Source organism: Rousettus aegyptiacus, unplaced genomic scaffold (assembly GCF_014176215.1).
Source record: "Rousettus aegyptiacus isolate mRouAeg1 unplaced genomic scaffold, mRouAeg1.p scaffold_m13_p_2, whole genome shotgun sequence".
NCBI classification, from domain to species: domain Eukaryota; kingdom Metazoa; phylum Chordata; class Mammalia; order Chiroptera; family Pteropodidae; genus Rousettus; species Rousettus aegyptiacus.
The window spans coordinates 44,018,042-44,162,220 of NW_023416295.1; the positions used below are offsets into that span (position 1 = coordinate 44,018,042).

Sequence of the window (144,179 nt, forward strand, 5' to 3'; positions counted from 1 at the left end):
AATAACTCACTCTAATGTTAAAGAAAATGCGCCCTGACTAAATCTAGAAATCTTTACCGACCAGGTAGTCCTGCTGCAATCTGCTCCAGTATAGTTTTTATAAAGAGGGTTGTTACAAACAGATAGTGCATTTCTTTGTAGTGTCCTCGAGGCCATCTTATCCTTTTAACTTTATCAGCTTTTGCGGGCTTCATGGTAAGTGTTTGCAAATCCAAGAAAGGATGCTAAGTTACCCAGTCACCACACCCAGGGCAGGAAGGGTCTACAGTCATGTGCCATGACATTTCAATCAAATATGGACCACATCTACAACAGTGGTACACCATCTAGCCTAGGTGTGTAGTAGACTATATTGTCTAGGTTTGTGTAAGTGCACTCTACGATATTCCCATGAGGACTTTGCCTAACAATGCATTTTTCGAAATGCATCCTGGTGGTTAAAATCCATGACTATATTTCAATTCCATGATTGCTTGTATGTGATTAATGGGAAAGCCCAGCCTAAAAGATGGCATTGGATCCCAGAGGGTCCTTTACAGAGTCTTTGCTCCATTCTAAACTAGAGAACCCTGCTGTATCACTGCTATTACAGTTTGCCACCACTACAGGAAATTCTCAACTCTGACTTACCAGTGTACCTACAACTTCCGAACTCCAAAACTCAGTCAGCCCTGGAGCTTGAGTTGACACCAGTGCTCACTTTATCCGCATCCCATAGCTCCGTTGTCAGTGAGATGCTAACAAGCAGCACAGTTATTCTCTGTGATATTCAGCTTGGGATGCTTTTCTTTTTGTAGCTCACCTGGGGCAGAATGGTAGAGTGGAGGCCATAGGAAATGTAGGTCACACACAGGTCTAGTTCTCCAGTAAAGAGACCCTGAGACAAACGTTTACATGGAGGGCAGTCAAGGGTGAATTATTTAAAGAGCAACACCCGTAAGGAAGTGAGGGCAGGAAAGCTGGGCAGAGGGGGAGTTGAACTGTCATGAGGTTGTAACAGGAGTCTCAGATGATTCTACAGAGAGGTCGGGAGCTGGGATGGCTTTTCAGAGATGCCTCTGAATTGGAGTAAAGGTGCTGGGCTTTGTACTCATTTATAGTCCAGGCATTAGATGTGGGCTGTCCCTGAGGGAGGCAGGCAACCTTGGGCACAGCAGCTTTCTTTGGTCAAGAGCAATTCCTGAGAAGTTGAGCTTCCGGCAGATAATACTTCCAGCCACTGGAAATCTGGGTGGTATACCACAGCATCTACTATGCCCTCCTAGCTGATATTTCTATCTTAATATCTTCGTGTGCAGAATTAGCTTTAGAAATATTAAAGGAAATTATATATTTAAGGGGAGAAATGATCACATAACTCTTGATCCAAACTGTTTTGAGGGTACATGTAAAGTGTTCATTATTAAATAAGCAATAAAACGACACTTTACTAGAGAAGTAAATAAAATGACTGCATGATTCCCATAAGCTATTCAAGCAACTTTTTAAAAGTGGTGTTGATAAGGAGGCAGGAGTAGTTTTTGCTTACATGACCTAGTAATAATCAAGCCATCCAAGGTCCATTCACTAGAATCTTTCCAGCTTGGAGCGGATCCCTGAATCGGTTATCTTTCAGATCAACTTGACCTTTGAGGTCTCTGTGGGAGGCACACTATCACCTCATGATCATCAGACTCCCAGCAACAGCCTCATAGCTCCAGCTTTCAGAAGACTACCTGGCTTAAACTTCCCTTGTCAAGAGACATTACACGAATATAGCCTACAGGAGTCCTTGCCATTAATAATGTCAACCTGAATGACTTCTCAATGTCATTTCAAGTTCTATACTACATTTAAATAAATACATATACTTATACATTTTCAAAAATTCAGAAAATACAGAATGATTAAATGAAGAAGCGAAAATTACCTTAATCCCACCACTGCTAACAGAATGGTATATGAGCATCCTTTCAGTCTTTTTGTTTCCTACCCATATGCAAGTCCTATTTTTTCAAAAAAAAATATTTTACTGTGGAGACGTACAGCTCTGGATTCAAATCCTAATTCCATCAATTATTCATGGTGTGACCTCAAGTAATTTACTCTTGATTTGTTTGTTCATATATACGGTGGGAATAATTACCCTTGCCTCATGGAATTTCATTAGGTTTTAAAACAAGCCGATATATGTAAACCATCTATTCCATTGCCCGATACAAAGCAATCATTCAATAAATATCTTACCCTTTACTTCCCTACCCAAGGGGCTAAATTGGAAAAACCACAAAGGACCCAACTTTAAGAACTCAATTATCATCTGTGGAAAAGCTCCTTAAAAAGACCTCAAGCTTCATTGCTGAAATTAATTTCAAACTTTTTCAAGCTATTAAGAGGCAATGCACAATTTGATTCACATATGTAACATGAGGCTATGTAATTAAACATATATATATCCTAAAATTAATTTTATATTCACTTTTATATTACAGTACACTTATATAGGATAACACATGGCTCTTGATTAAACAGCAGACTGCCGTTCAATCTAAACAGCTCAGGATAGATCATAAAACATGAAAATGCAGCATCAGCACCAAAATATTGTTATGGGATTTTAATAGTCACTTTCACACTCTTGCCTAGGTAGCATAAAAATGGATGTTTCAGAAAGAAAATGTTAAGCATTAGATATATTACCTTTCTACTTAAATGCTATTTGGTCAGCTAGATATATTGTAAATAAGAGAAGAGAAACTTAGAGATTTGTCTTTCGAAGTAAATTGGAAGCAATCTAATTTTGGTTTAAAACTTTCAATTATGGAAATAAAAACTTTTAAAAGCATTTGAGTTTATTATTTTCTGTATTTCTTATTTTATTTTCAAAATAAAATCTACTGACTGTGCACATATTATGATGGAAATATTTCCTAAAAATCAACTCTCAATAATCCAAACTCTTGCAGAGCTGGGGGAGTAGGGAAAAGGATAAATGAAATTCACAAATGATTCTTTAAATCTTGTTTCAGTCTTTAATGCAATTTTCTTCCATTCTACAAATTTTTATCTGAGCAGTAAAAACGATGGTAAAATTGGCCACCTGAGTTTCATTTTATTCACCTTCCCATGTTGGAACACCTTTTACGTAGACAAAATCCTGTAATCTACTCAAACTCAACTGTTCACTTTTCCTTACAAAAAGTCACTTTCCCTCCATCTGATCATGCCCAAGTAAGACCTAGCTAAAATACTACATAATTTTACATTTAAACTTCTATTGAAATATGCCATGTTGTGAGATAATCCTCCAAGAGTGCCTCACATTTCTGCATGTCTTATGAACAGAAAAGTACTGATAACTTTTGTTTTTGACCATTTTTTTTCAAGAATGATAATGTAGGGAAGAACCTTGGAACATAGTGTTTTCCTCTCAAGCAGAGAACAAGTTTGTCTGCTGTGCAGTATGACAAAGATATTATCTCCCTCTGTGGCAAAGGTAGGCCAAGTTTGCTTGTGTCGCATTATGAAAGACCTAGGTTCTCTAAGCTTGGGATTCCTCAGTTTTCACCAACCCATTGCATGCGTAGCATCCGCCTGAGCCTCCTCAGTAACTCTGAGGAAGTGGAGCAAGGGGAACCAGAGCAAAGAGAAAGTTCATGCTGCTCTCCTTGCTATGAGCAATCAACGTTTTTATCTCTTACCCAGGAGTATCACGTCTTCTGCCAGCATCCATAAAACTGTGGCAGGCTTGCAAGTTGGGTAAATTTCAGACCTTTTGCAGTTCTCGAAACAACACATTAAAAAAGTACACAAATTCAAGGTGTACAGATAGGTGAATTTTTACAAAGTGAACACACTGACATAAGCAAAACCCAAGAAACAGAATGTAATCAGAACCTCGAATCCTTCTCATGCTCCCTACCAGTCACAAATGCCCAACACAGAATAATAAATCACTTCCTTGATTTAAATGCCATAGATTAGTTTTGTCTTTCTTGAACTTTATACAAATGGAATCATACAGTTTTTATGGCTTATTTTACTTATTATGTTTGTGGAATTTGTTCATAATGTTGCATATTATTTTAGTTTCTTCATTTTCATTACTGAATGGTATTCCATCATGTGGATATACCACATTTCCTGAACTCCCTATCCTCTTTTGAACTCCCACAATCCTTTATTAGTAATTTTCTTGTACAACTCATCAGTTTTTACTTTGTATTTTAGTTATTAAAGTATATGTGTTATTTTCTATAGTAGGTTAGTCGCTCTTTGAAGACTTAAGCCTCAAGAGAACCTGAGTAGTATATTTATCTATTCATTCACTCGATTATTCTACATTCGTAGAGAAGCACTTATGTCTACAGTACATTAGATGGCAGCATTGTGTTCAACCACATAATACATACTAGAAAATATTTGGTGAATTATCGAGTAGTTAATAAGTAGAAAGTAAAGGGAAAGAAGGCCATAAGAAAATGGCTTAAGAAATTTACCAAAGAGAGAATGTGTCTTGACTAATGTAGAGTTGATTGTATTTCATAAGGAATAAGATTAACTTTTAACAAAGATTCAAGGACTTGTTGGGCCAACTGTTCAGTAAAATCTTCACATGATTATCTTATAGGCATCTTTCAAACTTTAACGAAAGAAAACTTGTAATTTACGTATCCTTAAATTTGCTCCTCCACATATCTTTTTCATCCCATTAAAATGCACCACAACCCATTCAGCTGCTTAAGCCAAATACACTAGTATCATTTTCTCTTTCCCTGCTCCCTACATCCAGTGCATTAAGTCCTGTAGAGATTCCATCTCTAAAGCACATCCCAGATCTGTACTTGTGTCCATCTCCGCCACTATCAATACAGTCTTGATAGTTTCTCTTCTTCTAGTCTGCTCCTGCCACATAGCAACCACAGTTATCTTTTGAAACATAAATCAGGTCATGTTACATCCTTGCTTTAAAACCTCTGATAGTATCTCTTGCTCTCAGAACAAAACAAAACTTTTTACTCCAGTTTTTAAAGCACATTCTTAACTCTGACTTTATCTCATCCTCACCACTAAGTCTCAGCCAGTTGGCCTTTTATTTGCTAAGCTTGCCTTGTCTAATTGCCTTTGCACTTTCTCATGCCCTGTCCTGGATGCTTTTCTTCCTTATCTTCATATGGCTAACTCTTTCTTTTTAATCAGATCTCAGCCTAAATGTCATCACTGAAAAGGAGCTTTCCCTGACTTCCAGCCAAAAGTCGCCATCTAGTTACTTTCTATCACATCACAATAGTTTAACGTTTGCATTAGCACTGTCTTTATCTGATACTTTGTTTCTCATTTTTGTGTTTATTGTCTGTCTTCCTCAATTGAAAAATAAGTCCCGTGAGGGCAGGGACCTAGTCTGTCTTGCTCACCGAGAAAGAAGTAGGATAAGATTATGTAAAGATATGTGGGGACTTTAACTGACAATGTCCTGCTTCTTAAACTGAAAGGTACAGCAATATTCATTTTATTATTATTTCTGCCTTGCACATACATTATATGTATTCTTTTATGTGTTAACTATTTTGTAAGAAAGTTACTACTTACTTATAACTAAAACTTCCACATTCCATATTATAGTTTTGGTATATATTTTGTCTGATATGTAACCTAATAGCTGTAGTACTATGAGCCCTGATGTTTTCTACTTGGATGTTGTTATTTGTTGAAATGTGTTCCTCCAAAAAGGGACATTGAAGTCCTAACCCCCTGCATCTCAGAATGTGAACTTATTTGGAAATAGGGTCATTGTGGATGTAATTCTTTAAGTTAAGATGAGGTCATACTTGAGTAGCGTGGGCCCCTAATGTAATACGACTGGTGTCCTTATAAGAAAATGGCCACATGGAGAAAGAGACACAGGAGGATTGGAGTAATACCTCTGCAGGCCAAGGAAAGCCAGGGGATACCGCATGCTAGGAGAGAGGCCTAGAACTGATTCTGTCCTATAGCTGTCAGAAGGAATCAATCCTACCAACATCCTGATTTTGGACTTCTGGACTCCAGAAATATAGGACAATGAATTACTGTTGCTTGAAGCCACCCGGTTTACAGAACTTTGTTATGGTAGCCCTAGAAAGGTAATACAGATATGTTTAAAGGGAAGAGATAAAACATGCACATAGCTGATTTAGAGTTGTTCTGTGACAGAAGAGTTTACAGTTTCTTTTCCTTCTGCAGGCTCCAGTAGTGCATGTAGCGATAACACAATGAGACCAAGAGCCAATCCCAATGTAAATTTGCTTTAGAACCTACTAGGGTATATGAGAAAATTAAATAGCTTGTTTTCCCCAGGACCCGCATTGTCATTGGTTGAATCAATCATTGAGCTGCATTTATAGCTATTATTCATAGCATGTCTGGTACTATTATGACCTCTCAGATCTTATTAGTTTAGTTTCAGTTGGTAGAATTTACATTGATTTCTAAAGAGCACTATGTTTGAGAGCATGCTTGGGTGGTGTTTTCCTAACAAGGTTGATGGGGTAAACATAGATAAAGAGTTAGAATGCTCGATAGCTGGCCAGATGATAAAGCCAAGTCTTATTTAAGAATAATTGGATTTATGTTACTCATTAATATGATGTAGCAGAGAAATCCTCCTTTATAGCTAACCAGGGTATGGATAGGGTTAGAGTAAGAGTAATATCTAATCTAATATCAGGATCACTGCTTAACCATGGGGAATAGTTCCTGTTTTGTTTCCAGTAGAGAAACCCTGAGAAATACTAGTGCACGTCTGTGACGCATCCTATGCTTAACTCACAATAGACATTCAATAGGTTTTAAATAATATCACTTGGACAGAAATCTCTGATAATTTGGGAAGGCAATCCATTAATGCTCACTATTATAAGATTTTATCTCTACATGAGAAATCTTGATTAGGTCCAAAGATTTTACTTGGTTGGCGGTTTGGACTGGTGATGACACAAATGATACACTCTTAGATCTGAGTGGCTTCTGAATACACATGGCCAGGTAACCTCTTTACAAAAAGCTGATGGACTAGTGGCTAAGGGCCCAAGAGTAGTAGGCAACTATACCTGAGTTTAAATCTCAACTCCATTTTTTACTGGCAGTTAGATAAATTAATTTCACTGCATTTCAGATTCCTCACCTGTAAAATGGAAATTAATGATAATATCTACTTTTCAGAGCTCTTGTGAGGATTAAGTGGGATGAGGCATGTAGAGCTGAAAGGATTACTGCTGCTATGGGTGCTACCTCTACCCGCCCCACTAGATTGACTGCAAGCTAGACTGACTGACACAAGAGTTTCCTGTAAGCAAGCTTTGCCAGCCTCTGAGTCTCCATGATTAGCATCAGCAGGTGGTCACTTGCCCTGGCATCTGTTCTGGACCACTGGACATGTTTGAGGTCAGATCCAGGCCAGTCTCACCTCAGCTGTATCTCTTTGAGCAACTTGTCCTTCCCTTCCTTTCTCTTCTGTGCCCTTTTTCCTCCCCTCTCTTTCACTCCTGGATCAGTGGTGGGTTACTAGGAAAATGACAAGAAGGCCAGAGGAATTTTTAGGTGAAACAGTATCTCAATGGTACAATAACGGCTGCAGTGAACCCCTCTTCCTGGTTCTGTTTTCTTTCCTACTGCTCTGATCTCTTGAATGTTCATTTCTTTTTACCTCCCTCCAGCAGCTTCTGAGTTAACCTCTTTCCATGGCATGTTCTCCTATCATTTGCAGAAGCCCTATACCATAACTCAAATGCACAAGGCTCTCAAATAGAAATAATATTATAATCAACTGGTTCTGGCCAATGATAAGGGACTCTAGCAGAGGTAGCCCTGGGGCAGAATCCAGAGACTCTCTGAAGTATCAAGAGTCACCCCTTCATTTGCTGGGCTCTGGGCAGAAATCCTGGAGGGGCCCCTGGGGAGCGGACAGAGCAATCAGATGGCAGAGGCAGCCAGCCTGGCAATGTCGCACTGAAGGGCCTAAAGGCAATGGCTATTGGCATGTAAATACTTTAGCAATTAGGTTGTATTTGTGCATACCAGTTAAATAGCAGCCCTGGTCCCAGTCTTCTCCATTTTTATCAAAAGTTACCATTTAAAAATATTTTAAATTAGAAAAACCATTTTTATTAAGGTGCAATTAGCTTCAGGTGTACAACTTAATGATTCGACATTTGTATATATTGCAGAATGATCGCCACAATAAGTCTATTTAATATCTGTCACCATACATAGTTACAACATTCATTCTTTTTTGGCAAAAACTTTTAAGATCTACTTTCTTAGCAACTTTCAAATATATAATACAGTATTACAGATACCCTTTAATTTTTCTTCTTCCCTTTCTGTCACTTCTCTTCTTGTCTCTTGTCCACTCTTTTATCCGGCAAATATCAAATAACACACACAGTGGGCAAAATATCTGTTCCTTCTTACAGAGAAGTCAGTGGAGCCTGAGCTCGGGATATCCGAGGTGGGCCTGTATTAGTTTGCTGGGGCTGCCATTACAAAGTACCACAACTGGGTGGCTTAGCACAACACAAATTTGTTGTCTCATAGTTCTGGAAGCTGGAAGTCTGAGATAAAAAGTGTTGGCAGGACCACTTGCCCTCTGAAACCTGTAGGAGAAAGATTTTTGCCAGTCTCGCCTAGCTTCTGGTAGCCCCAGCTGTTCTTTGTCTTGCAGAAGCATAATCTCTGCTTCCATCTTCATATAGCATTCTCTCTTTGTCTCTTCACATATCTTCTATCTATATCTGTCCTGTCCGAATTTCCCCGTTGTATAAGGACACTAGGAATATTGGGTTAGGGCACATCCTCATGACCTCATCTTAACCTGATTTCCAAATAAGGTGACATTCCTCAGAATGGGAGTGAGAACTTCGACATATCTTTTTTTTTTTTTTTTTGGTGGGGACACAATTCAACCTATAACAAGAATCCTTCCCTACTAGGTAGTCCCTGGGTGAAAAATTCATGGGGTTGTCTGTCCTCGTGCCAACACCAAAGCCATGATTTAAAAACTAAGAGCCTTTGTGTCTACGGGCATGCTACCCTGAACAAACCTGATCCTTTCTGATCTCGGAAGTTAAGTAGGGTCGAGCCTGGTTAGTACTTGGATGAGAAACCACCTAGGAAGACCAAGTCTGTAGGCATAAAAAAATAAGGGATTGTAAGCTGGCAAGGTGCTTGCAATCTGTGAGGTCAACCAAGGGTTGCCTTGCCTAAAAAAAAGTAAAAATAAATAAAAATAAATAAATTAAAAGAGCCTTTCTTTCTACTCAAGCACAAAGCATGCTGTGCGGAGGATGTGTGGTCAATTTCAGAGGGCTCCAATGCTCACCAAGCTTCAGTGCTAGAAGGCACTTCAGAGATGTCTATGTGTAACCTACCCACTTTAGAGATGAAGAAACTGAGGGCCAGAGACAAGATTTACTTAACATCTCAGTACCTGTAAGAGTCACGGCCAAAAGCAGAACCCATGTCTCTTTATTCCCCTTTCACTGTTTCACTCACAGGAAAGATATTGGTTGAATAAACATTCCATTTGCCTTATTTGGGCGGGGGTGAGGAGAGGCTGTTTTAATCCATCCCTTCACTTTACCTCATCTTTATATGCAAGATAAGCCCTAAAGAAATAATTCTCAGAGATACCAGTGTACCCAATGAGTCCCTAAGAGTAATAATGAGAATCAGTGGGTAAGACATTCTAACAATCCCCAAATGTGTTGTTAACACTGTTATTGTTGTTTTAACATTGAATACACTTAACCAGGAAATCCAAACTTCTTTCTGAAGCATTCCAACTGTTGTGTTTATACCCAGTTGCCACACAACATTTGCTCCTACTGTGTTTTAGTTGGCAGGGGCTAGAGGAAGGGTTTTTGGAGCCAAGTAGCCTCAGATAGGGAATCTTTCCAATCCCCGGGGACCTGGCATAGCCCCAGAATCAATAGTCACAGGGACAGATGCCAACACTCATCTCATCCAGCACTCTAGCTAACCTTGGACCAATCCCTTACTTAGGCCCTGAACCTGGATAGGAAAAACCAGCTGAAAAAATAGAGCCCTGCAAAGGTTATAGATAAATAAGTAAAAACCACATTTTTTTCCATCAGGAAAAAAAGGGGGAATCCTGCAGAGGATATATTACATTTTCACTCCCCACTGCTAAAAAACAAAAACAAAAACAAAACCCCTCAAATACAGCCATGTTGCCAGTCTTCTGAATTAATAATGGATAAACATAGTCAATGTTTTACCATCGTTTCACATTTTCCAGACTACAGAATACAGAATTCTGTCACCATCACAGTCTTTCCTACTTTCATTACACAATTTGGAGACTGTGAAATGAAAATATACATGATTTAAATGGCAGCGTATAAATATGACATCTTTCTCCTTAAGATATATTATTTATTTATTCAGAAAACTTTGACCGATCACCTACTATATTACATACCAGCGTTGTGCTATGCTCTGCAGTCCTTAGATGAATGAATGTGGACTCCACACTTGCTTACAGATCGTCAAGGAAAAGGTTGTTAGTCAATAAAGCCAATATAATATAATACAACACTGAGACCATACAATAAAGGCATATGGACAGTGTTATAGGGACATATATAAATAATTCTGCCTTAGAGGGAGAAGTGAAAGTCGAGGGACATGTGACAAGAAAGGTTTGGTCTATTTGGTGCTTTAGAACAAGGATCCCCAACCCCCGGGCAGTGGACTGGTACAGGTCCGTGGCCTGTTAGAAACAGCAGGAGGTGAGCAGTGGGTGACTAGCAAAGGTTCGTCTGTATTTGCAGCCGCTCCCCAGCGCTAGCATCACTGCCTCAGCTCCACCTCAGGCATTAGATTCTCATAGGAGCACTGGTCCCTGGTGCCAAAAGGTTGCGACCCAGTGGTTTAGAGAGATGACCACCGCGACAGTGCAGAGTCGGGCAAGCAGCACATACATTCTGTGTACCTACCCTGGTCCAGTCATTTCACATGAATATTAAATATATCTTCAGTGTCTTTCTCAGAATGTAGATGGATATGAAGAAGTTCTTTGCGACCATTCCAACACATTCTGTCAGGCAAGCTTCACTTTCGGCCAATGGACCTGGTGCAGGGTGGGAGGGAGGATTTCTGGTGATCCCTGGCCTAACCTCTGGTCCAGGGAAAAGCTGTGTTTGTTGACTTTTCTAACCCTGCACCGGAGTATACCCTCCCATTGAGGATGTACCTGGAACTGCAGTTATCCTAGAGGTGGGGAGCGGGTGTGTGGGTAGTAAATGGGTGAGGAGAATTGGAAGGGGCCAGTGGGGAGAGCAGGACCAGAGGAGGGGAGGCTACGGGTATGGAACTCACCTGTGTTTATCTGAATATTGCTCTCCTGGACTTCAAATGGGAAATAGAACTGAACATCCATGATTAAAAAATGCAATACATACTAAGAAAGTCTAAAGTAATTTACACCAGGCATTAAAGTGTTTTGCATGAGAATATAGTATGATGTAGACACGCAAGAATTATGTCTTTCATTAAAAGGTTTGCAACTCAGTGTGCCGTGATGTAACTATAGCAGTTTTTCTGTCTTGGTGATGATTTTTTATTTTAAATACTGTCTTAAAAGCCAAGGAATGCAAATGCATGGAGAACACTCGGCTTCTGGGTTTTAACTTATTGTCACCTCTTTCTAATCACTTCCCTTTAGTACTTTACCTGCTTGTGCCAAGGTGAAAGGTGAATAGTTATACTGCCATTGCCCCTCAAACCCACATATCCTGAACCCAGCTATAAAGTAAGCTGTCATTTATTTCTTCATTATTCAAAGTTAGTGTTTGCTAGTTCAAAGCCCATTTGAGATTATGCATCAAGAATGATATACATTAAGGTTGGGATTAAAGGAAAATCAGTTACATGAAAGAAAGGTGTTTTTGCCACAAATCTTGTGTGTATGTGTCAAGAAGTATTTTCACTGCCTAATTTAAAAAGAAACCAGGACAACTCCCAGAGATATATACCTGCATCTGGCCAGTCTTTCAATAAGGGCACTTTCTGTTTGAAGTTTGACTGTAAAGTTAGAGGAAAAACATCTCTCCCTAGCTAGCACATACAGCTTATTTTTAAAAATAAATAAACAATATTGGTATAATGCTGATGTAAGGCACTCATGAAGAGTAAAATCGCAAATTTATTCATCTTGAACATGCTTAGACAGGGCAAGAAAACTGGGCTTACAAGTAAGGCTGAGAGATTTAGGTTAGCTACAAGGAGAGACTGGATGAACTTTCAAAATCCCTTCCAACTCAGGGATTCTATAATATTATTATTTCCTACACGTATTCATGATGTCACTGTCCTGTTTGGAGCAACAATTTGCTCATATGATTCAAATCTTAATTATGCCCAATATGAATTGAGGGACCCACAATAGGCCAGGCTCTGAATTAGGTGCTTTTCATGAATCATTTCATTTATTCCGCCAATCAGTCCTTGGATTCAGATATTATGAATTTCTGCTATGTATCATCCTCCCAGCATGATTTATTGCATATCTTAGGCCATTTTTAAATTGGGCAACTGAGGTCCCAGATCTGAGCCAATACTGAATTTAAAACTACTGTGATTATGTTCTACATAGTCTTAGAACACTGTGAGCTCATGCACGTAAAACAACAAATAATAATAATGCTTAGATTGTCGTTGGACCAGCTGTGCAACATATAAAGAGACCATAATGTGCAAATCAAATGAGTGAATGTGATTATCAAGATGCTGGTCCTCTGAAGAAATTCTGGCTCAAGAGGCTAAGTGCCTTCTGGTCTCTGTGATGTTCCTAATTCCACCCCAGCTCCCGGCATATCTGGCATTAGGGACAGGTTTGATAAATGTGTGTGGAACTGAACTTAGGCACACTAACTCTTTTCCAGGCCCCTCCTAAAGTGCCCCGAGTCCTCTTGTTTCCAAATATTATGGAGAGAAGGTCAGGGGAGTGAGACCTTTCCATGTGTTTCTGGCATCCTCTCTGATCAAGGCTTGATAAGCAGAAGTGTTATCTGAGGCCTCCAAAGCAGATGCTCAGAAGCCATTTTTCCTTTTAACTCAAAGTCGGATTTCACTAAAGGACTTTTGGGGTCTGGATAGGAGCCCTGTGATCTGAGACTTTGAGTAAAAGCACTCTTCTGTAACTCCGGGAAGGTGAAGAATATTTCTGTGAGTAAAATCTACTGGAAAACATACCTCTGTATCACCCAGCTTAGCCATTTCATCGCTTCCATCTGGCTTTGCTCTTTTATAACAAAAACATCAAAGTAGGCTTGGCAAGGATCATCCCCCAAATATGCTTTCATTGTCTATGTTAGTGAATCTCTGTCCAGTCAATAAAGGAGAATTTTTCATTATGGGTAATGCCACTTGCTTCATGGAAAAAAACAACTTAGCAACTGCACGTAACCCTGACAATATCTGATGGTTTTATAATTAATGAGAAGGCATTTATTGAGTTCCTTAATTTGGGCCAGGCATTTTATCTAACACAACTCTGTTTTCAACTATCTATCTTACCGGTGAGGAAACTGAGGCTCAGAAAGATGGCGCAATTTGCTCATTATCGTGTAATGCATTAGTGGAATTAGTGACTTGAGTTAGGATTTGCACTCAAGTCCATTTAAGAAGTTAGCCCAGCTTTTTCTACTAGACTCTAAGATCATTATTAGATCAACAGAGACACAGAAGTACTGAACCCTAACTGCCTCTGTATCCCGATGTGGTATGAGTTACTCAGGGCTGTCTCTCTATCCTAAGGACACATGAAGTGCTGTGTAGGTTTGATGCCCACCTCTGTGAACGATGGCCGCTGGGTGTGCAGGACGATTTGACAAGGACTGAGGCAGGCACCATGGGCCAACTCAGCAACGCCGAAGAGCCTGGGTGGTTGTTGCCACTAGAGTTTCCATCCAACGCAATGTCAGCAAAGACTTCGAGGCTCAAGATAAACATGACTTTGTTAATCAGACTGAGGGAAACTGGGGTGCCGATGAGCATTTTGCAGCAGCCGCACTGGTGGGCAATCACATTTCACAAATGAATAACTCCCATTTTTGCCAATAAATTATTCCTTAAACACTGAAAAGTTATACAATTTTTTTTTTTTTTTTAGGCAAGGAAACCCTTGGTTGACCTCACAGATTGCAAGGACCTTGTCAGTTTAAAACCCTTTATTTTTTATTTATTTTTTTACACCTACAGCACCTGGTCTTCCTAGGTGGTCTCCCATCCAAGTACTAACCAGGCCCAACCCTGCTTAGTTTCCAAGATCAGATGGGATTGGGCTTGCACAGGGTAGCATAGCCATAGACTATACAAAATTTTAATTCCAAAGCACAAGGCTGACGATTATTTTAAGGTTATCCACTGTACACAGTACTATCTTTAAATAAAGATAAGTATCTACACCAATGAACTCACACATGTTTGTAAACAGTCCACTCTCTTGCTTGTGGAACCAAGTTAAGGGTAAAATGAACATAATTAGCATGTTTTTCTTCTCTGTTGGAATACATTTTAATCAGCTAGGATGAGGAGATATGTATTTCACAGGCTGATTAAAAATGCTACACAGTTAAAATGTATATATAACTGAATTACTTAGCACCCGATTGGCAGAAGAGTGATTAGTTATCATTTTTATTAATTATTTCCCAGGAAGAAAACATAAGCAAGCTTGAGTTTGTTTTCTGACATGATGAAGAAGCTACAGCACAGAGAGGTCAACCATCTGCTCCAGAGTACACAGCAGGTGATAAATTCTAACATACGCTCTGGATTTCCAACCAGAGCTACCTTGCTAAAATAACCAGTACGGTGCTTGTAGGTGGAGACACAAAAATAATAATGTAGCACTTTGAAAGGTTTTTTGAGTAATCATGCCTATTATTAGATGAATTCTTGAATTACAGTTTGGAGCAAAACACATAGCTAACAACTCTGTGTTATACAAACTTCTTAATTTGCTCTCATTTAATAGCATCTTGATAAAGGTTTTCTACCTGTGGAAATATTTCAGTTTGGTACCTCTAGATATTTTTCCTTTCTATCAGTGTCGACATTTAGTAAAGATTTTTCTTTGTGGCACTTTACTTAATTGTTGCTCACAGCCACCCTATAAGAAATAGAAGTGAAGTTCAAGAAGGTAAGTAGTTTGGCTAAAGCCCCACGGTCAGCAAGTGGTAGAGCCAGCACTGGGCCTTGGGTCTCTGACCCAAAACGCATGCTCCTCCCAAGACCCTGCCCAGAACCTATTCAGTTAGGCTTTCCAGAGGGTCCTCTACTCATACAGCTTAGAAAGGGCATGGAAACCAGGAAGAAGATTCCATTTAGACTATTGCAGAACTTACAAGCCCAAGGTTGAACCATAATGAAATTGCAAAATGTGCAGTGGGTGGTTCCACTGATGGTGTGGCCTTCCCCATCCCTAGGGTCATTTGGACTCCATCGTTATCACCAGCAGCCCTGAATCTCATTTCTGTCCTGTTGACTTATTTAATCTAGATCTTCAAAATTTCCCCCCTTTAAAAGTACCTATTGCTACCAATAGGTGAATTAGTAGTATATCTGGTAATCCAAGACCATTTTTGATCATGACCCTGTGGAAAAATTCTTACCATAGGCATGGCTACTACAGGGGAAAATTCAGATACGTCAGCAGATTAATGATGAGTTCTTATAGGAGGATCGAGGATCTTACAGAACCCCAAAAACTCCCTGCTACCCTAGGTTGGACATGGCTGGCCCTAGACCACAAATGGGTATTATGCCCTCGTCTCAGACTCATCAAACGTTATATTATGGAGTAGTTTGGAGGATACATTTTGGTTATAAACAATGGAAACTGACTTAAACAAGCCTAAGGGGAAAAAAGTGAGAACTCAAAGGTAACCAAGGAAAAGATGAAGAATCAGGTGTCAGAAAGAGGCAGAACACGGGCCGCTCTCAGGACGCAGGCATAGGATTTTTTAAAACTTTCTCTTGCTATTAATGTGACTTGGTTACCAATACCTAACTGACTCTCAGCCCCAAGTTTTAAAAACAGAAGAGCTAGAATGATCCAGTCTGAGCCAGGTGACCACTTTGATCCAATCAGCTCTAACCTGTGAGGCGTAGTTGTGAAGTCAAAACATGGTGTGGGAACAGAAGAGAGTTTCCAAAGAGAGGTGTCCACTAGGAGGTGATAGTATTATAGTAACCACACTTTCATCAATTCTCTTCATTTTATAGAATGAAGACAGGGACCCAGAAAGGTAAAGTGACCATTCCAAGGCCAAGTAGCTGGGAGTTGAAAGAGCTGGACTAAAATATAGGCCTCTTGCTGGTTCCTGGGACAGAGCTCTTTGATCTGTCCTCCTGCTTTTGTTACTTGAATGTTTATGGCTTCAGCCTATCTTTCCTCCCACCCACTCTCCCTGCTGCCCCGCAGCAGTCTACCAAAATCCCAAATCTGGTCATGATACTGCTATGCTAAGTAGCCATCTATCACTTCTGGTCTAAACTCCTTAGCACTGCAAACAAAGGCCCTTTTAATCCTGCCTCGTGGAGTGTACTGGTCTTCTCAGCCTGGCATGATAAAGCAGAAATTAATTTTCTTACATTTCTGGTTGTTGGGAAGTTCAAGATCAAAATGATGGCAATTCTGAAGCCTATTCTCTTAGTTAATAGGCGGTGAGCATCTCACTGTGTGCTCACTTGACTTCTTTGTGCACTTGAGGAGAGAGAGAACTCTGCTATTTCTTCCTCTTCTTTTAAGGACACCAGCCCTATTGGATAAGGACCCCATTTTTATGACCTCATTTAACCTTAATTACCTACATAAAGGCCCTGTCTCTAAATATAGTCACATCGAGAGTTGGGGCTTCAACATGTGAATTTGGGCGGGGGGGGGGGCACAATTCAATCCATAACATGAATCTTTTCTCATTCTTCAACACAGTCTCTCTCTTCCCCATTCCCTTTATATTGGATCACTGGGCCTACCTCACCCCAAACCCGCAAGCCATTTCTTTTAGGTTCTCTCCCCTTGGAATGTTCTTTGTTCTCTTCTCATGTTTTAAGTCCCAACTCAGTGGCTGTTACACCACAAAGCCTCATGGGCAGACATCCTTTGAGTTAGATGCTCCATGCACTTCTTTAGCATTGTCATGTGTGTGTATCGAGTGTGTGCCATGTGTGTGCCCTGTATATGAGATATGTGTAAATATCATTGCCAAATTCTATTTTAATTACTTTGTTTATGCATTGGTCTCACCAAATAGAATGTGAATTCCTAGAGGGCAGGAACTATCGTTGATTTTGATCTTCTCTCCCTGTTGCCTACCCAGCATTTGGCACACGGTAGGTAATCAATAAGTGTTTGTTGAATAAGTAGGCAGAATGATTATAGAAAGGAAAGACTGGTTACCATATTCTTTGTCTCCATTTCATCACCATCAATTTTGTCTCCATTTCATGAACCATAGAAGTATATGTATATCAGAAATTAGAGGGGAAAGTAAAGAGTAAAAATTAGAAAATTTTTCTAAAATGATAAGGAAAACAGAACTTTGCTTATTCACTAATGACAATGGGGAGACCCACTTCAGATTACAAGATTTTGCACAGTGGATCGCTGGTGCATAAACAAGGGATGTATTTATCATACTCTTTCATACTGTTCTCTAATATTGCTACCAGGCTATGCTGAAACTGCAGTGGGAGACCCCATGATACACCCCGATAGGCAGATGAGGAACAAACATGATAAAATACAAGTACTACACCATAAGACTCACTTTTTCATTTATTTTGACAAGGGTAATGTAGTTTTAATTACTCATGATAATATATATTGCCTACTAGTAAATGGCTTGTGGTGTATTTTTTAAACCTTTCATCTTAAAGTACCACAGTACTCTTGAATTTGTTCATTAAATCTTTGTTATAAACCAAGAGGTTATTGGCTGTCAGGGGAGATAAGAGAGTCTGTGAATTAGCAAAAAGTCATTAATAGCCTCCTACTGTAGCAACTATATACTTTGAAAATTGGAGAGCAAGATGCAGTGGTCTTTTCAAATATTTTTATTTAATTAGAATGTTATAATTTCAAAATTAAATAATTAAATAAAAGCCATACTTAAATCTGTTTCAAAATGATTGAATAAGTGATTAAAACCTATTTTAATTTTCAAGCCCAAAGAAATAGTGTATAAAATGTGTTTGCCAGATCAGCTACCTGAGATAGACAATTGTTTTCTTTTGTTTATGTTTGTAATTTGTAGTACTCAATGCTCCTATTGATGAGTGCTGTCCTCATAACAAATCGTGCACTATTATCAATAAGAATTCAAAGAATGTAGCGAAGGTGTGAAATTATACAAATCATTCCACTGAAAAGAAAAGGCCCTGGAGGTGAACAGTATTATTGAATTTTTCAAAAGAAAATTATGTGTGTGTGAGTGTGTATCATTTGATGAAGTGATTGTCATGGAAAATTAAATTTCACCTTGAAAGAAATGAGTAAGAATGAGAAAAATCACCATAAATCCTTTCTGTATAAGGAAATTGTACTTTTTCTTACAAAGGAATTTTTCTCTAAGCCTCTAATCATAGTATATCATACCTGTCAACTACATATATATATGTGCACATATGGATTGATATAAATACACTTTTACTCATTCTATATTCTTTGGGTCTAATTGAGACTCATGTAAAGAGGAAAGAAAGAACTTCAATATCATCTAATCCTGTGTTTCTCAATGTGTAACCCATGAACTGCCTATGTTAGAACACCCTGAGATACTTATTTAAAATACAGCTTCCCAGGTTGTAACGAAAACTTGATGAATTAGAATCTAAGAAGCAAATTTTATAATGAGGCAAGTTAAGGAAATTTACACAAAACTTATTTCCAAACCATCCAATGGCTTTAATATATTAGAAAAATGACATTGGAGGCACCTTGACAAAGGCTTGAAAAGGCTTTTTGTCAAAAGGCCTTTGTGACTTGGAAAAACCTTCAATTATAGAATTCTTTCAAAGTGACGGTGTTTAAATATTTTTAAGTGCTGTATATATTATAAATGAAGACATAAATGAGTCTTAATTCTCCTGGCATTGCCCTCAGTTAAAAGAGTCACCTCGTCCAAGGTCACATCTCCTCTCTGGAGCACCTTGCATGAATGACTAGTCTATGAAGCTAAGGAGGGGGCAGATCGAAAAGTTTGACTCCCTTTTACCAACCTGGGACAACTCTGAAGGGTCATGCCAGTCTAGAGCTCTCAGTGGGAACCACTGAGGGCTTTTAGTGACTGCATTGCTATTCATCTTCTCCCTCTACCCAATGCTGCTGCTCTTGCTCCTTCGCAGGTGTTGATCTAATGGCACACCCCAATAAACTTCCTTCATGCAAATCAACATCTGTGAGTCTGTTTCCAGGACAACCAACCAAAGACACCTGGCCCCTTCTTATAGAGCTAGGATCAGGTATAGCTAGTCCCATAAGAAAGAGGGTGCCGTGTCCGCCACTCTGCAATGACCCAATGCAACAGGACACCATCAATTCATTGCCATTTCAATCTCCCTGATAAGAATTTTGTATTTTTTCAACTCAGCTTCCAGGGGACCCTACTGGAGATATTCTGAGCGCACCCCTTCTTTGCCAACATTAGTTGCCAATCCCTGTGCTATTGGTGAGAAATGGTCAATTGTGGCCATTAACTCCACTCAAAGGTTAGAACTTCTTTTTTTTCCCACCACTGGGTCTTCAGAAGATCCAAAGCATCCAAAACCTTTTTTCTTGTATTTTTTTTTCCACTCACCATATTTGCATCCTTGTGTATAGGCCAACGCATTTAGAGGAAAATGATCTGTTTTTAATGTTATGTCTGAACTAAAAATTAGTCCTTAGTCCCACTAAGATGGATGCCAACCTGAAAACCTGGCCACATAGACTGCTTGGGCATAAGATCTGCCCTGGGCAGTGTAGCAAGGCTTTCCTCGCCCCTCCTTTGAGATCCCTGGAATGGAAAGCAGTCCAAACACTTCACATGCCAGGCTATGGCATCCACAACCCTCCACCATCTATCCCTGACCTACATCTCCACCTTCTTTCTCAACTGCAAACACTTCCATTCCACAACACTCAGCTGCTCACCACTCCCTAATCTCAACCATGGCTTTTGGTCTACAAGCCTTGGTTCATATCTCTCACCACGTGAACATATCTCTCACCCCATTCTCCACAAGCTTCATTCACTCAAACTGAAAAGGCAAATTCAAGTGCCATTTCCTCTGCGCAGCCTTCTCGGATTCCCACGTAAGTGACATCTGCCAGCTCTGGGCACCTGCCAGCTCTCACACAGCATCATCACACTCTGCCTTGGGGCCGATCTTACACAACTTCTCTCTTCAGCTAAATTACAAGTTTCCCGAGGCCTGGGGTCATGTCTTGGACAACTTTGTGTGGCCACTATAAGGCCTAGTACAAGTGCTTTCACATAATGCAAAGAAGATCCCAAACATTTGGCATACTGTTGTCACAGATACAGAGTAAAATCAGTGTATTGTTACCCCTGAGGCATTTTTATAGACACTGTTCTGTTCTTCTCCAAAAGAAACATAAGCATTAAAATTCAATGAAAACTGTATTTCTAAGTACCTATGCCCAGGGTGAGCACATGTACAGTTTTGTCCCCTGGGACAGTCCCAATTTACTCCTGCTGCTCTGGTATAATTATTAATACTGTCCACTTTCACTCTCAAAAGCGTCCCAGATTGGCTAATAAAGTTTACAGTCACTGTACTTATGTAACTCAAACTATCAGCTAACAGTGTGCTCTTCTTACCTCCTGTAGGAAAACCACAGGGTAAGAATTTCTTGCCCTGGTCTAGCACACGCCTCTTCTTGTGTTCATAAACTGGATATTTTACTAAGGACCAGTGCATAGAGTTATTTCACAACAGGGTTATTTCACAACTAGGGACAGTCTCCATCAGATGAACATTGGTGCACGCCAGGTCAGGTCCTCTACTTAGGGTTTAGGGACTTGTCTTGTCCTGTGTGCCAATGATAGAATGTGGAAGCCATTTGAGGGTCCCTGGTTTCTCTGATTCAGTTTAACAAAAGTGAAATGATTTCTGCTTGAGAGCAGATATATCACCTCCAAGGCTTTCCAGCAAAAGTATGCCGATTAGAACATGAAGATCAGGGGTGGATTGTGGCCATGGTTTCTCTGCTCTCAAGATGCAAACAGCTGCTGCCAACAGGAAATGTTCCAACCTCACTGAAATGGTGAGAGGGACCTTAACATATCTTTCTTTATATTTCTTCAGTTAATCATTGAGTAAGTAGATAATAATAACTCATAAATGCATGCTTCATCTTATGCTCACAATAGCCCTACTGGTTGCTATTGAAATTGCTAGTCTATACATTTTTATATTTATAGTTAATATTATTCATAGCTCCCATTTCTTAGTGTTTACCCTGTATCTGGCATTGCATAAGTAATTTATAGATATTAGCTTGTTTCATCCTCACCACACTAGCTGAACGCAGGTATATTTATTGATTATTACCCACCATACCCCCTTAAATACAAGCTTCATAAGGGCGGGCCCTTGTCTTCTTCACAGCTGCATCTCCTGTAAACACACTGAGAATTGTGTTTGGCACAGCGTAGGTTCTCAGTAAATACTTTTTGAATAAATAAATGAATGACTGCGTCAACGAGCCTGTAAGAAAGGTGTGCTCATCTATGTCTCATAGATGGGAAACCAAGGCTTGAAAAGGGTAAAGAATTTGTCAAGATCTTGTAGATCACAGACGAGGCATTGTGAAGTTCCGAAGTTTTAAGCATAACAATACAATCTTGCCCTTCATTTTCCCAATGAGAAAATTATGGTCCAGGAAGTGATCTGCTCAGGGTCAGCTAAGCATTAAGTTATTAGGACTCAGGCCCAGGAACTCTGAGTCTGACCAGCACTATTTTCTCCTTGTCATGCTGAGAGGAGGCAAGGTAAATCCCATGTACTCAGCATGTACAGCCACACACACAGTGTCCTCTTCAGAAGAAAAGGGTGGGAAGTATCCCCAAGTAAAATTGAAATCCTTCTTTCAGGAGAAAGGTTAGTCATAATCTCCTGACTTATTCCTGGGCATTAGTGTTCAGCCAACTGAGAATGAAATAGTGGCCCAAGTTTATTACCCAGGCTGGCATAATGCTCACACAAACCTGTAGAGTACTCTATATAAAAAGGCATATTGTTGACTAGGAATCTAGTCCAAATATTCAATTGCCCTTAATTAAAACTTCAGTGGTTTAACACAACAGCTACTTATTTCTTAATCATAAAACATATAAAACATATAAAACATACGAGATGAGCATCTTGGTGAGTAGACAGCTTCAGAACCCCAGACTCCCTCCACATTGTGACTCTAGCATCCTAAGGGTTCGAGTCCTCTGCTTTCAGTGGCAGAAGTGGAAAGAGAGAACATGAAGGTTTCTTAAATTCTTTGGCCAAGAATGGGCACACCTCATTTTTCACAGACCTTTGATAAGAAAGACTCCATGGCTCTGCCTAGATATAGGTGGGGCGGGAAACAGATGTTTTTCAGGGCACCATGGAATGGCAAGCACAAATTTTTTGTGAGCAGCTGACCATCACAGTCATTATGACAAAAGAAGGAGCCATAGAAGAGCTTGGAGATAGGAATATGGGCTGCAATTTACGGAAAGACAGAAATTAGAAAAAAGCAATGGGAAGAGGGCAGCAAATGCCAACCTTGCCAGCCTTAGCGGGTTTTGCAGACTTTTCCTCTTTTTTAGTGATGGAGGTGGAACAAACATGTTTTTGCTGCCAGTCCGTTTCACACTTGAAGAAGAGCTTGGACCTTCTCGTCTTAATTATTATCAAGCCTGTGCTCACAAAAGTACTACCCAAGAGGTTTGTAATTTCCACTCATGCTCATCCCTGCCTTCTCTGTTTGAGTTGCAAGTTATGAATCACGCAAAATTGGACAAGATCATAAAAGCCACAAGATGTATCAAGTACCACAGCCTTCAGTTATCTTAGCTCATTAAACAGAAAAATAAGTGTACTTTTTTTTTCTTTGTAGCAAAACAGTATCAGGTAATGTCACATAATATTTCAAAATAGAATTTGTCTTTGTCACCTAAGTACTGAATAACAAGGAAACACTGAATGTTCTTTTTAAGAAATGATTTGAAATTAATTTTAATCCATTCTGATGGTTTGGTAAAAAGAGAAATATAGACTTTGGTAGGTCTCTTAATGCAGATTGCTATAGTAATTTAAAAACAGCAAATAATAATAAAGTAATGATTCTATCATGCTGCCTGTGTGCTTGACAGCAAATAGTATATTTAAAAAAAATAAATTTACCACTGCAATATATGTCAATGACTAGACTCTAGGCATTGCCTTCAGAGTAGAAGATTCATAGGATCATATTTATGTATTTTAGAAAGTTATTTACTTTGAAAGAGATAAAAAAAAATATTAAAAGTATAATTATTCACAGTCTTTCTCCCCTTCCTGTCTCCCAAGGGGGATGCTTTTGTACTAAGAGTAATAGATAGGGTGGGATGAGGGGTAGAGACAGACCTGGAGATGCTGAGAGGCTTCCTGGTTCTACATATGCAGGAACATGAAGCTGCCTGGGGGGGTGGGGAGCGGGGGAAGGATGGAGACTGGAGAGGAGGCAAGAGGACCCTGGCCACAAAGGAAAGAACCAAGAACTTTTTGGAAGCTGAAGTGAGCAACTGCTATGAGGAGGGGACTGTGGGAAGAGAGTTCAGGTAGAAAGGAGCATTCAGAAGCCTCACTTTGTGCTCTGCATAGTAGCCATTGTAACTGTCATTGCTGAAGAAGACCCTTCCTCAGCTTCCTCCATAGCTGTCTTCTACTTCAGAGAACAGTGCCTAGCAAATTGAGATAATAATAATGACAACTAATGCTTACATAAAACACACTTCCTGTGGGACGACTACCAAGCTAAGCTTATGATCTACATTAACTCTTTAAATCCTTACAACTTTATGAGATTACACTATTATTAATGCTCCTTTACAGATGAGAAAACTGAGGCACAGAAAGGCTACCTAACTTTCCAATGATGCACCAGCTAATAAGGAGTAGAGCTGGAATTCAGGCCCAGGCAGTCTGGTTCTAGAATCTATGGTGGGAACTACAAGACTCTATCATCTCTCAGGCTGTTGAAGCGTCAGTCTAGTAACACATATGTGATAAGCACAATTGGAAATCTGGACTAAACTCCCAGTCAACATTGTGCCCTTTCACAGACAATGGTCTATAGGTGAACACCTCTTTAGAGGAAGAGCATGTAATTATAGGTGCTGAAGTGTCAAGTTGTTCGTGTACTCATAATATTAAAAGTTCATTATTTGCTAAACTTCAGGAAATAAGACTAAGAAAAATGAAGATATAAGGAATTACTCTTTTTCCAAATAGTCTCTGGCCTATTTTCTATGGTTATATGCATTTGGTAATAACCAAGTAATACTGCAAAAGATCTTAGAAACATTCAAACAGTCTCTTCACTTAAAGGGCTCCATTTTGATTGGTATTGGAACTAATTCATAGGAAACCAGACACTCTTATTTGTCTAGTTACTGGTCTCTTCAGGTCTTTTTGTTGTTGTTGATGTTTTGTCTTATTTTTATTTTATTTTTATTTTTTGTTTTTGTTGTTTTTTAAAGGGTAGCTTTACCCACCATGTCTGCTGGGTCAACCTGAGAACAAATATCAGGGAGAAGGTACATTTCATAAATAGCCTGGGGTAGTTATTGAAGTTAGGACCACAGATTCTTGCACCCAATTAAGAATTGATAATTCTCAAGTTGATTCTAGAGCCAAGTCATTCTCCCAGAGCTCATAATGGAATAAATAAATGACACAGAACCAAGATGAATAAGATGGGAATCGGGGGAGCTACATAAAAGGGTGGGTTCTTCCAATCCAAAGAGATTGGGTGCTCTGGGAAATACTAATCTAACTGATGATGAGCTCTGGGAGAATGAATTGAGTTGAGAATAAAAGTAATCCTTAGCTCTATTCCAAATGGAATATATGGCTAGGAAATGGCCCATATATCCTAGATCTATTTTTTTCACATCATGTATCATCACCAAGAAGTAAACTACAGTTTACTCACTAGCTAAACTCCTAAGTGGTCATGACCTGCAGGATGTGACTTTCATGGATTTAGAAAGGGATAAAGACTCTACCCTTGCTCTTTTCCAAAAGTGTGAAGAGGACAGAATTCTACCTTTCCTAGTTTGAGAGACAGTGGTGCTTTGTTCCGTAAAACTAGATTGGAAAATTAAGCTTCATCCATTAGGTTATCTTCCCTGGGTTGACAGTAAATGTAAATTAAACCATACTGGGAGTGAACTGACCAGTGAGACACTGACTTAAGAAACGATTTTTAGTCTTGAGAGCGAAGAGGCCTGGACGACCAACAGCAGCAAACTAAGATAGCTGCAACTTGGTCACTCTGCTCCGGAGTCAGGGCTGCTGCTTCCAGCTTATGATAAATTGCATTGATCATGCAGGTTACAGAACCCCTATCAGTATCAAAGAAAAGACATTGCATTTTGACATTGTCAATTTCTGGAAGTGTCCCACAGCGCTACAGGGGATGGCTCATTTAATTTCAGTTTATAAATTAAACAAAGCAGAAAACCAAGATGATAGATTCAAAATGTTCCAAATATTTAAACTTGAAATATATCAACTTAATAGAATTGAGGCCAAAATTTATGCTGCCAAAACTTCAGCAAGACCACCTTCAGGGGAAAAAAAAGAAGTCAGAAAGTTCGTCATACTCGTCAATGAAGGAGCTAGAATCTGGCCTCCTTTTTGGTTTTTTTTTTTTTTTTTTTTTTTTCCCCTGAGCGGGAGTGGAGGGGAGTTGGTAGGAGTACAAGAACAATAGGTAATTTTTCATTATTTTAGCTTATTTTGTCCTACTGAGGCTTAATTTCATTTTCAGCTCTTCATTTTGCAATTCATATCTTCTTTTCAAAACTTCAGAAACAAATGTAACGTTTTGAGACTAATGTGTTCTTCAGGCCTTTTGGATGGAAGGCAGGAGGAGCCCCAGAAACACGGCTCTGGGTGTCTTCGCCTGTTTTCACGAGGCGTGTCACACATCTGCGAGCCCACACGCAGCCTCAGGCCTCACCTCTGCGCTCTCCTCACAGCAGCCTGGTGGAGCTTCATTTATCTTAGGAGGGGACATGGTGGCATGGGGCCCACCGGATTCTGGACCTGTGCTTCCAAGGTGGAGAGAGTCCAGGATTGTCGTTCAGTCCATTAAGCAATCCCTTGTAGCTGAAGGGGTTCATCCATCAATCTCGCTTTTCAGCCGGTAACCTGCTTATTTAGAGGTTTAATTACATTTTCAGGTCACCCAAGTGCTTCTCCTAAATATTTAATAAAATGAGGCCTTATTTTATTTATCACGTGATTTATTTTACGTGAGCTATCTAAGACTGGGATGGAGTGAAGTGGGGGCAATTACATATAAAAAGGTAAACAAGTGAGATGTCCACTTTCAAAAGTGTCCAGAGTTAACGGAGGAATTATTTGGGTCTCAGGGCACAATGACTATAGCAGATTGATCTAAAACTGCATGTAGCAGCCACCATTCCCAAAACAGAAAGTCAAATATTGATTTCCCAGAGCTTTTATGACCCATTTAACAACAGGCATTTTGGATTGGTTATTTCTTAGGACGGGAGAGAATTTTCCAGCCAGCCTCCTTTTGAGCTTCCTCTTAATTATCTTCTCTGTGAGAGAGGTAAATATTGTTCAGCCCTGGCCCTAAACACACACACAAATGCACACACATACACGCATCCCCCCCATTAAGGAGGCTGACACAACTCGTGGCACCTAACACTATCTAAGTTAGTTTGAATGAAAGGTAGTTAGATATTTTCTACAAAAACCACCAAATTGGGTGAGGAGAAGGTCCCATTGGGTATGTCTGCTAACAAATTCTCACTAATTGACATCAAGCCAGTTAATTTCTATGTAATAAGTGTTGAGTGATTCAAGGGCCAGCCAGACCAGCCGAGGCTGGGTCTATACAAAGACTTCTACCTGTTTGGCTCTGAGAATGGAACATTTACTGTTTTGCCAAATTTTCAAAAATCCTCCTAGTAGAAAGAGCGTTTTTAATCTTTTGCTCTTTGGGCTACTAATTATGTAGCAAGGGGTATAAAGAGGGCTTTACAAATCATTATTTCCATTAGGAAGGTGTTAGAATCAATCCCATGGAGGGCTCCCCTCCTATTTGGGCAGCTGCTATTCCCAGGGGTGGCGGCCACTGTGGTGCTGGTTGAAGCGGGGCTTCTGTTCTGTTTCCCCAGCACTTGGAAGAAAAACAAAACAGGCCTAATGAAAAACACACATGGGAAATGCTTTATTCTTTCATCATCCTCACCTACTGCGCTCTGGCACTGCTCTGTGCTGAGGAAGGACCTCTCCCTCACGCCGGCTTGCTCCCTCTCTCAGCGTTGGCCAGTGGGGTGGTATGAGGCCGATACTGTGTCATTTCCTGTCAGATCGTTTCAGAGGAATTTGCTCTTATTTCCTCTCGGCCACTTTCCCCTCCCCCACAACCCACCTTCACCCCTCCCTCCCAGGCTCAGCATTGGCCACATGCCCCCTGGTAAAGTTGTATTAACTTCCAAATGCAGTGTTTTAGGGTCATGGGAGTTCTCGAAACTCTGGGCACCAAACGCAATCAACCTGTAGCCTCTGAAAGCTAAGCAATGGGTCAGAACGACTAAGTAGACCCTAACCTCCTGAGAAGGCCAAGGAGCGCCACTTCACTGGGAAACCAGCGGCGTGAGGGCCGGGTGCTGAAGTGAGTCCGAATATTAATTCATACCGTAATCTTCCCACGTGCATTCTCTTGACTTTTCATTAGAAAGGAGAGCCAGAAAGCAGACATTCCCCAAATCTCATTGGACCATTAGTGAGTGAATAACTCCTTTCATAAAAAATGTCTCCATTTCTTTATTCCACACAGAGTTAAACCTGGATATAATAGACAATGCATTTATTCACATGGTACTCAGCAACCCAGGCACGGTCAAGCAGGTATGGCTGCCCAGGAAATTGGAATGCTTTAGGCTGGATCTCAGTGAGGCCGCCAATGCCTGTCTGTGCTAATGCGTCAGTATGGCTCTTTTCTGTTGAGTTCGGCAACTTGGAGTGGTAGGTACCATGACTTCTACATAAGAAATGCTTAATAACTACTTGGTAGGTTTTCAATAAATATCTGATAAATTGAATTGGGACTATACGTCAGAGGGTTGAAGGCCAAGCCACCACCCCAGTTTGTGGCAATGAAAAGTGGGTGCCTTCATGCAGTGCCTCCATACATTGCCACACCCACGAAGGTCAATACTACATACTACCATCACTAAATAATAAGAATTCTTCCTTGATGAAATTTCTACCAAACTGGCTTATAATGGGTGGTCGTTTTTTGATATCTGTTTAACTAGTCAATGGCATGAGTAATATAGTAATTATTACTTTATATTTAATTCAATGTGTGGTATCTTCTCAATGAATATTTGTTAAATACATCAAAGGGAGAATGATATTGGCATAAATACCTATTGAGTTTGTGTGGGGGCTTTCGGGTGAGAAATGGTCTATGTGAGTAGGCCTGCCTAAGTGTATGATAGTCCTACCTAAATTTAATTCCCAATAGAAATGTACAAACAAATCATGTAAAGTAGCTTGTCTACTGGAAAAATTTAGAGATGAGAATGAAATGATCCCCAAAGCAGAAACAGGTCAACATCTCTGCCACTGTAGGTGGCAGGAAAGATTATGTCTGGTGTGTCTGTACTTCATTTTGAGGGGTTTGACAAATATTATTAATCCGTCACAATTTATACCCACAAAAACACTGAGAATTGTAAAGGTGTTAAGTGTACGATTATGTGGAAACGATAAACTTTTTTTAAAAGCAAAAGGGCTAAAAAATAGTGAAAGCGCTGAGGAAAAACAAACCTTGCTCATAAATGTGGAATGAAACATTGACAAGAAGAATAATTCAGAAGGACAAAGAGTACTAATCTTCCAATGTGTAGAAGGTATGTGCCTAGGCAACAGACGATAGATGCCCAGGGACTGATGAATTGGGAGTCATTTTTGGATGGGCTGTCGCTGAGCTTTTCAATCCTCACTGCGCATTTGAATCACCCGGGAGCTTTTAGAAAACACAGATTCTGGGGCCATCCTGCAGACCAATTAAATCAGAACTTCTAGTGGTGGAGCACAGGCATCAGGAATTTTTAAAGCTCTCCAAGCGATTCCAGCGTGTCATCAGGGCGGGCCACGACAGTGGTGCTCAGATTTTAGTACAAGAATCACCTTGAGGCCTTATGAAACCACATTTGCTGGGCCCAACCTGCAGAGTTTCTGGTTCAACAGGTTTGGTACAAGCCTAAGAATTTTTCATTTCTAACAAATTTCCAGCTGCTGTTGCCGTCTGGGGGTTACACTTTGAGACCCACTTGACTATAGGCTCAGCCTCGACACTTGGATCCTATTTACCTGATATTAATTCAGAAGAAACCTTATGGTATATTCCTGACTTTAAGATGCTAATGCTCCTGAGAGAAAAAAATTTTTTTTCTTTTACCACCTTTGGTTGGTTCTTTAGTTTTGAAGGTCATGAGAATCTACACGTGATAACAAATAAGTGCTGAGGCAGAGTGTGAGATTCTGCAGCTGCTAAGTTGTTTCCTACGCACTTGGATAAATAAATCATTGAGGAATGCGACCAGCCTCAATGTGGAAAGAACTGGTCTGTTTCAGAAGAAGGCACCAAATAAAACATGTATCAGCGAGGTGAAAAGAAAGGCTGGGTTTAAAGCATGGCAGACATTCCTTTGGAATTGCAAATTCATACCCTTCCTTCACTAGGTTTTCCCAATAAATGAATTTATAACCACTCATTTATATTAGCAAATGCAAATTTGCTACCTTTGTAATACTAACATTATGAGAAGCGCTATAAATAAAAACAATAAAAAAAATTCAAAATTACTTGAGAAAAAAAATCAGACTTTAAGAATTCGGCTTTATGGGCAGTGAACACACAATGTAAATACGTATATGCCTTACTGTTAAAATGTAGAGCCGAAACATCGGATTTCGTTAACCAATGTCACCATAAAAAATAAATTAATTAAGAAAAAGAATTTGGCTTTGAAGAGTTAGAAAGTCAGAGAAAGGCTATGAATCGATTACCATATCAATTACTGTTGATTCCTAGCTAAAAACTATTTTAAGGGAGAACTCAGTTTCCACCGCCATCTCCGTCTCTCCCTGGCCGCGTGCCCATCATCTCACTGACACCTGGAGCAAACAGAGCATGTGGAGCCATCACACCGCTGTGGCGGGAGTGACCATCTCTGGTGCTCCAGTGGCGGTGGCCACTGTCACTTTTCCCCTCACACTTTCCATTTACTCATAGTCATCTCTAGGTTCCCGTAATTCCATAGCAGTTCTAACCTCATTTTTTAAAAAATACAAACTCTCCGACAAAGTTACACAGGCTACCACATCTAACGCTCTACATTAAGAAATGCAACCATGTCTTCATGTCTTGTCTTTTGAAAATATTTTGTAATGAATAGTGAAAACGGTGTAGTAGCCAGGCAAGCTGAAGAGAGAGTGAAAGCCCATTTGTGATTTGCTTGGGTGTCCATGGGCCGATCTCTCATAGCTTCACATCCAAAGCAGCTTTATCTAGTCTTCCTGTCTTCCCATTAAAATCTGATCATGGGATACTTGTTTTCCATTTTCAGTGATAAGTGGTGAGCATATTGAGCCTTTTAACTTGTTTAAAGAACTTCTGGTACCTATCTATATGCTTTGGATTCATTTTGTATTTTGGAAGTTTGCTGGCTTTGTGTGGAAAAACCTTTCAATGCTTTAAGCCATAAAGCATTAAAACTCCAATTAAAGGTAAAATGAAGGGTTGTGACTGCTTCATAGAGGGAAGATTGGACCACATGTGTGAGTGAAGGTCACAAAGGAAAAATATGCATTTTGATGGGTAGATATTGTAGCATATGTTTAGAATATGTACTCAAATATTTTTGATGTGATTAAGAAAATCAGAATATTTGAAAATAAGATTCTGATTAATATTTCTTTTAACTGAGTATTGATCAGAATTTGGGGCGGGATGGAGAGAAGAAATCTTTATTTAAAAATTTTTCTAAGAGAAAAAATTATAATCATCCAATATCTTAGTAAATAGGGTTTGTAAAAATAAAATGTATTTTTTTTTTTTTTACTATTGTAAACCTTGTCTTCTGGTTAGTTAAGACCTACTAAATATGGAGTTCAATTTAGTCGTTACTTATGTAGTTTGATTTTCGGTGTCAGGTTAACCTAATTACCAAGTAATGACTTCAATTTTGCAGGCATAACAAAGGTGAAAAGGAAATGTCCCAACAACCTTAGTAATACATAAAAGGTTCATGGATCCTTTTTACTGTTTAAAATGTTAGCTATTCATAACGTAAAAGTATCCTGTTGCTGTCAGTTTTGCTTGAACACATTTTTCTTTTAAAAGTGTCTTTTTCAGTAAAGCTATGGGAGATTTTTCTTTTCTGGTATTTAAAGTTAGATAAAGTTTAGCTGATTTCTTTCCCTGACTATCCCCTTCCCCCTCTAAAGTCTTAATAACCACAACCCTAAGATTTATGGCGAGTGAAAAAGAAAAATAAGTAAATTATCTGACTGAGGAGACATTCTTCCTCCCTCTGTCCATACAGACTATTTTAAATGCTGCTAGCAGCAGTCTAATTAAAATAATTTCTGTCAGAAGTCTGTGAAATATGCAGCCACAGCCCAGCTCAATGTTCTTGAGGAGGAATGACAAATCTCTGCTTAATTGGTACTTAATATGGTAGTGCAGGATTAGTAATTCTCCAGGATAAAAGGAGATAACAAATAGAAATCTCTTGCTCAGGGCAGGAAGACTTGGAAGATGAACAGACCAAATGGTGTTTACCCCCAAACTGTTCCTATCAAGGGTTGTTATTTTGGCCATCATTTATGAAATAACAGACAATTAATGCTAGCTTTATGGCCAGTTCTAAGTCCTAATTAAATACAACTATGTACAAAGAATGTGAACGGCATGACTTACAGAAACCAAAATAAATACTGGCAGAATGATGGTGACCGCTGCAGCCTTAGCTCATCTTATTATCCTATCTTGGGGATAAGCACCTTGGCAGAGGCATTAGCTATCTCTGAGGCACAATCATTAAGCTGAGATTCATAGTGAATGTCAGAAAATTTGGGAAACGTAGAAAAGTAGACGAGGGAAAATCATCCATAGTCCCAGTGCTGATAAGTCAGGGCCACTACAAATAAGCTAAAGTATTTCCTTTTTGTATTTTCTTTTCCAGTGCATAGTTTTTATATTTTACTTAATTGTTGCAGGCTATTTTCTGCTTTGCTTTTTTCACTTCATATTAAATAGTAACATATATGTATATAACAAATACTTAGTACAAATATCACTTTCAATGTTTATACAGTATTCTGTCAAGTAGATAATATAGATCTTGTACTGACTGTGTGCCAGGTGCTATTATAAGGGCTTTGCGTGTTTTAAGTAATTAAATCAACAATAGCCCTATGAGTTAGGTACTTTCATCTTCTGCATTTTATAGATATGGATACTGATGCACAGAAAGATTATGTTAATTTGTCTCAGGCTATAGAAAGTGGTTAATAGAGACAGAGTTTGAACAAGGGCAATCTGATGACAAAAACTAATCATTTTACTATATCATCTACTATATCATCTCTTGACACACCACCTTGACTTAACCAGATAATGCTCTAGATCAGTGTCAGTAAACTTGCTCTGTAAAGGGTTAAATTGTAAATATTCTAGGCTTTGTGGGCCACATGCAGTTCTGTGGCATATTCTCCTTCCTCTTTTTTTTTTCTTTTAAAAAAAACCAACATTTAAAAAAAACGTAAAAACTATTCTTAGCTTACTGGCCATGCAAAAAGACGACACAGGAGCGGATTTGGCCCATAAGCCAACTTCTGCTTTAGATTAAAAGTGAGTTAAACCTAATTGTGTAAATAGCAATTAAGATAATTAATTTGTAAAAGTTTTTGACACTGGAGAAACCAAATAATTGATTTGATTAAATGAATTATTATAAATTTCAACTCGTAATATTAGTATTATGAATATATTGCATATGCATTTGTGTGTATACATAGTTATAATCACAATTGAACTGACTGAAAATATTTAAGCTTTCACCAAAACTTAAAATTTAAATTATGATAAGAAGTCAACTCAAGACCTAAATGAATTTGTGCTTGGCAAATCTCACAAAGTCCATAGAAAGTCACAAATTTCAATTAAGTCATCGATTTATGCCTTTTCATAGGCCACATGAAATTCTGGTGTGCTCTGTTCATTCTTTCATCATAGCAGTTTTCACAGAGCAGTTCTGACACCAGTGACATTGGGACCATCTTGTTAGAAATGCAAATTTTGGGGCCCCATCCCAGAAATACCAAATGAAAAATTCTGGAGATGGAACATATTAAAGTTTGAGAACCACTGTTTTGGAGGAATCTAGTTCCAAACAAATTATTTTTCATAACAAAGCTCTGTGTGTGTATGTGTGTGCACGTACCACAAACACAAAGATTATTTGTAAACTAAAAATACCTCACATTATGAGACTATATTATGATACATTACAGAACCACCATGTAGACAAGCCAGAAGAATCAAAATTAACAAATTTTAAGGTTACATATGTATCTTATACATGTATATGAATAAATCTCTACTGCCATGCTTACCCTTATTATCAACACTGTATTGATTTTGCCACAAGTATTTCCTAGTTCATCACCTAAGCATGCCATTCTTTATAATGTTAGGGATTTTAAATTTTAATATCTTTAAACTTCTTTTTAAATCAAATATCCTCAATTACCGATGGCACTATAACTGAAAATTTAATTGACAAGTTTATTATAACAAAATGTGTTATTTTAAAATGTCACTCTCAAGATTCAGTTTCTGGGTAAGATAGTGAAAACACACTCCTTGTTCTTCACCTGCATGCAGCTATAAAACCTGGACAGAATGTGTAGGTCAATTATTCAAAGACTTTGAAAAGAAAATAATAAATAGTAAATTGAGGAGGAGGAGGACCAAAATTCAAAGTGCCACTGAACTAGTGTGAGTTGGCTATTATTTTCTCCTTGTCACCTGGCCCTGGAGGTAGGCACAGCTGCAGAAATGCAGAGCAGAGCCCCAACTTTCTGATTTGAGGCTCCCAAAGGGCAGTCCCAGGAAACAAGAAAGCACTGGTGAGATGGTGAAGATGGAGTTCATGAAAACAAGCCCATAAAGTTATTTACTAACTCAGAGACTCCCAGATTTGCACATGAATGAATCTCGTCCTAATCATCATATACAAGACTTAGAAAAGTGAACAGATGACCTCTCCCCCCGCCCCCCGCAGTTTCAGATTTACCATTGAGTGGTATACCCATGGCACATTCTGAATAGTACTGGGCGTTAAAACTTGTAGCCCGAACATAATCAGGTCGATTGCCTGCTGGAATAAGAATATCAATATTCTCCACAGGATTTAAACAAGACCCAGAGTCTCATAATATAATATTCAAAATTTCCAGGCTAAAACTTTAAATTACTTGGCATATGACAAACCAGTAAAATTTAACTCAGATGGGAAAAGACAATCAACAAACATCAATGGCAAGAAGACATGGATGTTTAAATTATCTAATAGAATTCAAAGCAGCTATTATAAAAATGCTCCAACAAGCAATGACAAACTCTCTTAAAACAAAGAGAAAAATAGAAAATCTTAGAAAAACAGAAAATATAAAGAAGCACCTAATGGAAATTTTAGCACTAAAAATATTATAACTGAAATAAAAAATTATGGATGGGCCCAATAGCTGAATGGAGATGATGGTAGAAAGGGTCTGTTAATGTAAAGATTGACCAATGGAAATTAGGCAAACCAAATAACAAAAAGAAAATAAGACTTACAAAATTAACAGAGGCTCAGATATCAGTGGGATAACAGTAAAAGTCCTAATATTCATGTCAGTTGAGTCTCAGAAGAACAGAATATTGTGGTGTTAAAAAAAAAGGAAAAATAATGGAAAACTTCCCAAATTTGGTGAAAGACATAAACCTAAAGACTCAGGAAGCTCAGGGAACCTGCAATAGGGCAAACTCAAAGAAATCCATGCCTAGACACATAATAATCAAAGTGCTATAACTAAAGGCAAAGAAAAAATCTTGAAAGCAGCTAGAGAAAAACAGTATATTATCTATAGGAGAATAAGGATTCTAATAACTGCAGATTTCTCATCAGAAGCCACAGAGACCAGTTGTAAGTGTCTCAATAGTTTTCAAGTGCTGAAAGGGAAGAACTAGTAACAAAGAATTTTAAATCTAGAGAAAATATCCTTTAGGAATGAGGGTGAAATAAACCCTGTTAGATGAAGAAAAACTAAGATAATTTATTGCTAAAGGGAGTTTTTAAGAAGAAGGAAAATTATATTAGAATGAAACATGGAACATCAGGAACCAAAGAAATGCATCAGAAATGGTCAATATCTGGGTAAATATACTATTCTCCTCTTGAATTCTTTAGAAAAATGTTTGATGGTTAAAAATTCAAAATCATAGAATAGTCTGATAGGTTTTGTTCCTGTGTTTCTACTATGTTTTATTTTTTTAATTAAATTTTTTGGGATGCTATTGATTAATAAAATTATATAGATTTCAAGTGTACAATTCAATAATCAGCTGCATATTGCATTGTGTGTTCACTACCCAAAGTCTAATCTCCCATCTCCATATGTTTGGGGTTAAATATATGATAGGGTTATCAGTGTGTTTAGATATAATATATGACAATTATGACATCTAGGGAGGGACATATAAAAGGATAAATATGATGGTAAGGTTTTCACATTCCACTTAAAATAATAAAGTACTGAGTCTGAGTAGATTATGAAAAGTTAAGTGTATACACTGCAATCCTTAGAGCAACCACTAAAAACCTATGCAGAGAGATAGAATCAAAAACACAAGATCAAATACGAAAAAAAATGGTTCAAATAATCCAAAAGACGGCAGGAAATCGAGAACAGATGAATGAAGAACAGAAAATAAAAAATAAAACAATAGACCTAAATCTAAACATACCAACAATTACAGTAAATGTAAATGGTCTATACACATCAATCAAAAAAGAGACATTATCAAAATGGATTTTAAAAAGCCATGCCTTCCTTCACCATGTGCTTTCCACGAGAAACTCACTTCATGTACAATGATGTAGTTAGGTTAAAGGTAATAGGATATGCCACATATAAATAATAAATAGAAAAAATATGCCACAAAAATGCAAATTAAACTGTCATTTCTATCTGCTTTCCCTGGGTAAATATTTGCCACTCAAGAACCCTGACACTACAGTATGGAATAAACTCATTTGATTACTTAAGTGAAACAGTTTTGAGTGATCGTCAGCTCTGCTTAAGTTGTTTCTTATTTTCAAGCTTAATTAGTTAACAAATTAACCTTTCTTCTGTCATTTCAAAGGGAGCCTCATACTTCCACGGATGTTTTTGTGTAGTGACAACAGAATACAAAGATTGATTTTAATTCTAAGGCAAAAATCAACCTGAATATTTACATATAACCTTTTAAATGAGAGAAACACGTAGTCCCCAAGCTTACATGTGCCTCTAAGTGTTTATTAAACACCATAAATATATCAGACCTGTACATGAGCCCACAAATAGACATGCACATGGAGGCAAGTCACAGCTCCTTGGAAAACCACCCATGTTCTCTTCCTTAGCTATAGTATACAACACATATGGTTCCTGTCAGTAGCACTCATTTAGAGAGATAAAAATCCTGCAACAGCTAAGTTCGGCCTCTCTCCGGTGGCCCTTTCCTTTGATTTCCAAGATATCAAGTGACTATTCACTAAACCCTATAATTGCCAACCTTACCCAGTTCCACCTCTAAAAGAAGAGGAAAGAAATGACCTATTTAAACAATCTTTTTTCCAGTACATTGCACAATTAATCTTTCTTCATTCTTTCTGGTAGTAGCTTTATTTGTTAATTTTTGAAAGAAAGAAGGCTATTGAAAGATGCATGCGTTGATTAAAGGCAAGTGAAAATTTGAAAAATAATTTTGGGACATATAGAATAATTTTCATTGCTAATATACATTATTAAATATATTTGGTAGCACAATAACTAATGATAGTCATGGGCATGGGGAAGTTTCCTTCTCAAAAATTTTTACAGATATGAAACTAGCATTGTTTTCTTCAAACCTGGCTTGAATTCAAGTTGATACATTGTTTTTCTTCTTTTTTGCTTTTCCTGTCCTTAACTTTTCTTCTGCAATGTGAAAATACAAGGCAGATGTCTTCATCTCACTGGAATGCTTTTAACCTTAATGAAGGGTTGTAATAAATCAGTACTTTTCAACCTGCTTTCTATCATCAACACATCCATACTTTTGAGATGTTAGCCTCCAAGAAGATTATTAGAAATAATTAGGACAAGTTAGAACTTACAGTTATTAGTTTTTTAATGGACATGTAGTTGCTATTTGTTAACTATCTTTAATATGTAGAAAGTTATCTTGCTCATATGTCTAAAAACTAGTTATTGGACAAGTTCTTTTGTTTTAAATCCACAGATAATTCATTTTATGCTAGAATATGTGTGGAATGTTTATATATTTATATGCACAGAGATACACACAGATATAAAGGATTATTAAAGTATAATTGGATGATTTTTTGAAAGATACATGTATAGATTATATCAATTTACAAATAAATTAGGAAATGAAGAATATTTTTCACTTTAAGATTTTCTTGATTCATATTATAAAATTAGAATTTACCTTTTCTTAGCCAGACAAGGTGCTTCATTATTTCACATTTTATTTTTTTAATTTACTCAGGATTCACAGATGCCAATTTCTTCAATAAACAAAATTGAGTACTCTGAACTCCTCTCATTAATACACAGAAGAAAAATAACCTGCAAAACTGCAGCTCCCAAAGAGGGAGGTGGTATAAATAACCTCATAAAATGTGACATCTTGGTGACCTATTTTAAATGGATGAAACTTGGTGATAGCAAAACAAATCGCTACTTTCCAGGATCACATGAATTAAGATGGAGGTAGGATTAATGCTAAAACCCTCAACTAACAATGACTGAATCTGAAAATGTAATGGATTTGAATAGGTACTAAGCGAAGATAAATTTTTCTGATGATGACATCTTTAAGAAAATTTTATAAGGCAGACTACCTATCTTGATACTCAAATGTTTAAAAAAGCCGTTCTGACTTCCAAAGAATCAAACCTACTCATTTGCCTTTCAAGAGGCCATAAAGTTTCATGCCTGAAACTCTGGATTGGAAATTACAAGATTTAGGTTATGGGCCTCCTTCTCAAGAGAGAACTAGGTCACCTCAATTATTTGGAATCTTTCTGCCACTTTATGCTTCCCTTCCATCTAGAAGACCAGGTTATAAAAACTTTATATATTTGAGTCCACAGGGTGATGGAGTCCAAAGGCTCAGTTTCTAATGTCAGCTCTGCTATTTGAGTGCCATTAAGAAAATTAATGGCCTTGCCAAACCTCAGCTTTGTTATTTATAAAATGGGCTGAAAGTATACTGAGAAGGTGTGTGAAATGGCTTATGAACAGAGATATTCAGCTTCTCAGGCTGGCTGTGCTAGATATTGTACATGCTTTTAGTGGCTTAACCTTTAATGACCTGTCTGACCTTCAGCATTTGTAACTTGCTCTTTCCCTTTCCAACTTCTTTCCAACACAACAATCATTTTTCTGACCATAATTTCAGGTAGAGTTGGATAGGATCTCAAAACTGATCAGTTTGAGAAAGAGACCCAGAGAAGAATCCAAGCTCCCTCAAGGAATCAAGATTTGAATCTTTAAACCGCTGGTACAACACTCTTCTCTCTCTCTCTCTCTCTCTCTCTCTGTTTTATTTGCTAATTCATTCATTCCATAAACATTTATTGGACATCTATTTTATAGTCTGTGAAAATATTAGAATATCTTTCAATGCTGGTGTCTATGGCCAAGTTAACATTCTGATCATAATTTAATCATTACTAGTCAACAATTTTACAGCTATACTGGTCTTTCCCATTATTGTTATTGCTTTCACTGTTATTATTTTAAGAAAGTCTTCCCTTAAGTAGACACAAAAGATGTCCAAGGTAGAGCTCTGGGTGAAGCAGGAGTACCTCTGCTCCAGACTTCTGAGGCACCTCAGCCTAACTCTTGGATTTTTAATGGTATCAGAATCTGAGAACTGTGGGTTTTCATGATTTTTTTCCTTGGGCTCAACTTAATTAGAGGTTTCATCTCTAGATAGTGTGTAGAAGTATCTACTATTATTTCAAGGAACCAAAGAAGCTTACTTAGTTCAGCCAATAAAAGGTCAAATCGCTTTCCCCACCCCTCATCATGGTGCTTACTTCCTTGAGGTATGATGGATGAGAACTTTGCATTTCCTTGTTTGGGGAGATGTTTCTTATGTGACTTTGGCTCTGACTGGCTATCATTCTCAAAACCACAGGCTTGTTAAGACTATTCTAACTCCAGATGCATGAGGTTGTTCCTGGGCTTGGTTATAGTCTGTAATTATGTTCCAGTGACATCAATAAACTCCTTGTCAGAGTGTATTTTTGCAGCTCCAAAGACTTTTCTCCCAGGAGTGTGGGTGGTGGGTTAGATGTCTTGACAAAGCTTTTCCATCACTAAAAATACACCATCAGTGAAGATAACTGAATTGGGAACACAAATAGGCTAATTATAGTGAACAAGTCAAAACTAAAATATATATATATCTATGTATATATATACACATATATATGTATGTGTGTGTATATATATGTGTAAGTATATATATGTAAGTATATATATATGTGTAAATATATATATATGTAAGGATATATATATATGTATACATTTCATGGAATCTAAAATAGTTGTATTTGTCCAGGTTAAGAAGAGGTATATGATATTTGATAAATTGACTATTTTGAGTTGAGGGTTGGGAGCAAAAGTTTACATTTAGGACACAGTATAATTTAGTTGCACCAATTTCTTTTATAGAGATTAGATGAATAGAAGAAAACCTTCCTTTGAGTAACTGAGTTTGGAATACCTATCAAGCCAATGCACTTTTTGCACATTTATATTCAATCCATAGGCTAAATGGCTTCTAGTTGTGTCTCTAGGATTAATGCATGATAACTCCAGTTTGCACATGCCTTGGACTAAGCCCATTCCTGTCGACTATTTTGTAGGCATATAGCCAGCATTTAGGTTCATGTTTGGGCTATGAAAGTATTTTTGCTATAACTGTACCCATTTGCTAGATGTTTTATTATCAGAGCTCCACTTTCTTCTTTGTTGTCAATGAACCATATCAACTTCAACTGATCTAATCCTCAGGATTTTCACACTAAATCACTTATTTTGCTTATTCACAAGAAGAAAAGAAAGGAAAACAATATTTTTGCTCCATATGACTTTACAAGTAAATTACACAGAATTAAAGCAGTTTGCCTTATGGTTTATTGCATAGACATAATAGGATAATGAAGAGCTGATGCTATAAAAAAATATTTTTAATCCAAAATAGACTCATCTTATTTGAATAAATGATTTTTTTTTGCTTTCAGCATATTTGAGATAGATCTCTATGAGTTTATGTTTTCCTATTTTAGTCATATGTAATGTATGTGGGGAAAAATAAGTGATCATTCCAAGTATTCTCTAAAACTAAAAAGCTGAATTTCATTTTTTTCACATTTCTGTTTAAAGATAGAATAGTCCCTAAGGAATCGAAGGCAAATATAATCCTTCCAGGAGTCCAGCCTGACTTCTAAAGACTTTCTCTGTGTTTTAAGGACCAGAGTCATTCTAGGTTACTAGAGTAAGCCACTATTGACCACAGATAAGAAGTAGAATCTTGCAGAGGTGGAAACCCAAGCCCCTGTGCAAAGGAACCATTGAGCAGGGCAGAATTATGAAACAACCCAACGGGATTTTTTAATTTGTTAGTTTCCCTTGACATCCTGTAATATAGTGTTTTGAATGTTAGTTACTATAGAAAATGAAGAAAAATAAGAAGTGTCATCTCCCCACCCCGATCATAAGTTTGTCACAAGGAAAGCACTATACCTGAAAATGTCTGGTATAGGATAGTATGTTTACTTCTTTTCTCACCTTGCTTCCTACCATTTCTCTATCCTTCATAACAACTGTACCAAAGTGCAGTAGAGCAAAATATACAGCCTGAGGTAGAGATAGAAGTGAGCGGAAAGGTGACCGGCCAACTAACTACCTCAGCTCATCCACCGTCTGCTGAACAGAGATGTAAAGAGGGGAGTTACTTTGCTGCTGTAGAAATAAGAACTCACCAAAACCACTCAAAAAAAATCAGAAATGCCATAATGTGTGAATGCAAACTGAAGCCTTTCTGGAGAAGCAGTTGGGCAGTATGTTTTCTAAATACTTGGTGTCAACGTATCCAGGTACAGGAATTTATCCTAAGAAAAATTATCATGAGTGTATACCAAGAGTTAGCTACAAATGTGTTCACTGCAGCATTGTTTATAACAGTATAAAACTGGAAACAATTTCAATTTTTAGCATTTGATTTGGTTAAGATATGATATAATCACCATTAAAAATGATGCTGTAAAAGAATATTTAATAAGATGGAAAGATTCTGTGATATATTGATAAGTGATGAGAACAGATTACATTAAAAACTGTGTGTATGGTATGTGTGTGTAATAAATATTGAAAGGGTCTATACTAAAATGTTAACAGTATATATCTCTGTGTTGTGATATTTTGGGTTATTCATGTATTTCTAGATGTTCTACAATAAATATGAATTACTTTAACAACAAGAAAATATGTTTTAAATATTGGAAAAAGAGAAGTGCCCTAAAAGAGATAAATGACATAGCTTTGTAGAAATTGACTGAATAATTAATTTTTTAGAAGTCTGCATTGTACCTTGGCATTTTAAGTGCAATCCGAAATAAAACATGAAAAGCTTAATTGTTTTTCAAGGAAAACTGTCTTCAACTTGGCAATTTAGTAGCCTATCCATTCACATATTTTACTTTTATTCTTTTTCTTCCCCCAAACAAAGTTCAGATTTATAGCACCTGCTGTCGCTTTTAACGTCGTAGTCGCACCTAATTTCTATAGCACAGTGAAATTCCACCACTTCTCATTCCACGTTTTGCCTTCAGCAACAAGCAGTCTGGGAGACATAAAGCCAGGATATTTTCTAAGGGCAGATAGCAGACACTTTTACTAAATACGAAATACCAGAGCCACCCTGGGCCAGAGGGCATTTACTAAAAAGGTTGCCAGTAAGCATCAGATAATTTTAAGCTACTCAAATCAGGCAACTTTTAAAGTTGGATGTAAGCCCCTTAAGTCAAAGAAGTCTTTGAAAAGAATCATGAACCATCCTCCCATAGAACCACGAAATGCCCATCTGGAAGGGTTGTGAATTTGACCTTTGAATAAACAGCATGAGATAAAAAAGGATAATACAGAATTTCATTTTCTCTGGCCAAAACCTAACAGGCATTATGAAAAGATGGTCAAGGGAATGGTCTATGGAGCTCCTGTCCGGATACAAGCTTTGTGAGCCTGGGAAAGTTCTTGATCTCTCCATATCTCAGTTCCCTCAACTGTTAAGGGGATATTAAAATGTGCCAATCTTGTAGGATCAAAATAAAAGTTAAATAAAACAATTTCTGTACTTTCATATGTTTGACAAATGGAAAACAATCTATAACTATTACTGTTTTATTTTTTAAATTATTTTATTTCATTATTTTCGTTTAGTTCAGTCCTATAACCAATAAAGGGGCTCATTCCAAAATTCTTCGGAAATGTTTAGAAAACAGAGGCTATTCCAAAATCTACTTCAGATTCATAGATATGAACCAAACTGGTTTTTGGCTGCAATTCACAGCTTCCATTCATAATTGTAATTCATAACTTTTCAACTGCTCTTTGCTTCAAATTACATTCTGACATAGCTCTCTATCCTGGAATGCATGTATACATTAGAAACAACCGACTGTCTCTTTAGAGTGGGATAATGTGGGACAGTCATAAGTCATGCTTAAAAAAACTGCCCTTTAAACAGAAAAGAGCCTGTGTGTTCCCCCATTTTTTACAATGATTTCTCCATTTCCTGTTACTCTCATTGTGGCCACAGGAATGAACATACTATTAGCAATTCTGAAAAGAGCCTCTATGTGCCAGAGAAATCGTACTTAATCTTAATACTATACTCATCTTTCCCAATACCTCATCCAATCGCCATCACCTAAAGGAACAATTAACACCTTAGGGTGTCCTGTGTTCTGCTCCACTGAGCACAGTATGAGCTGTTACCAATTTTGGTGTGCAAACTGAACCACACACTGTTAACTGTCCTTGTTGAGAGTTGAAAACAAAGGTACAATCTTTACATTTGTCCATCACTCATATTTAAACATGTAAGTCTGTGCCATAACCATGAGACTCCAAATACTATCATTAGCATACATTATAATAGCAAAAAGAAGCATCAGTGGGGCAAATGACACAATAAATGAATTCTATTTTTGAACAAGAAAAAAGTAAAAGACAATTTAGCACAAACAAAACTAGCCTCTGAAAAACATTAATGGGCCCATCAATCCATTAACTAATTGCTCAAGTATTAAGATACTCAGTTGTATTGAGATAATTCCAATTTTCTTCATTCAAAAAATTTTTTTAAAAAGCTTCCATTACACACTTTATTAAGAAAGGCCCTCCACTGCAAGGGCTCTAAAGAAAGAAATTATATCAGATTCTTAAAAGTAATTAACTTATGTTTGGCCTATATTTTAATGATGAGACATGTATAGTCAATATAGCATAAAACAATGCTAAAAGTAACTCTTACTGGCCACAAGAATGCAAAGAATTATTTGCCACTGTTCTCAAAACCTGGTAGTGAAACTCAGGGAAAGGAGGAAAGGACCAAGGTCCAAGAGTTTCAAAAAAAAGAAGTTCTTAGAATTAGGCTCCACGAGGGCAGGAGTATACGTGTTTTTTTTTCCTGCTGTGTCCCACAGTGGTACAGAGTAGGTATTCAATATTGGTCGAGTGGCTGGATGAATGAAGGGAAATAAGAGGATAGCACCATAAACACCCTGTGTATTACTCACAGCAGTGTGGTTGTGTGAGTATGATGCATTGGTCCAACAATCACAGGTGGAGATTGGCGCCTTGAGTAGGCAGTCTCGGAAAGCAAAACCGTTCGTGGGGTGGAACCCCAACCAGTCTTATTCCTGCCCGGTGCAATCATTAGCAACAGAAAGTAAGGAACTGCATATTCCTTGGCTTTGTTTCTTCTGGCACTTAGGCCGTCTTGGCCACGACCTAGGAATTACACAAAAAGTAAATTTCTGATGCCTAACCTAAGTTAACAATCAATTCATGTACACAGGGGAAAAAATATTATTATTTAAATAAATCACAAAATTGGACCAAGGCCATGAAAAGGTTAACGTTTTCGTGTAAATGGCAACTAGCCAAACAATTCTACATTCTGAACTTGAGAAAGATCTTTTGTGAAATGGACACTAGAGGACCGTAGCATCAAAAAGGGAATGAAAGAATTTTGGTGAAGTATCACCATTAAGCCCACAAAGTATGTGGGGTGCTTTCTTGTAAGCTGTTGACAAGACAATCACTATTTCTGTGATATATAAAAATATATGTGTATAAATATGTACATTGCTGTTGTATATCCTTGATGGCTCTGTTACTTCCTGGATCATAGTAAAGAGTATGACTGCAAACATGACTTACAGCTATGGTTTCATACATTCTTTTTGGCCTTGTGTCATTACCTGACACATAAATCAAAAACAGAATTCTAGATTGCATGCACTGTAACAGAACTGAAAGAAAACACCAGATTTTCAAAATCTGGATTATAGTGAGAGTCCTAATTTCACTCCGGGCAAGGTTTTGGGGTTTTTTTTGTTTGTTTGTCTCTTGTTTTCTTTTTCTTTGTTTGTTTTTGGCTACAGCGTTTCTGCTATGTAAAATATTTTTTTTTAATGTGATTTTATAGAATACCTCTATTGAAATAGCTCACTAGCCATCACTGGAATCAAAGCTTAATATTTTAAAGCTTCTCTATTTTAATTCTTTGGTACAGTTTTCAAGTATTTGCTACATGTCCCTCACTATGCTAGGTCCTATTAAAGACATAAAAGAAATATGTTATATAGCTCTTGCCTTCTGAAAGCTTACATCAGATGAAATAATTAGCATTATAAGACCAAGAATCAAGTGCTAAAATGCCTACTACAAGCTGTTCATGCCGTGGACAATCAGGTGTATGAGGGGCGTGTGGAGGATGAAGCAGGCAGCGATAGAGGGGGATGGGTGTAAGAGCGGGCCTGAAAGAGGAGGAGAGAGGAGGGTATCAGGGCACTGAACTGTATACACGAAAATGTGAAAGTGGGAAAATCAAGCAAAATAAAATAGAGTATAACTTTCTTTTCAGAAAGTCAAAAAGGATCTATTAGCTAACATTTACTGAATATTTACTAATTAAAGACCAGACTGACTTGACTTACATCATTTAACTTAAACATAAAAAAAAAAAAAAATGAGGTAAGCTATTATTATTGTCCTTATTTTCCAGATTAGGAACCTGAGATTTAGAGTATAAGTAACTGTTACACAGCTTGTCAGTAGTGAAATCAGAAGTGAACCTGGACAATGCAGCTCCCAAGCCACATTTATATATTACAGTGATTCATGAAGTTCTAAATGCAATATCACTGGTAAGGGAGACAGACAGGCTTAGCCTAACGTTAGTGATATGAACTTCACTGCGGGGAAACTATCTAGAAATTGGAAACAGAATTTCCAGGACTGCGAATTACTTAGGTCCAGAAGACCATCTTTAAATGAATTCCCCATTCTATAAAATGTGCACATGCTCATAAACGATGCAGTGCTGATATCTCTTTGATCATAGAATCTGCTGTTATCACGGAGCTCAAGAAAGACATCTAAATTCTACACAAGAAGTCAGCCAAAGAAGTTGAACTCTGGGCAAGTCACTTAACCTTTCTTGATCTCGGTTTCCCCATCTTAAATGAGGGGGAAGGGCTTTGTGATCTCGCGGGTCCATTTTAAAATTATGCGAGCATTTTATAAATGTCACTAACAATTTCAGACAAACTTTAGAATTCCAGAAATGGAAATGTCAGCTGAATAATGAGTAGCAGACACCATGTGGAAGTTCTGTCATGATCATTCTTGAAAAATAAGCCTTCTTTGTTTCATTAGTGACACAGGAAGGCAAGTACCCCAAAGACTTCCTTTAACAACTTAAAAGTCTTTATCTTAAGACAAATGCAAAAGAACTGAGGAGTATTGCATGAAAAATGGAAAATGTGTATTTAATATCAAATTTATTCATAAAAACACTGTAGTCTCATACCTAAATTAATCTAAATATTCAAGAGAACAAAATACATTTTACTGAAGTTGCTTGAGGCCGACAGTATCATTAACTAATTGATCTCTTGCTAAGACAAGTGATGAATCAACCTAAAATATCTATTGCCTGACTGTTTATGTTTGAACATCATTTCCTAAGGAGAGACTTGCAAATGAAGGACTTCCTCATTTAACAGGAACATTCTGAAAATAAGCCCTTAAAGAATTCTCAGAGAATTCCTAAGCATATCACATGATGATTTTAATTTCATAAGCCCCAGCATTTTCACATTCTATGATAAAAGTAAGAAGAGGTGAAAGGTTCATATTTTTTCATTTACCCTTTTTTTCATTGTCTTTAGACTATTTGCACAATTTTATCTTTGTTCATGATTGTTCTTGCAAAGTGAGCTTTTCCCCATGTATTTCTTTCAGATAGCTTTAAAATTTTTCTTATTTATTAAGCTATAATTTACAAACAATAAAATGCACAAATCTTAAGTATGTAGCCCAATGAAATTTTTACATATTATATACCATGTTAACCACTGTCCAGATTAGGATATAAAATATTTTCATCACCTAGAGAGTTCCCTGTTCACCTTTCTAGTCACTAACACGTCCTCTTGAAGTAGTTGATTTTCCGATTTCTATTTCCATAGAATAATTTTGCCTGTCCTTGAAATTCACATGAATGGAATCACATGTTATGGACTCTTTTGTGTCTGGCTTCTTTCACATAATGTAACATTTTTTTTTTTGTATTCATCTACGTTGCGTGGGTATCAGTAATTCATTTTCTTTTATTGCTGAATGCAGAGATATAGGACAGTTTGCTTATCCATTCACCTGTTGATGAATATTTGTGTTGTCTCCAGGACTGGGCTCTTATGAGTAAAGCTGTGATGAATATCCTTATACAAGTCTTTTTTTGGACATAATGCACTTGCTTATGTTAAGTATATTCCAAGGAGTGGATTTGATTTGTCATAGGGTAGGTATGTGTTTAACTTTCTATGTATTTTTATGAACACTGTCTGAGAGTTGCCATATTACACATCTGTTGTATAAGGATACATATTTTAGAGCTGCAGGTAGGAAAAAAGTGAAATTTCTGGACATGCTCATAGTAATCTCCCAGATCAAGGACTCAGTTACTAATTAGAAAATCCAGCAATTCTTCAGCAGTTACCTATTCACACAGGGAGGATAGATGCACCTTTCACATCCTTCTTGGGTGCTGGGGAAATCCTGCTCCTTTACCATCAGGGAGAGTATTCTCTGAAGACCAGGTGATATTTCAAAAGTCAGATTTCTTGGCAGGAAGTGCATCACAAACAAATCTTAGCATGTGAGAATCCTGGGAAAGGCTAACCTGACATCTCATTTGACTACTCAGACTTCTATGGAATTTGATAACATATCAGGTCTAAGACTTCCTCGTGTCCCTGAATCAAGCAGTAGACTTTAGCCTCAGGAAGTCTGTCATTTTAAAACCCATCTCCCTCTGTTCAGATAATCATCTTTCCTCTGATTTATAGTGGCTGGCCTGAAGGTGTTGAAAAGCTGGTCTTCATTTAGCCAGAGAGCAATAATCCCAGAAAGTATATTTCCACAGCTAGATCATCGTTCCCCCAATTACCCACCATCAAAGCCAGCCAGCTCTTTACTCCAGCTGTGAATCTATAATGTGCCTTGGGTCATATTTGTGTCATTGGTAACAAACTCTTATAATTCTACCCCCAAATCAGAAAGAGAAAAATGCCCACAGGGATCAAGGAGAGTGTCTCCTCACACAAATCTTTTTTCTGATAAGAGGTGACCCATAGCCAGAACCGGAGATTTATACATACATTTTGACATAAATCTGCATGTGTAATTATGAGTCATAATGATCTTTATAGGCTGCACTAAATTGGTGAAGAAGAGTTACTGTTATTGACAAAGCATTGACCTGAACATTAGTGGAGGGAGAGCTAATTATTTTTTTTTTCCTGAGGAGTGAGACTGTTTTTCTAGTTGTGAATCACTTTGAACTTGGGCCTTTGTTAAATATCTTTTCACAGCTGAAAATAAACATAACTGAGCCTCCCATACACTTCCTATATCTCTACATAGTTATAAGTGTATAAAAGTTTCGAACACATTCTAGAAGCTTTTTGATCATTTCCAAGACTCAGGGTTTGTGAGGTGACTGAGGAGGCCAATCTATATTTTGTGAGAGCAAGTTGTGAGATACTCTGCCATGTCTGAGAGACCAAAACCTATTTTTAGTGGGGACTGCCATGCAGGCAGCCCAGAAAATGTACCCTTTAGAGCAATGGAAGGTGAAAGTGAGCTTTAAATCACAGCCTTATCATACTTGCATGTTATTGGCAAGTCTGCCTAAAAATAGAATCTCATTACTTTAATTCTACAGTATTCTTAGGTGAGCCAACCTTTATTATTAATAACAGCATTTCACATTTATATAGCACTGTCTGCTTAAGAGAACTTCACAAATTATACACATAAAACTTTCTTACCTTAATGTAACAAGCTATGGGTTAGGAGGGCAGCAGCTAGGTGGTTAAGTAGTGCTTCCCACTCTTCATCTAGAGAGGAGGACTAAGGAAATATTGTCAGGTGGCCCTGAATGAAACCACTCTCTGAAGTTGGGCCATGTTAATTCTTTGAAAGTATGTTGTACTTTTCATTGATGATTTCCACGGACCTGGGGACAATCACAGTAACCTCTAGGCTGCCTCCATAATACATTTTGTGTGTATCTATTCAGGTTTTAGCTAAATTTGGGAATAACATGTGTAACAAAAATGCACACCTTTCCCCAGTCCCCAATCAATGAGGTGGTTCTGAAGAGCCTTTCTGTGGGCTCCCCAACCCAGCTTGGGAACCTAAACCTAGCTGTTTAGAATGGAAGAGGGATGGAACATGGTCATCCACATTTAAGCTTATACCAATTCCTTACCAAGGTTGTGTGGAATAGTTAGGAGAGTAAGTTAGTAGATTAAGTACTTATATTTTCTGGATAAAGGCAGTGTGGATGTTTAAAGAACACTTTCTGGGCATAGAGCAGTGTTGTAGGCAAAATTTAAGTTCAACAACATAGCTTAACAACCATGAGAGAGTGTGTACATTTGTGTGGTGGCAAAAGATATTCAGACAGCTTACTTTTCAGTGAGACAAACATAAGATTGGGATACTAATCTCTATGCAGGTAGCACATTTTAGCGTAAGCACATGTCATCTAAAGAAGTCCTGACTTCCACAAGAAGAAATATTTGTAAAATGCTTTCTCTGAGTCAAACACTGAATGTGCATGAAAACGCTGAATGAGACATCGTCTCTACCCTCCAGCAGCTTACAGGCTAGTGGGGAAACAGATAAGTAAAAGGGAATTTCAAACAGCAGGAAAGACACTTGGATAAGGATAGAGTACACGGGCATTTATAGGAGCCCAGAGGAGAGGAGCATACCCAGGTTCTGGGAGGTCAAGGAGTACTTCTTGGAAGAGGTAGCATTTAAGATAGCCAAGCCAGGGAAGAAGAGGAAGAAAGTCCCCAAAGGTAGAGAAATCAGCAGGTACAGAGACCTTGAGGCAAGTGAGCTATACAATTTTAGAACTGAAAATAGATCAGTAAGGCTGGAGTGCATCTCCTAAGGGGCAAATAGTGGCCCCTGGAGGAGTGAGGAGGATCCCCAAGGGCTGGGCGTGCCACGTTAAGGAGTTTGGGACTTTACAAAGTAGCATTTTAATGGGGTAGGACTGTTTCTATTTTGAAATGTGGCAGATAGGATATTTCAGCTCACTCTACCTCATATTTGTACTTGTAATGCTCCCTTTCTTTCCCTCTTAATTTCCCTTTTATAATCTCCATACAGACTGTCCCAGAAAAACAATATCTCATCACTGACTCAAAGCGAGCACACTGGGTCTTCTTGTGAACTTAGAAGTAAAATCAATGGAAAGACCTCCCCGCCCCCAGGACGCTGATTGGTACTGGGTCATATTCAGTACTTCCAGCTGCTTTTGTGACACCAGTCCCAGAGGTAAATCCTACAAAATGTCACCGAGTCTTGTGCTCTTTAGATGGACTAAGGCATGGGAAGAAGGACAAAAGGGAATTGCACAAAAAAGGGCATTTTTCATACATTGACCGTAATAAATATGCTTGTTCAGGAAAGAAAAGGTGAATTAGAAAGTTCAGCTGTCTGATCTGGACAGGAATGCACATGTGTTTGTGGTTCAGAGATGGAGACATTCTTCCTGAAAGGCCAGCCTATTGGTACTGTTAAGTCCTATCACAGTACCTGGCAAAAATTTGCAGAGTGTTGGCTGTTTCTATCTTGCAAAGCTTCAAGTGGACTTGTTGGCCCAAAGGATTACAGATCACGGTGGCATCAATGCCTCTAAAGGCTTCTGGGAAAGGAACAGCTCAATGGCTTGTCTTCTTTCTCTCTTTCTTGCTTAACCCTGTAGGAGATTTTTCCCTCACACCCACACTTCACGTGGCTCTTGGAAAAAAGAACTATGATTGCTACTTAAGATGCAAAACAGAAAAATTGGGCTTATTATCTTGGACTGCCTTTTCCCCTTCAAGAATTTTGCTTTCAGATGCTAGTAAAGTTTACTTGACTGTAAAATGGAGATTTGGGGAGGGTTTGATGAAACAATCTATGTAAAGTGCTGAGCACAGACCTGGCTTACAGTAAGACCTTAAATGTTAGCCACTTCTTGTCTTCTTAGAGTTCCTGAGAGCCAACCTGATTTTGCTATTCTTCATTATTCTTGTCTATAAGTCTTGTGTTCAACATGGCAATTCTGCCTTGTCTGCCAACTTCCAAGGACGCTTGGGAGTTTGAGTGCATATTTTATTATTGTATCCTCCAACGGGCGCTTAACTCATTCAATATAGTATTATATTTTTAGTGAATATTTTTGAATTGGAGATTTTCTGTAAGAAAAAAGAGCTCAAACTTATTCTAGAGATTGGTAAAACTTTATTCACACAATGCATTGTCAGAAATCAGGTTGGCAATATATATCCAGATGCATAAAAATGCTCACTTTCTTAACCCAGTCATCTGTCTTATTTCTGGGAATCGTTTCTGAGGGGATTATCCAGAATGTAGGGGGAAATATGATTATAAATGTATTAACCACAGTATTGTTTAAAGTATTTTAAACTTGACCATAACCTAAATATCTTTCCATTGAGTTATGATAAAATCCATACTGGTATATCCAATAAATGGAATATTAGCAACTCAACTCTGAGGACCCATTGGGAACTTTCAGGAGGATTCTGCAGCTGTATTCACCTGGGAGGAAGGTTTGAAAGAATGAACTTAATGGACTCTAATACAGCTTCCTCTGGAAAGCAGTTATTTTCAAAATGGTCAGCCAACTTTGCTCTTGAAACTTGAGCATAATAGATGGATGACTTTTTGAGTGTAGCTTCCAAACCTCAGTAGCACAGGAACAACGACTTTGTGTTTCCTGATAAATGGTTATAATAGCACCGTTTATTGAAGGCTGCAGGCTATGCTTTCACTCAATTTACATGAATGGCTTCATTTTATTCTCACAAAAATCCCATCAGGTATTATTACCCCATTTTACAGATAAGGAAACTAAGTTCCAACAGGAAGCATCTGCCTGACTTCAAAGCCAGTCAGACATTGTTCTGAGGAATAGATCGCATTGTGTGTATGAAGCCAGAGTAGCCTCTCAATAGGCAGCAGCTGTTAGTTTTATAAACCACTGTGTGACATTGCCTCTAGCAATGTAAATACTCCAATTTTAAAAAAGTAAAAGGTAGCTTTTTGTCTGAAACAGAAACCACTGACACTATGTGCACAAATTCCAGGAGGATAATTTGGCCAATGGCTTTAGCCAGTTTAGCTTTTTGGTAATTAAAGCCCCCCATTCCGTCTGTCACTTCAATGCCACTTTCTTGCCAAGCTAGAGATAAGGGCAAACAATGCTTTTGGTAAATGAGATTCTTCTCTACTGGTCATGGGAGAGCCCCCTGCAACAATGGACAACTAGAACAAGGTATCTTTGGGGACTTGTGCTATGACACTTTAGAAACAAAGAGAAAGGGAGGGAGGTTGAGAATATAGAGGAGCAGGAGTAAATTTTCTATGAGAAAGTATTCTCAACAAATGAATTCATCAGCACAGATGTATGAATTATCATTTGATGCAATTAAATGAGGCAAATACTTAATGGTCTTAGGTTGTAGCAATTCAATTAAATAATTGATTTCCTTATAATAAAAGGGTTGTTCTTAAAAACATAGTCTTTTCATACAACATATGGAACTATCCCTCGATGAACGTAATATTCACCTTTAATTATATTCAAAGCTTATTTTTAAAAAGCATGTTGAGCCAAATCCCTTTTTTCTACCTCGTATGCAATTATTGTTGTATTGTACCTTCAGGCAGGATTACCTGATCAGCCTGGCTTCCCATTAGATGTCCAAACAGCCTACTAGTTGTGTCAGACCGGAGAGGAAGGAGGGAGAGGCCGGCTGCCCCACGGTTCTGGAAGCAGCTCCCCCTGAACCAGTCTGCAGCAGCAAGCAAGCCGATACTCACTTCAAGAGAAAAACCCAGTATGAGAAAACCCTTGCTTTGTTTCTGACAATCATAAAGGCTTTAACTTCATTAAAGAGAGTATGTGCTTATGCCTTCCTGCACCATTCTTCTACTTCAATTTCCAGGATAGACTCCTCTTGCCTGAATTTGAAATCAGCATTATTTTGCCTATCCTCTTTATTTATCTTAGGTTGTTTTCTAAAATGAGAATTATGGCAGAGGGAGAGAGGAGAGAGAGAGGCCATTCAAGTGTTGTCTCTCTCTCTCTCTCTCTCTCTCTCTCTCTCTCTCTCTCTCTCTCTCTCTCATGCTAAAGCTTCTTTAGAAGAGGTGTTTAAAAAAACAGGTAAAGTTAAGCTTATTGGCCTCTCTAGTTTAGACTGTGAAAACTGTGGAAAAAAGACAAAATTCTAACTGATGCCTGAGAAAAATTGCATCTCTAAGTGCTTGGAAGAAAAGCCATGGGATGAAAGGCACAAAATAATTGCATAACATCTCAGAAATCTTGCTCTGAGAGGCTTGATGAGCTATTTGTGTCTCTTCGTGAATTTTTTTTTTTTTTTTTTTTAGAAAAATAAGATGAGACACTTTATTTTCCACCCCTTTTGCAATCTTAGAGGTTGTTTAATCTCAAGTGAACTTAATTCACATTCTCCTGGCAGTGTTAGCTATCAGCTCAAACCATTTTACTCATTGCATCATACTACCAGTCAGCAAGCAGAGACCTAATTAGTTCTTTGCTTTAATGGCAATAGTTAAATTTACATTATTAATTTAAATATTACAGGCTCTGTGGACTTGAGCACATAGCTGACATAAAGATGTAAAATGAATAATAAGGTGCTGAAAAACACCAGAGCCATTATTCCCATCATGTTCAAACTTTTAGTTATAATGATATCAATTAAAATTCCCATTCTAGCAAAAAGATTCACTGGTCCTCCTTTGTTATGAAAGCTGCAGTTATATATATATATATTCTGGGCTGAAGTATTCAAGTTACACTTTGCAAGATACAGTGGTCACATACATCAAGAGACATAATTACAGTGCTAATTATATTTTTGCTTTTAAAAAATACCTGAACAGTACAAATATAGCAAGTTCAAGTTCCTCAGTGTCCTGTAGGGTATCCCTGGCTCTTTCCACATCCCGAAGTGCTGCAATCACTCGGCGGTGTCAAAACCTGTTTGGGTGGCAAGATAGATGGGACTTTCAAAATGAAATGTACCTATGACTGTTTGCTACTATATATATAAAATGTCTCATTTAGTCTCATCTGTGATTTTCCAAAAGGAAAATGTTTCCAGGAGCAATTTATCTCAGTCCTACAGTTTTGTATCACTGAATGACCATCTGAAAAACAGGAGCAGACTCTTTCCTTAAAGGCAAACTGCCTGTGTGTGTTGGAGATGTTTCAAAGCAGGAGTTGAACAGTATTAAAATGAATAAAATGCAAAATAGGAAATCGCTGAAAATAAGAACTTTGAATTTTTCATTTGGTCTGTGAACTCTCTCATTTGCATTCATAAAATATGTCATATTGTATGTGGGAATGAAACAACTGGTAGAAAAGATAAAATTAATAGACAAAAACATTTTTCGTTGTAGTGTCAAACTGAGCTTTTTAGCCTCCCAGTTATCTAACCAGCTCCTTCCTGAGAAAGCCAGACTGGCACTTCTTTGACGTGAGCTGCCTCTTCTGCCAAGGTGACTCTCTCATCCGACAGGGCTGAGAGCCCAGCTGCAAAGACCTCCTCATTCTCTGACGGCAACCCCTCTTTTACAGCTATTATTATTATTATTATTATTATTATTATTATTTTATCTTTGATTGAAGATTCTAATTTCCCCTTTCAAACAGATTTCTTAAAGTCTGGCTCTGTGTTCGATTATGCCTAGCATTTAGGAGAAGTTCCATGATATGAGCTGGAAATGATCTAGCTACAGAGTGATGAAACAATGTCTCACCTCCCAACTTTAAAGTCACTGTTCCTTCACAAAATTCATTATTCCAATTTAAAAAGACTAAGGATGATTTCATTATTTACTTGGATCAAAAGATTAATCTATACCTGATTTGCTCATAAGTGGAATGGCCCTGGCCTAGTCACGTGTTCTATCCAAGGTTCAGCTTCCTTAGCAGCAAAATGGAGATAATAGTGGCTTCCCAACTAGTATTATATAAATAAAAACCTGTGATCTTTTTAGTAAGACAAGGGGGTCTAAATAACAAAGTATGTAACACTCTTCTACAAATGAAAATTACAAGTAAAGTATATAAGGGTATGACTCCTAATAAATGCAGTTGCAACTGTGTTTGATTTGACACAGCATGTTGGCAAGGTGTAGGGACTAAGTCTTCAAAGAGGACAGGCTGCACTAGGGGAGTATCTAGTGTTTTTAAATAGGTCAGCAATCACTATTATCTTAGGATGGTCATTTAGGTTATTAGTTAAGGGTACAGACTCCAGAGCTAGAATCCTTGAGTTCAAAGTTTAGAATAATAATAATGTCTGCTCTTAGGGTCCTCGCAGGTATAATTTACAGAAAATCCTTAGCACTGTGCTTGGCCCTTGGTGAGCCTTCAATAATTGTTAGCAGTTCTTGAAGAGTCAGATGGTATAAAATTCAAAACTAGCTCATCAGTATGTACAGATATGCTTTACATTGTTTTTAAAGTAATTCCATGTATTTTCACTTTTTTAAAAGACAAGTATTCTTTTACCAGAAGGGAGGGGGTGGAGGGGAAGTAGATGGGGTAAAAGGGGTCAAATGTGTGGTGACAGAAAGAAATCTAACTATGGGAAGTGAACACACAATGTAAATATATATATATATATATATATATGCCTTACTGTTAAAGTGTACAGCTGAAACTTACCGAATTTTGTTAAGCAATGTCAGCATAAAAAATTTTTTAAATAAATTTAAAAAAAGATTTTTAACTAGGTAAAAAACAATAGACAAATACTCTTCGAAGGACTGGTCGGTATAAGCTTCTCTCAGAGGCCCTAACACAGTGCCCTCTGAATGAATGGGTGTATGAATCCAGGTTAGTATCCAAAAGAGGAGCTTCAAAATTAATGAAGAGGACGTGTCAGCAGGAGCCAGAAAAAAACGTCTGCAGTCCATGTTTACACGTTAGGTCGTTGAACCTACATCTACTGGACTCTCCCAGACCACCGAAAGCACCATCTCGAGCCGAGAAGAAACTTCAGGTAATGACCACAAGCACACGCATGCCATGGTGGTTTACAATGTACCAACCACCAAGCAAGGAGCCTTCCATGCATTATCATAGTTCGTCTTATCACGGCCCTCTAATTTGCTACTATTTTTATTCTCAGGTTCTAGGGGATGTCACTGAGACTCATAGAGGCGAAATTAATTTGACCAACATCAAACAGTGAACAATGGCGGCACCAGGACTTGAACTCAGATCCTTGGGCTCCCAAGGATATGTACACCTGATGTTATATAATACTGCCCCAAATCCTTGTGAAACAGGCTTCCACAGAAGTAAAAAGGTGACACAGTCCGATGAGGCAAAGGGCCCAACTCTTTTCCCTTGTCTTTGTCCTCTGCCACCTGTAGTATTTTCAATGTGTTAAACCTCATGGGACAGAGAATACTTAGCAAATTAATAGAAGAAAAATCCGGACTTGCCTAGCACATAAAAGGTTGATACCTTCTAGCCATGCTACTGAAAAGAATGAGATTTATGCTGCAACTTTCTTCCCAGATAGGAAAGTGCTTTACAAATAATGGAACTAATGCAATTCATCCGTAGTGAGTAAATTTGTCACCATGGATGTTGTAATAACTCTCTGAGGCCAATTCAATTGGGGATTCAATAAATAAGCTCTTTCAGGATACCACATGATGTCCACTAGTTAGAAAGAGTCATCGATAAATAGCAGTTTGAACCTTTGCCACCTCGAGTTCTTTAATCCTTGAAACATGCTTTTGAGAAATGTGGAAAGGATTGATGCTTCCATTTTCCCACTGGAGAAACTGAGGAACATGTGCAGTGAGGAATGACGTCAGGAAACCTCAGATCCTCTTCAATTCTATGACCATTTCAACTCCTCATTTCGTGACTATCTTTTAGGCTTATTCCTGGGTCATGTTTTAAAAGTGATCGGCAAGACTGTACCTGACAAAACTTCCCTGACTTAGTCACAGTTATTGCTGTCCCCTCAGGTGAATTTGAAATGACCTCCTTTGGGAATCTGCTCTCACGAGCTTCTGTTTTATTCTCACCCTTGGCCACTCTGAAGCGTTTCATTCTTTGAAGGGGCACCGCTCCGTGCATTACGTACTGTTAGCTTCCTTCATACTAAGTTGAAGGTCATTGTTTATTGAGGCAAAATTGGCACTGAGAATGGAAAGGAATAGGAAAAGGATGTGTATTTGAATTCACATCGTGTTATTTATGCCCATGAACCCATGGCATGGAGCACGTATAAGCGTTCTTTATTTATTTATTTATTTATTTATTTATTTATTTATTTATTTATTTGTCTGTCTATTTATTTACTTATTTTTAAGGAGCTCGAGTAGTCCTTCAAGAAATGAGTAAATATAGCATGGAATTGGATTTTGGGAAATGAAAGAACCTTGTATTAAGGGCAGCATGCGTCACCGTGCTGCAATATAATTCTCTAAACAGAATTCCTTTGGAAAGGTAAAACCGACACATCTGGCCTTAACAGACTGTTAAGAAGGGTTAAACGTTGACTGTGGGGGAAAAAACAAACTAGAGGGAAAACCGTTCCTTATAACTCAATGGATAGTAATTCTGTAGTCGTGCCATTCAAGAGTCCTTGTAATACTCTTTTATTCCGGTGTATCTCATGTAGGATTTAAAATGTCTTGAGGGATTTTACTAGAAGCATTGGTTTATTTTGTTTTAAATAAAGAAGACTGGTGAGAATTGATAGGGTATTTTTTTCACCTTAAATAGGAAGGACCATTTCTACAATGACCACTAATTAAGCTACTGTGTTTTCTTTATTAGTAGTATTGTTATTATTCACTGAGAATTTTATCCTCATGATGTCAGCTTACATAGCTCAGTATTTCTGAGCTTTTTTAGATTCTTCCCTGTGTGTAATTTACCTTCTTTGGATATTTGACATATGGCACTGTGTGAAAAAAATATTAACATACTCCGAAGAACAGTGTGTATATCTACTGTGAATTCTACATTAAAGCAATCTAGAAGCTTGTTACTAATACAGAGGTTTGGTTCATTTGCTTTTCTCAACTTTCCTTTTTCCATATTGAAAAACATGCTGAATGTACAGTTTGTCTTCATGTGGACTGTACTATTTACGAACAGTCTGCATGGAGGAAGAAAACATAGGCAGCATTGTTCAAAGAATCATTCAGGAGATACTATTTCAGATAATAATGTAATTAGACTCCTTTGGAGGGAAATGTAAGTATTTATATTTTCAGTTTTTATATAGGAATATAGCTATGGCTAATTAAGGGGAAAGTCAACTAATTTATAATATTTAAATTCAATGTTAAACCTGATAATATATCCGAAACTACAAAAACCAAAAAGACTCTAGTTCTGGCTCAAAAACAGTTCTTTAATTTGAGGTAAGATAATCACTGTTTATAGTAATCAAAATTCTAATTTTGTAGAGCTTTCTACATTCTAAAAAGAGGCAAAGGGAAGAGAAAATTCTCTACAAATCTGCCATGTTCAAAGTATTCACTTCGAAAAAGAACTTTTTTTTTTTTTATCTCCAATTTATCCTGACAAAAATTCTCTTGGGCTTTTATTTCAAAAGATGAAAAATGAGCCATGGCAGTCGACGGTGTATGGTGACTATTTATCTGTTTATACCTATCCATGTGGTTGCTAGAAAAACCAGATTAGATTTTGAATGTGATATAAAGAATGTACACTGTTCATAAGCTCATATTCCTCAGACGATAAATAGGTTAAACACTCAAAATTAAGTGTTAGGGGCCATGCATTTTACTTTAGGGAACAATAAATTTAAGACCCGACTTTTTTTTAGATAAAATACATGTGTCCAATTTTTAAATAAACAAATCATGAAGTAACTCAATGAATGGTTTCCAATTTCCCCCCCAAAAAAAAATTTATGAAAACAATTATTTAATAAAGTCCATGTTTTAATTTGTGACAAGTGTCGATCTGAAAAATACATATAAATCTACTTTTTTTAATAGAAGAATATCATAAATGCATTAGAGAAGGCTTTTGTTTATAAACTTCTGTGGCAAAAACCATTACAAAGCAAAGGGCAATTAATAATATTAATATTAGCCCTAAATCATTATCTTTTTTAGTTCTTGATTTTCATAGATTGGGCTTTTCTTAAGAGGGTGTGCACCTGTAGGAAATTTTATATAAAAGGCAGCTTCACTGCTGTAATCAAAAACCAAATTCATTTTCCGAGGAAAGTAGGAAATACACAATGGCGTACCTGCCTCTTTTACGGCCACATCTGCACAGCTCAGTGAAAAGTTTGCAGATATGTCTGCTGATCACAATACAAGGCTGCTAGGAGAGAATAAAGTTGAGCCTTTGATGGGCTATTGCAGCTGAGTTAGAAGTCCCAGTCATTAGAAGTTTTACGTGTCACAGAGTGGAGCAGATTGGAGACCCAGAATTCTGGTCATTTCCCTCAAATACCAGTGGACCCGATAAACAAATATGAAACTATCCCCACCCCCACCCCCATCCCCACCCCCACCCCACCCACACACATACACACGCATGCCAGCTATAAAGATGATTTTAGGTTATTTCTGACTTTTACCTCCGAGATAGAAAGTCCATTGTGTTCATATAGTGCCTACGGGACATCGGCTGAGAACAAAGCTGCTTTCAGAAGCAGTGAGTGACTTCATTCTATTAATATCCAGGTGATATGTGAAGCTCATTATCACATCACTAATGTGGCAGCAGACATTTCCCCACCAACCCAAGGTAGCTCAGATGTTTGTGAAATGTGAGACTGGAAAAGGTAATCTTTAGAAACCCTTTCTATTTTCTACTTAGTATTGCTGAATGCTAAACACAATCCAAAATCTGGTGTTTTAAGTTTCAAAAGAAGATTAAATTGAATACCACATGAGAGATCACAGGAAACATTTAACGAAGCAATTTACAGGATTTAATCGAAGGTTTTTTGTGAAGTGTTTGTGTTCCAGATGTAACGTGTGGCACGTTATCAGAGAAAGCCTGGAATATGAGCGGGGAAAGCTATCCACATAAAAAAAATGAGTAATTCCAGTTCACTGTCACAACACATAGAGTGAACAGGAATCATCCCTAACTGCCCACTGTTGTCCTGAGGACGTCTCATAACACGTTGGGGCCTGCCTTGGGGATCTCTCCCCAGGCAATGTGCCCTGTAAAATTAATGTAAGTTGTTAGGAGAATCAACTCCTGGACACATCAATTGTACTGAAATACAGAGTAAGTAGCCAGGCTAAAACCAGAAATCACAATATGATTAAAAAATAACCATTGCTACCTAATTTTGAAAAGATATTAGAAGATGATGTGCACATTCCTGTTAAACATTTTTTTCAACAATGCCAAATCCAGATTGACCAAAACTATTTCTTTTCTGAATAGATAACTTGCCTCAAATAAATGGAAATTTATCATTTTTCAGATGACAATGAAGGTCTACCCAATAGGTCTGATTTTTTTGATGAAATGTGGTACTTTAAAAACAGTTAAGATTTGAGTTTTAGGTAAAAAAAAATTAAATCTAAAATGAATACAGTAAAATCAATATTGATTATTAGGAGTGAAAGTGCTAATTGAGGCTGTAAAACCTTTTACGAACTAAAAGGAGAAAATTTCCAGTAAAACTACAATAAATAACTATTAAATAATCAGAATATTTACGTGATTTCACATCAGTACCTCAGCCTCCCTTTAATTTTTTTTTTTTTAAAGTAGTGTATTACTGATTCAGTCAAAAAGACCATTCCAGTTATATTACAAGAGCAGTGTCCCTTTGGCAAGTTACCTTTTCAACTTATATTTCATTATATTCTAAAGAAGCCTACTTTTTAGATTTCTCACACTTTTAAGAATTTATTTTTAATTATCGCTTGGTTTTTTGGCCCTCTGTTCTTTCAGAGTTTCACATATACTGTTCTCACACTAAAGCGAAAGCAAAACCATTTTATCGAGAGACACATTTTAATATTTAACACAGCATTCTGACAGCAGATATTCTTGATGACAAGTTTAAAAGGATGAAAAGAACTCTACTCTTTACTGTGTTCTTCTTGTAAGATATGACCAAAATTTTCAGCAAATTGCCTTGAATGGGCAAGTGTTGGCAAGGTCCAAACCCTCAGTAAAAGCTGTTTTAGTCAGGGTAGAGGCTGGTGCTGATTTCAGGTCAAAGAACCCAACATTAAATCTGTATGCTAGCATCTAAACACTCTATTTAAAAACTTTTCATTCCAGAAAACTCTGAAGGCCCCATCTAGGCTAAAATCCACTGTCTAGAGCAACATTTAAATGCCCTGTAACCCATTATTGTTCTCTTTAGAGGCAAAAGGAATTCTGTTCCTTCTCAACAGCTACTTCTCTTTTCCCCCTCTCACTCAATTCCATCTTTTCCATTTAATCTACTTCCTGTTCTCCTGAAAAAAAATCTGTAACTCTTTCACATTTCTGGCTTTCTAGCCATATTTAAAGTTTTAGCCATGTACCCAAAGAAAATGAGAGGGAAATGGAGACATTTTAAATTGGCCAACAATCATAATCTTTATCGATTGGGTCCCCTTCCTCTATCTTATGGGTGACATGGAGTGACAGCACTGTTCGAGATTCCTGAAGTCACTAGGAAATATTATGGGAAGTGCCCTCAGCTCACGTCAAGCAGAATGAAGAGTCCACCAAAACAATAGATTGAGCAAAGATTCATAAAAACCATATCTGGAATATCTCAAAGAATATATCTTTAAATAGGTCGCTTTACAGATGAAGAAACCGAGGGCCAGGAAAGTAAAGAGGTAATAGAGGATTGAGACTGGAGTTCTATCCCCTGATTTCCATCACAGAGGTATCTTTTCAGAACAAAGGCCACAGGCCACCTGATAGTTTTTATGGGCACAGGCAGTTTTGCTGATTGGTTACCTCTGAGGAGTCTTTTGGCGGAAACTCATTAAGGGATCCTTGGAGTTTAAGTATTATGGGTAGTCTGTAGGCCCAGAGCTCCAAAGCAGAGGTTCTTAACAGGCAGGGAGGTAAATTCCAGTTATATAAGGCAGATGCTTCGAACTTATTGGGATCTACAGAATCCATCAGTCATGCTGTCTGTACCTTACAACTCATAAATTGTCAATTTTTTTGCAATGAATATGTATTATTTTTAAGACAAAAAGAGCTACATTTTATAAAAGTATTACCACTGATAATAACATCTGTTTTGACATCACTTTATATTTAGTTTATAAAGATTTTTCAGGTTATCGTTCATCATATTCTCACAAAAACTGTAACATAGTGTTAGTATCCCTGTTTTCCAGATGAGGAAACTGAGGCTCAGAGGGATTAAACAATTTACTTAAAGATATTCAATTACTACTAGGTGGCAGAACATAAACACGAAACCCAAGTTCTCTGATTCTAAACCACAACTCGCCTTGATGCGAGCTTTAGAATGGCTTTCTTTATAAGTTTTCAAGAGTATCTTGACAAACTCAGGGGTCTAAAAAGCCCAAATGTTTTTTCCAACTACCTCCTGGCTTCGGTTTCTCTTTTTAGTCTCCCCTCTTTTAAATCTCTTGCATTTAATTTTGAGAGTATAAGATCCTGAAAAACCTGAGCATAGCCTGGGGATACCTCAGGATTGTCAACTAGGAGGCCAACACTCAGAGAACCTGTGGCAGGACTTACAAGGTTCATGCGCACACAGTTAGGAACCCATTTTCTCAGGGACTTAGGTACTTTCCATGCACCCATTTTTTTTTTTTAACCTTCCTGTGAACTAATTATAAACCTATTTGGTTGTATGTTTTACGAATAAAACTATCCAAGAAAACAAATAAATAAGAACAGCAAACACGACAACACCATCAACAAAACCAAACAAAGAATTCAGTAATTTACTCACTACTGCCTTAACAGTCATTATTCCTCATATATCACTATTGGTTCATACAGCTGGAATCCTCTTCTCCATAAGATGTCAGAACGAACAACAATTTATCACCAGGGCTGATGTCTGAGCTCTTGGGACAAAACTGAATGCTAGCCTGCCTGGAAATCTGAAGTGAGCTGCCGTTTGTTTGTTTGTTTGTTTGTTTGCTTGCTTGCTTGTTTGTTTTGCCTCTCATTTCTCAAGGAAGATTTTCTGTCAACCACAGCTTTAGCAAAGAAAGAGGGTTGCATGAAAGGATCAGTTTTGTGGTCCTTATATCACCTGGGAACATTGCTCACTACTGCTTTTACTGACATTCAGCTGGATCAAGGCCACGGCTTCAAGGAGGAAAAAATAAAAGATTCTGTTTCCAGCTGCGTGAATGGCTGCCATCTTGGCTACTGGTACTGAAGCTCTGGTGAAAATATTTGTGACTCCCTAGTTTTTCTCCTATATTTCTAGAAAGAATAGAAAAGTTACTAAATACATGCCTGTGCATATGTGTGCACACACATGTGACAGTAAACATTACTTAAAGATGAAAATCTAGTTTGGGGATTTTAAACCACGAATTTCCTTCCTAGCTTATTTTTATTTTGTTTTTTTTTAAGCTTTTTGTGTATGTTTTATTATTTCTGTTTTATTTTGTTTTTCTAATTATTCAAACTTCCTAGCACATTTCTACTATAGTTTTCACTTTACGCTAACACATACTCAGTGTCTTCAAAGCTTTAAAATAAAAAACAACATGCTGAATTAATTTCTTCAAGTGTTATTGTGAGGATAAATGTGAACATACTTTATAAATTGTAAAGCAATATACAAATGCAAGATGATATGATCACCTATTTAATTCACGAATTGAATTTGTGTATTTATTCATTAAACAAATATGTATTTAGTGTCCACATGCTGCAGTACAATGCCAAGTGTTTAATAATATCAGAGTTGCCAAAACACCCCTGTGATTTTTGGTGTGGAATTGTGGACAGTAACTTATCCAATGAGTAATATGCCTTTAAATTTTGTTCTAAATAAAAAGGATAACACACAAAGTCTTCCATTTTAAATTTGCAGACAATTGAATTTAACTGAGTAAGACTTTGAACATATACAATTCTATCCAAAGCAACAGTAGTTTCTTGGCCTCATCAGCTGCAAGAAATTTTACCTAGTACTCAAAGGCTGGGTCTACAAAGTACAGACATAGCTATTTGAGTTTACTTAATTTTGTCATTGCTTTCTTCAATGAAACTGAATAACTTATGCTTATAACTTCTTTCTCCTCTCCTTTTTATTTAGTGTTGTTAGTGGGTAGGGTACTTTAAGAGGAGCTGGATGCTAAATAATTATTTTGATAAAGTCCACTCATCAAATGAATAGATTCCATGGGCTGGGCTTGCTCTAAATATTCTTTGGTTTTTATTGGCTCTAATCACATTAGATTCTGTTATTTGACTTTCATTGTCAGGATTTTACCTAATTGAGTAACTTCTACCTAACTATCGAAAACTGGGTTTCTTAAATAGTATAGATGACAAAAGAGAGGCAGAGAGATGGTAAATAGAGAGAGAATTGTTCTCCAATAATCCTATATTTAGGATATATAGACGAATACTCATGTCACAATTTCTTCTTGTATTCTGTATAATGTGTCTTTTGTGGTTCATGACATAAAAATGGATACATATATTTTTACTAACAGACTCTTGAAAAGGAGTTTCAAGCTCTTTAAGGGTAGTGAGCTTATTTTATTTTATCTCTCTAGCACATGGCCTTGGTCTGTCCATGTTTGTTAAATAAAGAAATGAGTGAATGAATGAATGAATGAATGAACAAAGGAACTACAAATGAGAGAAGAATGACCTTCTGAACACAACCTAAAGAAAAATAATAATGTAGTATTTTTCTTGTGTCTTGAGACAGCACAGTGCTTGATCCATATCATACTTTCAATAAATATTTGGTGTATGATGGATTCCCCTGGCAAATGCCAGCAACCTTTGTAAGCAAAACAAAAACAAAAACAAACAAACAAAAAAACCTTCATTATTTAGTCACACACATTCACTCAATTTACAGATTAAGAACATCGAGACTCCTAAAGTACCCAATAAATTACAGTTTCCAGAATGTGGCTGGTGGTGTTGTCTCCATTTCACATGCCAGAAAATTGAGACCCAGAGAGTTTAAATGAGTTTCTCAGAATCAACTAGCTAGTTAGTGGCAGAACATCAGATACAGCCCAGGTCCCTAGTTCCTTGTAGAAAGCTTTTTGTGACACCTCAATATGCCAGCCTAGCTCTCAGCCTTTAGAAACTAAGGCCTTGTACACCTTGAATGGAAGGTGGGAGCTTCCGGAAACAGTGAGGCCATCCAGGATTCCACTTTTGAGATGTGAAATTGGGTGTCGAATCAGAAGCTGGGTCTTTCCAAGCATTACTCTGAAGAGTTGTATATATTTGTGAACAAAAGAATTATGGTAATACCTGCAGCATTCACCAAAACTAGTGAACATGGCTCTAGCCAGTACTAAGTGACATTCAACCAGAATTTTATAAAGAGCATCAAGCACATAGAAAGTTAGCCTGCACTAGGAACAAAGCTATGCTATGGTCATAAATATTTTTGTTACGTTGCTCAGAGTACAACAGTGATTTCTCAAAGGTAGATCTATGCAAATCCACAGCAAAATGAAAGAATTTTTTTTTTTAAGAAAGATAATGTAGGAACTTTTTTCTAAAATTAGGTTTAATTTGTTAGATTATTGTCTCTCATACTACGGTATTGAAAATTCCCTTTTTATATGAAACAAAGATACAAGGAGACTGAGTACGTTTAATGTCTTCACTGCACTGAGGGTGGGAAGGAGTTGGCAATTCTATGTTAGTCCTCAAATTATTTTTGGAAACTTTTAGCAAAGTTTCATTCAGTGCCAAGGTAAGGTAACTAATGGACCACAGAACTTCGCCTCTCTATCCACTCTTGTGGCAGTACACGGGTCCTGTGACCACAAGTCACAGTGACCTGCCATTACTCTCATGACTGCCTGCAACAAAAGTGGTAAAATCCAGACCATCCTCTCCTCCTGGTACCTGCCACTTTCCGTGTGTGTTTTGAAGTGATTTCAGAATCACTTGGTCCCCAAATTCAAACGGCGGTCTAATGTCCTGCGGTCAGGAGAAGCAGAAACCATGCTTGTTTCAAATGACAGCAAAGGTCTCAGCCAACGTCCCATACATGGTCCTACTTTTCACAATGGGATGCTGATTTCAAACCAGTCTAGTTAGTCAAGAAATGGAAACTTCCCATGTGATACCAGGGTTGTTTAAGATCACACAGTCTACTGTGATCACACACATATGGGGCTCTGAAGTCATTAAAGAAAAATCACACTGATTCTGGGCACCCCAGCTGTCTCAGAGTTCAAAAGCTTTGATTGTCATGTGCTTTTTGGTATTATTCATGCTGAGAAGATTGTTTCATCTTTTTTTTTAAGTTGGTTAGAGAAAAATGAGTGGTGCTTTTCTTTAAAATAACTTCAAGAAAAATTAGAAACAAGATAACATCTGTCACAAATGAAAACACTATATTGTTACTTGTTCACTAAAAACTCTCCCAGCGGTATCGGAAAACCCAGTCAGGCCTGGAAGGCAGCTTTTGTATCTGGGGAAATACCGTGAGGTTGGACGAATGATGAAGCTGGGCTTTAAGTCAATATACCCCTAACCCAACATAACATGTTGTTATACAGAAAAGTCAATGAGAACTTTGGTTTACCAGAGAAATCAGGTGATATAAGAGAGCTCCAGACTTGCTTAGCTGCATGTCTGAGAATGCTTAAAATGGTCCTTCCAAACCAGCTGATACAGATGTGCAATTCACTGACCTGATTTTCTTAGCCTAGAATAGTGGTAGATGGTGAAGATTTTTTCCCCAAACCTTCCACTTTAATATTCTATAACAGGGGTCCCCAACCCCCGGGCCGTGGACCAATACCGGTCCGTGGCCTATTAGGAACCAGGCCACACAGCAGGAGGTGAGTGGTGGGTGAGCAAAGCTTCATCTGTATTTGCAGCGGCTCCCCAGTGCAAATGGCCTCACCCACCGCCTCAGCTCCACCTCAGATCATCAGGCATAGATTCTCATAGGAGCACTGGTCCCTGGTGCCAAAAAGCTGGACACCGCTATTCAATAAGGAAATTAAAATCACATGTTCAAGAAAATGTAGAATTCCCAGATGTTATAAATTAAGTTCCAGAGCCACTGGCTGATATCAGAACACATCTGTGTCATCATAAGCTGCCACCAGTCTATGAATATACAGGGAAAGAACACAGGGCTGGTATCTCAAATGAACAAACCTAAGGAGGGACATATATACTGATGTTAACAGTTCTGGACCTGGAGTTAATGAAATGTGAATTCTGGTCCAAATTCTGTTATTAACTAGCAATGTGTCTCAGGCAAGTGATGTTGTTTCTTTGGGCCTTACTCTGTTTCATTATATGTAAAGCAGAGATTAGACGAGAACATCTCCAAGGTCCCAAGCATCTCTAATGTTTTCTAACTCAAGTTGTTGATCAAATATCAAGAGAGGATTGTTAAGGACCATTATGATTTTCAAGATAAATTTACATCATTATCCTCAATGCAAAACAATTATCTTCGGTGGTGGACCACAGCCCTAGGATCTGGGGGAAGTGGACCAAAAGGTTTAAATCCAGTCTCCACTTTGGAAGGGTCTGATACTCTGGTTCAAGAGATAAGGCACATGCATAAATTTCAATACTGAGCATGGCATGCTCAGTGCCAAATGCCCAGCACAGATACTGCATGAAATTCAAATGAAGCAAAGCTTCGCCAAGGTTGGGGGCAGAATGAATCATGTTCAAGGAAGAGGCAGAGTTTTCACTGAATCTTCTCTGAAGGTAAGAACTAGATTGGATAACTTCTCAGAATCCTTGGAATTCTAAAATTAGAATTTATTAACAACATTAACGTTAATGGTAAATGAAGGCTCCAACTTTAATGGGTATAATTATTAGTAGTATCATGAAAATTAGTAACATTTATAAAGAACTTGTTTTTCCAGTACAGATATTTCACAATAGTTAATTACAAATTCCTTTGACTAATCATATCATACAAGCTAACTACCTAATAATACGTGACTTAATAACTAATTCTAATTTACATAATTGTTTCAAAATAAATTGAAGATACCTGCTGAAAAGTATTGCTGCCAAACCACTAGGATTTCGTTCTGAAATGTCCAGTAACTACCTCCTCACTATTGGTAATTGTAGGGTGGAGCATAGGTAGTTAAAAATAATTAAAATAGATATTTGGCAACTATAAAAAATTCCTCTCTTGCCAAACCTTTTCATTTTCAAACCGATGGACAAGGAGAAGAGAGGAGGTTTAACAGTTCTGCCCTCATCACGCAGCTTTATTATTATGTTGGGTAACTTCACCTACGGCAGAAAGAAATTCAATAACGACAGAAACACAAGCTTCCCCATGGCAAGTGGCAAAGAGATGAGTGTAGTAAATTCTTCCTTTTGGTGTCCCTCAAATGCTGCAGTGCCCAGGAGAGAAGAGGATTCCCACTGGCTACATTCAGGGTAGAATTTAAAGTATATCGAATTTAGAATTAGAGACAGAGGCAAAAGGGTAATTTCACATAATTGGGCCATCCTGGGTTTGCAGCTCTGATAATGACTGAAAAGGGAAATATTTTTTAAAAAAAAAGAAAAGAAAAAGAAAGAAAAAGAAAGCAGAAGTAAAATGGGAAAATACTTATTTAAAATTGATGTCACGCCTCATTTTCAATTAGTCTCTCATGAACTTTGCCTCACTCCCACACCCCTGTTGTGTATGCTTAAACCTGTAGACAGCCATAAAATTAGTTTACATAAAAACAGTAATTAGCATATACCCTTGGGGCTAACAAACCAATCTTTTCATCTATTTTTAAATTCCTATTGTCAATCCTTAAAATATGCCTCATTTTAAAGCATCACTGACTCAATTTTAGAACATTGCCAGAACCTGCTTCGCTAATCTGCAAACTCGATAATTCTACCCCAAACCTCAGCACACTCAGCAACAATTTAATAGCAAATATCTCTAGTGGGACCTCACATTACTAAGATTCTATTACTTTTTATATTACAAAAAAAAAAAAAGTGCTAGTACGCTCTTAAGTATTATAAATAGTTCAGACCAAGCAATGTTTGTCAAAATATGTGAAAGTTTATTTTTTTTCACTCAGTAACCTGGGATTTTTATCTTGTGTATTTATAATCTATAATGTGCCTCCCTCTCATAATTAGTATAAAATGTAGATTACTAATCAACTTCCTAAAGTTTCTGGGCATTTCTTTTCTGTTAAAATGATTACTAAGGGTGATAAAGTGTATGGTTAATAACCCAATCCTGCCACTAAATGCAAATTCTAAACATATCTTAAAATAATTGCACAGATGCCTAAAATGGGCTTCTTTGATTATGTTCTTCTTAGACTGCTAAACGGCCCTTTTTTGATTGAAGGCATTTGTGTTTATGCTCTTTGAAGATTTTTAGTTTGCGGTTTAAGAGACAGGTATAAATCTAGATTTATTTAAAAGCTGTTGTGATACATTTCAAATGACATATAAGAAGTATACATCCCCTTGTAAACTAGCAAGGTCTCTCTAAAACTATTTAACTTTTGAAATGTTCCAAATTTTTTGTCATTAATATCAGTCCCACAAGAAGTATATGGAATTATATTAATATGTAAATACAGAGATAGTTCCAAATAGAAGAGACCTTACAATCCTCAATCAAGGTATCTTTTCAGCAATATCACGCTAGCGCAATTTTAAAATTGATCCTTACTCATTTATTTTGGTACCACTGTGTTATTTATTTGTAATGTATACTATTCACAGTGCAAATCAATCTTTAATAAACAATTCACAGCATTAGAGATAATTGCAAAATGCCACCTTAATTATAAAGCAAGTCTACTACCGACATTTGCACTGTATAGACTGACATGCCAGCAGCACAGACATAGAGGTAACCTCTAACCTATATTCTCATGCTCTACAAATGTCTCTAAGGGCCACGGAATGGCCCAACTCCCTGCTCCTCCCTTCACTGTTTCTCTAGTATGTTCTTTCCATTTAAATTCCCTCTGCCTATTAATACTGTCTACTCTCTTTAAAACATTTACCATGAGCTTAACTGTCACAGGAACCAAAATACTGCAGCTTATTCTCTCCCTGTAGGCAGATCTGACCAGCCAGCCAAGTCATAAGGAAAGGGCTACTTGATGAAGCCTGAATCAAACAAAGGCGGGCTAACTGGAAATCTCACGCTTAACACACAAAGTGCATCCTGAGCCATGGGGTTGCCTTGCTCACGGGAGTGAAATTTTCTACCTCCACAGTGAGGGAAGCATAAAACTGCTCTGGGTTCCCTTTGGCAAACATACAGCCCTACTCCCTTACCATTTCTGTGGTATAACCTGGACTGTGCTCCAGAGCGGGTCAAATTTCATGGCAAAGCCAGGATGGCACGCTTGTATGATCCACTCATCAGCTGCCTGGAAGTGACCAAGGTCAACACACCTTTTCGTGGATTGATGAGTAGAAGTCATCATATCTATCAACTTCTTATTCAAACAGTTTCTGACCAACTCAGAACCCACTACTGTTCCAAAAATACATTTTTGCTACAGGTGTGGTCGTCGATAAGCTTAATGCCCAGCTGCTTAGAATTACAGAAATTTCAAGTTCCTTCTTATACAGACACAGAAAACAAGTCCCAGAGAGGTTAAATGATTTTCCAAAATTATACAGCTGGCCAGAATGCTCCTGCTTTTCTTTATAGGTTTTGTTTTGTTCGTTTGTTTGTTTTTGCTGTGCTTTAGCATTGAGCACCAACTTTACTGATTTTACTTCTATTAAGTAAACTAGATCACGAGTGACGATTGCGATGAGGCAGGTGGGGGCAGAATGAGGTACGGTGTGTTCAGCTTGGATTTCAGATGTCATCAGTGGGGTATCTTTATATTCTTGTTAGTGAAAATATCTTCAGCTGAAATAAAAACTGTTCAACATAAGGCAAGTGAGGAGTTCTGAATTCTGACTCAAAAAAACAAGGACAACTCATCTAGATATAGACCATTATTTGTGGGGAAGAGTAAAGAGGTGGTACGTGGAATAATATACAACCTAACTCCCTCCAACTCCTCTCACCAGTTTGTTGCCTCAAAGACTCATAACCTATGACAGTTTCTCCAAATTTATTCCTTCCCCTCTAAAACACCTCTAGAACATTTATCCACTCTCCAGGGATGCAATTCTCTCCTCCTTAACCCTCTCTAAACATTTTTATTATATAAAATAAGCAGTTCTTTCCTGGGCTTCTTGAATCTGTATCTCTACTTTTACCTTTGTGTGTGTGTGTGTGTGTGTGTGTGTGTGTGTACGTGTGTGTGTGTATTCCTGCTATCTCTCTAATCTTGAATCTAAAGAATATTTTTAATATTTTCAAGATTTTATAACTGGAACGGATGTCAATTGTGGCAATAACTAGAACGAATGGGTTGGCTATGCCATAGACAGATTTTCAACATGACTAGAGAGCAATCTTTAGCTACCCTGGTTCTCAATGTCCTCTTCCCTTCCTCTCCACCCCCCAGCTAAACAAAGGGCATATTAAAGTTATTTCCTCACACAAGTAACATCAGGAATGGTAGAAGAAGTTCATGCAGCTCCTACAATGAAAGAGCTTAAATACTGTTCATGTCAGAGGATATTTATGAACTTAGAGTCCTACTAATTATTCTGTGTACACATTCTACATAAATGAACCAAGTTGTCAAAACCTGGGATGACAATATGACTGGACAACAAGCTGTTCACCTTTAAGTGCCTCTTCCTAACACTGGCAGTGACACCCAATTCTCTTTATTGCCCCCATCCCAAAAGCTTCACATGCGTCTGCCCTTTCGTGTTCTTTATGGTTAAACCGGTCAAATGTTAGACCAAGACCAGCCTGTGAGGAAGCTGCTCAGGAGCTCAATGTTCATGCCAGAAACAAAAAAAATAACGAAGACATTTTGGTTGTAAAAAGGCACTTGGTTTTCTGCCATTGACCAATTTCCCCATTCATTAGTGGCCTTTGAGCCTTCTTCATTTCTCTTCCTGTTGTTTTTTCACGTCTTCAGAAATTATATCACTTCTGACAAAAGAACCCAAAGGACAGTGGTCCGAAGGTTGTTTTAGGCCCTGAGGACATCGCCGATGGTATATAACTCAGCTGCAGGGGTGTGCTTATACATCTAATCCTGGCTCACCTAGGGGAGCGTTCCGTCTACACTGTTACCACAGCAGGTGAGTGGTAATACATTTCAGAAAGGCTTCATTATAAAATATTCAAAACCAAAGTAAATTTCCCAAATCTTAATTCTTTAGGAAATCTAAATCCAGAAATCCAAGTTTTATAAGTTCTGATAAGATCTTAGAGACCATCTCAAAAAGCTTTATTTTTCACCTTAGCAAAACGATAACCAAAAGGGCAAGAATCATTAGCTTTTTGATATTTTTAGAGACTAAAATGAGAAAGAGAAAAAATAATTGGTATTTTTAAAAAGTAAACTTTGTTCTGCATAGATCTTATATAAGTCTCTGGTTACTGTATAAATATTAATGCTATAGATCTATTCAGGAAAATAACCATGCAAAGTTTCAGAAAATATCTAATAATAGTGACTTTTCTTAAATACTAACCTGTCAGCTTTGAAGGACCAGGGTCTCTCATGACCCTGACAGAACAGAGAGGGCTGATGAGGCTATAGAGCTGCTGTTGTCTTCTCTAGGGTCCTTTCTAGAGGAAGCAGGAGAATTCTAGGAAATAAACAACATGGATTCTAGTCTTAGATCTGCCATTAAGGAGTTGTGTGATATTAGGCAAGACATCCAATCTCTCTATTTCTTGATTTTTCATCTGCAAATTAACTCCGGCTCCAAAGTTCTTTGAGTTCATTATGAAGACCCAAAAAGTGATCACACGATCTCCACACATGATCTCCACACATAATCTCCACACATGATCTCCACATGTGTGTTCAGGGCAGATGTGGGTCCAAATACTGAACTAACACAGAGTTAAATGGGCAGAAAAGGGTTAAAATTTTAAGCCTGTTGGAATAACGGCTGAACAAAGGAAGTTCCCAGCTTCTGCATAGCCCATATAGCCATTTTATTGATAGGACAGATTATAGAGAAAGGAGTGTTTTTTTTCCCAGAGAAAATCAAGAGAAACCAAAGTATCTTTCTGACTGAACAGTTCATGAGGATTGGAGAGGGGCGATGAGCAAGGTGAAGACTGCCGATATGAGACCAGACAAATACATAACTCAAAGGGCATGCAGGAATAAAAAGGTCATGCCAATAAGGTCATGCCTCTGTCACCTGTGACCAGCGTGGTCTGCAATGTTCAAATTTCTTTTAGCCTTGGAATCCTGTTGTGGCAGCCATATTGGTTACAAAAGCAAGAGTCATCCCCTTCATGTCACACTTCCTGCCTCTACATCTCCACATCTCAAGCAAGCATGAGCTCCAGGTGGACAGGGTTCCTGTTCAGCCCCAAAATTCAAAGTTGAAGAATCTCATTTAGGTGCTAAATACAGATGCCTGAACCAATACGCAGATGTTAATTTCAGTTTCCTGCCAGGGCCACAGCTAACGGGATACAGATTATACAACCATCCTTCCAAAGGGAGTAGCCCTGATTTAGGTGCCAGGTAAACCAATACTCCATTATTATATTTCTACTTGTTGTTTCAACATAGAAGTGTCAGATAATGAGAAAGTGAGATCCAACTGCAGTGGAGGAGGAAAGATGAAAATGTAGCTAATCATGCACTCCTACCTCATTCTTGAAAAGATGAGCCTAGGGTGGCAGATTCACGCCAGAGAGGAACTCAGCTGGACCACCTAGGTAGCAGTCAGGAGATAGCAGGACCAATTTGTTTATGTTTTTTGTTTGCTGGTTAACTTTTTAATGAAAAAAAGTTATATTTTTTGTTCTGTGTTTTCAAAGTTTTTCAACATTAAAAAATGTATTACTTCTCTTGTTAGGAAAATAAACTATGAATATTCATGCAAAGTAGGAGTTTGATAACTACTACTCCTATGAATACATGAAATCCTTTTAAAACATGATATATAAAGTAATATGTGTAGGTATGTGCATATATTTTTTAAAGGAATCAGTAATTAGTATAGTGATTCAGAAAAAAAGAATTGTGAATATTGATTTTTTTCCTAGTGAAGTATTACCTGTGAATCACAGCCAAGATAGGACTATTTAGACTATGTTATCATCAGTACCCTTCTCCTTATGTAAACTCACAGACATCAGATGATAAAATGTGCTTACTACATCACCTAAAGGACCTGAAGTCTAGCACAAGCCCTTATTTTGAAAATGAATGATTCTATCTCAATTCTAAAGTACTCCAAAAGTTCCTGGGACAGCCTATCCCCCAGTTCAGTCATATCGACAGATTATAAAGTCTTCTTGTGTCTAAAAATACACTCTTTCCTGATGCCATCTAGGAAACCAACTTTCTTTGGCTCTGTCCAGTGAGTTTGAGAAGGCCGATTGCTGTTCTCCACAGTTCCACCTCACTGCCCACAGGTGGTTAATTTTGTCTCCCTTCAGCCTTCTCTTCTCCAGGATAAATAACCCACCTCCTTTCCTTGTGCACACAGCTCCCGATCCTTATCATTGTTTTCCTCTTTCTGGACATGAATTCTATGCAATTTTCATACATATAATTTTAGGTACAGACCCAGAGTGTAAAATTCAAGTAAGAGTTGTACCTACAATGAATTTACACAAGGATGACTTCCTTGCTGCAAATGATACTCATCTTAATACAGCTCAGGATAATATTGCTTTCTTAGTGCCATCACTAGGTTAATGACTCGTATATTTTTAGAATGCCAGCTCTTCTCCAGCCAAATTTACGTCAAATTATACTCTCTATCTATCCACCACCAACTACTCCCTAAAGGAAGTCACTGTCAATAAATTTAGTTTTTAGTTCTTCCAGTGGTTTCTTTTTTAACTCTAAGTAAATAATATGTCTACATCTTTCTTTCTTGATTTCTCAACCTTAAGCAGTCAATAGTTATTGAATTCTCTACATGAAAGATGAAAATTTTCACTCATTTATATGCCTTCTTTCTCTATCTTTGCCTCAATTTAGGTTAATTCATGATTTTTTAGTTCTTTAGTTGGGTAGCTGTGTAACTTTTTGTTAATTCCCCCACCTCCCACTTCCACCCCTGACCTATGGATGTTGCCCTTTCCCCTTAAGAACTGGATCTCTGCAGGAGGGGTGTCTCCTCCCACATGCTCCCAGCATGCACCTGGAGTGCACCCAGAGCCTGGCCCACCAGGGGTATGGTCCATGGCTCCATCTGAGGCACAAACCCAGGACCAACTGCATGTAAAGCAACTGTGCTAACCACTACACTATGGAGCCACCTCTGTGTAACTTTAAATAATACAATTATCCCTCTATTTCTAGGTCTAGCGGTTTTAGAAAATATTTATTGACCTTAGCACCCTAGAATAAGAAAGGTAGCACCTTTTTCCACCTCCAGATTTCTGGTTGCAAGCAGTTAAAACTGATTAACTTAATTAATTTGCTGGAAAGATACGAGGTAATTCTCAAAATCAGAGGAAAAGACTAGGGATGAAACAACTACAAAATTTCAACAATAAAGAGAGCCCCATCATTCTTAGAACAGAGCACCCTATTGGCCTCCCTGAGATTAAGATCACATGCCAGGGGTGGAGAATACTGATTGACAGTCTCATCAAGGTTGCATACAATGGTGGAGCAAAGTTTTAAAAAACAAAATCAAGTTCTTGTCACCAGAACAAGAAAAAATAGAAGCAAGGTAAACAATGTAATAGCCTTTATCATGTACAATAGCATTTGTCACATCTTAATTAAAAATAATTTGGGTAGTTATCTGATATTGTCCTTTCTCATCAGATTTTATGTTCCACAAGGAGAAGCTACATCTATTATTTGTCCTCTTAATCCACAGGTGTAGCACAGTATTAAGTACATATAATCACTTACTAAATATTTGTTGTATGTTGTTGAAAAGAGAAAAACCACGGGTTTCTGGGTTATACTACATAGTATATTAGTTTATTAATATAATATTAATAAACTAAAGGGAGAAGATTTTATCTTCATATAAACTAATAAGGTAAAAAAAAAAGATATGAAAAGAAACAAAGAGGGAGGGAGGGAAGGAGGGAGAATGTGAGGGACAAAGGAAGGAGAGTTTTAGTTCTCTGAGCTGTAGAGAAATTTTATTTTTCGGTTGAACCCATTCATGGATTGACCAGAAGGTATATCTCTAAATCCGATAATGACAAAAGAAACAACTAAGAAATGCAGAAATTGTCCTCTCTAAAGTTTTCATTCTTTTATACCAATCAGGGAGAATTTAATGAAGAAGTTTCAGCAGGAGTCACTAATTCCTCACCAATGTCAGAAATTTAGTTTCACTTTTCAGAGGCTGTTTATGGCTACACTTGCGAAATCAAAACTGTAATTCATCTTTAGACAATAACTAATTATTACTGATTACTAAGAAATAAGTCAACAAAGATATTTTCCTGTTTACATTCTTATCAGACTGTATCAGAACCATCTGTTTTCAAGTTTATTGTTGCAGGGTTTTTTGTTTTGTTTTGTTTTTTTTAAATCCCAAGGGATAAATACTCCATATTGTTCTTGGAACACATGTATGTAAAACTACCTCTTGCTACACAGCTGCAATGTTCACTGACACATTTGGGTAGGGGAGAAACATATATTCTTCTGGGGAAAAAAGTGAAGAGAATTAGATACCTCACTGAATTTACTCTGTGTTCAAATGAAGAACATATTGGGGTCTGTCCCATCTCTAACTACCATCTCCATATTTGCATGGATGACTATTGATTTTGCTAAAAGTATATATGTGGAGCTTTATGACACTAACGTAGCTCCAACCTAGAAAACATAGTAGAAGACTGCTAATATGAGAAAGATTCTACAAGTTTAAAACAAATAACATGTGACCTCTTTGGTCCATTATACAGTCTCCTGTGATACAAACAGTACATTTTCCTTTTTTGAAAAGAAGCATAATTGTTCCACTGCCAAGGAAGCAGGAGTGGGAGAGTGAAATCCTGGTACTGGCGGAGTTGCTACATGGCTTTGGGCAAGTCATTAACCTTTGGTGTCTCAGTTACTTCATCTGTAAAATAGGGATAAGGGTTTTGCACAGGTGTGATGCCTGGACTAATTAGTATAATTATCATTATTGATGAGAAAATAATGTTGGTCACTGATTTCACATCTCATGTTAACACCCGGGAATCATTTTTATCTTTTCCACCTTGAATCATTTTTAGGAGTCTGTTAAAAAAAAAAAAAAAAATACCTCCACATATAGAATTTGGGACAATCGAGTTAAAATGGTTCATATCCACATAAGCACATATCCTTAATAAGTTATCTTTTAAATATTTGTATTTATTTTTTAAATGTTCTAAATTTAAACTGAATATGCAAACTACGAAAATAAAAGGAAACTTGTCAAGGCCCATAGTCAACTGATAAGCAGCACTGCATGCAGCAAAATGGTTTCCAGTCCATTGGTAGGTGACATCATATTATATATAGTAGTTTAGGCTTGAGCCATAGAATTTAGGGTAGTCAAGTCAAGGAGAAGTATTCACTTGATACAATGTTCATGGGACATCCAATACCCTCTACTTCCAAGTGCATATCTGCCCTGAAAGGATCTCAGCTCAGACAGCCAGGGACCAGTACTCAGGAGTCGATGAGAGAGCTGGAAGTTGAAGAAGACAAAAATGGGGATTCTCTCGGTTCTAATCTAGGACTCCTAAGTGTTCTTACTATGTTTCCTAAGTCAAGGTGAAATATCTGCTTTAAAAAATTGCCTTTACATGCTGGCAAAAATTGCAACTGGCCATAGAGGGAAACGTGAAAGAGAGAAAATGCTCCAAAGATCGGTACTTAACACCATCATAACCCCTGCATCCTTCCGTGTAGACACACGTTGTTTGCAGGTCCAGAACTTCTCTCCACAGCTTCTGATAGATACCAAGAGATTTCTTCATCACAGAGGGTTCTCTTTTCTTTAAACTAAGTAGACATCAAGCCTCATATCTCCAATGTCTCGGGAGAAATTAGCCTCTTGACAAGTCATTCGCACCAAGAACTCTATCCCTTTCCTCCACACTTGCCTCAAAATCACAGGCGCCAACTTGCAGATTGAAACACAGAAGCCGATGCCATTTCCATATTATCCTCACCTATCACACCAAACATAACAATTAGCTTTTTTAGCAGAATTGAAACTGCTAACACAACTTCTCTTTGTCTTACACCATTAAACTTGATTAGAAATCTCTTCACGATTAACATTCATCTCGCTGTATCACGCCTGAAGGTTAATAATATTCACCATCTCCTGTGAGAGGGGGAGGGGAGCATGTTTATTAAATGAATTTCAGCGAGAGGGAACTTCCCTTTCGGTCCACTAGAGGGTGGCTCGGCAGGACCTGCGGCAGGACAGCTGATAGAGAGGCACTGGGCCCCGTCTTTCTTGCCTGTGCTTCAGTTGGGAAGACGAAGCAACGTTAGTATTCGTCGTTTGCTATTCTTCACTCTTTGGGTGTTTTAATTTCTGATAAAGCCCCTTCACAAATGCCAGAAGTCAGTGTTGGCTGGGCAATAATAGCGTGGTGGGAAAAAAATATCAACCATAATATTAGACTGCTTAAAATAACATTCAATCCAATTCTTCTAAATCAGCACTGGGTGAGATAAATACATAACATGTACCAACAGATTCTAAGTTTAAAACCTTCATATATCATGGAGCAGTACGTGCGTGCTGCGGATGTGGATACAGAGTGAATCATGCATGTACGTTATAGGGAAAAGCACTTACATTACATACAACACATAGCCTTTTGCACAACTGCTATTTCTACTTATATCTATGAAATGCAGTAAAACATTTTATAATAAATATTCTACTTGATAAACCTTTTTAGTTCTAGCCACTCATGCAGATGCATGTATTTAAGAAGGAAATATAAATTTTAGAGATAAACCTTAAAATTTTTCCTCATCAAAATACATTGCATTCTAAGAAAGAAGGGGTAAGGAATGAATCTGTTGTGGCGGACCCAATATAGATGGTAAAGCAAAATATGATGCCTTTTTCTATCTGTAATATTGTTCAGTGTAGCAAACCCTTTTGCTTGTTACAGTATAGTAAATGGGGTGTTTAATTTGGGATTCAATGTAGTCTGGAGTCAAGGTGCAGCAGTTTTATTACAGAAATGCAATTTTATTGGAGGCTGAAGATTTAATTTCCACCTTACGTAGAGAGCCATAAACGGCATGCCTATTTTACATTTTGCATAGCATTTGATATATGTAATTCCTGGTCTAATTTTAGAGTTTGAAAAGGTGGAAGAGTCACAATATTCTTCAACATTTCAGCCACAAATGCCATTTAAAAATGAGGAATTTTCTGTTTCTTCGCCCTGAGTTTTAAACTATTTCTCCCCTTTCCTGATTAAGTTCTGCACCACATTCTTTCCAGTCCTTCCTAATTAGGTGAGCCACAGAGACTCCCAAAGAACACCCTTGTCTTGAAGCAAATGCTTTCTTTGTTTAAATTCGTCTACTTGATGGTATTGTACTTAAAAGTAAAGTGACCAAATGATATGGATAATTTGCTTTCTACTGTGCTTAATATTTGTTAGAGTCACATGTCAATGAATGATCCAGTGGATGTGTGTGGAAGAAAATAATTTGTAAATGTATTGGGAGAATTGAATTTGAGAGAAATGATCAAATGCTGACAGCTGTAAAGCTATGTCAACACTGATGTCCAAATTTGAGTGATTATGTCATTCTCTTTCCTTCAAATGTATTAATTACAAGACACACACACACACACACACACACACACACACACACACACACACACACACACACACACACACACACACACACACACTGCTGCCCTTCCATCTGTTTGCCTTTGCTGCTAGCTCTTCGTCAACATTTCATACCTTCTCTCTACCACCAGGTGGAGCCCTTTGTTTATGGACATCTGTCCATTTCCTCTTTCTCAAAGATGCTACCGGATAAATAGCTCCGGTACTAAAATACTGTTGCGAACACCAAAATTTAACACCCACAGATAAAAATAGTAAAGCTTTTTCAGGCATTGGTATAATAAACCTTGCTTTAAGAATCCTATTGCTCCTAGATTTAATAGCTTACACATTTTCTTATTTACAACTTCTGCACACCAAACAGCAGAAAATAATACTGCTGTGTGTGCCATAAACAGTGTTGCTGCAGGTCTATTTTATGTAACGCCATCGTTTTTATAATCTCAAATGTTTGGCAACTGCAGTCAAAAAAGAAAAAAAGATACTGTATGCTGTGAGCCTCAGTTTTCTAGTCTTAAAAATATACATCTCGCCGAGAAGAAAATGTTTTCCTTCAGACAAAAGAGAGTAGTAATTCAGCCGTAGGTAATAAAAGCAAACCTTAATTCCTCTTAGTCAAATTTATTTCTCCTTGATTTGAGAACGAGTTAAGGGTAAGTAAAAATCTACCTTACCTTTGGTTCTATTTAGGAGCTAATAAAAAAAAATACTATTAGTGAAGTTCAATTATTACATTGTTCAATTATTTTAATAATCTTATTTTTTATGAAATTAATCAAAAATATTCTCATGAACAAAAGGCAGTAACATAAGAAAAAATTAGAACCTTCATTTGCATGTGCAAATAACTGTGGAATGAGCTCACCTAAATACTAGCTTGCCAATGACCTCAACTTTGATCTGGAAAGATCGTTTATTCACAAGTAAAACATTCACATTCTCTACGCTAACTGTCTTGGATCTTTCTCAAGGTAGATTACTAACTGCAATGTTAGCGGGTCTATTAATAACATGTGCATTTATCGGGATCATGGAGTTACGTATTTAACTGAAGTATCATTTCAGTTGCATTTTAAATTTTAACCAGGATTTGCTCTCTTTGTATTACATGTCTAAATTTTTGCTTAAGCATCTGCAAAGCAGTGAGTGGAGGAAGATTTGTGTGTATGCCTTATTTAATCAGTCCCTGGGCCTGAGAAATCTGGCCTTTCTGTTGGTACACAAACTGGTTCTGTGATGCTGAGCGAAGGAGCCCTCGTGCAGCAAAATGCTGGAACCACCATTTTGCTGTCCTCTCGCACACAATAAAATGGTGGCACAGAACATAGTTAACACATTGCGCCCACGAGAGTTGTCTTTGAAATTATTCTGCTCTTTGATGAAAATATCAAGCTGCTTTTAAAAATATTGTTACCAAGGGGCTAAAGACATTCATTTTTTTAAAATATATAAAACCTCTGCGTGTGTGTGTGTGTGTGTGTGCATGTGTGTGTGTGTGTGTGTAAAATGCCGATGAAATAATCAGCTGTGTACATTCAACTCAAGGAAAGAAAGAAACTGGTCAAAATTAACATTCAAATTGAGAAGGAATGCAAACCTAATTTAAAAAGCACAGATCCTAAAAACTGCTTTTAATAATTCACAAAACCTGTATGGTAAATTTGGCTTTGGGATTCCTTTCATTTTAGCGTTCATTGTGTGCAACTTAGAGTTAGGACATTTAAAAGAGTTGGTGTTTTTCCTCTTTTTAAAAAAATGTCCTGTAAAAATTGAAAGCAAGCCCACATTTGACTCTCACCTGGAAACCCTACACTCTCATTTTTATTGGAGGGAAAAAAACCCCAGGACCCACTGCTCCTCCTCTTACATTTCGGCTCTTATTTTTAATCATTAAAAACGCTGCCTTGGCTCTGTTTAAGTGTGGAAATTCTCATTTTTCTGCAGTGCTTCAGACTCACGTAGACTCCTTAGGGATGTAGTGAGGAGCTAACCAACTGCACACGGGAAATGAGAATTTTCGTGGTTAGAAAAACTGCAGTGTTTGGTAATTTTCCACATGGAGTAGAAGTCATGAGTGACTATTTTTCTTTTAAACATAATGACTCTACTTGAGTACTTGATATAGAGTTGTAGGTTCAAATTTGAGCTTTTGAATGCATTAAAAGGTCTTACAAAATTAAATTTGACTTCTTCCTATAAACATTTTCACTATTTTCAAGTGCATAATAAATAGGTCAAAACAGAATACTCCCCTCTGCGCCACTGACAGAATTATAAAAGGCTACTGTCTGTAAATGAGAAATAGCCCTGGAGGACCCACCAGCAGGTTATGCAATATGTGCCATAGACCACCAGGGGCTGAACTGAAACCACTAATACTTTTTTCATAGGATCATTAGCTAGAGTTAAACAAGGTGTCAAAGTAAAAAGATGGGGCGCTTGACCTGGCTCGTTATATTTGCATGCCTTCACTTTAATTATTTTTCGCATTAAAATTAAACACCAATATTCAGTTTTATAATTTAAACAAATTATTACCCAAGTATAGTACATTACTTTTGACATTTGTAAAGGATTCATAATCTATTATTTTCGTGATTTTATTTACCATTGGTTTTCAATAAATACTAATACTCTAGTGCAAATTTAAATTTATGGCTAAGGAGAAGTTATTAGTTAAATTTTTTCCTGTTGTACTTTATGAGATAAAATTAATTGACTTGTTTTAAAATTTAGATCTTAAATTAAAATCAGCCTCCAACCAAGATGAGTAGGTCTGGAACCCATGGAGTAAGTTTACATGCGTTCCTGACCTTGTGCTGACAGTCGTCAGGAAGAATATGTTCTTTTTTATAATAGCTGCTTTACGATTTTGGAGACGCTGCTAGGCTTTTACATGCACTAATAGTTGTCCCATACCTTAAATAAATCCAGTTCAGTAAATTTAGGACTGTAGTTAAGAAATAAATGTCATGTCAGTAACCCTCAAGCAGATACCAGAAGAAGAAGGAGTATGTGATTGTTTAGTTCAAAAATTAAGTTTCATGTTTTTAATTGGTGTCATATCCTGTCTTAAGTCTATAGCGCTTAAATCAAAGGCGACCACATTAACCTGGAAAGGAAACATAATAACAACTCCTTTCATCCCCTGGCTCAAATGTTTTTCTGCTCAACCCTAATTTTTGCTAAAACACTTTCAGGCAAAGACAACAGGAAACAGTAAACATGGCAACACCATGAAAATAATTTTCTGATGCACTATTTCTCTCCACGTTCAAAGAGTGAGTTAGTTGTACAAGCTGCAGAGGAAATGCTGTATCATTAAACCCAATGCACACTAAAACAGCCCTCCCTTCGAGCAAAGTGGGTACCCCTCTTCATTTCATAAATCTTGTTTCCAACTAGACTAAAGCCAGGAATTGACTGTCTCTCACATCAATGGCCTGAAACTGGAGCATCACAATAGTACGTTCAAAGGGAATCAGAAGTATCCAACGACAACTTCAGGGGCAGATATGTGATTATAAGTGACAGCCAGATGCCTGGCCTGGCTGCTCTAATACTCAGCAAGACTGCAGATGGTCTTGAGACCTCTGCATCCAAACATCAAATTCCAGTGAATGATAAGACAGATAAACAACAACACCACAAACTGTCAACACAAACGGAAAAAGTTGCTGTGACCGATCAAGATTTCTGTGGTCAAGAGTTGCCAATGTTTCTCCCTCCTTCACCCCCTCCCAACTCCCCCTTTCTCAAACAAAAAGCTTGTTAGTGGTTGAGGGCCCAGCAGGAAATGTTTTTACACCCAGTGCCAAATGCCACTCCTTCACTGAAGCCATTAATATACTTAAATGTTTATATCACTGAAGCAAAAGGGATTCTAATAGAAATTACTTAACATGTAGAATATGAAGATTTAATAATTTGACTAAGTGTATATTACATTTAGTGGACTGCCTCCTCAATTAAGGATTACCTTAAAGGAGCACATTGAAATTCAAAGAGAAAGGGAATTTATTTTACTTATCGTTTAAGCAATAACCAGCATGAAACTTTTTGTTCCTTAAATATATGTTTGGCATTGGGGAAAATATGAGTAAATTCTCTTAGCAGGTTACATAACATTTCTTCACATATCTAGATGCAGATATAAGTATTTCTTCATTTCTTCATTTTCACAGATTCTACGTTGTATTATTCTTTGGATAACTGTATTTGACATGCATTTGTGATACATAAACTACTCCAAATATCAAGCCATTTTAATCCAAATATGGATAAAGGATTCTGGGAAAACTTCATACAATTATCTTATTTTGTAAAATTGTTCGAATTTTTAATTAACTTGATGGTACTAAATATTTGCAAAAATAATAGAACTATATTCGACATATTTATTATTTGAGTATCGGGGGATTTTTCAGTGTCATGGACTATTTTTCAGTTTTCATAGCATCTCTTAGAGTCACTAAAAGTTAGGTCTTTTCAAAAAAAATCATTCTTTTTATGAAGTTTTTTAAAGGTGTTTAGATTTAATATTTCATTCACATTTTCTTTTTGCAACATTTTTTTCTATGGATCCAGCGCACACTCCTGTCTGTAGCCATCTGTCCCAAATTCATTTTGAGGTCTCAGCATTCTCAACAAAAAAATGTCAAAACCAGAGGCCTGCCAAGGTAGCTGTTATGAACAAGGAGGCCCTCTCTGCACAGCCAGTCTGACAGTCTCTTCACCTCCATCAGAGACTTCTTCGTGTAGATACACATAGCAGTTCTCCAAACAGAGAAGCATCTTATGCCCTTTTCCGGAAACAACACTTCCAGAAAATATGCTGACCAAGAAGAAACAGCAGGGGTGAGAGAAAAGTGGCCAAAGCACTCGCAACATCTTAACAAGCACTAATTAAATGTCTTGCTTTAAAAATATGGCTTAAGAAAGCCAAATACAATAACTTCTTACAGATGGTTTTAGGAACTAACAAGACCTGGTAGGAAATGGTGAGGTCATTAAGATTAGTGTCCCCAAAGTCTCCCACAACCATTAGTGACTGGAAGTGCTGTGCACTTTAGGAAGAAATGATGAGAATGTGTCTGATGTGATGCTGTTTTTTTCCCCCTCATTTGTCTCTGAAGGTAACTTTGCATCCATTTTAGTTCATTATACAGTCAGTTATTGAAACAGCTAGTCACTCGAATGTAAAAAGGGTATTAGTAGCCTCGAAATGTATTTTTCTGGTGGGGCACAAAAACATCTTGAAAAAAGAATTGTGAACACCAAGAAGGCAGGAACTGTTGTGTTTTTTGGGGGGTTTTTTTGTTTGTTTGTTTGTTTTTGTTTTTTTCTGTCAATACCTCCAGTTCCAATACATTGTGGACATTTGATAACTGTTCATTTTTTGAACAAACATTCCTTCAGTGGTTACACTATGCCAGGCATGGGCTAAGTTTTGGAGATATAGTAAGTCAAAAGACAGACAAGGTACCTACTTTTTGGAATATATAGTCTGTGTGAAGACATTAGTTGAAGAGATGGACAGACGGATGAATGGATGGATGGATGGATGGATGGATGGATGGATGGATGGATGGATGGAAAAATTATTTTTTTTTAGTAACATGTTTCTCAGACACAAGTTTGATAATGTCTTTAAGATTAGACCCTTAGGCTGAGCTCATTCAAAGAAATGTAGAGACAGGTCCTCAGGTGAAACAACTCAAGACAAACCCAGTGGCAGTGACTGGCCCCAGCATGAGCCTGAAAATAGGTGCTGTCCTGACAATTTCAGGTTCAGATGAAAGATGCTAGAGTTAAATGAAGCTGTTAGATCTTAGAGCCTATTCAAGATTATTATTAGCACTAGCATTCTTGATAGAATCCGAAGAAGTGATTCTGTTGATAAAGAAAAATATAGGCCTAATACTTACAAAAAATGTTTTTACCTTCAACGTATAACTAAAAGACTAAACAGGTGTAAATATGTCTGATTCTATTATTAAGAAGAGATATCATGTTTCCAGTTATTTGTATAGTGCTTCTCAGGAAAATAATGTTGCGCTGGCCCCAAACTGCCTTTAATTCCGGCAGGATTCTTGATCTCTGCTGGGTTGTGTTTGTTTGTTTGTTTGTTTGTTTGTTTGTTAAATTGTATTTCCATTTGCCATGTATTCAACTGCTTAATGCTAGTGTCCTACACTTTGTCTGTACTCCTGATGCAAACTGGGGTTCAGCAGCAAAATGATGATTAGAACAAGATTCCATGGAGGGACTGGTGACTGTCACACCTACTTTTTCCAGAGCAGTTGGCTGACTGCTCTGGGGAGAAAAGGAGCATTGAGCTGTGGGCTCTGTCATAGAAGTGTCAGGTAAAGCTGCTCTGTGGGGAACAATGAGTCAATCTAGCCAGGCCATTAAGGAGGCGGGGGTGCAGGAGGGATTCAGGGGGAAAACTCCTGCCAACCTCGATGTTTTCCATAAAAGAATTAGTTGACTGAATTTTCCTTTTCAGGCTGGTTGCTTTGCAGTATAATGTAAAGGAATTTCTGAATGACTGGGTTGATGGGCTAGTGCCCGACCCTACAGAAACTCCTGTGCCATGTCACTCCTGTTTATCAACAACACTTACCAACCACCACCACCACCACTCACAGAAAAAGAATCCTCACCGGAATAAATGGAAGAAAATAAACTTCCTTTGGATGTTGTGTTATTCATTTCATACATGCGCTCAACAAACACTTAACTAAGAAGCTCTTCGGTCTCTTTTGCTGAATAATTCTATACGAGCAAGTTGGTAGGAAAAAAAAAACACTGCCAAAGGAGCTAGTAAGGGGTAAAAAAAGTTACATTAGCCTATAATCTTCAGCCTTGGCAGAGTCCACAGGCTAAAGAAAGCAAGGCTGTTTTTCTCTAATGCCATGGATTGGACAGAGTATTTTTGGTTATGTAGCTGATGAGGATGATGAGCTGATGATGATGGATGGTGGGGTGGTGGCTACCATTCACGCGGTAATCGCTCCCCATAAGACTGGCACTGCACTCAATCCTTTATACTCATTTAATTGCCACAACAAACCTGTTACATAGGATTCATTCCTATTTCACAAATGAAGAAACTGAGGTTCAAAGAGGCTAAGTAAATGCCGTACTGTGGATTCTAACTTTAGTTAACTGCCTCCAAAGCCCACAGAGCTATACTGCCTTTCTCATACGGTCTGGTTGCTTATATTTGAGGCCATGTAATATTCAAGTCAAAAATCTAAGTTATTTTCACTCATGTGTTGAGTATTGGGGTGAATATTTCCGAAACCAGGTCTGGAAGCCCATTAAGATGATCTTTACAAAACGTGCTTAAATGCAACATTCACATAGATGATCCTAATGTTAGTAATACTTTATGGGCTCTAAATCTCAATGTTTGAGTTCTCTTTAACATTGGACCTTTTCAAGAGGTTCCACAGATGTAATGTGCCCGGTCCAAATGGTGCTGTTCTTGAGGGCATTATGCTAAGTGAAAGGAGTCAGACAGAGAAAGGCAAAGACTGTATAATCTCACTTGTATGTGGAATCTAAAAACACTAACCTTATAATAACAGAGATCAGATTTATGGTTGCCAGACGTGGTGTTGGGCTGGCAGTGGGGAGAAGTAGGTGGAGATGGTCAAAAGGTACAAACTAGCAGTTATAAGTTGGGGGGAATGCGATGTACAGTGTTGTATATTTGAAAGTTGCTAAGAGAATAGATCTTAAAATTTCTCATCACAAGGGAAAAATTATAATTATGCCAGGTGAATATTAACTAATTTTATTGTGGCGATGACTTTGCAATACATATGTATATCAAATCATTATGTCGTATAATGACTTAAACGTATACAATGCTATACGTCAATTATATCTCAATAAACTGGGAGAAAAGATATTGCCCTTTTCTCCCAGACAGTACAATTTTGCCCCAGAGCTGGCCCTGTAGCAATCAAGGCAGTCAAGGAGCCCACATATGTGGTGCTTAGCAGTAATGTCCCTTCGAGGTCTGAGAGGCTGGCAGGGAAGAAGAAAGATGGGGAGGAAGGGCAAAGTTAGTGGAGCACAGGGAGAAGCAAGGGAGAAGGAGACAGAGGAAACTGCCTCTTGGTCTTCGTCTCCAGCCCCCGTAGCCAGCACAGTGGTAACCTCACAAAGAGCCATATGCCACCGCCTCCCAGCTGGCCTCTCCCACCACAGGCCAGCCTTGTCCCAGGTCCCTCGGCAGAAGGCTGCTTTCAGAAAGGCGCAGAAGACGCAGGAGCCTTGGTTTGTAGTCTAAAATGTATAAACTGGAGCAAGCCACGAGCCTCTCTAGGTCTCAGTTTCCTCATGTGTAAACATGTAATAATGATAAAGTGCATTTCAAATATTAAATAGCTAATGAAATCATGTATTTTCAATAGCTTTATTGACTTATAATTGACATATAATAAACTGCTCATATTTATGAGATGATGCATTGGAAAGAGCATTCGTAAACCATAAAACTTTCATCTCTACCAGGCTTGGAATTTCACAGTAACATCTCATTTTTAAAGCCATTTTCTGCTTAGTTTTTAAGAACCTTCATAACTGGACTGCACCTTCCCGGCCAACCTCATTTCTCACTGTCTGGAACAGACACTCTGCTACAATAATACCAGCCTTCTTTATTTAACATGCTTTCAACGGACTTTTCCCTGGAACATTAGCATCGACCTGCAAGCTCCTACCACTCATGTGCCAGCATCTTCCTTCTCCTGCGTCTGTTCAGCCCATGAACGCTGAGCATACACTGTCTGCCAAGCACTGTCCTAGGTGCTGGGATGCTTCTGTGAGCAAGAAAGACACGTTCTCTGCCCTCAGGGGTGCTCTGAGAGCTCTCTGCAGCCCAGCTGGTGTCCTCTTGCCACAGTCATCCCTCCCTGGGCAGGTCCTTTCACTCCAGTTCCCTCTCCTCTATGAAATCTCTTTTAATTCCTATTAACTAATTATCCTAGCCTTCTTTTTTTCCTACGGCACTTTTAAGTTGTTTCATATATTTTAGTGTGTAACTTTATTTTGTAAAATTCTCCCAGGTGTAAGCACTGCACAAGAAGCAATTTTTTCATATCCTCGCAATCCAGATTAGACGTACGAAATGCTTACTGATTTCAGAAGAGTGTATCAGGAAGTAGAGGCGTGTGTGAGAAACCTTCTGAGGGAACAGAAACCACCATTGCCTCTCTGTGTCACCTGCACTGTGGGCTGGCTGACCCTTTGGGGAGGGCAGCACTAGGGAGGACTGATTCATGACTTGTCCAAAGCCAACCACAAGGGAAGCCATGCTCAAGGACATCTTCCTGCCGACAGCAAAAGACAAGTGTCTCCTAGCAACCAGATTCCAGTGGCTTCCTGTCATGGAGAGCCTGCCCCTGCTCACTGCTTTGTTGCCTCACGTGGGTTTTGCATTTTGGCATTGCCGATCATTGCATTCATTTTAGATTCTGAAAATTCAGGAATAAGGTCTGATCTGCAGGCTAGCTGACTGCATTACTGCCGAGAATCATTTAATTCATAACATGCTTTCAGCAATCACTCATAACTTTCATGAAATAGAATGTTCGCTCTTAGCTTAAAAGGGTGAATACGGTTTTTTCAAGATCATATTTATATCAAACCAATTGGTCTGAAAGACACATAAAAAGGAAAAAGTATACATTTTTTCCATCAAATAATCAAAAAGTACTCAGAACTTTTCAAAAAAAAATATGTACTATCGTTCAAAACCTGTTAGAGCAATAAACTTTAACTTGGCAAATTTATAGATGTGGAAAGGAAGGCAAGTCAGATTTGAAGAAAATGACTCAAGATCCTTAAAGTTTTGATGGCCGAAGATTATTTCTGCTGCAATATGGCTTGGGCATCAGTTCTCTCAGTGCTCTTTCTAGAGATTTCCAACCCCAGACCTATTGTATATAGTTCTACACTTTTATTTTAGTGGGATTAAATTTAGCAGTTAATATTGCTTTTCAAAGTTTTCTCTTGTTCTTATCAAATATTCATCAAAACACAAAAGTTACTCATCTATTTAAAAACATTATTGGGACTTCATTGTGAAGAGCTCAAAATCACTTCTAAACACAGCTTTAATTCCAAAAACCTTATAAACGTGAGTTAAAATTCTGATTACTTTCCTTTTTCAAAAAGGAAAATCCAGAGAGAAAGGTAAATAGAGTGGCCTGAGTCACGTGCACAGAAGACCGGTGAAACCAGAACGAATCTCCAGCAAAACCACTGATGCCTGCTATTGCTCTTGACTCCTCAGCAGCAAACTGGGGCTGAGAGAATCCTCTGCTTCTTGATTCAAGCAGTGAGCTTGATCCCTATGGAGTCATGAGTCCCCTGGAAAGGTCACTCATTTCCCCCCTTTTTCCCTCCTCTTCTCCCAGCATTACAGTCACAAAGTCATGAGTCAAGGATTAATTTTAACTGTTTTGGTGTTGGTGGAGACTCACTAAGCCTAAAATTGAGCCTTTTCTTCTCAAGTCAAATATGGGGTTTACCAACTAGGTGCCATTGGCTTTCATATTTTTATTATGCAATTTTGACATTTGTCCTTGGGTGGATTTTTACTGAAGAGGTGTTGAATATTTCCCAGAAAAACTCATGGGCTCTTTGAAGTCCTACTTTGGGGTCTGTATATGTTTGTTTCAAGGGTGCAGAATTAATCATGTGGTTAATTTGCTTGCTCGTTACGTGAACTTTTATGTGTATCAAGGCTTTTCTTATTGTCTCCAGTTATTCTTTGTTCCCCTAAATGGTCAGGACACTCAGCGACTATCTTAAGAGAATGAATATCATTAAAGTCTGTAACAAACTTTTGGTGAAAAGGAAAAACTGCTCAGCCACACACTTGTCTGAATTGTTTTCCTAGTTTTCTTTGCCATGTAGCTCATTGACTTGTCTCAACATTAGTTCAAGTAAATTCAGCTTAATCTTAGTTTTACAAAGGGGCTAAAAATTAACCCTAATTTCTCTTCTGGCTCTTTTCAAATATCTACTTGTAGTTGTGGAATGAGTGGAGAATAGGCAAGGCCTTGGGAGGCAGGCCTTTGTCTCACTCCCCTGAGCCCAGGGTTCAAATCACTGCACAAGACACAGATGATTCAAGAATAATAGGCCTAGGTCCCAGTCTTAATTATTTCTATTTCCATCATGGTTTATCCAATAATTGTGAATCACCAAATTGATTAGGGGCTGTATAAAGCCAAATAAATTAACAGGCAGTATAGAATAGTGGTTGACTAACTATATGTTTTACATTTCCATAAAACTGGATTAAACTTCCAAACTGTCATTCACTATCTGTGTGACCTTGAGAAAGTCACTTGACTTCTCTGAGCCTCAGAATCCTTCCCTGTAAAACAGGAATTGTGATAACTACCTATATAAAGGTCAGTGTGAGAGAATGAAGTGAAACAATGTATAAATAATTTAGCTTCATGCCTGCAACTACTGTTTGTTGAATAATAGATTATAATATGGAGTGCTTTGATATGTGTTGGTATATTATTTTTTGGTGTGTTTCTATTCAGTAATTTTTTAATAATTATTTTTTAAATTTATTATGGTGACATCAATTAAAATCCAATAAGTTTCAAGCGTACAATTCAACAGTAAGTCACATATATATGGCATTGTGAGTTCGCCGCCCATAGTTAGATTTCTTTCTGTCACCACATATTTGACCCCTATGTTGGAATATTCGATTATCTCTTCAGTTATCTGTTATTTCTATACAAAGCACCGTGCTGAGTATGGGGAAATCCACCTCAAAATTTGAATTCTCTCTTTCCTCAAAAACTTTATAACCCAATTGCTAATTGAGAGACAACACGGAAACCCATAGAAAAGGTAAAAGAACAATTGGACACAACTTTTCCTGGAGCGCTGTCCTTTCTCACTCAAGTCCAGACCTGAGGCTGACACTAACTTAGGTACTGCCTGAACAACCAGGGCAGTCAATGAAATAGCATTTGACACTCATGCAACAAATATTTTAATATCTATTATGTGCCATTACCTGTGCTAGGTGATAGATATGTCAGAATGAAAATTACAAACATATTTCGATGCATTAAAAACATCTACCTTAGGGGAGGTTTACTTCATAATCTAACAAAACAGACATCTAACTTGAAGGCTGTTATAGCCTTTGAGGTATTATTTACATTGTCCTAGATACGAATTACTTACAAAATTAAAATGTCATTTTATAGCAGAATTAAAATTAATATGCTCATCTTCATCTCCATACTTGGGCATAAATTCCCTTATTTGAAATGCTCTGATATTTGGAGGTCTATAATCTGAACTGTCTTCTCTGCTCAGTCCTGTGTCTCTTGTGTTAAAAGGCAAAAAAAAAAAAAAATGAACCATCAATAACAACCAGAATGGAGGAATAATGTTTACTCAGAGCTTAATGTCATTTTCCACATTCTTCAGCTGTGTTAGGGAAATCAGAGAAAAAGAGAAAAAGTGCCTCATATTCTCAACTGAAAACACTGTAAAAAGAGAAAAATGTCTGCCCAAATAGTCACGGGACATACTTTTTTTTTTTTTTTTTTTTTTAAGGGATGAGTGCTATCCTTCACATTGTCTTTTTAGAACCTAGGCCATCCGGCACACGCAGTAGACTATTAGACCAGGCACTAAGTTTTGTCTGTGGTTAGCAATGACATACAAAGAACAAAATTGCTCCCTTGAAGTTAAAATCAAAGAGCCCTCATGAGCAGCCTTATGTACATCCGAACGGGAAAGTACACATATGTGTGTGGTGGAGGGAATCCAGAGAGAGGAGCATGCTTCCCAGGGGTTGTTTTAAACAATGACAGACTGCAAAATCCAAATGTGATGTGTTGGAACATGAAACACACACACACACACACACACACACACACACACACACACACACACGAGCTTGTGAAAAACATTGCCAAAGTCCCTCAAAGCCAAAGTTTAGAAGAACAGGTGCTCTGGAGGGAGCAACAGTAATTTTAAAACCACTCCATTTATGATTCCATTCCTCATCCATTTGATCACCTTGGCACACTATTTAGGAAATAACAGAAAAAGAAATATGATGTTGGAGAGAGAAAGTTCAATTAAAAAGCAAAGCCACCCACCTTCTTTCTGGGTCAGGAAGTACAATGGCCTTCTTTTGCAGCAAGAATAAACTTAACAACAATGTGTTAAATGATCACATGTATATTTAAAAGAAAAGGAAATGGTCCTTTAAAAAAAAAATGCTGCAATGGCTCAGTCCTCATAGCAAGTCTTACAAAAATAAAAATAAAAATAAAAGCAGCATACTGTGGTTCTTTGACACAAGGCAGATAGCAGAGTCCTCAAGTCACTATTTCCTCGTTTTGCGAAACAAAACAAAAAGCAAGAGCAAAAGGTGCTGTTTGGCAGGACAGGAAGGGCCTTAAAACACCTCGTTCCCTCCTGGGTCCCTCCCAGTTCCTTCTCTCGCTGTGGGCTGGAGAAGCCGTACTGATGAGCACCAATGTCACCATCCGCTGCTTAAATGCTCAAAAATACACTTAGAATGAGAAGAAAGTGACTGACACGGATAAGCTCAGCCAGCCCCACTGCCACTAGAACAGTCTTAAATGCCCACACAAGGAGAATAAAAAGAAAAGCACATTTTGCAATAGAATATTTTTTTTTTATTGATACCGCGGAAAGTCACATGACCCTGCATGTAGCCTTTTAGGAAAACAACCGAAATGGTAAAGAAAGAAGCGGGGGCTGCCTCCTTCCTCCCTCAGCCTCCCAGCCGGGACTGCCGCGTGTCCGCATTCTTCTGGGCGCATCTGTGGAGCTATTAAGTGGGATAATCCCTCTGGCCTTTGATACATTTCTGGACATGATTATTTCATTACTCGCAGTATATCAGTAGGATCATAATAAAAAGGACTTCTGACAACCTGCCAAGAGTTTTGTGGCCTTGTAAACACAAAAGTGCTCTAATAAAATTTTATTAAGTGTTAAAAAGTCATAAAAAGTGAAATAACATAAACTACAAAATTTACTGTCCTCAGCAAATGCTGAAAATATCGTCCACAGTAAAATTAAATTAGCATGTAATAGACAGAGAAGCAGTGTGGAGTGGATTTAAAAGAGGATCCAGGGAAAATGACACTGTAACCCAACCTGGGTCACGGGGATTTAATTCGGATTTTTCTCCCTAAATGGGAATAAATGTGCTGATTACAGACAAGAGCTCCGGGGTTACTGGAGTCTCACACATTGTCAATACTTTGGAAGAAATAATATATTGCAGATTGGAATGAGAGCTCCGGGAGAGGAGCGAGCCTGGCAGGGGAGCCGGCGAGCGGAAGGGCGCCCACTAGGGCGCGCTGCGAGACCGGGAATCCCCGCCCCGGCGCCCTCGCGGCCGCGCCGCTTACGCTTTGCCTTCGCCCCCCTCGAAATCATATTTACAGTTCTTTCTTTCCTCCCCCCACGCCCCCGCCCCCGCCCCCGCCGCGTGACATTTTCTCCAAGTCGGAAAATGTGTAAGTCGAGCTTTGCCGCAGGCGGAACCTCGGGCTCCGCTTTTGGAGACTCGGGGTCCCGGAGTGGGACGCGCTGCCCCCGGCGGTGTTAACCCCGGGGGACAGGGTGGGGTCCCCAGCCCAGCACAGCACCCGGGACCCCGCTGCTCGGCCGACGGAGGCCCAGGAGCGCGCAAGGCCTACGTCCCGCTCCTCCACGGGCGCGGTGCGCTCAGGGCGAGCGGGTCGCTGGCCTCGCCACGAGTTCAAGTGCATCCGCGGGGTTGGCGCCCGCGGCTGTGGGGGCGCGTTACCCCTGCTCCGCCCCTTCGCGGGGGTTCAGGGTGCCCTGCTGTTCCCAGGACCCCTCTCTCCAGCCTTCCTGGCCACGCTGGGCTGCCAGCCTGGGGCGCGAACCGGAGCGTACGGGCGTGGCTGGCTGCCGACTCGCGCCCCTGCGCCTCCCCGGCCCGGGCCCATGGTCTGCGGCCCCCCAAAGACCAACGTGGAGGCTCCGCCTGGAAAAGAAGTCCGACTTCCTCTCCACGCTGCTCCGAGTGGAATCTGGAATCGGCAGGAAATTGCTCAAACACGCAGCCTGAGCCTTTGCAGTCAGCCCTCGCTTTACTGAAGAGAAGCAGCTCCCACCAAAGTCTTGCCTCCCCCTCCCCCCGAAAGTCTCAGGTTTGTAAAGAGGGGTGCAGAGATCGGAAAAGCATTTTCTTCCAGGGAGAAGATGTCGGTGACGGTGCCCGATGAAAGATGGGTGCTTTTTAGCTAGAGGTAATTAGCGAGCCACGTCTTGTTTTGCAGTTCCAGGATGATGCAAATGCTGCAATCTGCGGAGTCGGTGTTAGAAGCGAATTAATTAGAAGTTAGTGAAATGGGCAGTGACACATTTCATGGTTTCATTTTTCCTCAGGGATGTCCAAAGTTTTAAACTGTATTTAAGAATTAGCTATGTTTTGCCAGAAAGTAAATATTTTTAAGTAAACCTGTTGCTAAAGCCCAGAAGAGGTAAATTAAAGTTACTACATAAGATCCTCCAGGTTACTAGGATGAGGATGCCTTATATTTTTCATTTTCCAGATGGCAAGAGCATGGTCAGGGCAAATGAAGCAGCCAAGGATGTTTTGATAAGCAATATTCACTTGGCACTTTTAGTCTAAAATAAATATAGTAGGAATTAATAGCCACATGATTTAGATCTTTTGTTACAAGTTATATTTTTAAAAAGTGTTCTTTAACTGTGTGTGTGTGTGTGTGTGTGTGTGTGTACGCGAGCGCGCATATACACACACACCCTGTTTAATTGTCACCTGCAAAGTACTGAATTTGAAATAGCTTGGCCTGGAGCATGAGAGTAAAAAAAGTAAACAAATCAGTTTAAATGTTGTTTGACATTTTCTATCAAAGGCTTTGATATCTAATAAAAACAGAATTAAAAGGAATGGATATAAATAATAAAATTTTCTTTTACTCAATTTGCCTGCCTAGGGAGAGGGTACAGATGACATGTCCATGACTCGTTTTTTGAGCCATTCCCTGAAGATAGCAATCGTGAATGCTGTGAGTCAGTGTTGCCTTTTAAAATGAAGAGCACGTATGTTTACAGAAATATAGAAACAAACATTTTGCTATATAGGATTTTCTCTCAAGTTTTGTATTTAAAATTTTATGATAAACATTTCTTTATTGATTTATGAAGTTCAAAAGGAAATTTTATACTTGTATTATTTTCTTCTGTGTTCACATTTCAGATTGAAGTTCATCGGTCCTTTAGAAAAAATATTTTCATAACTATTAAAAACATCATGACTAGTATTTTTAACTTTCTTCAGGAAGATATATCATGCTGTAAATAATTTCTAAAAAAAACTTAAACAAGATTAATACAACCTTATTCAAAGAGTTTAGTGATGTGGATTTCCAAACTTATACAGTATATATAAATTGTAGTATCAAAGGTTTTTGTAAAGAAACTTGGGAATTAATATATTTTAAATGAATAAAAAAACATGTTTTAAAAGGGATCTCTTACACTATTATTCTCTCCCTTAAAAAAAATCAAAGACTATTTTTCTTTCTATAAAAATGCTAGAAAATTATTACCATAATAACAGTCTGTCAAGATAGTGGATACTTTTGAACGTATTATAAAGAAAAAAATTTTCTCAGCCCTTTATATGTTTGAAGTACTTGAAAAGGCAAGAAGTTTGTAAAAACATTTTACTACTGAAATCTACAAGATCATTAAAATGTGCAAGTAATTTATTCTAAGTGACTGAAAAGTATTTTTTTCCAACTGTTTTTCACACTTTGACATTTTTATGTGTACTTTAATTAGTACCTTTCTTTTAAATGTTCCAGATATTTTGTTATATTAGCTATATGAGAAAAGCATTATTAGAATTTGTTGTGTTTTACTTTCTGCATAAACAGTTGAGATTTTGTTTTAATCTTTTATAGTTACATGGGATAAATTTGAACATGTTGGAATAAAAAACAATCCAAGTTCATTTTTCTTTCCAAAATTTGCCATTGATCCTGATCTTATAGTTTTTATGCACACAAACTGCTATTGAAATCAATTTGGACAGTTTAAGGGAAAATTAAAGACAGTGCAAGTTTTATATGGAAGAATATATATTAAGGTATAAAGTAGCTAATAGCCAAAATTAAATCAGAAGATGAACTTGTAGCACTCATTTGGATGACAATTTTAAAGTTAGTTTTGCAGTAAAGGAAGGATTTAATTGAGCTCTGTGTTTATGAATATCTAAACTATTCTACCCTGCAACTTAAAAACTCAATAACCAGATATCAAATTTATGTATTTTTAAGATGACTAAGAATAAGGATATGAGAAGCAGATTGGCTTCATGAAAGAAAGAAAGCATTTAAAATTGTATTTTAAAATACAAACTTAATTTCAGTTTCTGACAGAAATCTTGTGACCAGCTCATCAGTTTTCCAGATCAGTTTTAAAAAAGTATGTAAAAACTACTTTTTCCACATTAGAAGTTCATATTTAAGTTTCCTTAACTGCAAAATCACTCTAAAACAGAATGTTTTATGTTAAAGCCCATTTCATGTGTTGGTCCCATTGATTACATATGAATGTATAAAAATCTTGTTTAAAGACCAGTAAAAGTGAGGAAATTCCAAGTCAAGCTGGCTAATTCCATTCATAATTCATCCCGAGTGCCTGATTTAGGAAACTTGCAAACAGTTTATAGCTGTTCATACAAAACAAGTTGACTTACTTTGTAGAGCAGGGCAGCAGAGTTAACTTTGACCTTGCTCAGAGAGGCTCCAGTTGGTAAATCTATAGACTGTAGGATAAAGTTTTTGGTTCCTCAGGAATTTTCCAATTTCAATCCTTTTTTTTTTTTTTGGATTTTTGCTTTTTGAAAATGTAAACACGGAAGGACAACTTTTGTGTTCTGGAATAGAGTTGACTTTCACTCGCTCATTTCCTTCCTGTTGCACATTGTTCAGTAATTTTTCTGAATGCTGGGGATCAACAGAGGCCCCGCAGTGAGAAAATGGCATAAACCATATCTCTGTCCTCCTCAGCCATCCCTCTTGCCAGCCCTGCTTTTATTTTGAGCAAACTGAACAAGAATTTAGTACTTATACTCCCATGGTTGCAACATCTACAGCCCAATGTACTTTTGAGGATTGGCAAGAAATCCATCTAGACTTTGCATTCTAAGCTGGGGGGGTGGGGGCTGGGGAGGGAAATGATTGGGGAATCCTCTGCCTTGATTGGGAAGCATCCAGGCTGTCTTTCAAACCCAAAGCAATTCATCTGCTTATTTTCCAAGGCTGTGCTGCAGGCAGATGCCTTCCCTTAGTTTTGATATTCAGGAAAATATTAGAAAATTTTTATAGAGTTTTTAAAGCATTCCGCATAATTGTAATTTAAACCAGGCTAATTTTAAGGATGAAAACTAGCTCAGAGAGAGGCTGTACACAGTAACTGCAATCTGATTTGAACAGGAGTGACTTTTTGAAGTAAGATCTTAAAAACTTGGGTTTCCGGTGGAGAAAGCTGCCGTCTATTTAGAGTAGGAATCCTTAGAACCAGTTAATATCCACCCAACACGGTTCAATAAACTGGAACAAACATGACACTGAATTACTGGCTCCCCGTTTTCCTGAATGTAGGTCATTTTGTGTCCTTACAATTTAACGTTTGAAGGGATTTCCTGTCTTTGAAGTATAGCAGTTTGTCACCTGTTTGGATAGCCTCCTTAAAAGTTGGGGCTCTGCTCCTGCTTTGAAAGACTTAGTGACTCCATGTTCCCTGGCTCAGGTTTCCCAGCTCACTGATACCTGCAGCTGTGGAACTTTTCTTACAAGTCAGCGCCTGCAGATCCCATATTCCAGGCTTCATTCCTCTAGATCAGAGCCCACAAGAAAAGCCCGGAGCCACACACTCACCTAGGTAAAGCCATAAAGAGGTAAGCTTTCATAATGAGGAGCCCTATGTCAAAATTCATAGATTTTGAAAACTGGAGTAACTAGTGCTCAGGCATTAGTCTCATGCTGGTTCAAAAGACAACAGGTGCCAAATGTACCATAGTGGGAGAGACCCATTGAAGTAGTCACTCACATTTAAATGTGCTTTTAAAATGTGGTATTTCTTACTTAAGAATGCATACTATTTCATCACCTTTTACAATGTAGATCCTAAATATTTCTAGTAAAAAAATTACTCAATAAGAAAATGTCATTCGCAAATGAATAAAAAGACAATTGTGAATTCTTTTTAAGAGCTGTAAGTACAAATGTATTTTTACCAAATAATGCGCCATGTGCCAAACTTCTTTGTCAGCACGAACATACACTACAAATGAAAGCTCTTTGCATGTATATAAATGACTCTGTTTGTCTTTAGCACAATCACCCACTAATCACTGCAAAGATTCAACTTGTTCTCCTTTAAAGAGGTTCACTAATTGATTGAAAGCCTGGGCACAAATAAGCCATCTTCACAGTATCCCTCTCCAAGAGAGTTTTCACCTTAATATTAATATTAAGTAAACATTAAGAAGTTAGTGTAGGGGGAGGGGTTCTTTACAGAGAACTGGTCTCATGTGTTCATAAAATTAAGATATTCTGATAAGTGAGGGGGGAGGAAATTAAAATAGATTTCAATATCTATTTCGTTTATTTTTTTTATTATATCAAGTGATTTTATTTTTTTATTGTTTCAACATCTATTTTGAAATAATAGTTTCTGTTTTGGTTTAAGGTTACAATCAAATAAGATCATGATCAAAGGGGTTTAGAGCTAAATTCTGTATGTGATTCTTTCATAATGAATTAGAATGTGATTTTGATGACTCAGCATTTTCTTTTTGTAGCTATATTAATCACTTTGACCCATCTAATTTCTCTGGAAGAAATTGTAGCCATTGTGACTGAGCCTGCTCTCCTGGGTGGCTTTCTAGCTAGTAGTATAGGTATCATTTGAAAAAACAAAAAACAAAAAACCACATCACCTTCACAAAGCTTCCGTCCAAAGGGCACACATCTTGCATTGCTCACAAAGCTAGCAGCACTCTGTCTAGCCAAGAAGGGAGACTCAGATTAATGCATTTGTCTCAGGGTTTTAGTGATCTTCCTTGTCCTTGCTCTTGGCAACTATAAGCCAAGTATGTGACAGTAGCAGAACAGATTCTATAGTTACCAAGTGAAAATTCTTTAGTTACACACTCCTGCACCTTTTATATGGGTAAAATGTTCCAATTTTTCCTGGATTGCATCACAAATGATGTAAGAACAAGACAGTTGGAAACAGTACTGAACAGCTGAATCTCTCTGCAAACTCAGAGCTCTTAAAAACGCTTTGAAGTCACACAGCTGCTCTTTCTTTTTTTAATTGTCTTCAGTGAAACACCAAAACCTCCATAATGTCTACCTTAAAAGCATCAGGAGTATTTTAATTAGGTAGTAACTATCTATATTTTCCTTCTGATAAAAGGAATTAAGAATGAAATTTTATGATGATTATAAACTGTATTACCTACCTAAGGGACAAGAACAATTATGGAAAATATGTCCCTACATATTTGTCATGAATATGAATTTAGACTTTTAAACCATTCATCTTAAATGTTCGAGCAACTTATTGAAGTTCATAAAATAATATTCACATAATGATAACAGGGTAACTTATAATCATGATGGATATTATATCATCAATATTACAGCAGGCTCCTTGCCAAATAGTGAAGCTGACTTGGGCTTTGCCTATTGGGCTTATGATAAAAACAGATACACTATGAAAAAGATAAAAGATGGTAACAGATTTAGGGTATTTGAGTCTCTGAGATCCCTTTTTGGTCAATGATTGTTTTAAAAATGCCTTTAACATATATCCTCTCTTCCTCCTCCTGCTCCCTTTTCTTCCTCTTGTTTTTTTCTTTATTGTCTTCCTTTCTCCTCTAATTAAAGTTACAAATCATGAGAAAGAAAACTGATGTTTGAAAAACATGAGAAACTGGTGAATTGGACTTTGACTACTAAATATTAGGAGTAGATCTGATAGGAAGGAAGGAAGGAAGGAAGGAAGGAAGGAAGGAAGGAAGGAAGGAAGGAAGGAAGGAAGGAAGAAGGAAGGAAGAGAGAGAAGGAAAGAGAGGAAGGAAGGAAGGAAGGAAGGAGAGAGAAGACAAGAAATAAGAAGTAAGAAGAAAAGGAAGAAAGAAAGAAATACAAACGAAGAAAAGAAGAGAAACACGGATGCGAAAAAACAACCCGACAGACAAAAGAAACAGAACGAAGCACTAACCTTCAGAAAGTAAGTCTTATTGAAGGAGGAAAGAACAAAAAAGAAAAGAAAGAAGAAAGAAAAGAAAGAAAGAAAAGAAAAGAAAAAGAAAGAAACACACATTCATTAATGACTAGCAACTGTTTGAAGACAAGTTTAGCTTACGTGACTATTAATCCTCAGCCCAATTTCAGCAGGGTCCAGGATGCCGGTCCCCTTTGAAAACGAGATCACTGCCGGCTTTGAGTGGATGCCACCTTCCGGCCCTCAAGCTCACTTAACTGTCATACTAAACTTTGTTAATGAATTGAAGATGACTAGAGAAACTGCAGAATTTCCACGATGTGGGCAAAAACGGGCATGCTAAATGAAGGAGCTATGTTTCTACATTTTACTTAGGCCCAGCCCTGCAGAGTCCTAACAGTTGCCATTTGAATACTTACTGTATATAAGCAGAATAAAGCCACTTGGAGTCTATATAGTATTTAACTATAACTAGTTTGTTCCACTTAAGTATTGGTACTTTTTAGGAAGACTTGCCTCTGTTATTATTATATAGAATACCCAAAAATTTAACCTCTGCCCATGGGCCTGGGTTTTTGTTCTCACTTCTCTGTGTGATCTGTAGCAAGTTACTTAACTGGTCTGAGCCTTGGTTTCCTCATTCACAAAAGAATGGCAGTAACGCTTCTGCGCAGTGTGTATTGCTTGGCCTGATATTCAGAAAGCATGTGGAACACAGTTTGCAGTGAGTAAATGTTACTGGAGTTGCACGGGGGAAAAAAATTAAATTTTCGATCGCACAGTTTTTCATTACCTAAAATTTTAAAGATCTTCCAGAAAGAGAGAATATCTAAATGCACAGTTATAATACTGGCATCTCGTTTATTCTCAGAAATATAGCCCTGAACTTAAACCCAAGGTTCCAGTGTCAGCCAAGCTTCTCTCCTCCCATCACAACCTAACAAAATAGTTTTATGTAACACAAAGGAACTTAATTCTTTTTACTCTAAATGATAACTTTTACTTAGAGAAGTCGGGTTAAAAACTGACCCCGAGGCCATGAAGTCCACAATTTCCTTAAAGAAAGAAAGAAACAAAGCGAATAAGAGAAAAGGATTTACTAATTCGTGCTGGGGCCTGTGACTAACGTAAGAACGGCAAAGCATGTGCAACTATTTTCTAATTTGTGTTTTCTAAAAATTCTTCTGGGAAGTGGTTTTATGTGCCAAGATTCATTCCATGATTAGTTTATAAACTCTTAAATATAAGGACCCAGAATAGAAATGCTGACGTACCTGTAACTAGAACTGTGTGATTGGCATCCCTGTCATGCTGTAACTGATAAACAAAATAAACTTAGGCTAATTGCTGCATAGTTTAGGCAACAGAGAACCTGTGATAACGTTTACATGTGAACATATTAAAACAGTTTGACAAACTGTTTGATCTAGATCCGCACTGTGAAGCCCATTCATTGTTCTCTCTCAATGAGGCCTCAGTAAAACATCATCGAATCTTCACTAAGAGGTAGCTTACTGCAATATACTGAGATTTTTTGAACTGGAGTCAAGAGGTACCACACGATTTTCTGTTGGTCCATTCACTGGTACTTGAGAGCTGATGGGAAGACACTGCGAGAGCACATGAATGAAGTAATTAATGAACCTGTTCATATTATTCTCAAAACAACAACAGAAAGAAATGCTATGACATCTTACTCCAGTAATAGAGCTGTTCCTGCATATTTCGCTCCTTTATTTTGGACATTAATACTGACCATACTGAGGTTTGTGGTCATTTATAAGTCAGCCAAATTTCACTGAATTTTGGTTTTCAGGTCGTACTGGGTATTCTTGTGGTAATTGCCTAATCTGGGGCTATATTTGAAATTTGCCTTTAACTTGTGGATATTTTGCATTTGTTTTTTACAAGTGCCCAGCCATCTTAGAGGGCTTTCCAATCATTTTTTTTTCTTTTTATCATGAGTTCACTTGACTAAATTATAGTAACTCCAAAGCTTAGTTCTTCCCCCTGATTTTTCCTGCTGACCTACATATGAGTAGATGTCCTCATATAAAAAGTGTGACTCTTTAAACAGTCATTGGATGATTGCAGAATAGCAGTGTGTATTCAATAATCTGGGCCTAAATAAGTTGGTACATCTTGGAAGACTAGGGTCTTCTATATGTTCTCATCCTTTCTCTAAGTGGGTGAGAGAAGGAGGGTGGGATGCAGGGTCCTTGTTTAAGAGGAGAGGACATCCTACTTGGGGTGATAAGGTATTGAGTTATTCAAAAAAGTAGACCATTAAGAGCTAATGTGTGTGGTGTGTACCTTAGTGCTTTAGGAGATCAAAGGAAAGAGAGCTTAATGAGGACACAAAGCACATGAAAGTTTCTCCAGAAGAGGTGGGCTGCAGCTGTGTTTGGGAAGGGCAGATAGCCTTGGATGGGTGAAGAGAACGTTTCCAATAAGGGGAACATGGTGGGTGAAAATGCTGAAGCAGGAATGAGCTCGGTATGTTCCTAGAACTGTAAGGATCCCAAGAAATTGTTTCATTTGTACCCTCTGTGCTTACTATTTTTGTTTGTTCAGAGTCAGCAGTTCTCACAGACCGATTTGACAGTCTGTGCACTCTGAAGTCTGCTTCATTTCAGCTTTTCGTCTTCTGTCAAATCTGATTAAAATACTATTCTGGGTCATGTTGTTTCCCCACTTAAAACCCCTATGTGGCTCTCCATTGCTGAATCTGTAGATTACTTACCTTCAGAACAACCCCTGCCCCAGCTTCACTGCACCTGTGGACTGTTCTCATTTCTCACCACCCAGTTTCAGCCTCCTGGAACCCACCATGTTCTCTCTTGTCTCTGGCTTAAGACTCAGTTAAGCATCACTTCTGCAGAGACCAGGTCAGGCTCCTCTGCCACTCACTCTCACAGCTCCCTGCAGTAGCACATTTTGTTTTAATTACATACTTTATATCTGCCTTTTTCATGAGACCATAAAGTCTTGCAATGGGAAACCATTGGCTTGATCATGAGTAGCCAGCACAGAGCCTGGCCCCAATCATTCATTCATTCATTCATTCATTCAAAAATTCCTATTAAATACCATGTGTTAGGCCCTAATGCAACAGGGAGCAAAACAAACAACTCTCTTTCCTTACATTCTATTTATGGAGACAAACACTAAAACTAGCTAAAAATAAAATATATGTATATATGTATAGTCTAGCAATAAATGCTTGGGAGAAAAATAAAGCCTGGAAAGAAGACAGACAGTGCCTGATACAGGGGGAACTTTAGGCAGGATAGCCAGGCAAGGCCTTACTGAGATGGGGAAGTCTGAATGAAGACTTGGAGGAAGCAAAGGGATGAGCTATACAAATCTTGGGGAAGAGCAGCTGGACTTAGGAAACAGCAGGTGCACAGGTGTGGCGTGGTGTGCCCCAGGAGCCTACAGAGGTCAGTGGTCTAGAGTGTAGACAGCAAGGGGGAGAGGTAAGACCCGAGGTCAGAGCATGAGGAGAGCAGTGAGGGAAGAGCATTAATCATGCACATAAATAAATGGGTGTAGGACTGTTGTTTGCTATTATTTAATATGTGCATGTTAGAGGAGACCCAAAGAATCTTGCTGTGTCCTTTCTGTTTTAAAAACTATTTTAAATGATAATTTTAATGACTTAATACTAGTAATTCAAGCTCAGCTATCATAAGTTTGTTGAGTAAAAGGATACCAACACAATCAAACATCCCCAGGGGTCTTACACAAAATACAGTATGTGACATGATGAGCACATGGCCCCAACTCATGTCTTTGTGGGAGATTCATGTGTGGAGATGAAAACGCAAAAGTGGGTAACCAGTTACCAGAGAATCAGTTTCAGAATCCCCCTTAATAGAAGGCTGGAGAGTACATGATTATCTAATAATAACCACATAGAAAATAGTTGTCGTTCTGTTGTTTTGATTCAGTTCTTCAGCAGCCTTATTCTTTGGTTACCACTGGTATATTTAGCAATTAACTACTTAAGTAACTACTTCACCAGGTAACACTCAGCACCATAATTAATGAAATACATAGCTACTCCGTGCACAGGGAGTATTAGACATGCCAGAAAGGGGATGCAAATGGAAAGAGTTCCTTTTGGGAACCACCTTCCCAGAGTTCCTAACTTGTGTGGATCACACAGACCCCTGTGTACAGGACATTTGGGCCAGGCTAACGGTGCGGAATGTCACTCGGCACGCCTGACAGGCTCCCCTCACCCTGCGCTTCATCAGCACACACCACGCACCAGCTTTTCTTCTCTCTGCCAGCTGTTCAGACCCTAAGAATGGAGCCTCCTAAGAAAAAGGTACAGGAGAAGCAAGAAGTAAGGGCTGGATGTACACCACATCTTTCGAAACTGGTAAACTCACAGGAGAACAGCTTTCCAAGCCTAGGGCTTGGTTTCAACTCCACACAACAAAGACAGACAGTCTTCATAATGTTCGTCCAGCATGTAGGCCCTACCAAAATTTTCTGACTGCCGTAGCATATGACATGGCACAGAGAGTATAAAGTCCCTAGAGAAATAAATATCACTATGCACAAAGCTATGGATGCTCAAGAACTTCAGAAGAGGGAAAAATGAACAGACAGAATATCTGCGAGGTGAATATTCATGCCTCTGTTCTGACCGGAGGCTCAAAGTACAGTGTGTGAGGCACCGACTGCTTCTCAGCACAGTGTTATCTCCTCCGCACTTGATTGAAGTTTTGGGCCTTCTTTGCTTTTCTCTGATCTCCACCTTTTGTCATTGTTCATGAAGGCACTTGAGCTTCAGTTTGGTCTGAAATCCTATGGTACTTAGAGCTACATGATCAAAGTCTGTTGTAGGCATTTGGGCTGGTGCCAGCAGAGTTCAGGTTGTGCTTCAAACGGGGCTTCAAGTGCTTCTCAGCCATGGATAAGAGCTGGCTGGGTTTGATCTTGAACTACGTACATTTGGGGAGTCTCAGGTCCCTTGTTGATAAGCCCTGCTTGGCAGAGCTCTGCTTTAATTAACATGGCCCTCGGGTTGCTTCGATTTCCCATATTTCAGCACCTCACTGGGTGTGTAACCTTATCTTTCCACTTCATACACATGATGGATCTGAAACGGCACAGGTGAAGTTTGTCTTTGACTCGACAGCTGGATTACTTCCAAGATTCACAACTACGGAAGGAAAGTCCCAAATCCCAGCTCTTCTTATCATTTGACATTTTATGGAGCAGCCATAGTAGGTGAGATGCTAATATGGTTAGACACGCTTCCAGTAAAATGAACTTACTGCTTAAAAGTTTGTTCATTTACTAAGTGTAAGTGTTACAAGCAATGGAAATAAAATTTAAAAAATGATAGATGGTACTTGGAGTGACAGTGAAATGTCTCTCTAGAAGCTTGGAGAAAGGGCAAGTGGTTGACCTCTGAGCAATAAGCTACTTAAATGAATACATTATTGAAGGAGACAAAATGTTTTGTTACCTTTTGGGAAAAGTGGTTTCAGAGGAAATAGGAGGTTAACCCAGAGTCCTTAGGAGCACAAATACTGCAAAATAGTTTTTGAATCCGTCTGGAACAATCTTTGATAGCCATAGTGCACGTTTCACTTTGTTTATATCTGCATTTCTCTTAAACGCTTTTTTAAACCATTAAAGTTCATCACCAACCCCAGCTTATTTTTTTTTCTTTAAGTAATACTCATTAGCATCCTGAGGAGTTGATTTGTAAAACATACCTACTCTGGGAACACAGCATGGCCCAACCTAAAGAAAGAATGTGCCCTCAAAGGAGGTGCCCAGGACACAAAATAGATCATCAGAGAGGCAGCATTTGGTGATTTCTCTAGAACTGTCACTAGAGAGAGAGGAGGATGGGGGCGAGGAGGGGAATCACTCCAGTCATTAGAGATAGTGTGTGTGTGTGTGTGTGTGTGTGTGTGTGTGTGTGTGTGATTTGAAGTGTCATCTGTCCTTACCATGGTCTGCATGGACCATCTTTCAATACCATTCACTTTCTCTTTTCAGATTTCTGAATAATGACACAGCTTCTCAGATGATGTGATACCAGGAAGGCATTGCCATGGATAGGAGAAAAGGTATCCTGCACTCTGGAAAGCGATAGCCTCCATATGGATAGTCAGCGTTCTCACCTGTCAATTTCTTATGAGTTAACTAGGGGATGACCGTCTCTGAATATCCTAAAAAGACTTAGGTAAAAGATAAAAGACAAATCATAGCTTTGCTGCTTATTAAATGTATAATCGTAAGCCAGGCTCTATGCCCCTATTTCTTCATTTGTATATTGGGCTTACTAAAACATGGGATTGCTGTATTAAACCAAATAGCATATGCTTAGTTCTTGTAAAACCATAAGCATTCCATGAATGTATTTAATAATAAATTTCATTTCTATTATTAATCCTTATTTCAGAGATCAACAGACAACATGATTTTACAATGTGCTAGCGCTCTTTGAACATGTTCATCAAAAGACCATTGCTAACAAAATGCATGTTGCCGTCTTTCATTTACCATTGCAAAGACAGAGTCAAGGATTCATAGCTGTCACTCAGGCGTGACTCATCTTGCAAAACCCAGAGAATGTAAATTTAGTCCCTGCTTTAAGAAGTTTACTCCCTGTTTGTGGGTCTGTGATGGCAACATCGTTACCTGGTCAAAGAAGGCTGTAATGGATTTTTTTTTTTTCCTGAAAGGTGATTTTTAAATTTCTGGAAGAAAAGAGGAAGTCTGATGGCATAATCAAAGAAGTCTCATATAATGGGGGGAAGTCACTGAGCTGGGGTTGGTAAACTGAAGTCTGCTTACACATTCAAAAAAATATTCAGAGTTCTCATTTTCTTCTACCTCTCACTTTGGGTGACACCATGTATCTAAGTCATAGCTTCTCTTTTTTATTAAGCTATAATTGACATATAACATTATATTAGTTTCAGATCTACATCATAGTGATTTGGTATATGTATATATCGTTAATTTATCACCACAATAAATCTAGTTAACATCCCTCAGCACACATTTTTTTTTCTTGTGATAAGGACTTTTGAGATCTACTCTCAGCAGTTTTCAAATATACAACGCAGTATTATTAACTATAGTCACCATGCTGTACATTACATCCCCATGACTCATTTATTTTACATCTGGAAATTTGTACCTTTTGACCCCCTTCACCCATTTCACCCACTCGCTACCCCCATACCTTCCTATTCTTGAAAATGAGTGTAATAATGCTTTTTCTACCTCACATAATATTGTTAAGACAAAATGAGAGACATATGTAAAAACAAAAGAATGTCTATACATTGCAAGATTTCTACCCTTTCTCCTAGACCGTGAGTTCCTAGAGTGTCTCTTAGAGTAGGCAGGCACTCATGCTGAATGAATGGATATGCTAATTATCAGCTGGTTGGTTGGAAGTACTGAGTAGACCCAATAGCAGAAACTACACCCTGGAAGACAACACCAGCGTAGAGCACATAGGTAAGAAGTGGGCTCCTCAGAAGCTCTTCCTGTCTATGGCTATGGAGAAAAGGGAATTTAAACTGGGAGAAGAGGTCGCCTGAAGGATTCCTGTCCAGGTCTTTATTCTGACAAAAAAGACAGTGGGAAAAGGTCCCAGTTTTCTGATGCTGTGAATACTCATCTGAGTAAAGCAGGAAAGTCAGGTGAAATTGGTTAGGGTGTTCTGCTCAGTGTGGCTGAGTGTGATGGATGGTGTGGTGTGCTGTTTATCTAGCGCAGGTTGGTATTTCACCTCTGTTTTCATTAGACTGATGGTAAGGTAATAAGTCTTTCCTCTGGCTGGAAAATCTGTCTTCAGCCATTTGTTGATCTTGAATGGGCACTTCAGGTGCACAGATATCACCCTAAAGGAGATTTTGAATGAAAAATAATGCTGGTCGGTGTCCACCAAGCTCTCACTAGACTTGCTGCGGTTACTAGGTACACCGTCACATTTACCCAAAGAGAGCCCACCTAAGAGACGGTGAGAGGTAGCTATAGGCAGGAGACAGAGTGAACATCATACTTTGCTTCTTTAGGAAGACTCGAGCTTATCTTTAAATTAAATTAAAGCAGTGCAGTCTTCGTGGGGTGTTTCCATGAAGCAGTGTGTTGCAGTGGGAAGTGCCCCAGACTGGGCCTTGGAAATCTCCTCTGTGATTCTCGCGCTGGGCAGATCTCTAAAAATTGCTGAGCCTCAATTTCTTTATCTCTCAAAGGAAGATAGTAATTGTGTATGCGGTGGTTTTAATTGAAAGCACTTATAACATAGCTTTTAGTTTTTCTCCAAGGCTGGTAGGAACAAATTGAAAACAGTGACAAAGAGATACGAGATATTGACTAGAGCTCATCCCTGTTTCCAGCTTCTTTGACCAGGAGCATAGAAGGCACAAGGAAGTTGCTGGCTCCTTGAGCAGTTGTCAAGGAAGCCATCTCCCCACAACTAACAGGACAGCTCCTTCCAAGCAGTGTCCTGGGTTTGTGAGCTGAAGAGCAGGTGATAGGACTTCTGTTTCCATGCAGTTGCCCCATCTAGAGAAGGCCTGCCGAAAAGTTTCATCCACTCAAAACAGTGCTGTAGTTGGGCCATTGGGAGAGACAGTCAGAATCTTGGACTCCCGGCCTCACCTCTCGGCCCTTCCACTCAGAACGGGAGCCCCTTCTCTCCCATCAACATGTGGGGACAGCTCATTCATCATATCTGTACCATACACAGGTCACTTGAAAAATGGTTCTTATGTAATATAACTAAGGTGAATATATATCCTGATTTGTCCTTAGCAGGCCAGTTTATGTTTTGTGCCAGAATAAATATTATATCACTCCCATTAACTCTCAAATTGCTGAATTTGGATAATAAATTATATGATACCCCAAAAAACACAAAAGACTTGTTTTTCTGTGGGCACCTTCTCAACTCCCAATGCATACCTTATGCATATTGCTCATATCTTCTCTGCCATCAGCTTAGTAGAGTTATGATATACAAATAAACTGTAACTTTTTAATTTTCACACAGCAATCTGATTTTATCAATATTATCAGGGCACTCCTCACTTGAGAGGGGAGCCATTATGAAGAATTGTGGTTAATAAAGTGTGATGATTCTAGTGAGGAAGGATTTTCCCCCCAAATACTTCTGTGAGGATCAGCAAACATAACTTTTGTGAAGTGCCAATCAAATGTAAGCTACTATTTCCAATAATTCTAACATAACAATGTCAACTAATGAATTCTTTTTATTCGTTCTTCAATTAAGCAATTATTTAATAAATATTTGGGTAATGTTTCCAGAAACTATGCTAGATACTAGAAATATAAAAATGAAAGACAATCTCTGACCTTAATGAATGTACAGAAAAGGGGACAGAGACAAGCCAGTGATGACGGTCTGGCACAGAGGCACAGAGCAGGGGCACCTAACTCGTTCCCAGGCTACAGGGAGCGGGGAGGGAGGGCGGGCTTCCAAGGGCAGTGATGTGGAGTACGTCTTGAAGGACATGTAGGAGTTAGCCAAGGAGAGAGGTGTGAGAAGCTTTCTGTTCGGATCTGTTCTAATATTAGCAAATAAAATAATAAAAGCAAATTAGAAAGTCAAGACACATTCTTTTGCTCGAACATTGATATCTGCCTGTTGATTCTAAAGGAAGCTGTTGCTAACAGCAGAGAATTTGGGTGGTCTGGAGGACTCAGTGGTCAAATAAGCTTTCATACCTAGGAGACTCTTAAAAAGCTAGAATTCTGTAAAAGCACTTTCCATAGAACGTTGTGATCCACATATGGAATTTTAAATTTTCTAGTAACCACATTATAAAAGTAAATACAGGTGAAATTAAATTTTAATAATATGTTGTGTTTAATCCAGTATATCCAGAATATCAATATTTCAACATGTAATCAATATAAAAATGAGGTATTTTGCAATCTTGTTTTCACATTAAGATTTCAAAATCCAATGTGTATATTACACTTAGAACACATTTTAATCCGTAGTAGCCACGTGTGGCTCATGGCTCTCATATCGAATAGTGTAGTTTGATAATATCAAATCTCACTGTGGTCACAAATGAAAATGAACCCAAAGTGTCCTGGCTGGGCTTATTTATGATTATTAATTCCATCACTTATATAAATAGTATACCCAAGAAGGCAGAAACAAAGATTCTACCAAGATCTATGCTATGTCTCAGTTATTTCTCTCATGCTTGACAGCCAGCAGTTGATAATGACAGACCCTTACCTCATAACCAAACTATGATAGAATCTTCAAAATATAAATGTTTGAATTGTGGGTGCAGTCAGAGCGTCTGGGACCTCACAAGTTGCTTATAGATTTCATTACCACAGGGGCCAGTTTGTGATTTTTCATCTGTGATACAACTTGGAACCATTGATTCCATCACAAAAGGTGTGGTCCTGGCAAACCTTCACACGTAATTTCACTTATGACCTTTTTTTCTTATTGCAATAGTCTCAGTACTATTTGTATACAGTGTGTTATCATTGTGTGAGCCAAGACAAAAGAATGATATTAGAATGAAAGTCCTGCTAATGATTCATCCTTGGGAAGGCAGCAGGCTCTAGGTCTCAATTTCTTTCTCTATGCAATGGCAATAATAACTTTGGCCTCAAGGTCTTAGTTCCATGAAGATATAAACAAATCCTTCTCATCTTTCTGCTTCTCAGTTTAGCACAGTGCTGATGATTGCAAAAGATTTCTTCAGTCTCTAGAAGGTGATACAGGGCCATCCAGTGAGTTGCTTTTTCTCTATTCTCTTTAGTGGGTCACTCATGGTTTGTGACAAGAACGTTACTAATTGCATAGCCAGCGCCAAAGGCACTGTGGAGTCGTTGATGAAGTCACTATTAACTACAACCCATATAAAAACTGATTATTCCCGAAAGAGGCCACATGCCACCCTGAGAGAACGCAGGGCTGGTACCTCCAAGTTCTTCTGCAGACCAGACGCACAGCCTGGGGCCGACTAGCTTAACTGCAGCCTTCTCAGCTGTGAAAATGAGAACAGCAGTCCTTACTTCTTTAAAAGAGAGTCGTGTTTATTATTAGTTTGTATTTCAAAGTGCTTCACAACTGGAAAGTTTCACTATTGAATTAAGGAAAATTTCCTTTCATTTTATCCGCCACTACATTATGATGAAAAGAAACTGTGCTCACTGAGGCTGTGAGGAAAATGGAAGGGATTCAGGCAAAAAAAAAAAAAAAAAAAAAGCTAACAAACCTGACTTGCAAAGGTAGTGGCTCATTTCCCCAACTGTAAGATGGCACCCATTAAAGGGAGCTTTGTAAATTAGGTATCTCAAAGGGCAACCAAACCTGCTATCTGAAGAATTGTATTTGTTTTGGACTTAATTTTTATGATCCCTTCAAGAAAAAAAGAGGGGAAAAAGAAAATGAGACAAATTATACCGTGATGGGGGATGTGAGAATGATACCTTCCCCTTCCTCCTCAGGGAGGAGCATAAACGATATTGTGTTTTCTCATCTGAGAAACAGGGGCTTGGATCTGCTTGTAACCCAACCTTTAGATCTTCAAATGTCCTTGTGCCGTTTCCAGCTTATGCTGGAAAGTATTCCCACCAGACTTTTCCTACTAAGTGTTCCCTTATCATCTAAAGATTAATTTGTTCCAAAAAAAAAAAAAAAAAAAAAAAAAGAGAGAGAGAGAGAGAGAATGAGAGACAGAAAGAATTCATTCATATTCTCCTTGTGGCTAACTGTCTGCTAACCTTTTTGTTTCCTCCCAAATGCAGTTGCCCTAGGTGGGACTGAACTTCCCAGTCTCCTTTGCCTCACTGGGGTCGTGTGACAAGTTTTCACCAGTGGAAAATGAGTAGGAGGAGGATTAGTAAGAAGCGGATATACCTTCTCCATTATCTCGGAAAGCTGGAATGTTTTGAAGACCTAGAGCAAGGTCGAGCCTCAAGATAGAAGCCTGAATCCTTTATCCCACAGATAAGGAACATCTGCTTTGGATTTTGATCTGAGTGGGAAATAAACTTTTATTATGTAAGCCAATTTTTTAAAAGTTTATTGTTACAGCAGTTGATGTTACCCTAGCACATACACTGCCAAAGCTGACACTCTTCCCCAAATTTTCCATTATACTTGTCTTTTCCTTGCCAGACCACAGAAATCCTTTAGGACTTTCGTGACACCAATATAGAGCAGAACACATAAGGTATTTAATATATGCACGTGGAAAGGAGGAAGAAAAGGAAGGAAGGAAAAAAATGGGTGATTGAATTAATGGATATGTATTTAAGGGGACTCATTTATTTTAAATGTTCTACCTCAACATGCCCCCTCCCCCTAATTAGTGGTAAAGAGGGAAAGTATTTCTCCTTTCTTCATGGTCTTCCAAAGGACGGACACAGACATGAGAGAAATCACTAGCTAGAAGAAAGCAATCCCTTAGAGAAAGCAATCCAAGTATCAACACCCTAGAGAGCTGGGCCCCCGCCAGCATCTCCATCAGCAACTTGGAAGAGTTGTCTGTCGTCCCAACACAATAAAACTGGAGACATGAGCATCCAGGGCTTCAGCCAGCACAATTATATGAAGCCAAAGCACATTATCACTTCTAGGTTGCAGGATTTATGACCACCTATGATGGAAAATAAAGACAGATACTTTGCTTGTCTGAATTCATCACTCACAAAAGGCAGTATGTTTTAATCATTGAGGAGTTGTATGTGTTGTACTTTTTCTAATGAAAACCTTAGCAAACAGAGCAGAAGCAGATGCCAGCATCTCAGAGAAAAAAGTAAAGTGAAAAAGATTGCTGCTTTGCTCCTGTTCAGAAAATATGTAATTGGTAACCTCTATTATTGAAAATCTCCTTTCAAATGCTTTGAGGCAAGTGGTTCTGTTTTGGTGGTTTCCTGAGTTTGGGAAACTGTTTCTAACTTCAGTGGAACAAAAGAGAAGGTTATATTCTATATCCGTGTCTGCTGATCCCAGTACTAAGAAGTGAAGCTAAAATCCTATTTCTAGGAAGCTCGTGATTTCCATTTGCCACGAAGATGTCACTTCCTGTGGCAGTACCCCTGCCATGAACTTCCCTGGAGCCCTGCTTTTCACCCTGCAGAGCAGGCTTAGGCTTTATTGCAGTTGCTCATTAATCATCTCAACTCTGGAACGGACACCCTTCGAGAGCAACACCCATGGTGTTGCTGGCACATGGAAAATATGGAAGAGCTCTGATGAGGCTATGATTTTGTGTTATTAAAGTTCTTTACACAGACATCTTGTTTTTACTATCGGTTCCCTCAGAGGCAATGAAGAGGCAAACCAGTGTGATTTTTGTCTACTGTTTTCAAATTTTGTATGATTTAATACATGGTGAAACCACTGTTTAACTTAATCAGAATCAACATACAGCTTCAAAATTTCTGCAAGATGGAAAAGATTGTTTGAGAAAGGAAGGTGCTACATAATCCGTAAATACAAGATTCATCCCTTAATTCTATTGGTGTTTCGAGCAGCTCCCCAAACCCTAAAAGCGAGTTTGTTTCCAGAACACCTGAAACAGAGACTACGTTTTTACGATGTTTGCCTTTCACAGTCAAGCTTACATTAGGGAGCTATATTTTCCCTAAATTTATTTTTAAGTCATTTGGGTTTTCTAATAAAATAACATTTTCGTTTTCTTCCCTCTTCCCAGTTGAACAGGTTTATTATAGTCATCCATGAAGTGTTCTACGTGGGGCTGCGGTTGGTGGTTAGGATGCTCTGGAACGGTGCACTTGGAAAAGAATGTGTTACTTGCATTTAAGGAAATGGTTGAATGTCTAGCCACTAAAATAATAACAGTTCATCAAAAACAGTGCTATCCCAGATATCCTCTCAAGAGGGGCAATCAGATTTCCTAAAAAGTCCAAAAAAAAAAAAGATAGGAATTGTGAGGAGGGGGAGACCAGAGGGAGAAACCATGTTTGGAAGCAGAAAGTAGGGCAAGGAATTAAGGATTTGAAATATAGGAAAAGAAAGGGAGGGAGCACATAGATATTTTCCCCTGTAGACACCCAGTTTGAAGCCAATCCAGGTTAGTGGGAAGTAAAGTCATTATCTGTTCTGTGGCTGCCTCAAAAATGCCTTGGTAGTTTCATCCAGTCTAGAGTCATTGAAAAACTACCGGTACCACTGACTAGGGCTGTGCAGCTGAGTTATGGCCCAAACTTGCTTGAAAGGCTCAGTGCCACTAATAGGATGCGGGTCAGGGTCAGAGAAGAGCAGCATGCTACTGAAGCTGGCCTCCAAGGGGAACCTGGGAGCATCTAGCCCTGAGTCCCTCATTCAGCTCCTCTCTGGAGCAATAAATGGAGAAGAGGCGAGAGACTAACCTCCTTGAGTTAGTCACTCTTGATATTCTAAGGGGACCATAGATTAGTGTTTTTTTATTCAATAATAACCATGTGCGAAAGAGAATATGCATATATGTGCAAATATATGTGTATGTGCATGTCTAGTATTTAAAAGACATTTTTAAAGAAGAATGTATTTATCCTTTTATTTTTCTAAAAAAAAATTCATCTACTGGGTTTTGTTATTATTATTGACTTCTTTTCTTTTATGCTTTTGTTTTAACTTCTTCAAGTCTTATTAGTCACAGGATACACTTCAGGGTTGCTAAATGCTGATTAATGAGTTATAGCTTTATTCCAATTTTACAGCTGCTCGTGTTAGGGGGTCAGCAAGAAAAATCACACCAAAAACTGATACTGACCCGGAGTGACTGTCTTCATGTGCTCCTGCACTCTCTCCCTCGCCCAGCCTCTGCCTCATCGCCACTGTGGTCGCAGGCATTACCATTTGAAAGACGATATTTTCAGGGTTACATTCTACTTCCACATTCTATGATGGGGATTAGATTGGTGGAAATTGTTGTGAATGTGAAAATCGATGGTTATTTTTTAACCAATCTTCAAAGCCAGTTCACTCACAATAATTCAGTCTTATAACATCTTGTATGCTGTATGTCCGCTGTTATGTTATAGGGTAATATTCTTCGGTTTCATAGGAACTATTCCTGTCCTTTTTATTGATGGGTTGGTAAGTCAAGTGAATAGCATAGAGCAGCGCTTCTCAAATTATTTATTGTGAAAGATCAAATTTTATAAAATTTCCAAGAGATTGGTAACTTTTGTAAAATCAATAAAAATAAATTTCCAGTAAAAGCAAAAACAAAAACAAAAAACTAAGACGTACAAAACACAAGCCCCCCCCCCTTTTTTGTTTGCTTTTGTTTTTATTTTTAAAATTGCACCTGTTCCTGCTCTCTTCTCTGCACTTGCTCACACACCTTCAGTTTCCCTCACATCCACCTCCTCACTGGTCCCTTTCAGACACTCACTGTCCCCACTGCTTTTACCAGGTCACTCCCACTCCAAAAAACCCTGCGAGCCCCTGTCTTCTGACCACCCTCAAGGCCTGTCCCTTGCCCTTGATTGAATAGACACTAGAATTTTTCTATATTAAATTGAATGGCATAATTTATATTAAATTGAACAGACATTAAATTACATTTCAGTAAGCTTAATCAAAACATAAGAAAAAAATTTAATTTTTAAAAACTAATTGTTTATTTAAAGCATCTATAGAGGTGAAAAGCAGAGAAAATTGCTGTTACACTCATAGTTTTTGTAATTCTGCAAAATTTTAAATGGAATAAATTCCCTTTTAAACACCTATATTTACACTTCAAATAAACGATTCATGTATCAATGTTTAATTTTAATGTGATGGATGAGTTTGTTTTTTACTTGTTAATTTATCTAATCTAGTTTAAATGGATGACAATACTACTCAGGAAAATGTATATCAACGACTGCTTCTATCTTTTAATACTACTTAAAAAAGAAACCAATCTTGCAGAAATGTATTCATGGGAATAAGGACAAAACGAGATGTTTATTTTTAATCTTTTCTGAATTGAAGCAAACGATACTCTATTTGCAATTTTTTTTCAATTCTTCATCAGTAACAAGTTCCAACTATTTATTCTGTAAAGTTATAGTTAAATTTAGCTTAACTTTTAATGAAAGACAGGGATTCTGTCTTTATATACTTTTGGATTACAGCTGACAAATTAACCTTAAAATATTACATTTTAACGTTGTCTATTGCTCACCATATAAGACTCATCTCATAAGTTCAGATCCCTGATCTGATCTATATGCTGTTCAATGAAATGAATCCACTGATCATGCATTTGGATGTCAAGGCAATGCCAAATTGCCATAAAAATTTGTACTCACTCACTCAATTTCTGTACATGTTTTATTGTGAACCAGTAATAGTTAGCTAGAAGAACAGCATTGGCCCATCAGCCACACTACTGCACAGATATAGCGTTCCTTTACTTTATCAAAGCAATGAAGTCATCTTTCGAGATGAACTCAAGCATAAAATGGGTGGCTGGACTTTAAAAAACAGATTTTATTATCTCACTGATGAATATCGAATGACAGGGAAGGTTCAGAAAAATTGTTGCTGGGTTCTTTGAAACTTTCCTATTCAATACTTTTACCAATTACTTAGATGAAGGAATGAAATTATACTCATCGGTCTCTAAAATACAGTTTAAATTTATTAAGCACTTGTCTTGTATGATGCAGGCACTGGGCTAATTGTTTCATAATGATTATTTAATTTAATCTTTAAAACAATAATTCTATGATGTAGGTCCTCTAATTATCCCCAATTTATAGATGGGAAAAGTTACTTTCCCTGAGGTCACAGTGCTACTTAGCTTTGGAGCTGAGATTTGGGTCCAAGCCAGCCATCTTCACATCCAAAGTTCTGAACCACCTACCGAGTCAGCCGAAACTGGCCAGGCTTGGCACGATTATAGGCAAAAGAAGCAGAACATTTAAAATATTCTTTAGGCAAAATTGTTGGGCACAAATTAATACTATGAAATTTAAAAGAATAAATCTATTAGATTAACATAAGTCAATTACATAACAGCAAGCTAAGAAAGACCTGGCATGTCAGAGTTCCTTGTGATTGCCTCGTATCCTACCGGCCTTTCCTCCAATACCAGCAAGTGAAGCAGCGTATGTGCTTAGCAGCTCTGCAGGCTTCTTCTGCTAAGAGCACCTTATTTAAAGAGCTCACCTTCCTGCCTTGAAATCTTTAGGAACCACAGTGGGAACAGATTGCTCAGGTCACTTGCAATTGCATCTGGATAAACCCTTAACCAACAGGGAGTGAGAAATGATGAATAAATGGGATTTGTCGTCAATGCTTTTTATTGTTAGTGATTCTGACAAGCATTCTATAGCCTGGGATGGTCCTGGTAAGATTCAGTCCCAGTTGCCTGCTTTGGGATCCAACTCCATAAGGCACCTTTAATTGTCTTTTCCTCTTTTTCCATTTCATGCTCCCTGGTTCTCACCCCTAATCCCTAGAATCAATCACCTCTAAAGATACTCCCTGCACACAAGTTATTGGCTCAGACTCTACTTTCTGGAAGTGTCTTAGTTCAGGCTGCTATAACAAAAATACCACAGACTGGGGAGCTTTAAACACAAACATTTATTTCTCATAGTTCCAGAGACTTGGAAGTCCACAACCACGACACTGGTAGATTGGTGTCTGGTGACAGCCCACTTCATAGAGGGCTGCTGTCTCACTGTAACCTCACACGATGGAAGGTATGAGGAGGCTCTCTGAGGTCTGTTTCATAGGACACGAATCCCATTCATGAAAGCTCTACCTTCATGTCCTAATCACCTTCCAAAGACTCCATCCCCAAATACCCTCACACTGGGGATTAAATTCCAACATAAAAATTGGGGGGAGACATAAACAGTCTATTGCACCAGGTAAAGACACTGACCTGGTAGAAAATCACATAAAAATTAGATCTTAATAGATGACAAATTCAGCTGAAGACAGGAATGTGATATAAATAAAAGGAAAGAAGGAGAGAGAAAAGGACAGGAGTGGAGAGTAAGAGAAAATATAGAGAAAGTAAACCAAGGAGGGAGAAATTGGCATAAAGGCATTACCATCCAAACGCCTGCAACAGTTCAGTTGGCAGTATCGCCTTGCAATTCTCAACATCCACAGAGACTTAGTCCTTCTCATGTTAGGGCTCTTTGAATCATTTTGTGGGTACCAGAAGGATTTGATTGACATCCCTTCCACAGACACGCATACACACAACTTCATGAACCCAGTGATTTGGTCCTCTTGCAATGCTGCTCATTAGCTTTGTCTTCAGCCCCCTGTAAGCCTTCACAAGAGCAGAGCTCCCACACCCATTAAAGAATGCTTAGCTAGTCATTCCTGGGTGTACTCAAGTGGTTTGCTGCTCACTTTGTTTGTCTTGTTTTTTAATTTGTTTTTACTTATTTGGCTTTTTATGAATTGCAGAAGCATGCTCAAAGAAAAAGGCCTGCTAGAATATGTAATGGGGATAATGTTAATAATACCTTGGGTGTAAATAGCAGTTCTCTTTCTAAATGCTTGATATGTGTTTACAGCTATGATCTCTTTTATCTTGATGACATCCCTATGAAATGGACCAATGCACACAGCACACAGGGCCAGGATCTAGCCCGTCAGGTTTCCAGTGTTTGCAGTAGAAAGCTTAAGATACATTCAACTGAGTCATAGGCTTTCAAAATCTTGCATCTTCTAGACTAAGAGATCATTTATCTAATTGTTTTCTTTGCTTTTGGGTTCTTTCCAAAGTTAATTACCAACCTAAATTAGTTCTAGTTATGAGATCTATAAGATTATATTCTTTGTAAACATACGCTATTTTATTAGTTAGGTCTAAATATTTATAAAATCTTTCAATCTAGTAGTTTGGCTTCTCTGATAACAGTTGTCTTTATTTCTTTGTAGAGAGAGAGAGAGAGAGAGAGAGAGAGAGAGAGAGAGAGAGAGAGAGAGAGAGAGAGAGACACCAGCCTAAGCCCAAAGCATGCAGGAAATGAAAGAGCTTTTGCTTTCTCTTAGTTTATCTTCTTTTATTCTTAATTAGACCCCGTGTGGGCAGAAGAGGTTGGAGCAGGGTGAAACAGATAAATTACCATGGTATTAGAGATGGTGAATATATCAAAGATAAGGAAAGGGTCAAACTGGTAAACATAGGTAAAGATCACACAAGTTTTCAACATTGATGCCTTCATGGCATCCAAGAACAAAACTTTTCAAGGTACCCCTAAATGACCTGCTCCTGTCTGAGTCTCTCCAGGGTGCTTTGACTGTGCCTACAAACTATACCACTCAACCAAGAATCCGAGCCATTTGTCTGAATCTGAAATTATTACTCCATAGATGCTTAGAGAAAACCCATGGGTATGTTCACATCAGTAAAAAAAAAAAAAATTGGTCTATAGCTTAACTGCTATTTCTTAGCTAAGGTCTTTGGATAAACTCCAAAGCAATAAATCATTGCATGTGCCAGGAGAGAAATTTTTTTGATACTCAGATCTGCCTGTATGACCCTCATATGTACATGGAGTAACAATAATGGACACCTTATATTTGTATACCATTGTATACACATTACTCATTGCAAAGCACTTTCCCACTTTATAACAAATGTCTCAGTAGAGGTACCTTGGACTGACCTATTAGGTAGTGTGGTATGGGAAAGTTCTGTCTTAAGAATGTAAATGGAGATGCACAGATCAAATGAGGATTACCAGTAAAAGCTCAAAAAAAAAAAAAAGTTGCAGAGCACATTATTTGGATGAAGATTAAGGGCATGAGGAGTTATAGAAAATCAAAGTTAAAGTTAAGAGATAGTAAAAATTATGAATAAGCAGAAGTACAGTAAATATATACAGAGTACAGTAGTCACGAACTCAAATGCGTTCATCTGAATAAAGTAAATGTGTAAATTCTCAACTATATGGAAAATAATACGTGCTTTGTCAAAAAAAAAAAACATTTGAATTCAATATTTGGTCTAAACACCAAGCTAGCCAAATGAAACACATCTTCAGGCTGGGTTTGACTTCTTGTCCCCTATTTTCTAAACCTTTTTCAATAGAGGAGGAAGAAGCCAGTCAATATGGAGAGAGCAGTGGAGATGCCAGAGGACAGAGAGGTCACAAAGAACAGATACCATGAGGTCAAGACCATGTCACTCATGTGTGAGAGACACAGAGCGAAATGCCCAGAAGGGACTAGATGGTGCCCTCTATTCATTTCCCCTCCCAATTCCAGTCCACATGTGATCTTGCAATAATGCCTTTTTCTGTTAAACAGTCAAAGTTTTTTCTTATAGTCAAAACGACCTAACAGAAGCCACCACAAATCTTTTCTGATTTTCTCAAACCCCCTACATAGTAGAGGGCTAGAAATTGGGGCTCCTGGAGTCTCATCTGGTGCTGTTTTCAATATGCCCCACAAGGTTTACCTTCAGTGACAAGCAAGTATAAATGTGTTCTCCTTATGCAGCATTATGTTCCAAACCTTCTTGGTTCACAGTGGCCATGAGATCATATCTTCTCAACCCCTTAGAGAAAATGTGCTCTGTACAGGGGAATTAATGGTGGTCTTAGCAGCACCAGGAGAGTTATCCTCTCAAACTCATCTCATTCTGTGTTCAAAAAAGCCACAAGGAGGATCTGAACACCTCGATACGTTATCATGTGAAGAATATAAAGTAAACACGTAAAAGAATACAGCCATACATTAACCTAAATAGTGCTAATAAGTTATGAGGCTTAGCAGGAAATGGAAAATAGCTAATGGAATAATGAAGAGTTTGTTTATTTCTGGAACAGGTGGCCATCATTCATCATGTTTCCAGTTGCCCTGCCAAAGGCAATAGTGACAGGCTTGCTTAGGGTGATGAGGCAAGCCCAGGAAACTCCTGTTTTTTAAATTCTAAAGGAACTGCAGTCGTCCCTCCAGGATGGAGCGAGGGAAGTGGCAGGGGCAGTAATCCAAGCAAGGGGCCTTCGTGGTGTGAACCTGTACTAGGCAGGCAGTTTTGGGGACCATGGTGTTTGGAGGCCATCAGATCTGGATCAATGAACAAATTTTTGGAGCAAGGGTGGGCACTTGACCTGAAGGAGATTAACTCACAGGCTTGCAACCAACCTATTGCGTGTGTAGCCTAAAAAGGAGACTTAGCCTGGCCAAGTTCCAGTCTCCTCTTTTGAAAAATGATAAAAAGTAACAATATCTAACTCAAAGAGCTATTGCAAATCCCAAATAGGACCCAGCAAATGAAGCGCCGAGCACAACACATAGGACATGGGACACACTCAACAATTGTTAGTTAGTTATTGTTAACAGTTGGCCAAAAAGGCAGCCACATAACCTGGAGGCCAAGATCCCAAGTCTTGAAGGCCAAACTAAGAGGGCAAAGTTTTCCAAGTTTCTATTTACTATCAGAGCGAAAGAGAAGTCTACTAGGTGAGCAGATCACAGTACCAGCTACAATGCACTTGTGCATTCATTTGAGAAACAAAATTCACTCTCAGGTTGAAGTAGAGCAAAAAAAACCCCCTAATTGTTGCCAGAAATGATCAAACTCCAGCTTGTGTTTTATTTTGTGACAAAAATTAGAGAAAGTAAATAATTTTTCTATTTGATTATGAAGAAAAATATCACCATCACAGGTCGACGATATAAGGCGAGCTACATAACCCACGCCGGCAACCTTGTGTTGATGGATAAGTCAGTGTAAGTCCACGCTGGTAATGCTGCCAGTGCATTGATGGCACTGTGAGAGACTGTAACTAAGCCCGTCATGAGTGACGGACACCTGTTCTCCCCGTTCCGTTCCTCCCTTCCAGCAGGATGACCTAGAGAGGAGCTAAAGACCAAAAGATTACGTAGAGGGCTACATAGTTTCATTATGATTTTTAATTTTGGGGTTCTTATAGGCAGGAATTGTATCTTTTTCATGTTCTCTCAGGTATATTTATGGTCATAAATTACCAAATTAAATAAAACTTGGAAATTAAAAAATATGTAGTTATTCATTGCAATAAGCTTCGTATGCAGGAGTTATTTTCTTTCTTCAAAGTGCTATGTGAACTTTACCCATGTGTTCTTACAGCCTAAGGTCAATTTGAGGGATGGGTTTTTCTCATGTTGCTAGTGGTAAGCAATTGCAAGTGAGGCAAAAAAAACTAGACTAGAAATATGCGATTCCAACACGTTGGTCTCCACATTCTCATCACTCTACACAGTAATGGAGGCAGGAAGACTGAAGAGGTCAGACTAAGGGAGAGGCTGGTCACCTTCAGACCTCACTGGAGGCCACTTCCTTTCCTCTCAGCCTGTTTGTCTTCTTCAGATTCTTAGAGCCATTGCTCTACTCCCACAAGAAAACAGCCCTCTAAAGCATTGGTTATCACCAGGTGCAATGGGGCTGAAGACATTTTCTCCCTTCTCATGGACACAAACAACAAATGGCTCTGCCAGGAGATAATACCCAATACCACGTCATTCCACCACATCATATCCTGAGTTCTTTTCTACATTTAACAAACACAGCAAGAACACATGGAAACTAAAATAAATGCTGCTAATTAACAAATGAAAATACATTTGAGTCAAAGTGAGCTCCATCAGCTGTTTAAGAAGTCTTCTTGTCCTCTGGGGCTGCCCATGATAGATCAAACCCTTTAAACACATTACAGCCACAACAGGGGTGGCCTTCTCAGACTCTTTCATCCACAGAATGGTTTTTTGGTTCAGAAGAATTTTTTTCCTACTTGTAATAAATGTGTTTAAGCCAGAATCCAATTTTGATACTTTAGGGAAAAAAAATCAGCCAGTACAATTGATAGCACCAGTTAAAGGAATGAAACACTTTTGCATAGAAACAATGATTCATGAACTGTTCTTCCCTACAGGAGATGAAACCATTTGGTCTTTCCTCAGAGATGCTTATATTAGTGGCAACGTTTAAAAAAACTTCATTATATAGAGAAAATTCCAGCCTTCTATTTTTCTTCTTGAGAGGGTTCAGTAGTTGCTTGGGTATATGTGTGTCTCTTGGTGAGTGTGTGTGTGTGCGCGTGCACACACAAGTGTGTTTCATAAAATTAGATTCTAGCAAAGGGAAAGTGCATTTATGCAAAAGCAATTCATCAACCACTTCTGCGCTCAGAATTCACCAAGGTAATTTAGATACTTTAATGGCAAGGTAGTTTGGGCGGGTAGGAGGTGATGTCCCCTCCCCCATTCATCAGCTATAGTAATAGAAAATGTGTGCTCTAAATGAATCTTTTCAGAAAAGTAATTCTCATTTTAATTATTTATCCTCTACCAAATATAAAATATAATTACACAGCCAATGTCCATGGGAGCAAAATTCACAGTGCAGCATAGAGTACAAGAGCTTTCTGCTTTTAGAAATTTTCCATTTAAAAAAGAACATATTCAAAAAATAAGATTAGCCAATTGAAGCTTTTAGGGCTAATCAGATTTTCATAATGTTAGTGTTTAGCAAGAGCCCTCCGCTTGCTCAAACACAATGGCTCCAGAATTTGCAGTGTTTTTACCATGGCTTTGACCTTTATGATGTCAGACATATATTACCCCTCTGCTATAATTTACTATTGACATCATGGATTAAATTTGTTGTTTCAGCTAATGTAACTGAGCAAGCAAGGTAGATTGTGAAACCAAAGTCAGCTACTGAAATACGAGGGTTGTCAAGTGTAAATTTACAAAAGATATTCAGACTGGGTGTGGAAGACAAAAATAAATGGACAAAGAAGCTGTTTTTGACAGACTGCACGGGGCTGGAGACTTCAACTTGAACATTGTAAATCCAAATGTCACAAAACACTGCTGCAGAGTGAGAGACGTGTCTATTGCTCAGGAATATAAATGGTGACAGGAAACCAAACTTTCAAGATGCTGTACATTTTTGAAAAGTATACCCCTGCTGCCCGATAATAGACTCCCTGATCTCTTTTTCCTCTCCCCGAACCCCAGCTTGAAAACATTGCAAGTCCCCACCCCAGACCGTAATGACCATAACTCCAGTGTTCTGCAACGCCGTTTGGACAAGGGGCTAAGAGACGTCAAGAAATACATTAAGACGCATTTTTTAAAGAAAAATAAATCACCTCGGTGACTGTATTCCCCAAACGTGCGCGTTCACGTCTCATACAAATAATGTTTTTAATACCAAAGCGTAAGTCGCTTAAGAGGGGAGATTGTAACGACTGAACAGGTGAAGGTGCTCCCATCACTCAGCATCTAACCCCTCGGAAAGTAAGTGAGCCACCTCCACGACTGGCGTCCTAGAACAACCGTCTGGCTGCAAGCAGTATGAGACTGCTAATTCAGAGACAGGCTTTCTTTGTAACCTTCCGAATGTTTTATTTCCCCAGATACGCTGCAAGCTAAAAGGATTTCAGAAACACCGAAATGAGAGCACGATAAACGTGGGCTACCTGGACCGGTTGATGGGTGTGGATCACACGAGAACAAGAAGCCTAGAAAGTGAAGATGATTTTCAAGGTTGTTTATAGGTGATGCCCATTTGGATTTCTCAATGTACTTCAGAGTTGGACTAGATCTCCTGGACGGTAGTCAGTGGTCATGCATTTGGGGCATTGTCAGGGGAATAGAGAGCCTGGGGTTCCTCTTGTCTCTATAAACTCACTTTATACAGCCTTTATACTCAGATAGAGTTCTCTTACCTTCTATAGAAAAGGCTGTATAACTCACTGTTATATAACAACCTTTTCTATAGAAGGTAAGAGAACTCCATCTGAGTCCATGAGTCAGATATACAATGATTATTTATGGAATAACACATAGTACTTATGCAGTACTGGGCCTTGAAATTACATAGTATTACAAATAGACTTTGCCCTCGAGTTTAAACCCGAATGTCCCTGTGTGTATATGTGTAAGAGAGAAAATGCATATGCTAAGAGCAACTCTAATGTAGGAAAATGAGGACATGAATACATTCTCTGCTTCTTGACCCAAATAGTGCCTTTGAATAAGCCGTCGAAAGACTCAATGGGGCCAGAAAGTATTTTCAGGTAGTTATGAAAAGAAATGACACAGAAAGCTCTCATTTACATCCATTTTGGTTAGTCACGGAGAGACCAAATTGAGAATGGGGTGACCAGTCTGGGTGAGAGAAGCCTGGCAGAAGTGCTGTGAATCTAAATTTTTTAAAAAAAAAAAAAGAACCAACATACCCTTGAACTGACTCCAGATGTAACCTTAGAGAGAGAGAGATTCACAACCTGCAAAGGAGGCTCTAACTTGCCTAAATTTCTTGACACCTCTTTAAGTTAATTTGCAGGTGATTGACTGCAGGTTAATTGGACACCCTCCAGAGCTCCCTCTCTTTTGTAATTTAAATGCCTACGGTCCCACATCTTTTTGATTTTTGAGCCCTCATAAATGAGAAATTTTATTTTAAAAGCTGATGGCTTAATTCCACCTGAGGAAAGTACTACATTTTTATTTAGAAAAATACCTCCTCTGTTTAGGAAAATCCTCAACTTTTAATTCCCTGACTCTAGCACTTAGTTAATATTCCATCTCATATTTTCACGAGCTGTTTACATTGGACTGTAGCCATTGTGTATTAATCTATCTCTATCTCCCTCCAGGCCGGTGGATTAGTTCGGATGTGTTCAGCTGCATTTAACAAAAATCCAAAGACAATGGCTTAACCAATATCTTCCTCACATGTCATAAAGTTCATGAGTAAGATGTGCAGCAGCTTTTAAACCATGAAGCATGAGGCTCCTTCCAGGTTCTTGCTCCACCATCTTAACCTGTGGCTTTCATCCTCATGGTTTCACGTAGAACAGGGAAAATGACAACGATGTAGAAAAAAGTGGGGTCTTTATGAGGAAAAGAAAACTTCCCCAGAAATCCTCAGCAAAATTCTACTTGGTTAAAACTAGGTTACTTTAAACTGCTGAAAAGACCGGGAAACAGAGGCGTCATCTGGGCACAGTGCCATCCTGAACAAAATAAGGCGTCTGTGGGCACCAAGAAAGGAAAAGAAGGGCGATTAGGTAGACAGCAGGGTGTGTCGCCACACCCGTATGCCTGGTGCCTCTGCAGTATGTACGTGTTGAAGTGAGTTACAGACTATGCAAAGACTTAAAGACTGCTGTCAAACTTTCTAACACACAACGAAAAGCATTCCATAGCAATACTTTTTTTCCGAAGACTGAGAAGATGATAAACTTTTCAGATGCTCTTATATATACAGTTATGAAAATCCCTCTGACATTTCCTTATTTGCAAAATGACAAGAACACTGGACCATGAGACCAAATAACCTGGGTCTGGAACCCATTTTGCTACCAACTATGTTGTTTTCTCTCTCCGGGCTCCAGGTTTTCTAGCTGGTCTTACTGCCTACACTCTGGGTACCTCTGCAAGTCCATTCTCCCCCAGCAGTTACATATCTCTCCACGGCTTAAAATCTTTCAGTGGCTTGGGTTGAAATCCAGAGTCCTTGGGATCCGGTCATCGTTTTTTTTGTTTGTTTGTTTCATTTTGGTTTTTGTTTTGTTTATTTGTTTTCGTTTTTGTTTTAGGTGAGGCAACATTTAGTTGACCTCACAGAGTGCAAGGACCTTATCATCTTACAATCCGTTATTTTTTTATTTTTTATGCCTACAGCACCTGGTCTTCTTAGGTATGGTCCCATCCAAGTACTAACCAGGCCTGACCCTGCTAGCTTCCGAGATCCTACAGGATCAGGCTTGCTCAGGGTGGCATGGCCGTAGACTGGCCATCGTTTATATGTCCTGCTCCATCAGATAACATTCCCCTTGCTGCTCACTTCTCTCTGCCATGCTAGCCTCCTTTGTCCCCTTAACCATGTCAAGCTCCCTGCTGGCCTTTGCACTTGCTTTTCTCTCTGTCTGGGATGCTCTGTCCCAAGGTCTTAAGTGACTGACTCCTTCTTATTATCTAAGCCTCAGTTCAAATGTCACCCCCAATGCTGACATCTAAAGTACGACCTTCCACCCAAATCCTCTCTATCACAGAACCCTGTGTACATCAGCACATACTACAATCTTTAATTATCTTGACAATTTATGTATTTGTTTATTGTCTGCTTCCCATAGAAAATGTAAATTTCTTGAAAACAGGAACCTCCTCTCTTTTATTCACCATAGGTAATTCTGGCATAGTTTCTATCAAGCACACATATGATATATATTTGTTGAATAAGTGAATGAAGAATGAGGTCCTTTAACTTAATTGCACAAGTTCCTTCCAACTCTAAAACCCTATGATTCTATCTCACAGGGTTACCATGAGCATGAAATGAGACGATGCATGTGAGTATATTTTCCAAACTGCTAAGCAGTGCACAAATGTTAAGGCTATTTTAAAAATAGTATGATTTAGGGCAAATTGTCAACTATTAAAACTTCGCTCTTTGGATATTGTTTACAAATCAAAGCCTGAAATGATAGAAATTAGATCCAGAGCAAATGAACCTTTTGAAATAAAGTATTTTCTAAAGAGGTGACCTTCTGGAAAACTGAGCAATTAATTATCCCCTCACTCAGCTCTGTAGAAGGTAATACTCTTCTCCTACTCTACAATATTTGAGGAACTTCTACTTGCAAGTCATTTCTAAAAGGCAGCAATTTATTTTGTATCAGTGACTCTGCGAACTGCAGGCCCCACTCAGTGAGATCATATATCTCTGAAACACCTACCAGGTATGAAATTGCATCAATGTAAGTTCAAGATGATGGAAGAAATACCTATTGGAAAACATTCATTGGCCCAATTTTGTTTCCAGATGGAGTACTGAACAAGAAATGAAACCTGAGAGTCAGCCTTGATGTTCTTTAGCTGTGTGCCAGACTTGGCTGGAGCCAGTCAATAGTTGGCTTTTAATGATAGAATAAGCATGTATGCCCAAATAGTGATTTGAAACAGACACCTCACCTCACATGGACATGTCACCTTAGTTATAGAAGTTTTGTTAGGAATACTGGGCCTTATGACACTTTTCTATGTCTGTCAGTGGCTCCCCAGTGTCCCCAAAGGTTAAGTCTGATCTTCCGGCATTCAAAACCTCACAACATAGCCCAGCCTAATTCTTAAGCACATAATCTCCTTGTTACTACATAGGTAACCTATGTTCCAGCCAAACTGAATTCTATGGAATTTTCAGAACATGACTGGTACTTTGTTACCTCTCTCGCTTTGCCTTGTTGTCCCCAACTCTTGAGGTCCCCCTTCCACAACCCCTCCTAACCCCATATGTGGAAAAAGTTTGCCCCCTTCTTAAATCCTGGAATCCCCCACCTGGGAGCAACCTCTCCGTGCTCTTTGTTTTTAATTACAATAATTATAATTACTGAGATCATGCACAAGACAACATACACAAAATATCATCTCGGTAGCTTGTGTGAGAGTATCTACACAGTGGAGATAAGCATGAGCTACAAAACAGCACAACCCTCACTTTGTTTCAGATTGCTAAACATTTACCAGTCTACCACGATCCGGAGTCCACCCTCTCAACCATTATATTACACTGCCTCCCCTATTTGTGTACTGAAGTATTACTCCCACTAGACAGCGAATTCCTTGAGGTAAAAAAAAAAAAAAAAAAAAAAAAAAACAATAACTATATCATACTCATTTATATCTCATGCTTTCTGGCACATTGCCTTCCTCGTACACAGTAAGTATGCAATACGCAGTAGGTATGCAATATGCAGTTAATGGAATGACTTTGTAATTAATTCCCAAAGTAGCTAATACTAATATTCTATTGTGAAATGGAAAAAGTAACAAATGCTCTTCTAGTTAAGCCAAAATATTTCTAACTCTTTAAATATTACACACTTGGAGATAATGCTGTCAGCATGAGCGAACAATGGAAAAGAGTCCCAGATGCTGAGCCCAGAGGGATCTTAGGCACCATCGAATGCAACTCCCATATTTGACCAAAACTGAGCCCTAGAATCTAGTGGTTGTCAGGCCCTTGACATTATTCATCTGTTGTTGCCCTGTTGCACGTAACACAGTACCAACCTCAAGGCAGGGATTATCTAACAATGAGAGAAATTCTAATGTATCAGGAGATAGTGTTCAGACAAAAAATTTAAGTGGGCGACAGCCTCTGTGGGGCATCCAGGAGAAGTGAGGAATTAACGGGACTTGACTGAGCGAAACATTTCCCTGAAACAGTAGGACATGGCATAATCTAGAGGATTGGCACTTTATTTAACAAATACTCGTAATAGTCACTAGGTGCCAGGCATGGCTTTAACACTTTTACAATAATAACCCATTGATTCTTGAGGAGAAAGAGAGGTTAAGTAACTTGTCTGAAGTCAAACAGCTGAGCTACACAGCCAAGCAGCCTTAACCAGGATGTGCTGCTGTTTGCATAGACCAGGCAGTTTTGACAAAAGCCTGCGGTCAGGCCAATAGGGCAAAAGCAAGTTTGGAGAACTACTTAAAGGCCAGGAGCCAGGGAGGCAGAGTGCTAGGGAAGCCTGGGAGACAGAGCTGTGATGGGGCAAAGAGGCCAGACTGTTCTCACCAGACGCAGGTGCAGCTGGGGCTGATGGGGCAGAACCAAAGGAAGCAGGTTTTCGATGTCAATCCCGTTCTCCCTCAAGAGTAAAGAGGTGATTGATCCATCCTTGGCAAGCAGTTTCGTGGCCAGGAGCAGGCTGTGGGGGCAGATCGCCTTGGATCTGAATCCCAGTCCCACCTCTGAACAGCTATTGACCTTGGACCCTTGGACAAATTGAGAAGGAGGCAGGTGTCAGATTCTATACACAGTAGAACATTGCTGAGGGATTTTACATAGAGGCAGTGATGGAATTTTATTTGTACTTTAGAAAGATGATTCTGGCAGTAATTTTAAAAACCAATTAATGTTATTGTCCTACCTTTAGTAAAAAGTTTAGTAATTTGCAAACATCAATCACATTTTTTTCCCTAACCATACCCCTGTAGTCTAAATTCCTTAATATTTTTATTTAAATTTTGAAACTGCCTATTTTCTTAAAATTATTCAAAAATAAACATTCCATCACAAGCATAAATGGAAAATCAGTGTCATTCGCTTTAAAAAGGGACACAGTGGAAGCAATTATTTAAAAACGAACACAATGAAAGTAGTGTTAACAAAACGGTATTATAGAATTCAATCCAGATACTTTTAAAATCAAAAGCGTTGATCTGAGGACTGCTTTAATTTTGTTAAAAACAATGACAAGAAGCAGTTTAGCAAGCGTCAGATGGGTGTTAAGGGTATGTTAGCCCCAACCTGAGACTTTCTTCATTTCTTAATTAGATAGATTGGATACAGAACAGAAAAGGTAATGACTTTCTCATCACCTCATCTAGTGTTCTGAGCCCAAATTGCCTGGAAGCATCTTATACTTTAGGAAACATGAAATAGGGGAGGACTTACATTTTACATCCAGAACCAATAAGAGTAAGAGTATGCAGGCATGCACATGCACATTGGCATGCACGCACACACGTACACACACACACACACACACACACACACACACACAGAGATACAAAGAGTTCCAGGCAGTGATACTCACCCTTACTCTGTGCAATGGGCTGCAATATGCTTTATCTCATTCTTTCTCTTTCTTCTGAAAAACATTTATCAGGAATCCTGAATTGATTTTACCACCCACTAATTATTGTGAAATCTCATACTTTGAAAAACTCTGAATTAAGGGAGACTAGACTGGCAGTAAGACAACAACAGAAGAGGCTTTGCTAATAGTCTAGAAAAGAAATGATGGATCCTAATGGATTTTAGTGGCAACAGGAGGTAAAATTGACAGAAAGTGATTATCATACTTACCTTTAAAAACGTTCCGTGTTTCACATAGGAAGGTGGCATTTATAAATCCATTTCTTGTGAGTTTGTTTAATATGAATCAAGCTCCCTAATAACTGATCAACTTCGGGATGCCTTTCGATGGGAAAGAACTGCTTCCTGGAAAGCTAGCTACTGGCGTCAAATTTTCAAGGCAACACATTCAATGAGCATCAAATCTGACCATGTTATTTTTTTCACACTGGAAAGCATCTACTTTGCAAATTCCATTCATGTTATGCTTTTCAATAAATCTTCACGGACACACTTGGGTTTTTTAACGCCATACAGCAATTGTTGTCTTGGATGATAGCTTGTTTTGTAACCCTCTGGTACCCAAATAAGTGTGATGGTAATGGAATTAAAATCGTAATTACATTGCGCTCATATAGTTTGTTCAAGTGAGACTTAATGATTGGGTTCCACTGAGCAAATGCAAAATATGAAAACGTCTCAAGTCTATAGGACAAGGAAAAAATACATTTTCTTGAACAGCTCTGGAAAGGCCACCTCTGTTTACAAGCGAGCTGCAAAACAAACAAGCTTTATCTTTAATTTACCTTTGCTACCACACCAAGATGCTTAGATGTTAGGAGAGGACTGTATGTGATGCATTTGCCAGACAAAAAGCTTTCCCTGTTATTAATGACTGGTGGCGCCCCAGTGTAATCAAAGGGCACAGCTGCAGTGACATACGGCAGTGACAAACTTGGGATCTTTCCTTCTCAGTGCTAACCTAACTGCGAGCAGCCAAGAACTTCCAACACTGTATATCTGCAAGATAAATAGCACAAGATATGAATATACGTATTGCTTACAGTCTTGAAAAGTATCGTTATATCCTTCCTCCACAGTCATTCTAAATATGACGCCAGAGCATTTTTCACCATTTCAGTACAATTCTTGTGTGTAAATGGCAACAGTTTTCTAGTGGAGATTTAAAACCCTGCAAGTGTACCAGTTGCTGCAGTCTGATTTGAAAACCGGTGACTGCATTGCTGATGGTGTCAGTAGAGCAGGTTTCCGGAGATTCATAACCCCTTTTATATTGACAGGCAGCATCAAAAGAAGGAAGCATTTCAAGAATATACTAGAAATCATTTTTATTTTTGCTCCTCGATCATGCCAAGATGATCTAAAGGGAAAACGCAGAGTCGCTCATGATGTGAATTTGACATGAAGGAATCCATAAGAAAAATTCGCTGGTGGTTTTATTTCCAGCTATTAAGTCATTTTTTTCCTCTCTCTCTCTCCCCTTGCTTTGAACTTGTGACCAGTAACTGCCATATTTTGCTTTCTTAAGGGTCCGAGAAATGCATTTAATTGGGAGTTATGGCCAAGGTAAAACACAGACTAAATAACCAGCATGAAAAGAAGTTAGCTTTCTGCACTTAGGTGTGAATTCCGGTGGGAAAATTCTATAATTACTGACCAGGTTTCCATTAAAAATAAAGTGAAGAAAACCACTGAATGGACAAAGCAAGGTCTTTTCCCAGATCAATAGCAAAGACACGTCCATGCACACACAGAGGAAGTCAGTGCAGCTCCATGACCTTTTCATGAACTTTCTGGGAGACGGAAAGATCATTCAAGGGGCAGAGGTCAGCATTCATGCTGGTCACAAACAAAAATCAGATTGAGTCTCCTAATGAAGGATTTTTGACTCTCACCTACTGGTGCAAATTAAATACTATCATTGCACATTTTCCTACATTATCAATTTCAGGAAAAAATTGTTTCTGTACTTACAGCATGTATTAACATTTGTTTACCAACCTGTGTTATTTTGCTATATTTATCAAGCATCACAAGATTAAAGATGATATATCAAAATCAAAAAACTTCATTTGAGATGGGACTCTTTAGCTCATTGCGAAGGACACATGGTCAAGATGGCTCTTTCTGGGTAATGAGACCCCCTGCCCCCCACCAGCCCAGCACATCCAGCACAGAGGGAAGAGCAGAATTCCTGAAAGACGAGGTAACTGTGAGTTAGGGAGAGAGTTTCAGTGAGAAATAAACAATCCAGGTCATGAGGGAAAGGAAACCTGGGTGTCTCTCCTCTGTGGACACAGAGCCACCTCACAAAGAAATAGTGCAGCTCTTGGATTTCTGACCCAGAGTGGATGTTCAGCGGTGAAGAGACAGGGTGGGGATAGCTAGGAAATCTGGAGCATTATATGAAAGAGCCTTGTTTTCAGTAGACCAGCCTCCGAGCAACATCACTATGAAACCTGAAAGCTGAGAAGGGTTCCTGGGCAGAAAGTGCCCACACAAAGGAACCAACAGGCAATTTTCTTGCCAGTGTTCTTCAACAGAGGGGAATCCAAACAGACTGGAGTCCGCTCGAGGCAAGCAGCAAGACGGCACTTTTGGGGGCTTTGAGAAATCAGGCAAGGGTCAAAATATAGGAATCCTACTAGTCTGAAATCCCATAACCTAACTGTCAATTAAAAAGGAAAAGTATTTTCAGAAAAACTGATTCGAGCACAAATGGCTTTGCATGCCTCTCTAAGTAATTCACAGAAGTTCAAAAGTTAAAGAGCCCTAAAGCCTTTAATGAATGCACATGTAACGACATACAGTGAAATCTTGGCACTAATTTTCTTGTGTTTCAACATGTGTCTTACAGACACTCATTATTCCTGTCTGCGCATGTTATATTTTCTTGGACATAGCATTTAATTTTCTTAGTCACTTGACATATGACATAAGCAAATTTCAATACGTCCTAAGGCCATTCCTACCAGTAGTTGCTTTGTGAAACTTTAATTCTCAATATTGTATGCTAAATTGGAAATTATCTCCTAGTAAAAAAAGTTGATCTATGGGGCATGCAAGGAAGTGGAGTGGGGCTGGGAGGGTGGATGCCCACTCGGCCTGTAGAAATGAAATTTAGACATTCCAGCTTACCTTCTTTGTTTTCTAGAAAAATAAATGCTTGGTGATTGTGCGTGTGTGTGTGTGTGTGTGTGTGTGTAGCAGTGACCAATCAGAAACATTCCAGCTTACCTTCTTTGTTTTCTAGAAAAATAAATGCTTGGTGATTGTGCGTGCGTGCGTGCGTGTGTGTGTGTGTGTGTGTGTGTGTGTGTAGCAGTGACCAATCAGAAAAGAGGTAGGCTCTGACCAATCAGAATGGAGTAAATGTCTAGTGCTGGGGCAAGCTACTGGAAGTCTTCTGCAGATACTAGTTTAACCTCTTAGCTGCAGAACTGTGGAAAGGTGGAGGATATACTGGGAAGAAGACTGTGAGCTCAGGTAATAGACAACATTTAATATCCTTTTAGTCCTGGGAGAAAGATGGTGTATTGGTTAAATACACCATCGTGATTAAAATCCTGATTCTACCACTTACAGGGTAAATAGCGTTGAGCAAGTTATTTAACTCTCTAGGCCTCAGTTTATTCATCTGTATAATGGGCATAATACTAGTAACGTCAGAGGATCACATAAAGAAGCATATATAATTATGCGCACTGTTCATCTACCCTCAACAGCCCTCTGAGTGAATACGTTTTATTATCTGAATTTCACAGATGAGGAAATGGAAGTTCTGTCAGGGTGACTAACTTGCCACCGTCTCACATCTATTAAGAGGCAGAGAAAAGACTCAACCCAGGAAGCCCTGTGTGGAGCCCTGTGTCAATCACACAGACTGACCGCAGAAACTCCATTTGCTGTTGGTCTTAATAGTTTTGCTTAAATGCTATTTATTTAAAATAAATAAGCTGCTTATAAATTGACTTAATGTAATGGATTTCTGTCTAGCTGTTTTCGGAAAGGTTGACTTGTCCAAGTTTGCACAACTAATTAGTGACAGTGTTGCATTAAGACCCCATCTCCTGGTCCATAGTGCAGTATTCTTTCCATCTCACACAAAGCCCTGAATACAGACTTAAGAACAGATCATGAGACCACCCTGTGGAGCACAGTGGATGAAAATGTGGGCTGTAGAGTCACACTGCCGGAATTAGAATTCTTTCTCCACTGATGTGTCCTGTGTCATGACTTCTTTGTGCCTTACCTTCCTCATCTGGAAAATGAGGATGGAAAAAACAATATGACCTATTTCATCTACGTCGTTGTGAAGATTAAGTGAATCATGCACGTGAAGCATTTAAAACAATGCCTGGAACTTTAAAACCTCTTAATAAATGTTAGCTGTTATTTATTTTTTTCCTTCAAATACATGATCTCTGTGTAATCAGATCATCGGCTGAATTTCAGAAATGTTGCCTTGTACTTTTCAGGAAGATGCTGAGTCGAGAGGACTGAAGTGGGTACATGGTGGACTAAAGTACTAATTAGAAGAATAGAGAGTTACTCTAAGTCTCCTGAAGGGGAATGGTTAAGCCTTAGTTCTGAAATCAGATAATACTTCAAAGAGTCTTGGTAACATTATAGAGAGAGAGGTCTGAAAAAGTATTGTAGCTATAAAAGGAAAAAATTAGAGGAAAACCCATGAAAGCATACCATATCCTAGTGATAGTAAATTCTACTAAGAGAAGGTTTGGGGATTACAAGAATCACATTCAAATCAGAAATGGAGAGCAAACACAGCTAAAATGTAATTTGTGTGAAATATTTTATTTAAAATGTCTATTTTTAAAAGGACCTAGAATATGAAACATAATGTAAACGTGTACTGGAATGAATGGAGATTATAATGAACCTGAAATAAATATTAAATCTAATTTTGGGGGAGAACATAAAGACTTAAAAATCTATTTCCCTTCTGTCTACTCTCATAAAATTTTTATTTAATTATTCATAGAGCACAATGAGTAGATTTCTGCCTCTTTTCCCTTTTAATGTGTTCAACTTGGCTTTAAGCACGCATCAGAAAGCAGCTTACAATGGAAGCCTTTTGTCATCTGTAGATAGAAATGTCAGAAGCGGAGCCTTTATCAGGGCAAGGTATAAAGGATTCCCCCAATGCCATCTGTCCTTCAAGGTCAAGCCCTGCACAGCTGCACACCCGGGATGGCCTAAGATCACCTGGGTAACCTCTGGGTGACATTCGTATTCGAGATGTGACCTAAGATGAGGAAGAAAGCGGAGAAATAGTAACATGATACTTAACAGATTCAGGTCCAAGTGATCACACATTTGGCTTCCTGCAAGGCATAAATTCATTATCTTCAAAACTGGGCTATTCACATAGCAGGCATTCCTTCTAAACAGCTGCAAATCATAAGTCGTACTCTTTAAAGTACCCTATATGATGGACCCTATTTTCCTTGTTTCAGTAAGAAATATCAAGAGATTTCAGTGGCCCCCTGTTTTTCATAGACCCTATGAATGGGTCCTTCAAAGCTGACTCATTCTACAGAGATTCAGATTCCCATAATGAGATCATATTTTTAAAAATATTTTTTTTTAATTCCAGAGCTAGATCACCCATTACACTCCACCATTCTCTTTTTCGTCATGTAGAGACTTTTTTTGTACAACATCCTGTTAAACAAAGTGGTTTTGACCAACAGCTTCTGGAAAAAGATATGTGTCAATGCTGCTTTCTTGTAGTACTTGGATAATGTCAGCACGTATTGATACCTAGGGGCCTTAGATACAATTGTTTTCATAGCTTTAAGTGTAAAAACCATTTTAACCAATGGAGTTCTCCTTTATGAATCTGTTAAAAATCATAGAATCATATGTAACTTGGAGGCATCCACAGTAATGTGCTAAAACCAACGCGTAACTTGCTAGCAAGAGTCAATCGCGTACACTTCTTTCCAATTCAAGTCTGGTACCTTCAATTTAGCCATAGTGGAAGTATTTACACCTTGGACACTGGCAGATGCTTCCTCTTCTTACCTCTCCGGAAGCTGGTTGTTAAATATTTACCAGTGCACAACAGATTTGACAGGGTGGTGGGTTTAGCCCTGGACCCTAAAGCTGGTGAAGGCTGTTTCTGTGGACATCATGCATTGCGATGCATTCGTTACATGAATAGTGTTTATTGTGCTCATGCCTTAAATAAATATCAGAGGATGGTGTGATATGGAGAAAAGTAATGCAAATGATTATGCTTGTTAAACTAGTTTTAATAAGACTACTTTTTCATTAAATATAAAAACTGCTATTAAGTAGGATAAATATAAACTCACAAGACAATGACTGGCAGCATCTTATAGAAGTATAAAAAAGTTGAGAGTAATCAATCTTCTGATAAAATAGCCTCTCAAGAGAAAAATATCTCTACTATATATGTTTGGTCTTTTTCTTTCTCTAAAAAAAAAAAAAAATCTCCCTCACATCTTAAAATAAAAAACATGAATCTTTTCACATGTTTTACGCTAATGAAACAACTTCTTCTCAGAAGAAGGTTATTCAATAAAGTGGATTTAACTTTGACTTGTGATTAATTCTGCCTCCTTCCCTGCTTCGGCATTCCTGACTTTTGGTACAACACATCCTTCCAGGAGAGTTTAGTAGTAAAACCATGGAGAGAGTTTAGCTTTTATCGATTCTGAAAGAACAATATAACAAGATACTGACAATAATAAACAGATACAAAGTTGTTTCAGCCTGGATACGATTGCAGCCATATAACCCTTGGTGGCCTCTTTTATATGAACTGTTACTTTTCACTCCACAATGACTAACACGGAAACTAGCATCCATCCAATTGAGCAGGTTCTAGTTGCTCAGGAAATGGTTAAACTACTACAGGTCAGCCCTGCAACCTCATGGAAATGCTCTGATTAGTCTCCCACACAAAACCAATTTGAGCCATTTATTTTGCTAACAATTCCCAATAGAGTCAAGGCACTGCACAAGTCAACTTTTAAGAAAAACTTACCCTTACACATGACTTTGTCAAGAAAAAATTACTTCTGATAAAGACACAGATTTCATTAACTTTCCTGAAATGTCCATAGGGCCTTTTATTAATATTGAGGAATTGCATGATTCCGCAATTTTTTAAAAGCCACCACACAAGTCCAGTCTGATTTAATCTAATGCTGTTTCTGAAAATATAAAATAAAACTTTAACTCAGAAATTCTCTGGAGTGAACAATTCAAATGTAATAATTACTTCACATGCTCCCAGCCACAGAGAAGGAGGATTGGGGTCCCTGAATCTGGAATCTAGTAATTATCTAGTCAGTCAACAAATACAAGTCAGGTGCCCTCTGGATACATAATGTTGTTAATAGGTGCATGTATAAATTATTTTTGTTTGCACATTGCAAATATTTATATATCTCATCTTCCAGAACAGAGTCTCTAGGGGGAAAGAAAGTCAAACAGTTAACAACATACTTCTCAGCTAACAACTCATATTCCAAAATGGATGATTTATAATCAAGTCAGCTGCTCTCTGTTCGAAGGTCATTATAGGAGCAGCCAGAGCAGAGGGTGACATTTTCCTGTAATGCCACAGCCCCTCCAAAATCATCTTGCAGCTAACAAACCACTGTCTTCAAACCATGTACACCTGAGTGAGAAAGATTTTGGGTGATGGTTGATGGAGGGAAAAAAAAAGATGAAAAGGAAAAAGAGAAAGAGAAACACAAGATTCCTGGTCTTTGAGATAGAAAATATAATCTCTTTTGTATTCCAATTTCAAAGTGAACTAAGTTCCACACATGTTACTCTCCAACAGTAAAGCTTAAGAACACCAGCCTGCATCAAGTCGTTAACCTTTTAGGACCTACTCAAAGCAATGTAGTGTGACTTTATTAATGAATGCTTTAATGTGGTCTATAAAAGCTAACAAACACAGACACTTGCTATGATTCATCAAATTTAATATTCCATCAAATCTTTCAGTTTAAAGACCAAGGATATTTTTTAAATATGAAAACCTCAAAATGAAAGTCCTATGCTCCAATTAAATTCAATGCAACAAGAAACAAAAACCATAAGAATTGAATGCTAGATCAAAATTTTGAATAACAAACAATAAAAGAAATAAATTTGGTGCAACATGAATTAATAACTCTAGAAAATGTTTTATTGAGACCACAGACAACTAAAAGATGCAACCCAGGAAAACAGACTTGATGTTTAAGGCACACATTGTCTATTATGTTGCTAAGAGGCAAAAGACCCTGTCATAAAACAGCTGGGGTTCTTCCTCCAGGCAAAGACAAGTTCTACGGTCAAAACTTAAGTAGCAACTTCTAGAATTTTTACAGTTTTACTCAATGACTTTTATATTTTGGAAATCCATACTTAAGTACCTGACTTCTCTAAGATCCCTTCTTTTGCAATTACAATAAATATTTTTCCCACTAGCATTTGTAAACTGTTTTACAAAAGAGTACCTCTCCTTGCTCACATTCAGTGCCCATCTGCAAGAATTCTTGGGGAAAAATTTTAATGTCATTTTGCTTTAAAGATACTTTCTTTTATTTTTAATGTTTATGTGCTGTGGCATGTAATCGGAAGAAAAATGAATCAGAAGAACTTTGGTGGTCTAATCCAGACTCACTTGATCTTGTGTTCAAAATCTAGGTCATGGTCAGTGCCTGGTACATGACAAAAATTAGTTTAGTTCCAGGGAAACACAGTCCCTGGTCCTGAGAGCCCATTGTGGACAAAGAAAGAGACCTATAAATTATGTCACCAGGACAATCCACCATGTCATCAAAGAAAAATCCAAGTGGATTATTATCTCTTTCTCTTCAAATCATCTTGCAGATGTCTTAAGTGCTTGCAAAGTTTATTCCTCTTTCTGTGGTTGTCAGATAGGTTATCTCTCTCTCATTTTACTAATGAAAGATCAGACAGGGTGAAGTTAACTGATGAGCCAAGGCTCCAATAAAACTAAATCAGGAGGCTACTGATATCAGAACCTTCTTATCATTGAGAATGCCAATTCCTACATCCTGGAACAGATGATGCCAGATTATGTGAATTTTACTAAGTTTAGTTAATTTCTCTCGAGCACATTGCTCACAGTGCAGAATTCTCAAGCACACTCCGAAACAGAGAAAATGTGCACATTCATTAGACTTTTTTTAATGCAAACATAGATGCTGAGAGATATTTTAACTGACATGGGAAATGAAAAGCCACTATGTCTCCACTACAAAACGTGAATAATTCACTGACATCATCTGAGATTTGTATGGCGAATTGACTCGTGAATCATACGGTAACCATAAAAAAAAATGTGTTCATATGACAAAAAATGGGTTAATTTTTAAATTTCAGCTCTTTATCAGTTCCTCTGAGGAATACATGAGAAGTCTACATTTTTAGTGAGAATTAGACTCATGTACCGGAAACAGTTCGATATTCTTGAAAATAACCGAATTTATACTTAGCCAGGACTTTCAAAGATATATTCCTAATCATTCATCTTAGAGATGAGGAGGCTAAGTTCTGAGAGGTTAGACAACTTAACTGCTACAACCCTAATCGGGACCACAGTTGACATGATCAAGTTCAGCCCTCTCATTTCAACCATAAAATGGGACTCAGTGAGGGTTATGCTAGTTACATTCTGAGCTGCCTTCCAACTATAACACCCCGGGTCACCATGTCTTCTCAGGGAATATCTAGTGTCCTGTTTCCCATGTGTTGCTCTACTTGTCCTTATTTCATTCCTTGAATAGTGGCATACTAGTGTATAACAATGTGTGAGGTACATCACAAGCCACCTTGCTGTGTTGGTGGGGGTCGTTGGTAAAGGAGACCAAGAAAATCCCAGGAAACAGGAGCATGGCTCTGATATCTTTGCAAAAAACAAGAGGACTAAGGGCTGGTCCAAGGGAGCAGCCACTGTGTGGTGCTGTGCAGCTTGGTGACAGAGTGAGGTGAGAGCCAGGGCATGGTGACCCTGAGTGGGTGGGAACAAGCGCCCACATCCAGTCTCTCACTCCGTCCTGAGTGAGCCTTCATTATTCCAGCTCCATCCACACTACTATGTCTTACTCCCCACAGATGTAGCCAACAATTTGACTTTTTTTGGCCACAGACAGAAGGGCAGGGTGGCCATGCTTAGCCAGGAACATGGTGGTGGAGGGGCATGAGAGTTGTAGAAGACTCTGCTTCAGCAGCTAACTAAGCATGTTCTCGTATGCAGCTGGGAGTCATCACAAAATGAAGAATTAGAAACCCAAAGGGCTAGAGTTCTCTTCACTAAACTATCACTTAATGCAGCAGTATGCTAAGTACTGAAGATTCTACAGTGGGCAAAAACTCAACGAGGTCATACAGTCTGGTCACATGTCTTTACTGGTCAAAGTTGCCTCATATAATAAACTTATTCAGAGTGGATTTCAGCACAGCATCAGACTCTTTCAGAAGTGTTCTGTTATGAGCTCATCTCTACTCAGCTCCCCAGAATTGTCTACCCCTTTGACCTCTATTCCAGAAATACTGAACTGATAACTGTTCTCCAAACCCTCCACCCACTCTCTCATCTACACATCTCTGCACTTAGCTTTGTTTCTCACTAGAATTATCTCTTTACTAGTTAACTCCTTGGAATCTCTTCTTAGATACTCAGGAATCTTTCTCTTTTCCTCCAGCCCCATTCCTGTTTGAGCTGGGTACCCTTGTGTGTGCTCCCATGCACCCCATATCTCTCTTATTGGAGCTTTAAATTGCCCTTTGCTTTACTGTCTCCTCCACTAGACTCAAAGCTCCCTGAGGGCAAAGCCTCCCCACCCTTAATTCCTGTTATTTTATATCCTAGCACCAGTATAGGATCTCGCCACAGCATCTGAAAGTAAAGCTATATTTCAAATTAATTGGTTTCCTTTGAAATTCTGTGCATTTTTTAATGCTCTAAAAAACATTATTCTGAAAAGGCATCCATAGGTTTCTTCTGGCTGCTGAAGGAATTCCTGGCATAAAAATTTTAAGAACATCTGCTAAATGCTCAATAAATATGTGATGAATTATTAGTTGGACAAATGAATGCGTGAGCGAGTGAATGAATGAATGAATGAATGCATAAATGAATTAATGAAAAAACTGTTCCTCACTATTCAGCAAAGAAAGGAGATTTGACTCCAGATGTTGAGAACTTGTTTCTCATGAACATAATTTGATTCCACAAGGTGGAGGCGCAAAGGCTCAGAAAAGGTTCAAAGTTTCTTGGATATCCAATATATTTGTGGCCTACAGAAAACTCTATACTACTCTAAAGTTATACGCTACTACCAACTCCTCCCGTTTCTTCCATGTTAGCAAAGCCTGCTCCCTATAATAATGTTAAACCAGCCTGCTATATCTTTGTAGCTAGTCATGGCTAGGTGGCTCAGTTCTGGCCAATAAGATGAAGAGGAATTCTTCTAGGAGCTGCTAGGAAATATGTCCTTCTATGATACAGAGT

General features: G+C 38.3%; 1 protein-coding gene, 1 long non-coding RNA gene and 1 pseudogene across 3 annotated transcripts; 1 reads left to right on the forward strand and 2 right to left on the reverse strand.

Moving 5' to 3' along the window:
* Positions 1 to 14,232: 14,232 nt before the first annotated feature.
* LOC118614159 lies at positions 14,233 to 14,351 on the reverse strand (annotated as a pseudogene).
* Positions 14,352 to 44,377: 30,026 nt separating this feature from the next.
* On the reverse strand, positions 44,378 to 94,093 carry LOC107504862. Of its 2 annotated transcripts, none has more exons than XR_001595555.2 (3): positions 93,821 to 94,093; positions 54,473 to 54,577; positions 44,378 to 53,390 (listed from the first exon to the last, which is right to left on the reverse strand). It is a non-coding gene; the product is annotated as an uncharacterized LOC107504862 (long non-coding RNA). The 2 variants fall into 2 exon arrangements; XR_001595556.2 differs by lacking the exon at positions 93,821 to 94,093 and adding an exon at positions 60,204 to 60,327.
* A 333-nt stretch (positions 94,094 to 94,426) lies between these two features.
* Positions 94,427 to 114,064, forward strand: LOC107505220 (translation initiation factor IF-2). Its single transcript, XM_036235846.1, has 4 exons — positions 94,427 to 94,515; positions 95,224 to 95,881; positions 99,519 to 99,650; positions 113,805 to 114,064. The coding sequence occupies exons 1-3, from the start codon at positions 94,427 to 94,429 to the stop codon at positions 99,648 to 99,650; spliced, it is 879 nt and encodes a 292-aa protein (XP_036091739.1). The 3' UTR covers positions 113,805 to 114,064.
* Positions 114,065 to 144,179: the final 30,115 nt, after the last annotated feature.

Bases quoted from the DNA above. Each gene is read 5' to 3' on its own strand.
- LOC107505220 (XM_036235846.1), top strand. From the start codon at position 94,427: ATGGTAAAGAAAGAAGCGGGGGCTGCCTCCTTCCTCCCTCAGCCTCCC. The intron at 94,516-95,223 runs GTGGAGCTATTA...AAAATGTGTAAG, and splicing joins GCATTCTTCTGGGCGCATCT to TCGAGCTTTGCCGCAGGCGG. The intron at 95,882-99,518 runs GTTTGTAAAGAG...TCCCTGGCTCAG, and splicing joins CCTCCCCCCGAAAGTCTCAG to GTTTCCCAGCTCACTGATAC.